Source organism: Oryx dammah, unplaced genomic scaffold, assembly GCF_014754425.2.
Source record: "Oryx dammah isolate SB20612 unplaced genomic scaffold, SCBI_Odam_1.1 HiC_scaffold_26, whole genome shotgun sequence".
NCBI lineage: Eukaryota > Metazoa > Chordata > Mammalia > Artiodactyla > Bovidae > Oryx > Oryx dammah.
The window spans coordinates 43180567-43324745 of NW_024070210.1; the positions used below are offsets into that span (position 1 = coordinate 43180567).

General features: G+C 38.5%; 1 protein-coding gene across 1 annotated transcript; it reads left to right on the forward strand.

The window, feature by feature from the left end:
* The first annotated feature begins 43420 nt into the window (after positions 1-43420).
* On the forward strand, positions 43421-113958 carry AP4E1 (adaptor related protein complex 4 subunit epsilon 1). Its single transcript, XM_040226510.1, has 21 exons — positions 43421-43619; positions 45436-45507; positions 51797-51920; positions 56272-56345; positions 58708-58829; positions 61412-61571; positions 63319-63485; positions 66410-66483; positions 73370-73492; positions 73596-73705; positions 77417-77556; positions 78862-78974; positions 79082-79200; positions 84617-84919; positions 88356-88470; positions 94230-94353; positions 101398-101656; positions 103980-104537; positions 105557-105747; positions 109608-109765; positions 110648-113958. Exons 1-21 carry the CDS (start codon positions 43470-43472, stop codon positions 110806-110808), a joined length of 3417 nt encoding a protein of 1138 aa, XP_040082444.1. The 5' UTR covers positions 43421-43469; the 3' UTR covers positions 110809-113958.
* Positions 113959-144179: the final 30221 nt, after the last annotated feature.

The following is a 144179-nucleotide window of genomic DNA, read 5'->3' on the forward strand; positions in this document are numbered from 1 at the left end:
GAATGAGTGAGAAAATGAGTGAATACATGACCAAATGGAGGCCATCTAAGAATCTAAGAGTTATTTGTTTTCATTCATCATTCATTCATCAGGGTATTTCTGTGAGAATCTGCCTGTAATTACCTACCACAAACTGGTTTGCTTAAAACAACAGCAATTTAGCTCTCATAGTTCTTGGGCCCAAAGTCCAAAATCAAGGTATTTGCAGGTTGGTTTCCCCTGGAAGCTCTGAGGAAGAGTCCGTTCTGTGCCCCATTCCTATCTTTTATTAGCGACTCTTCATGGTGGCTGGAAATTTTGGAATTCCTTCGCCTGAGGTGTATAACTCCAATCTCTGCTTGCATCTTCACATGGCTTTTCCCCTGTGTCTCTCTTGTGTCTCAAATCTCCTTCTAAGACTCAGTGATTGTATTTAGAGCTTACCATCAATCTAGGATGATCTTACCCCAAGATTCTTAATTAATTACATCTGCAAAGACCATATTTCCAAATAAGGTTGCTATATGGGTGTGAGCATAACTGACGGCATCTTGAGGCCCATGCAGTTTCTCCTGTTCCTCTGCTGACCCTACTCAGGACTGTATTGTGTGATAAATCACTTCCCTGTTGTCAAGACCTTTGTAGTTAATAGATACTGTTTAATAATCATCAGGAGTAGGTGGCTTCTATGCTTCATTAGTTCCCAAACAATGAAGACTTGTTGACATATTCCTGGTGCGCCTAAGACTAGTTACTCATTCAGTCATCTTGACCCTGGAATGCATTTCCTGTTTCCAGGCAGGCATCCCCATTCCCTGGGTTAACTATAAAATTGTCCCAGTGCCCTCTCCACAGTGCAGAGTGCAGCTGCAAATGTTTCAAATCGTTGTCCAGCCAATCCCATCTTATAAGTTTGTTATTGTTGTTGTTGAGTTGATGCGTCATCTCTGACTCTTTTGCAACCCCATGGACTATAGCCCAGCCAGGTTTCTCTGACCATGGAATTTCCCAGGCAAGAATACTGAAGGGGGTTGCCATTTCCTACTCCTGGGGGGTCTTCCCAACCCAGCGATCGAACCCAAGTCTCTTGCATCTCCTGCATTGGCAGGTGGATTCTTAACCATGGTGCCACCTGGGAAGTCATCCTATAAATTACCCAATGGTATATTGATCCATTCACTATATGGAGCTGTCTGCCTCCTTTTCTGTTCTCAAGACATCCTCTCAGTTTGGTGGGTACTTTTCATTCCCTCCCTCCTCCAATAATTGTATTCACAGGTACTGGGATTAGAACTTGGAAAGCTCATTTCGCAGGCTATTATCCAACACATTGCACCAGTGAAAATCACTCATACAGTGGTCCAGACTTGAGTTATGCAATGCAAGTGAATGAGCTTTTCCACACTTTACAGCAGACAGTAAGATTCTATTTGGCCAGTGCAAGTGTGTCTTTGACTTGATACCCATGTTACCATCAATCATGAGGAACACCACACCCACACTATTGAAGTCATATTAAGTGTCTGGACCTTGCATGGTAACAAGCTAAGGGAAATCACAAATAGAAAATCATCTGTCCTTAATATTCTGAGAGGTACAGTCATCAGATAAATTAAGATGTAAAAAATGACAGTTTCTTTGAGAATAGAGAGAAACAAGAAGCATACTAGAAGATTCCTTCCTTGCTGGCTCAATGGTTTTTCCTAATATTGAAATTTTTTAAGAGTATTCAAATTTCTTAAAAGCCTCTACTACAGAAGTGAAGTGAGAAAAATTCTTCAGCAGATATGTATAACCATTGCTTCTGAATTAGAAAGAACCCATCATAATCCATTTTTTTCAGATATAATGTTTTTGGGGAGCATGGAGGCCTTGTTTCTTCTCATTGAATTGCGATTCTAAGCATCTGGCCACTGTTATGCCAAATGAGGATCTGCAAGGGCACCAGCTGCTTACTCTCCTCATTCAGATTTGAACCGGAATCCTACTAATCCTTACACTCCAGTAGGATTCCTCCATGAATAACAACCATTGTTCCTTGCTAACTTCCTTCTTTCTGGTGAATATCCTTTGTGTTCATGTGAAAATTTTGTCAAACATACACAAAGATACAGGGAACTCTCACAAAGCCATCGCCAAGATTCTAGAATTATCAATATTTTATTATACATAGATAACCTATCTATTCTCTGTCTCTTTGCTGAGATATTTTAAAGAAAATACCCGATATCATGCCATTTTATCCCTACATACTTTGGTATGGATATCTAAAAATTAGATATTCTTCAGTATCATTTAATACCCAGTCTATATTCAAATTTCCCTGAGTATTTAAAAAATGTGTCTTTGTGGTTTTGGTTTATTTAAACCACGATTCAAAAAAGACCCAGACACTAAATTAGATTGTTGTCTCTTTAATCTCTTTAGAGACCTCCTTAGTGGTCCAGTGATTGGGAATCCACTTGCCAATGAAGGGGACACGGGATGGATCCCTCCTCTGGGAGAATCCCACGTGCCGCAGAGCAACTAAACCTGTATGCCTCAAATACTGAAGCCACTGCAAGGAGAAGCACGTACCACAGCTAGAGAGTTGCCCCCTGCTCTCTGCAACTAGAGAAATCTCTTGAGCAGCAATGAAGACCCAACACAGCCAAAATAAAATAATTAATTAATTTAAAACATCTCCTGTAGTTCAGGGTTTCTCCACAGTGGCATTATTGATATAGGGATGGGAGTGGGGGATGTGCAGTGCATTGTAAGATGTACAGCAGCACACTTGACCTCTGTTTCCTAGATTCCAGTAGCACCTCTCACACTGGGACAATCAGTAATTTCTCCAGACATTGTTACCCCACTGAGGACAAAATCATCTTTGGTTGAGAAAACTGATTTAATAAGTCATTTCCTTCTTCTTCTTCTTTTCAGTATGACATTAATTTACAGAATAAATTAGATGAGTTGTTTTGTACAATGTCCCACATTCTGAATTTGTCTGCTGGCACCTGGGATCATCTACCTTATTACTCTGTCACTTATTCCTGTCTCTGGAAACTAGGTTAAGGGAGGCAAAAAAAAAAAAAAAAGTGAAAGTGTGAGTCTCTCAGTTGTGTCCAACTCACTGTGACCGAATGGACTATAGCCTGCCAGGCTCTTCCATCCATGAAATTCTCCACGTAAGACTCTAAGAGTGGGTAGCCATTTCCTTCTCCAGGGAATCTTCCTGACCCAGGAATGGAATCCAAGTCTCCTGCATTGCAGGCAGGTTCTTTACTGTCTGAGCCATCAGGGAAGCCCAAGGGAGGCAAAGATAGACTCAATATTTCTGGCAGAAATACTTCAGAATTGGTGCCATATACTGGACTTCATATTGTATCAAATCAGGAGGCCTAACATATCTGATAACTTCCAGATGTTCAAGCTGGTTTTAGAAAAGGCAGAGGAACCAGAGATCAAATTGCCAACATTTGCTGGATCATTGAAAACGCAAGAGAGTTCCAGAAAAACATCTATTTCTGCTTTATTGACTATGCCAAAGCCTTTGACTGTGTGGATCACAATAAACTGTGGAAAATTCTGAAAGAGATGGGAATACCAGACCACCTGACCTACCTCTTGAGAATCTGTATGCAGGTCAGGAAGCAACAGTTAGAACTGGACATAGAACAACAGACTGGTTCCAAATAGGAAAAGGAATATGTCAAGGCTGTATATTGTCACCCTGTTTATTTAACTTATATGCAGAGTACATCATGAGAAACGCTGGGCTGGAAGAAGCACAAGCTGGAGTCAAGATCTCTGGGAGAAATATCAATCACCTCAGATATGCAGATGACACCACCCTTATGGCAGAAAGTGAAGAAGAACTAAAGAGCCTCTTGATGAAAGTGAAAGAGGAGAGTGAAAAAGTTGGCTTAAAGCTCAACATTCAGAAAACGAAGATCATGGTATCCAGTCCCATCACTTCATGGGCAATAGATGGGTAAACAGCGGAAACAGTGTCAGACTTTATTTTGGGGGGCTCCAAAATCACTGCAGATGGTGACTGCAGCCATGAAATTAAAAGACACTTACTCCTTGGAAGGAAAGTTATGACCAACCTAGATAGCATATTGAAAAGCAGAGACATTAGTTTGCCAACAAAGGTCCGTCTAGTCAAGGCTATGGTTTTTCCAGTGGTCATGTATGGATGTGAGAGTTGGACTATTTAAGAAGGCTGAGCTCTGAAGAATTGATGCTTTTGGACTGTGGTGTTGGAGAAGACTCTTGAGGGTCCCTTGGACTGCAAGGAGATCCAACCAGTCCGTTCTAAAGGAGATTAGTCCTGGGTGTTCATTGGAAGGACTGATGCTGAAGCTGAAACTCCAATACTTTGGCCACCTCATGTGAAGAGTTGACTCATTGGAAAAGACCTTGATGCTGGGAGGGATTGGGGGCAGGAGGAGAAGGGGACGACAGAGGATGAGATGGCTGGATGGCATCATTGACTTGATGGATATGAGTGAGTGAACTCTGGGAGTTGATGATGGACAGGGAGGCCTGGTGTGCTGTGATTCATGGGGTCGCAAAGAGTTGGACACGACTGAGCGACTGAACTGAACTGAACTGAACATGTCTGATTGTATTAGTGGTGCTAAGATTGATCAGTCCTGGAGAAGGAAATGGCAACCCACTCTGGTATCCTTGTCTGGAAAATCACATGGACAGTGGAGCCTGGTGGGCTGCAGTCCATGGGGTCGCAAAGAGTCGGCCATGACTGAGCAACTAACACTAACACACTAAGACTGATCAGTAGGTTCAGAATGTGACAGTCTGATCCCTTCATTGTAAAGTTCTCCATCAACCTTCTATTTAGGGTTTCGACCACTGAGTAGCTTTGCTTGTATCAACTATTTGATTAGGTTGAAAATTGGAGAATTTTTAATTCTATTTTTGCTTTATATTTATTAACTGAAGTTTTTTGTGAAGAAATTTCTCTCATCAACTATTTGGTTATTGTGAGGCATAGCTCCTTCAGGAATGGCAGGATAAATCTTATTATTTTTAGTTGCCAATTTTCAAAATAAGCATTTGTACCCTAGGTTTCTATAATGACCAATGCATGAAAATTGTGTGTGATTGCATCTCTTATTTGATTTTGATTCTGAAAAATTATGAACTTGGGTATTTTTATACATTTAGTATGTTTTAATCTAATGCAGTCAATATTTTATTTGATGCCCACTTTTTCTCCTATTGGAGAAGGCAATGGCTCCCCACTCCAGTGGCCAAATTTCCAAGACTCTTGCCTGGAAAATCCCATGGACAGAGGAGCCTGGTAGGCTGCAGCCCATGGGGTCGCTAGGAGTCAGACACAACTGAGCGACTTCACTTTGACTTTTCACTTTCATGCATTGGAGAAGGAAATGGCAACCCACTCCAGTGTTCTTGCCTGGAGAATCCCAGGGACAGGGGAGCCTGGTGAGCTGCCGTCTATGGGGTCGCACAGAGTTGGACACGACTGAAGCGACTTAGCAGCAACAGTTTTCTCCTATATTTGGCCAATGGGACCTTCTTAAAGTTTTAATTTTATTTTTCCCAAATGAGAAAGTTTTGCAGTTCTTTCAATGAGGATCTGGGCAGTAAATTACCTTAGTCTTTAAATGTCTGAAGAAGTCTTTATTTTGACTTCATTATTAATTAAGCATATATATATATGTGTGTGTGTGTATATATATATATATATATATATATATATATATATATATATTACATTACTATTATTTTTCCTCAGTAGTTTGAAGATATTAATCCACTCTTTTCTAAAATCTACTGTTTTGATGAAGGGTCTATTATCTCTCAGATGACATTCTCTTATAAGTATTTTCTTTTTTCTCTCTGGTAGTTTTTTTATTTTAATAAAATAAATTTATTTTTTCAACTATTTTATATTTATAGTGGAAAGCCCAGAGTTCCCATATACCCTCTGTCCCTACACACCTATAACTTCTCCTATTGTTGACATCCTACACCATGTGGTATGTTTGTTACAATCGATGAACGACAATATTACCACCCAAAGATCAGAGTCTACATTCGGGTTCATTCTCAGTGTTGAACACTCTATTGGTTTTGGCAACTGTACCCACCATTGTAGTATCATACAGAATAGTTTCACTGTCCTAAAATCCTCTGTGCTTTATCCCTCCTTCCTGGCAGGCTACATTCCATGGGGTCACAGAGTTGGACACAACTGAGTGACAGCATGCACACACAGGCTCACAGCAGGATTCCTTGTTACTTCTGCTAAAGTCCATAGTACTTTAGATTTACTTCAGGGGCAGCCTCTTTTTTGCTCCTGGCATTATGTGGGCACTTAGGTTTCAGCTCCTTTTCTTTTATTAATATTATGATCTTATTTTTAAAGTTTGTATTTGTTTATTAAAATAATTTTTATTAAAACTTGTGGCAAAAATACACAAAATTTTACTATCTTAACTGTTGTGTACAGTTCTAAAGTTGGGTACAGTACTTAAGTGTACAGTTCAATGTCATTAACAATGTTCACATTGGTATGCTAACATCACCACCTCCATCTCTAAAACTTTTATCTTCCCAAAGTGAAATTCCATCCCATTAACAATAACTCCCCATTTTTCCTTCCCCTAAGCCCTTGGAAGTGATCATTTTACTTTTTGTCTTCATGAGCTTGACTATTTTAAGGGATCATACAGTATTGTGTTTTGGTGATTGGTTTATTTCACTTATCATAATGTCCTCAAGGTTCATCCATGTGGCAGCATTTCCTTCAGGAATTTCCTTACTTTTCAAGGCTGAATAACATTCTGTGTTGTATATATCATTTTGTTTTTCCAGTCTTCCCTCAGTGGACTCTTGGGTTGCTTTCACTTTTGGCTATTGTGAATAATGCTGCTATGAGCACTGATTTACAATCAGCTTCCTGATCTCTATGACTTAAGATTTAGGGTCCTTTCTTCAAAGATGAACTTACTCTACTCCTCTATCCCCTCTTTGAAATTTCCAGTTTCAAAACCCCTCTAAGTGATTTAGCTTCGCTTCCACTCATCAGGGCCACTAAGTAAAACTGTACAGATTATGTCCTACACAAGGGCACCTGGGCAAAGTGGTGTACTAGGGCAAAATCAGGCTTGAGCTCCATTCATAGAGTCCTACGGCCATGTGGGTGAATCTGCTCAGAGGGTGGTCCATTTTCTCATTTATGCAAAGACACCTAAACAGTTAACTGCCTTAGCTCTCACTTCTCTCTTGTCATAGCTTTTAGTTTCTGCTTCAGTTTTAGCATCCAGAAACTTCCCTCTCTTGCTTTTGAACTTATCTATGTATGATATTTCGGAGAAGGCAATGGCACCCCACTCTAGTACTCTTGCCTGGAAAATCCCATGGACAGAGGAGCCTGGTAGGCTGCAGTCCATGGGGTCGCTAAGAGTCGGACATGACTGAACTACTTTACTTTCACTTTTCACTTTCATGCATTGGAGGAGAAAATGGCAACCCACTCCAGTGTTCTTGCCTGGAGAATCCCAGGGATGGGGGAGCCTGGTGGGCTGCCGTCTATGGGGTCGCACAGAGTGAGACACGACTGAAGTGACTTAGCAGCAGCAGTAGCAGCATGTGTGATATTTGATAAGCCTCTTATCCCTGTCCATCAGAGGGCAGACAGAATGAAAACCACAATCACAGAAAACTACCAGACTGATCATATGGACACAGCCTTGTCTAACTCAATGAAAATATGAGCCATGCCATGTAGGGCCACCCAAGATGGCCATCCAAGATGGATGGGTCACGGAGAAGAGTTCTGGCAAAATATGGTCCTCTGGAGAAGGGAATGACAAACCACTTCAGTATTCTTGCCTTGAGAACCCCACGAATAGTATGAAAAGGCAAAAAGGTATGACATTGAAAGATGAACTCCCCAGGTTGGTAGGTGCCCAATATGCTACTGGAGAAGAGTGGAGAAATAACTCTAGAATGAAGAGACAGACGCAAAGCAAAAACAACACCCAGTTGTGGATGTGACAGGTGATGGAAGTGAAGTCTGATGCGTAAAGAGCAATACTACACAGGAATCTGGAATGTTAGGTCCATGAATCAAGGCAAATTGGAAGTGGTCAAACAGGAGATGGCAAGAGTGAACATCAACATTTTAGGAATTCAGTGAACTAAAATGGACTGGAATGGGTGAATTTAACTCAGATGACCATTATATCTACTACTGTGAGCAAGAATCCCTTTGAAGAAATGGAGTAGCCATTATAGTCAAGGAAAGAGTTCAAAATGCAGTACTTGGATGAAATCTCAAAAATGACAGAACGCTCTCTGTTTATTTCCAATGCAAACCATTCAATATCACAATAATCCAAGTCTATGCCTTGGTCAGCAATGTTGAAGAAGCTGAAGTTGAATGGTACTATGAAGATCTATAAGACCTTCTAGAACTAACACCCCCAAAAGATGTCCTTTTCATTATAGGGGACTAGAATGCAAAAGTAGGAAGTCAAGAAATATCTGGAGTAAAAGGCAAATTTGGCCTTGGAGTACAGAATGAAGAAGCTCAAAGGCTAACAGAGCTTTGCAAAGAGGACGCACTGGTCAAAGCAAATACCCTCTTCCAAAAACACAAGAGAAGACTCTACAAATGGAAATCACCAGATGGTCAATACTGAAATCAGATTGATTATATTCTTTGCAGCCAAAGATGGAGAAGCTCTATACAGTCAGCAAAAACAAGACCTGGAGCTGACTGAACTCCTTATTGCCAAATTCAGGCTTAAATTGAAGAAAGTAGAGAAAACCACTATACCATTCAGGTATGACCTAAATCAAATCCCATACAATTATACAGTGAAAGTGACAGAGATTCAAGGGATTAGACCTGAAGAACTATGGACGGAGGTTCTTGACATTGTATAGGAGGTAGTGATCAAGACCATCCTCAAGAAATGGAAATGCAAAAAGGCAAAACGGTTGTCTGAGGAGGCCTTACAATTAGCTGAGAAAAGAAAAGAAACTAAAGACAAAGGAGAAAAGGAAAGATATACCCATTTGATATATTCAAAGTATATTCAAAGATATACTCTTTGAATGCAGAGTTCCAAAGAGTAGCAAGGAGAGATAAGAGAACCTTCCTCAATGATCAGTGAAAAGAAATAGAGGAAAACAATAGAATGGGAAGGACTAGAGATCTCTTCAAGAAAAGTAGAGATACCAAGGGAACATTTCATGCAAAGATGAGCACAATAAAGGACAGAAATGGTATGGACCTAACAGAAGCAGAAGATATTAGGAAGAGGTGCAAGAATACACCGAAAAATTGTACAAAGAAGATCTTCCTGACCCAGATAACCACTATAGTGTGATCACTCACCTAGAGTCAGACATCCTGGAATGTGAAGACAAATGTGATTTAGAAAGCATCACTGTGAACAAAGCTAGTAGAGGTGATGGAATTCCAGTTGAGCTGTTTCAAATCCTAAAAGGTGATGCTGTGAAAGTGCTGCACTCAATATGGCAGCAAATTTGGAAAATTCAGCAGTGGCAACAGGACCGGAAAGGGTCAGTTTTCATTCCAATCCCAAAGAAGGGCAATGCTGAAGAGTGCTCAAACTACCACACAACTAAACTCATCTCACATGCTAGCAAAGTAATGTTCAAAATTCTCCAAGCCAGGCTTCAACAGTATGTGAACTATGAACTTTCAGATATTCAAGCTGGATTTAGAAAAGGCAGAGGAACCAGCGATCAAATTGCCAACATCCACTGGATCATTGAAAAAGCAAGAGAGTTCCAGAAAAACATCTACTTTTGTTTGATTGACTATGTCAAAGCCTTTGACTGCGTGGATTATCACAAACTGTGGAAGAGTTCTTAAAGAGATGGGAATACCAGACCACCTTACCTGCCTCCTGAGAAACCTGTATGCAGGTCAAGAAACAACAGATAGAACTTGTACATGAAACAACAGACTGGTTCCAAATCAGGAAAGGAGGAAGTCAAGGCTGTATATTGTCACCCTGCTTATTTAACTTATATGCAGAGTATATCATGAGAAATGCCGGGCTGGATAGAGCACAAGCTGGAATCAAGATTGCTGGGAGAAATGTCAATAATTGCAGATACGCAGATGACACCACCCTTATGGCAGAAAGCAGAGAAAAACTAAAGAGCGTCTTAATGAAAGTGAAAAAGGAGAGTGAAAAAATTGGCTTAAAGCTCAACATTTAGAAAACTAAGATCATGGCATCCAATCCCAACACTTCATGGCAAATAGATGAGGAAACAATGGAAACAGTGAGAGACTTTACTTTTCTGGGGCTCCAAAATCACCACAGATGGTGACTGCAGCCATGAAATTAAAAGACGCTTACTCCTTGGAAGAAAAGCTATAAGCAACCTTGACAGCATATTAAAACAAAAAGGCAGAGACCTTACTTTACCAACAAAGGTATGTCTAGTCAAACCTATGGTTTTTCCACTAGTCATGTATGGATGTGAGAGTTGGACTATAAAGAAAGCTGAGTGCTGAAGAATTGATGCTTTTGAACTGTGGTGTTGGAGAAGACTCTTGAGAGTCCCTTAGACTGCAAGGAGATCAGCCAGTCCATCCCAAAGGAAATCAGTCCTGAATATTCATTGGAAGGACTGATGCTGAAGTTGAGACTCCAATACTTTGGCTACCTGATACAAAGAACAGACTCATCGGAAAAGACCTTGATGCTTGGAAAGATTGAGGGTGGGTTGAGAAGGGGATGACAGAGGATGAGATGGTGGATGGCATCACCAACGTGATGGACATCAGTTTGAGTAGGTTCCGGGAGTTGGGGATGGACAGGGAAGCCTGGTGTGCTGCAGTCCATGGGGTTGCAAAGAGTCAGACATGACTGAGTGACTGAACTGAACTGAACTGATGTATTATACTTAATTTTTTTGTATTGCTATGCATGTTTTACTCCTATATGTTTGGGATGGGAGGAAAGGTGTTTTCATTGACTGGAAGTTACAATCTTTGTTGTTATTTTAAAATAATGCATTTCTCTGTATACTCTTTATTCTTCCAAATTTAGAGAGGAAGAGGATTATAATAAAGAAACAGGAACAGTTAAATTCTAATCTATTAAATCAAGAGCAAAAGGATAAAGTGTCCAGTAATGAAGTGTGTATGTAATGCTGTGAGCATATTTATACTAAGGGAACCTACTGAAATGAAACCTCCCTGCCTATTTAAAAATTCAAGGGAAATATAGTGGGCTGTATTTAGGACATATTATTTGGTAATTGATATATACACAAAGGGTTTCCCTGGTGGCTCAGAGGTAAAGAATCCACCTGCAATACAGGAGCCACAGGAGATGCGGGTTCTATCCCTGGGTGGGACAGATCCCCTAGAGTAGGGCATGGCAACCTACTCTAGAATTCCTGTTAGGAGAATCTGAAGGACAGAGGAGCCTGGCAGGCTACAGTCCACAGGGTGGCAAACAGTAGGACACGACTGAAAAAACTTAGCATGCACTCACACGTGTGCACAAAATAGAATTTGTTATTATTTAATTTTCACATACAAACAAAAGGATAAATCCCTCTTAACCCCATAACATAGAGGTTCACTGTACTGCTGCTACTGCTGCTGCTAAGTCCCATCAGTTGTGTCCGACTCTGTGCGACCCCATAGACGGCAGCCCACCAGGCTCCCCCGTCCCTGGGATTCTCCAGGCAAGAACACTGGAGTGGGTTGCCATTTCCTTCTCCAATGCATGAAAGTGAGAAGTGAAAGTGAAGTCGCTCAGTCGTGTCCGACTCTTAGCGACCCCATGGACTGCAGCCTACCAGGCTCCTCCATCCATGGGATTTTCCAAGCAAGAGTACTGGAGTGGGCTGCCATTACCTTCTCCGTCACTGTGTACTAGTTATTCTGAATTTGAGTATTTGTAAGTGTAATATTGGCTCTCCCAAGTTTGCTTTCCAATCTCAAGAAACCAGACACTCATTTATACAAAGTAACCGTCCCTGTGGCTCTCCTTGTTCGCCTTCTTGTTATAAAATCTAGCAAGTAGCAGAGGAAGAAGGCGATGGCACCCCACTCCAGTACTCTTGCCTGGAGAATCCCAGGGACGGGGGAGCCTGGTGGGCTGCTGTCTATGGGGTCGCACAGAGTCGGACACGACTGAAGCGACTTAGCAGCAGCAGCAGCAGCAGCAGCAGAGGAAGATGTTCTCTGCTCAGTCTCACTGGCTCTATTCACAGTAAAAGTTGAAGGGTTTTGCCCTCTAGGCAAAAATGCTCTCTCTATACTTGCTTTACACAATAATCTAGAAAAACGGAGACTTGAATATTGCTTAACTGTTTGAATGGGATGTGAAGGTAGAATCTACAGCTTTAGGATTTTGAACCTGCAAGTGAGGTCAGAAACCAGAAGTTATTAGGTGCCAGTTTTGAGGTCAATGGAGGAGCCTAGAATTTTTTTTTTTTGGTGCTTGTTTCTCTTTTTGTTGGCAGCCACCCACTCCAGTATTCCTCCCTGGAGAATTCCATGAACAGAGGAGCTTTTTGGGCTACAGTCCATGGGGTTACAAAGATCTGGACCCAAATAAACAAATAACATGTTTGCACAGGGCATAAGCAGATAACCTATGGCCATAAAAGCTGCCTAGAAGCCTGGTGGCAGAGGTATTTACCTGAATCATATGAGAAAAAAGCCCAGTCTCCCCAGCCAACTAAAGATGGCCTCACTTTTCACTGGCACCTTATGCAACCTTTAGATAATGCTGCTGCGCTGCAGCTGCTAAGTCGTTTCAGTCGTGTCCGACTCTGTGCAACTCCACAGACAGCAGCCCACCAGGCTCTGCCATCCCTGGGATTCTCCAGGCAAGAGCACTGGAGTGGGTTGCCATTTCCTTCTCCAATGCATGAAAGTGAAAAGTGAAAGTGAAGTTGCTTAGTAAGTGTCCGACTCTTCGTGACCCCATGGACTACAGCCCACCAGGCTCCTCCATCCATGGGATTTTCCAGGCAAGAGTACTGGAGTGGGGTGCCGTTGCCTTCTCCATTAGATAATGCACCTACATTCAATTTTCCACAAGATGGATAATTTCAGAGCAGCAAGGCAGGAGTGAAATTATCTTGATAAATCTCAAGACAGTACTATATGAGAAACCCATATTCATGCTCACAGTGGGGTAACAAAGGTTCAGTTTGCCTGCGATGGATGTAAGCAGAAAGAGGACCAATCAAGAAAGAAGAATGGAATGAGTCATAGGGTACTTTTGGAATATGAAACAGAAATAGTTTACTTCTGTTGTTTTCTGGGGAGTTTGAAGATGCAGAATATAATTCTCTCAAACTTAGCTCACTATCCTGGTTGCTACCCCTTGTGTTAGTTTCTGAAATAGTCTTGGTGGGGATGGGAGATCAAGACATAAGGTAGCCTGTTACTGTTGTTAGCCAGGTTCAGAGAAGGACATCTTATATATGTGTCAGAAGAGGATTTGGGTGAGACTGAGGATTTGGGTGGTGATATTTCCATAGGAATTTAGGTCGGCAAATAGGCTTGTGTAGATTACAAGTTAGACTAGGTATTAGCAGTTTTACTGCTAAAGAAATTCCACTAGAAAGAGTCTAGTCCCTTATAGGATTGCTGCTCCATCTAGGCCACTCTTCTCCCTCTGTGAATCCCAGCCCATACCTTTAAGTTGTGAGTCCTCCTCCAATTCCTTCATTTTTCCAACTCCCATACCTGGTGTCCATCAAAAGCCTGTCTTCCTACTTACAAGTGATTGCGGAGTGCCATTTGATTCCTTAGAGGTGGGAACAGGCAGATTGTAATGTGTGTTTCTTCATCTCCTACATTCACTCTCTCTACAACATGGATAGAGTGTAAAAACATGAGACCCAACCACATTAAAATTTTTTTATAGAAGTATAGGTGATTTACCAATGTTGTGTTAGTTTCAGGTATACATCAAAATGATTCAACTGTATATATATATACATACACACACACATACATACATTCATTCTTTTTTAAGATTCTTTTCTTATATAGGTTATCACATTACACTGAGTAGAGTTCCCTGTGCTATACAGTAGGTCCTTGTTGGTTATCTGTCTTATATATTGTAGTATATGTTCATTTCAAGCTCTTGATTTATCCCACCCCCCAACATTTCCCCTTTGATAACCATAAGTTTGTTCTCACTATCAGTAAGCATGTTTCAGTTTTGTGAATAAGTTCATTTGTATTGTATCATTTTTAAAAATCAGATTCCACATATGAGTGGTATTTTATGATATTTGTCTAACTTACTTCACTTAGTATGATAATCTCTAGGTTCATCCAGTTGGTGCAAATGGCATTATTTCATTCTTTTTATCCTAAGTAATATTCCATTATGTATATGTCCCACACCATCTTTATCCATTCTTCTGTTGATGGACAGTTAGACTGCTTCCATGTCTTGGCTATTGTAATCAGTGCTGCAATGAATATTGGGGTGCATATATCCAAAATCATTGCTGATGGTGACTGCAGCCATGAAATTAAAAGACGCTTACTCCTTGGAAGGAAAGTTACGACCAACCTCGACAGCATATTAAAAAGCAGAGACATTACTTTGCCGACTAAGGTCTGTCTAGTTAAGGCTATGGTTTTTCCAGTGGTCATGTATGGATGTGAGAGTTGGACTATAAAGAAAGCTGAGCACCGAAGAATTGATGCTTTTGAACTGTGGTGTTGGAGAAGACTCTTGAGAGTCCCTTGGACTGCAAGGAGATCCAACCAGTCCATTCTAAAGGAGATCAGTCCTGAGTGTTCAGTGGAAGGACGGATGCTGAAGCTGAAACTGCAATACTTTGGCCACCTGATGCAAAGAACTAACTCATTTGAAAAGACCCTGATTCTGGGAAAGATTGAGAGCAGGGGAAATTGAGAAGGGGACAACAGAGGATGAGATGGTTGGATGGCATCACCAACTTAATGGACATGAGTTTGGGTAAATTCAGGGAATTGGTGATGGACAGGGAGGGCTGGCATGCTGCAGTCCATGGGGTCACAAAGAGTTGGACACGACTGAGTGACTGAATTGAACTGATATTCTTTTGAACCATGTTTTTCTCTGGATATAAGCCCAGGAATGGAATTTCTGGATCATATGGAAGCTCTATTTTTGGTTTTTAAAGGAACCTCCACACTATTCTCCATAGTGGCTATACCAGTTTACATTCCCACCAACAGTGTAGTAGGGTGTCCTTTTTCACACCCTCTCCAGCATTTATTATTTGTACATGTTTTTTGATGATGGCCATCTTGACTGGTATGAAGTGATATCTCTGTAATTTTGATGTGCTTTTTGGCCATTTGTACGTCTGCTTCAGAGAAATGTCTATTTAGAGCTTCTGCCCATTTTTTTTTTGGATTGGGTTGTTATTTTTATTTCTTTGACATAGAGCTGCATGAACTCTTTGTATATTTTGGAGATCAATCTCTTGTTGGTTGCTTCATTTGGAAATATGTTCTCCCATCCTGTGGGTTGTCTTTTCGTTTTGTTTATGGTTTCCTTTGCTGTACAGAAGTCAACTACATTTTAAACAAATATCTTTTATATATTTTATTGGCCATAGAGTATTTATTGGCAATACAATCTATAACATTGAGTTATATTACTTTCAGTAATTGGTATGAATCACATACTCTTATTAATCTATTCTCAGCAGTTTATACTGTATCATAACTTCAGTTTATCACAGTGCCTACTGCAATGCTACCTGATACTGTTCTCCCTGAGAATAATTTTCTTCTTTTGGGCTTGCTTTCCTCTTTTCTGTTCAAACTCCCTTGTTATAGTTTCATGGTTTGTTGGAATAATTCTGTCCTTCTACCTTCTTTTCCCAGCTGGGTTCAGAGGGTTGGGGGGATGTTGAGTTCTATGCTTCCCCACTTCTGGTGGGTTCTTTTCTGCTTCGTCTATTCTTCACTCCTTTCCTGCTCCTTCTGTTCTTCACTCCTTTCCTGCTCTTGTTACCAACCTGTTTTTTCCTCTCTCTTTCCTCCTTTGCCCAGTCTTACAGTGCCCTCTAAGAAATATGAATAACAGGAAAGTTTCTGTTCTCTGGTATCGATTTCTTCTTTGACTGGATTTTTAGCTTTTGTGTAGTCTCTGAGATTTCTGCTACAGCAACATTCATGGAGGACAGCTGGACACTAGGGAAAGGAGAGGGGAAGGGGTGGGCAAAGAAAGAGAGGAGGGAAGGAGAGGGGTCCTGGGAGGAACCCAAACAGCTAACATGGAGCATTTGGGAGTATATCATAAAAATAGATGGACTTGTACAATATTTTACCAGTTACAAATTGCCTTTTACATTTGTTACCTGATTTATCTGGAGTATAGGAGTATAGGTATGCTTCATATTTTGAAGAGAACCAAACTGGGGCTATAAATTAAGAATAATATAAACTGTGATGGTGCAGCTTGTAATAGCAGAGTTGGAGTTAGAGGCTTCTGACTTCAGCTGTATTTCTCTATCATTCCATGGTGCTACGAAAGGTGAGTGGGGGTGTACTGAGGGAGAATCCCAGTCACTTTACAAAAGGGCATGCTCTTCATCGATTAAAAAACACAGAAATTCAAGACTTAAACCTTAGATCACCATGATTTGTTTTTCTTGGGGTAATAAGGTAAATTAAAAATTAGGGTGTGTCTGTTACAGGAAGAAGGAGCAAATTATCTCCTGAATTAGAAATAGCCTTTAATAGTCAATAGAAGAATGAGTAAAAGTAAAGAAGAGTAACTCTGCTTAAAGATAAATATAAGATCAACCTTAAAAAATTACTGAGGTATTTACAGAACGTGAGACCTAATCTCTAAGTGGGCAGAAAGCTGTCTTTCTAAAAGCTTTATTGCGGTCCCATGTAGATGCAGAGGAAGAAGGAAATGGCAGCTCACTCCAGTATTCTTGCTTGGAGAATCCCGTGGACAGAGGAGCCTGGTGGGCCGCTGTCCATGGGGTTGCACAGAATTGGACACAACTGAAGTGACTTAGCATGCATGCATGCATTGGAGAAGAAAATGCAACCCACTCTGGTATTCTTGCCTGGACAATTCCAGGGACAGAGGAGCCTGGTGAGCTGCCGTCTATGGGGTCGCACAGACTCAGACACGACTGAAACGACTTAGCTGTAGCAGCAGCAGTAGATGCAGAAAGATGGACATGGAGACCTTTCAGGGTCCCTTCCAGCAAAGCAGGGATGATAGACATTCGGGAGACTTTTTCACCTTTTGTGATTTCAGAATCTTGCAGTCTATTATTCTCTGTCTTTGCTGTGCCTTTGTGAACCGCTTGTTCTACCTGAAAGCTCTGGAATATTCAGGGCAAACATTCTGAGCAAGGACCTCGCTGAGTGTAAGGTCTCTAGAAAACAGACTGCTGTATCATTGCTTTTGGAAAACAATCATTTTAAGATAGTTTTCAGGTAGGTGAAAGACCAGTGCAACAAACCGATAAAAGGCTTCTGCCATCTGATCTTCTGCAGTCGTTCCTGATGAGAACTGTGTTCCTGCTAGGAGTCTGAGCAGATGCTCTGGCCAGGAGGCCTCTATTTTGCTAGAATCTTGCCCCAATTTAAGGACCAGATTGCAGCTCTCCCAAAAAAATTGCTCTGTGATAGGCTGCATTACTTAGAAAATTCCAGGAAAGCACCAGAATGTCTGAGATAAAAGAGCGCTTTGTAAATTAAAGAGAAAAATAAAGGACATCAGTATAATCCTATCTTTAAGCCAAATCTGGATAATGTTAAAGTACTTCCAAACATAATAACACCATTTAACTCCTTCTTTGCCAGAAATGCAACAATCTACACTCTCTCTCTCTCAGTAAAGCAACATCTCTTGAACTTACTATTTAAACTGTGGAAAGGGGAAGAAACAAGTGAGGATAAAAAAGGTAAAGTGGAAACTTGTTCTGATCCTGGTAAAGTCTGACATCTCTGGCCTCACCAGCTCACTTTGTGTGGTGGTTTTAAGTATCAAAATGAGAATATGTATGCAGAGATACATTATCTACTTAAACAATAATTGTGTGTGTGTGTGTATCCTTAGTGCCTAGAACTGCAGTGGCACATAGTAGATGTTCAATAAATACTTGAGCAAAAAGAAAAAGGTAAATTGGGAAGATGGCAAGGAAGTGTCCCACTCTTAAAACACCTAAAAAATGGATAAAAATTTTAATGCCAAGATTTGCTTAAAGAATTTCCTTAAGCCCACTAGGGACCTAGAATGCATTGACCCTGATACCTCTTTCATCCCCCACTCTTCTCCTTGTGTCCTTACTTTCCTCCCTACCCAACTTCCATTTATAGCCCTTGCATAAACCCCCAATTTCTTTGCCTTCTCTCCTTTCTTCCTCCTTTCTCCTTGCCTGGCAAATTCTCAACTCTAATAAAACCAGCTCAGGCTTCCCTGGTGGCTCAGATGGCAAAGAATCTGCCTGGAATGTGGGAAACCTGGGTTCGATCCCTGGGTTGGGAAGATCTCCTGGAGAAGGGAATGGTTACCCACTCCAATATTCTTGCCTGGAGAATCCCACGGACAGAGGAGCCTGGCGGGCTACAGTCCACGGGATCACAAAGAGTCGGACATGACTGAGTGACTAACACACACACATTGGCTACTTCACACTTAAAAGTGTTGGGGAGAAATATACAACCATGCCAACTGGACTCAATTTAAATTTGTGGTCATAGACATCCCATGGCCCTCCCTCCATGCTGCCTGCCTATTGTGTTGCATCTTCCACTCCCCTAGATAACTAGTTCACGCTTGCTCCTTTTTACTCTGTGGGTCACTTTGCTTACTATTTCCTTATATGCAAAATTAGAGAAAAAGTCCGTGTGCTCCCATTACCCTAATCCCCCCACAGCTCATATCTGTTAAACTCTTGGAAGATGATGCTCAGCATTGAATTCATGCTCTAATTGTCATTTATTTAAAAGCAGTTACTGGAGGTTAAAATAATCAGAGAGCATCAACGTAGCACTGTTCTGGGCATATTCCCTGACAGTAGTGTCCCTTTGCCTTGTATTGCTGTGTCTCTTCTGTTTGAAGTTTCAGTAAGTGAATGCAAGCCCGTGTAAACTAGGGACTGAGCATATGACCCTTGCCTGAAGTCGCTTCAGTCATGTCTGACTTTTGTGATCCTATGGACTGTAGCCCGCCAGGCTCCTCTGTCCATGGGATTCTCCAGTCAAGAATACTGACCTAGGTTGCCATGCCCTTGTCCAGGGGATCTTCCTGACCCAGGGATCGAAGCCGTGCCTCTTATGTCTCCTGTATTGGCAGGCGGGTTCTGTACCACTACTGCCACCTGGGAAGCCCGGGGCCTTCCTTTCTGCTGAACTGCCGGTAGCCTGTCTTCCTGGTCCAGCACTGGGGGGATGCTAGGGGTACAGGCTGCTTTCAATTCTCACTGGTATGAACCCTGTCCAGCTGCCACACAGAGCCCTGCCTCAGGTTTGCGGGTTCATTTCCCAGGGGTGGGGTGCACACCATACAGGCCAGCCCCTGTGTAGTACTGCCCTCCTTTCTGCCACATCTGCCATATATCCCAGATGAAGAGACAGTGGTAGGACTTAGAAACCAATCTTGGGCATTTTCAAACTAGCTTCTACTGGTTGAGTATCTGTTATGTGCCAGAAGCCTTACGCATAGTAGCTCACTTAATTTGCACAACCATACTCCAAGGTAAGTTTCATTGCCTTCACTTTCTAGATATAAACACCCTGCCCTCTCCAAGGCCCCAGTTTCAGATTTCTGGATAGTACCTTCTCCCTCAAGAATATATGTTTCCCCAGAGACAAGCAACAGGGCTGCCCTGATCCATTTAGATTCATACGAAAAGAAAAGAAGCATTGTCTCCACCTCAAAAGTGACAAAGCAGGCAGAGAGAAAGCAGAGGCTTGGAAGCTAACAATTGTGTTACCAACGAGAATACTTAGCTAAGTCCTCCACTGCGAACATCTGTGCTTAGGTTTACTCAAAGTGCTTTCCACTACCCAGGGAGCTCTGAGTTTTACATTTTGTAAAGGGGTTAGTTGGGTCATTTCACCAGGTCAGCAGGTGTCAACAATGAATAGTCAAGTTTTAACCTCTTTCCAAACTGAAAAATTCTCTAGCTTTGAAGCAATAGCTCTTCTAGTTTCTTCCAGTCACCTCCCACCCTCCCCAACTTATAAATTCTAGGCATCCTACCAAAACAAGCTCATTTAAAAGATTAGAAAACTGAGATCTATATAGACTTGATATCCTCAAGATCAGGCAAGATATATGCTCAAATATTAGATATAAATTCATATGTTTTTCATCATAGAACACTATAAAATTAAACTGCTATAAACTCACAAAGAATTTGAGAGATATTTCTTAATAAGGTCCCAAGGTTGAGCATTCCCCTAAGTATTGTGTGTATGTGTGGAAAAGAAACTAGCCTCAAATTTCCATGTGACTATAGCTGGAAGAATAAATATTGATCTCATTTTTTCCTATAATTCTAAATTCTAGATCTTAGGAGTTTAAAGTTGTAAGCAAATTTTAGACATTATTTAGTCGAATCTATCATACATTTTAAGTATAAAGGAAAATCCAGAATTGTCTTATTTAAAACAAAAAAAAAGCACCTTTAGAAAAAAATGTTTCACATAACACATTATCACCAAATGAATCTATTGAGACAAAAATAATACTAGAATAGGCTGTCTCTGAGGCCACAATATGACTTCCCATTTTATGTTAAGGGTAAAATTACAGGGTTAAAATATATATGTTAGGATGAAGGTGAAGAAATTTATGTTACAAAAACCATCAAAGTACAGTGAAAGTTTTGGCTTTCATACAAGATTTCAATTTGTTTTGTAGATTCTTCTTTGTAATTAGATTTAAGGTTTAGATTATCTCATGTGACTCTTTTATAAAAACAGAGGTTTTAGCCAAGCACTGACACGCAAAACAAAAACAAAAAATGTTTTCCTTCAGGGACTAGCCTAGCTATAGTTTTAGTTGGAAGCTCAGTAATGCATCTATACATCCATGGTAATTAAATCTAACTACTAACAAACTTAAAGTTAAATTTTAATGATCTTTTATAGCTGGGCAGTAAATGATATGTAAATGAGTCATGGATACAGACCTTCGTTTGTAGAAAATGTCAAAAAAACCAGTACTGATTGATATACTGTAAAAAGAAAGAGGCTGTGGAGATCTGTGTTCTAAATTTACCTCTGCCACCATAAGTAAAGCTCTTTTCTGTGCCTGGTTTAACTTAATTCTTTTAACTCTACAAAGTAAGAAAGACAGATACTATTATCCTCACAATACAGATGAAGAAACTGAGGCTCACAAAGGCTAAAATATATGACCAAAATCACGCAGTTTGTAAACAATAGAGCTAGGGTACAGATGCAGCCCTTCAGACACAATTCTGTATAGGCAGACATCATGTCTACCACCTCTAAATGTCCGATATAATAAAGTTGTGTTTAGTCATCATTCAATTACAACCAGACTTTTAAAGCACTTTAAACACCATTCAGCAAGCACAACATGTTCTCTAGCCTGCAGGACTAAATGCTTTTATGATTCCACTGTAGGAGGATCCAATTAAGTGCTAAGTTAATAGCCAACTTTATAGCCAAGCTAATAGAAAAGCCACATTACACTGGCTCCTTCTTGTCAGACCAGCCACTTTTAAGACTTTCTGCTGATTTATATCCCCTGATATTTATTGGAATGTCTAGGTTACTGTTAAAAAAAGAAAAAACAAACAAACAAACAAAAAAACGCTCCCCATTGCTCTGTTACATGTTAAGTCACAATTGTAGGCAGAACATTTGTAAGTAAACAATGCAGAGTATTCAGCCAATTCAAGAAATAATGCTAGCTATGTGTCACCACACTCTTTACCCAGATATCTGACGCCAGGCATTGGTAAATCCTAATAAGCCATTTCAGTTTGGTTTCTTCTTGAAGTCAAGCCAAATGTTACATGTACATAGCATGCTTTCATATTTTTCAAAGGGCTTTCGTGTTCATTATCTTATTTTATCCCAGTATGACAGTAATGTGTAGGTTGAAGTTATTCTCTGTGGTCTCCCAAAAGAGCTATTTATTTAGTCTCGGATTTTCTGTCTGTTCTTAACCCAGCATAACACTGCAAGTGTTAAAGAATGAATAGAGCATGAGGGTCACAAAACTTTCTTAAAGATAATAGAATGAAGAATAGGAGTGTTCCGTAAGCCCACCTTAAGTTGGCAGTGCTTGAAACTAAGGAAGTAACAATAACAAAATAGAGCAACAAATGCTTCAAAAGTTATAAATTAATCTAAAAAAATGTAACCTAGGTTCAGTCATTAAATTTGTAAATTGAAAGGATAAAGTTGGTAGGAACTGGCAAAAATACTTTTGTATCAGAAATGCCAATAGCACTTAAGAATTCAGAAGGAGCCCCAAATATAACTTTTTTAAAGGTTAAATAAATAATTGAACACAGCTTTACCAAAATCTATGAATATTCAAAGTAAGAGAAGAGAATGGGGAGTGAGGTTAACAGATGTCATGATTTAACCAACAGTCCTTTTTATAATAAAGATCATTTGAAAGTGCTATATTTTTTTTTTACAAAGAAGAAACATATACTTATATGTACTTAGGAAAAAGCATTTGGAGGCATACACACCCCTTTATTAGCAGCAAGTGTCAAGAAGAGAATATTTATATGGATCGTGATCTGATCTCACACAGAGGTTTCCACATGTTCTTGAAATATGTGTGAAGAGTGTTCTCTTTCATAAGGTAGTAAGCTCAGTCTTCTTTAAAAATTCCAGCTGGAGAGCTACTGATCTGCCTGTAAACTGTCCCTTGAGACATTTTAAGTCACTGTGTTTCAGTCATGGGTCCATCAAAATTTGGCTTCATGCCTCTCTCATAAACTGGATGAGGGAGAAGGAAGAGAGGAGAGAAGTCACAAGATGGAGGATAAAATATTGTTGTATTTCAACTTATCCAAGAGCAGAGTGGGCAGCATTCTAAGTCTAATGTCAGTGATAGCATATTTCAGAATATTTGGGGACTCCTAACCATTTTAAACACGCAAAGTCTCCCAGAAAAAGCCTGATATTTGGTTTCCTGCCCCTTTGGGACCATTCTGGCTCTGGGGCTGGAGTTGCTCTCCTCACCTCTTCCCTCTGGGTGCAGTTAAATGGTTGCCTAGTGATTGAGTTGGGAACTGCAGCTTCCCTACAGCATCCCCCCCATCTCCGACTTCAGCCCTGGGAAGTTTTTCAACTGAAACATAGAATAAGAGAAATTTGTCCAGAAATATTTCTCACAGAGCCTTAAAGTGTCATATTACCTAACACTGTTACCAAGGGGATATCTGAAACTATATAAACTGAAACATATATAGTTTAAAAAATTATTGTTGTTGTGTTTGTTTGTCAAACCCTTGGCAAAGGTCACCAATGCTAGTCTCTCATAAAATCAGGAGTGTCAAGCTAGGCAAGACTTAAGTCAGAAGGTTTCATTTCAAGAATGAGGAAACTGAGGCTCAGAGAGGTAAACAACAGGAACTTCATGGGGCTGTTATACGTTCATTCACGTATTAGCAGATATAGTTCACTGAATTTCCACTTGGACGTAGGTGCTGGAGAAGCAAAGAAGTGTAAGGTCCAAAGAGCACACTGTCTAGAGGGGACCAGACCTGAAAGCAAGAAAAAAGTGTGGGAGTGCCGTGGTAAAGCTGTAAGGTGCAAAGGACCTTCTCATGTCAAATCCACTGGGGGACACTGGTCCCATATAAGGCTTCACACTTTAAAAAGCACACAGAATAAAAAAAAGAAAACAAATATGTATATCTGTACAGTGGAATGTTATTTTGCTTTAAAAAGGAAGGAAATTCTGACACATGCTACAACATAGATGAATCTTGAAGACATTATACTAAGTGAAGCAAGCCAGTCACAAAAAGACAAATACTGTATGATTCCACTTATATGAAGTACCTAGAGCAGTCATATTCAAAGAGACAAAAATTAGAATGGTAGCAAGCTGGATTTAGAAAAGGCAGAGGTACCAAAGATCAAATTGCTAACATCCGTTGGATCATAGAAAAAACTAGAGAGTTCCAGAAAAAACATCTACTTCTGCTTTATTGATTATGCCAAAGCCTTTGACTGTGTGGATCACAACAAACTGTGGAAAATTCTTCAAGAGATGGGAATACCAGACCACCTGACCTGCCTCCTGAGAAATCTGTATGCAGGTCAAGAAGCAACAGTTAGAACTGGACATGGAACAGACTGGTTCCAAGTTGGGAAAAGAGGACATCAAGGCTGTATATTGTCACCCTGCTTATCTAAATTATATGCAGAGTACATCATGTGAAATGCCAGGCTGGATGAAGTACAAGCTGGAATCAAGATTGCCGGGAGAAATATCAATAACCTCAGATATGCAGATGACACCACCCTTATGGCAGAAAGTAAAGAAAAACTAAAGAGCCTCTTGATGAAAGTGAAAGAGGAGAGTGAAAAAGTTGGCTTAAAACTCAACATTCAGAAAACTAAGGTCATGGCATCCGGTCCCATCACTTCATGGCAAATAGATGGGGAAACAATGGAAACAGTGACAGACTTTATTTTCTTGGGCCCCCAAATCACTGCAGATGGTGACTGCAGCCATGAAATTAAAAGACGCTTGCTCCCTGGAAGAAAAGTTATGACCAAACTTGACAGCATATTTTTTTTTTAAAGCAGAGACATTACCAACAAAGGTCCATCTAGTCAAAGCTATGGTTTTTCCAGTAGTCATGTATGGATGTGAGAGCTGGACTATAAAGAAAGCTGAGTGCCAAAAAATTGATGCTTTTGAACTGTGGTGTTGGAGAAGACTCTTGGACTGCAAGGGGATCTTAAAGGAAACCAGTCAATCTTAAAGGAAATCAGTCCCGAATATTCATTGGAAGGACTGATGCTGAAGCTGAAACTCCAATACTTTGGCCACCTGATGTGAAGAACTGACTCACTGGAAAAGACCCTGATGCTGGGAAGGACTGAAGGCAGGAGAAGGGGATGACAGAGGATGAGATGGTTGAATGGCATCACTGACTCAATGGACTTGAGTTTGAGCAAGCTCCAGGAGTTGGTGATGGACAGGGAAGCCTGGCGTGGTGCAGTCTATGGGGTCGCAGAGTCGGACACGACTGAGCAACTGAACTGAACTGACAGGATCTTTCTTGGACTTAGTTACCAGAAGAAGTGAAGTGAGGTGAAGTCACTCAGTCGTGTCCGACTCTTTGCGACCGCATGGACTGTAGCCCACCAGACTCCTCCATCCATGGAATTTTCTAGGCAAGAGTACTGGAGTGGGTTGCCACTTCCTTCTCCAGGGGACCTTCCCGACCCAGGGATCGGACCCGGGTCTCCCGCATTGCAGCCAGATGCTTTACCATCTGAGCCACCAGGGAATCCCAGAGATGCATGTTACCAGAGATGCATGCCAAATGGAAAGAAAGAATTTGTTAGAAAAATGAATAAATTGAGGAGGGCATATAGGGAGTGGCCAGAGAAAAACTTCAAAAGAGAAGCCTTGAGAATGGCCAAATATTGGTCAGGAAATGCTCCACACTGAGAGGCAAGGTCTTGAACATTCTGGGTAGAGTACTGGTTCAATAGTGGGGATTTAGGAAACCTAAAGTACACAGTTCACTCTCATGCCCAAGGGGGGCACCAGAGGAGCACGTCCCAGTCCTGACTGCAGACATTCCCAGCTAAGGGAAGGCACTCTCCTGGTTTCATTCAAAACCCCACCCAGGTTCTTCAGAGACCAGGACTCTCAATTTCCTTTTATTTTCTTTCTTGAGAGGAAGGGAGGATTTGCCTGAAGATGGCTTCCTTTTAAGTCTGAAAATGGGGCAGGAAGAGCCAGATGAGGCCCTGTGACTCTCTCCAGGGGAGAGGCAACTGTTAACAGCCAAAAGAAACTGCTCTAAGAGGAACTTTTTCAGAATGACACATACTGTTTTCTTCCTCTCCCTCTGTGACTCAGATTCGCATTTCACACAGACCTCTGCCTGTGTTTTCTTTCCTCTGCCTTGACTGCTAGCCAGCAGACTGTGTCCACAGGGTTCTCCCACTCCTCTTCCCCAATCTGAAACAGCCTGGTGAAAACATTAGCTGGAGAGATCTGTGTTTACCAGGTAAATTCCTCTACAACAAATACATTTGCAGTGAAAATCTTTATTCAACCAAGAATCCTCCACAGCACAGTTTATGTCTAACCTAATTTGAGTCATAGTCAATGAAGCAAAATTCTAATCCATACCATGTATTTGGACAATCCAGTGAAAGATTTGACCTGTAATACTTTGTTTTCCCTGAGGAGCTTGAGAAATAAGTAGGGGCAAAAACAGAGCCCCTTCGTACTTGGAGAATATTTTCCCACAGATACTTGTTTTAAAAATCCAGTTCCCAGGAAATCTTTGTGAGGACTTTTCCCAATAGTCTACCAGATCCTGGACAAGAAAAAGAGATAAACTCTAGATTCGATAAACAGGATCTTCTCAGAAGGAAACCATGGGAACTTTCTCAATCTTCAAGCAGTCTCTGATCCAGAGCATTGTAAAAAATAATCAGATCAGAAATGAATCAAGGAAAGAAAAGTAGCATTCTGAAGAGATGATAGTACTGTTGAGGCCTGAGGCTATACTTATATACTAATGAGAGTAGAATCTTTAAAAATACAGTACCTAGGTCATATGGAAGAATCAATTACATCACTTTATCCTACTGCTGCTGCTGCTGCCAAGTTGCTTCAGTCGTGTCCAACTCTGTGTGACCCCAGAGACGGCAGCCCACCAGGCTCCCCTGTCCCTGAGATTCTCCGGACAAGAACACTGGAGTGGGTTGCCGTTGCCTTCTCCAATGCATAAAAGTGAAAAGTGAAAGTGAAGTCGCTCAGTTGTGTCCGACTCCTAGCGACCCCATGGCCTGCAGCCTACCAGGCTCCTCTGTCCATGGGATTTGCCAGGCAAGAGTACTGGAGTGGGTTGCCATTGCCTTCTCCTTCCTACTGCTAAGAGCAAGATATTCCTCAAAGGGCATTATTGCAAGGGGAGGTCATTTTCTCCCTCTCCCAGCTCCACAAAATAAAAACTTCACTTCTTCAAAATTCTGAAGAGCATTAACCCTCCTCATAGTTCCTTTTCAGTTCTCCCCAAGGCAGGAGGGACTCAGCTGACTGGGCCAGTATAGAAGGAATGAGCACACTTCTGTGTCTTCTCCTAGGACTAACCTGTCCATCAGACAGATGTCTCCAACCCTGAGCCTGCACACACATGCACCCACCCCTGCCTCCTCAGAAGGTCTAGGGGGCAAGTGTTGGGAAGTCCAGTTGTAAGCCCTGACCTGTGGGGCTCTTCCTCTGTGCCTTACCCCTATTAAAGTTGACACGTTTATCTCTATGTGTCTGACTTACGTGTCTGTTTCTCATAAGGTTCTGAACACAAGGGGCTAAGAGATGCGGTTTGTTGGCATATTCAAAGCCCCCAAATTAAGACTTTAAGTAACTCTGCCATTGAAGAGTTCAAAAACCAGTGAATAACGCAAAGAAATGACTTTAGCAGGAGACTAAATTCACCACATGCCCTTGAGCAAGAGCTGAGCTCCGCAGTCAGGAAGGGAGCCACCTTTCCCAAAAGAGGATGCAGCATGAGGGACCTGCACGTGGGACAGCAAGGACACAAAGACACTTCCCAGGGGGCTGAGGTGGGGAGAATGACATCACTGCCATCCCCATGTGTCTGAGGTGTGAAGTGGTGGCAAGAGCCATGAACTGGGATCCAGAAAACCTGTATTGAAGTCCCAGTTCTTATCAGATGTGCAGCCTTTGCTATTTTGAGCCTCAGTTTTCACATTTGAAATAAGCATAAATATCATCCCCACCTACCCTGTAGCATTACTGTGTGAAACACCTTATATCAGGTATGTGAATGTTCATGTACACTGGAAAGCATGATAAAAATATAAGGTAATATGAAAATATATAGTGAGGACCGGTTACTTGAAGATACTATCGAGTGGAAGTGCTGGTATTTTCCACTTACTTTTCCAGATCCACTCTCCGCTCTAATCTGTGTCCTAGAGGCTGAACTTTCTGAACTGCATCAATAAATAGGCCCCTTTGCCTTTTGGCTACTGGTAGAGTTTGGTCACAGAGTCCGCTGGTCTCCTCCCAGCTGGGTCTCCTCAGGTTGGCTGCATCTCCCTATGGAGGGCACAGCTGGAGTCCAGCTGCCTTCTCCACAGAATTTTCTCCCCAGAGCAGCAGCATTGCCATCACCCAGGAATCTGTGAAAAATAAAAATACTCCATTCCTACCCCAAACCTACTGCAGCGGAAAATTCAGGGTGAGGCCAAGCAATCCGTTGTAGAAGCCCTCCAGGTAATTAATTCATACACAGTTTGAGAACCACTGTTGTAACTAACTACTCTTTTTCATCTGCTCACAGCTACTAACACTGATACTGTCCAGCCCTTTGTTGTTTCCCCTCAAGCTCTCTGTACTTTTGAAAACAGTCCTTTTATCATACTCTCCTCAAATTACTCATTTTGGGTATGACATGGTTTCCTACAGGACCCTAGCACTGTCTACAGGAGCTTCTTGGGATCGAAAAGAAACAACTGATTTTTTTGTCCTCTGCCTGTGAAAAGCACAGGCCTGCTGATCAAGGTGAAAGAAAAAAACCTGCAATGGGATAGCCAAGTAATGAGATCTAGTTACAGGTCACCCCCAAAATCCTTTAGGCAAAATCTTGCAGTGGGTGTCTGTGTTTCAGGAAATGTCTCTGACGGGTAAACTAAGAAATGATGTAATATCCTTTTGAGACATATGACTAAAATCTGAGGTTTTCGTGTAGGTTTGGGCTGTAATGCTGGTTTCTACTGAGGGCTTTAGTCTGAAGAGGGAAAATGCTAAAATAAGTTGCTACTTGCAAAAGGAAGCTGCTGGAATTTCTTTCCTTTGGCTAAGGCCAAAACTTAAGCAAGGTAAATTCATACCATCTATCATTCACTATGAAATTCATATGGGCCAAGATGTAACATTTGAGCACCAACAGAGAATAAACAAGTTCAAAGGGTCAGTTTGACTAGAATGTGTAATAACTAAGACAAAGAGAGACTGTTTCTAGGTGTTTGTTTCCTCAGGTCTCTTGTCACAAAAACTCGGCTTGTTTCCAGGGCATAAATCCAAGGGAGAAATACTCAACAGAGCTCAGGAAGGCAGCCGTGAGTAAAACTGAGAAGTCCCACTCCAGCAAGCCATTTCCTTTGGAAATGTAACAGGTTAATAAGCCTGGAGTCAGAATAAGAAAGAGGCTTTGGGAAAACTTAGCTTAAACTGCTAAACTAACCCAGGTTTTTCTTATCTTTGTGGATTGAATATATTACTTCTCCTACAAATGAAGAAACTAGTTTTCAAAGTAGCATTTCTTATTTAGGCCTTATGCTTTATAAATTTTGCAAGTAATAACTGGACCGTGAAAAATGGTTAGGCATGCTAAGCTTGTTTTAAGATTTTGTCTTTAATTCACTTTTTAAAAACAATTCCCCTCCATCTGCTCCTTCCCTCCCTTTCCCAAAATCTCTGCCCCAGAGACCCTTGATATCTTCAGGCTGCAGCCTCTCTGTTCACAACCCACCACGTGAACAACTTTCCCAGATTTCCCCTTCTTTGAACTTTTCCAGCACACACTCAGAATTTAAAGGAACTGGGCCCTATCCCTCAGGACCTAATGCAGACAGTGGTTATCTAATTGCCTAGTAACCCTCTTACCTGGGGGAGCTACTGGAGTGAACAGATCTCAGAGACAGAAAGCCTTGCCAATTAGTAGCTGTGAGATCTTGGGAAAGTTACAAAAAAAGATGCAAAGAATCATAGATTCTTGGGGCTGAAAAGGATCAATGCCTGAACAGAATCCAACTCCTTACAGAGGTGTTATCCATGTTCTATTTAATGTTTTACTGAAAAAAAAAAACTTGTATTAGTTATTGAGCACCTCCTATGGACCAAGCCCTGAGCGAGGTGCTTGTATACATTGTCACTAATCCTGAAAATATCCCAGCAAAGAAGTCAGCATGTGTGCATGCTCAGTCACTCAGTCGTGTCGGACTGTAGCTCGCCAGGCTCCTCCGTCTATGGGCGTTCCCAGGCAAGAATATTGGAGTGGGTTGACATTTCCTACTCCAAGGTAGTCAGTACTAGATCCATTTTACAAATATGAAACTGAGACTCAGAATGACGTAGTTAGTCCAGGTAAATGCAAGGCCAGGGTTCATACCCATTGCAGTTAGCCTGGAAGTCAATGTTCATTCCACTTGACTGTGTGATCTTCTGCGAGATCCCATTCTAACCACTGAAGCATCCTTTACAATGAGCTGAATTTGTCTTCCTCTACCTCCCTGGAGACTCAGATGGTAAATCATCTGCCTGCGATGCAGAAGACCTGGGTTCTATCCCTGGGTCAGGAAGATCCCCTGGAGAAGGAAATGGCAACCCACTCCAGTACACTTGCTTGGAAAATTCCATGGATGGAGGAGCCTGGTAGGCTACAGTCCATGGGGTTGCAGAGAGTCGGGCACAACTGAGCGACTTCACTCTCACTTTCACCTCCCACCCACCACCACCTCCAAGTTCTATCCATGTGGGTAGAGCAACCACTCTTTCAGGCATTTAAAGACTGCAAACTCCTTTGACCATCCTGAAAACATTCAACCTTTCCTCTTATGAAAGTTTTAAATCCCTTCACTCTCCTACTGATTCCTCTCCAGTTCATCTGTATCCCATAAATCAGCAACAAAAACATGAAGTTTAATATATGTAAAGAAAAGTGCACAGATTACATATGTATATAGTGCAGTTAATTTTTGCAAAGTCTCTCCTTGGTGAGGAAACAGAAGCATTACCAGAACCCTAGAAGCCCAGGCTGTCTTGTCTCTGCATCCCATAGAGGTGACTTTTAACACATGGATTGTATAGAGGGAAGCACAAAATTCTGCATCCTTTCGTGTCTGCCTTCCTTTGCTCAACATTTTGAGAGCTTCATGTCATATTGTGTAGAGCTATCGTTGATTTACTCTTATTCCTTTCTGTGTACTTTTTTTTTAATGTGGTAAAATATATATAACACAAAATTTACAATGATAATCATTTTTAAGTGTTACAGTTCAGCAGTGTTAATTATATTCACAATACTGTGCAACTGTCACCACCATCCATCTCCAGAACTTTTTCATCTCCCAGAACTGTAACTCTGTGTTTATTAAACAGTAACTCCCTATCTGCCCCTCCTCTCACTTCAGTTCAGTTCAGTTGCTTAGTTGTGTCCGACTCTTTGCAACCCCATGGACTGCACCACGCCTGGCTTCCCTGTCCATCACCAACTCCTGGAGCTTGCTCAAACTCAAGTCCATTGAGTCAGTGATGCCATCCAACCATCTCATCCTCTGTCATCCCCTTCTCCTCCTGCCTTCAGTCTTTCCCAGCATCAGGGTCTTTTCCAGTGAGTCAGTTCTTCACATCAGGTGGCCAAAGTATTGAAGTTTCAGCTTCAGCATCAGTCCTTCCAATGAATATTCGGGACTGATTTCCTTTAAGATTGACTGGTTTCCTTTAAGATCTCCTTGTAGTCCAACAGTCTTTTCCAACACCACAGTTCAAAAGCATCAATTTTTTGGCACTCAGCTTTCTTTATAGTCCAGCTCTCACATCCATACATGGCTATTGGAAAAACCATAGCTTTGACTAGATGGACCTTTGTTGGTAAAGTAATGTCTCTGCCATTTTTTAAAATGTGCTGTCAAGTTTGGTCATAACTTTTCTTCCAGGGAGCAAGCGTCTTTTAATTTCATGGCTGCAGTCACCATCTGCAGTGATTTGGGGGCCCAAGAAAATAAAGTCTGTCACTGTTTCCATTGTTTCCCCATCTATTTACCATGAAGTGATGGGACCGGATGCCATGACCTTAGTTTTCTGAGTGTTGAGTTTTAAGCCAACTTTTTCACTCCCCTCTTTCACTTTCATCAAGAGGCTCTTTAGTTTTTCTTTACTTTCTGCCATAAGGGTGGTGTCATCTGCATATCTGTGTTTGTTGATATTTCTCCCGGCAATCTTGATTCCAGCTTGTACTTCATCCAGCCTGGCATTTCACATGATGTACTCTGCATATAATTTAGATAAGCAGGGTGACAATATACAGCCTTGATGTCCTCTTTTCCCAACTTGGAACCAGTCTGTTCCATGTCCAGTTCTAACTGTTGCTTCTTGACCTGCATACAGATTTCTCAGGAGGCAGGTCAGGTGGTCTGGTATTCCCATCTCTTGAAGAATTTTCCACAGTTTGTTGTGATCCACACAGTCAAAGGCTTTGGCATAATCAATAAAGCAGAAGTAGATGTTTTTCTGGAACTCTCTTGCTTTTCCTATGATCCAGCGGATGTTGGCAATTTGATCTCTGGCTCCTCTGCCTTTTCTAAATCCAGTTTGAACATCTGGAAGTTCACGGTTCACGTACTTAATGAAACTGTGCACCATGTTGTGTAGGGCCACCCAAGACGGATGGGTCATGGTGGAGAGTTCTGACAGGTGGAGAGTTCTGACAAAATATGGTCCACTGGAGAAGGGAATGGCAAACCACTTCAGTATTTTTGCCTTGAGAACCCCCTGAACAGTATGAAAAGGCAAAAAAGATCCTGTAGCAAACTGTAAATCAATAAATAAATGAGCATTTCTAAAATCCATTTAAATATTTTATAGTTTTTTTGTGATGTAATTTACAGACTATAAAATTCACCCATTATAAGTGTACAGTCAATGATTTTTAGTAAATTTATAATGCTGTGCAACCACTGTTACAACCTAGATTTAGAACATTTCCAAAACCCATAAAGTTCCCTCATGAGTATTTGCAGTCAATTTCATTTCCAGTTTCAGGCAACTACTAACCTGATTTTTGTTGCTGCAGATTTGCATTTTCTGATCATACATAAATGGGATCATACAATATATAGTGTTTTGGAACTGACTTCTTTTACTGAGCATGTTTTCAAGGTTCATCCATGCAGTATGGGCTTCATTTCTTTTTATGTATGAAAAGTAGTCCATTGTATGGATTCATTTTATTTATCTATCATCAGTTTATGGACATTTGGGTTGTTTCCAGCTTTGGGCTCTTATGAATAATATCTGCAATTTATCTACCAGACTATTTTGAACTGAGAATAAACGATTTTGAATAGATTCTGAAATAGAAAGCTCTTTTTAAAGGTTTAGCTGAAAAGAGAATTGATGGTGGTAAAGTGACTAATTAGAAGTTGTTTTTTTTTTTTTTTTTTTTTTAAATAATCCAGGACAGAGATGAGATACTAAAACAAGATGGCAGGGGAAATGGAGCAAGAGGATGTTTTAAGCATGTTATCAGGGGTAAGTGGAGGCAATTTAGCTTGAGTGGGAAAGCAGAATTATTGGTGGGAGCTGACAAGGTCTTTTCAGGGAAAATACTGCCAAATGTGAAATACAGAGAACAAGGTGAGAAGAAAACTAAATAGAGTTTAGAAGTTGACGGGGTTGGGGACTGGCTGGATGACTAAGAGTCTAGACAGGAGTCTAGCCAAGGATAGAGAGTGAGAAGTAGGCAGTGGGGGTGTGGGGTGTGTATCCTGGAGTTCTTCTTTCAGGTATTTCCCATGCACATTCCCAGGACAGCATGGAAACCTTGGAACAGGAGGTCGTGAACAACTGTTGTCTGTCTTCAACAGTCCCATTGACTGAGGGCAGAAATTTTTGGAAAAATGTTAGATGAAGGAATGATTTTCTGGAGACAAATCCTGAAAAGAAGGGGGCTGAATTCGCTGTGGGCATGGGGGTGGAATCCAAGGCTTTCAAAGCAAAAGCTAATGTTCATGTACAAAATGTTTCTAAAGAAATAGATCATAACAGTTGCTTCTATGGAGGGGAAGTCGGTGGCTGGGAATGGGAAGTGAACAAGTCTTGTCTTAGAATAACTTTTTGTACATTATGAATCTTGAATAAAGTGAGCTTAGCATCTATTCAAAATAAAAGTTTTAAAAAAGGAAGCTGAGGAAATATACTGGAGAAAAATATTTTATCACCCCCTCACACATTTGTATATATTTTCAGGTGAGACAGCCCTGCTTAGAAAGTTTGTGGTGGGGCTGCTCATATTCTTGTGGAGAATAAACTAGTTTGCCCACTACTGTCCTAGGACCACCTTATTAAAATGTACTGAGTCACTTCTCTGCCCTATTTTCAGCTCAATGAGAGCCACCTTCCTCCCTGACTAGAAGAAGAGACAGAGGAAATCCAGTTGTTGAGGGTTTAATTGAATAGGTTCAATCCTGGTGATGGTATGTCATTCTGAGTAAAATTACCTGGGACAGAGGTAGAGATGGGAAAAAGAGAAAGAACAGCCCATATTTACAGAAAAAAAAGGTATAGTCTTAAATTACAAGCTTAAAAAAGAACATCCACATCCCCTTCATTTCAGGGCAGAACTTGGAGCCAGAGCCTCAGAACAGGAAGCCACGGACAACCTCTTCACCATCAATACCAAGAGAGTACAGGAGAAATGTTCCAGGCTGAGTCTAGATTTAGGGCTGTGATTTCAGTTCTACCTTTAAGTTTGTATGATCTTAGACAAGTGGCTTCCACAATCTAAGTATCAGTATCCTTTTCTACAAAATTAGTAATTGGATGTGCAGGTGAACTCCAAATATTCTACAGTTCCCACATCTTATAATTTTAAATCTTACAGAGCCTGCTGTATAGTTCTGTAGCTTTTCCTAACAGGCATTTCACTTATGGGCTTTTGATGTTTGTTTCTTAGCTCTACTTTCAATTTTTAGCTTTAGGAGGTGGAAGCTAGCGGGAGCATAGTAGGAATTGGTGGATATTCAATGATCTTTATGTTTCAGCAACTACTGTTCATAACCTAGTCAACTGGAGATAATTTTGTATTTTTTTCCAAATTTTTCTCTCTTCTGAGAACTTTTTTGTGTTTTTCCTTTGTAACCATTCATCTTACCTCTAAATTCTTTTGGTGTTCACTAGCCTATACTCATCTATTGACTGAATTATGATTGAATTATAAATATAATGATTACTTCAACAAAATGAGCACCTACTAAGTACTACATAAGCAGTTTTCAAACATTTTGGTTTCAGGACCCCTCCACATGCTTAGTAATTATTGAGGACCCCAAAGCTTTTGCTAATATGGGTTACATATATAGTCTTTTACTGAATTAACAAAGAAAATAGAAAAATTCAAGTTAATAGCTGGTTTTAAAATAGAAACAATAAGGACTTCCCTGGTTATCCAGTGCTTAAGAATCCACCTTGCAATGCAGGGTTTGATCCTTTGGATCCCTGGTTGGGGAACTAAGATCCCAATGCCATGGAGCAAGCTAAGCCCTTAGGCTACAACCAGAGAGTCCAGGGTCTGCTATGAAAGATCTTGAGTGACACAAGAAGATCCCCCATGCCACAAGTAAGATCTGACACAGCCAAATAAAAAAATTTAAAAATAGCAACAATAAACATATTACATGTTAGCAACATTTAAAAAAGCTATATATTCAAAAAGGAAAAAAGTGAGAGGAGTGGCTCTGTTTTGCAAATTTGCATATCTGTTTATGTCAGGCTGAATATAAGATAGCTGGATAGTCTTATGCCTGGTACTGCATTTAATCCATCACTTTGGGGTTTGTAGTAGTTTTCTGGGGCTGCTGTAACAAATTACCTGTGGCTCAAAACAACAGAAATGTAATCCCTTTTGGTTTTAGCTGAAACATTGGAAAAATGCCCTGATGCTGGGAAAGACTGAAGGCAAGAGGAGAAGGGGGTGACAGAGGATGAGATGGTTGATGGCATCACTGACTCAATGGACATGAGTCTGCACAAACTCTGGGAGATAGTAAAGGACAGGAGGCTGGTGTGCTGAAGTTCATGGGGTAGCAGAGTCGGACACGACTGAGCAACTGAACAACCACAATGGTTTTGGAGGCCAGAAGTTCAACATCAGTCTCACTGGACAGAATTCAAGGTGTGTGCCAGGAAGTACTCCCTCTGGAAGCTCTAGAGGAAAAGTCATTTCTTGCCTCTACCAGCTTCCTGTGGCTGCTGGTGCTCCTTAACTTGTGATGATTTGTTCCAATCTCTGCTTCTATCTTTACATCAAATTTTCCTCTTTCATTTGTAGTGGCTAATCTCTCTCTGCCTCTCTCTTATAACATTTATGATGGCACTTTGGCCTCCTGAGATAAACCAGGATAGTTTAGTTTCTTTCTTGCCAGACCCTTAATCACATCTGTGCAAGTTTCACTCTATAAGGTAGCATTCAGAAAGTCCAAAGATTAGGATATGACCATACCCTTGGCAGACAGTATCAGCCTACCACAGGTTGGTATGTTTGAAGTTTATGAAGAAATCCTAGCCTCACATAGATTATGTAGTTCAGGAAAAAAGAAAGTATTGTAATAGCCTTTTCAAATAACAGGATATTCTTCTTTGACCCCATACCAAAACTCAACAAGCAGTAGTTTCTTAAGGTTTGTTGCAATATGGAATTTGAAAATATATCAGTGAACTTTTCATATAGGGTTACATTAAAATCATTGGTCCATATGCATTTTAGGTAAAATGCACTTAAATTGAATGAGACTTAAATAATATAAAAATTCTTACTGCTTCATTAAAGATATGCTTCTACTGATGGCTGATTCATGTTGAGGTTTGACAGAAAACAGCAAAATTCTGTAAAGCCATTATCTCTCAATTAAAAAATAAATAAATTTAAAAAAAAGATATTCTTCAGTGTAACTGGCTTTTTAAAAAAAATGTGAGTATTTGGTGGTTAAGAGTACAGTTGGGAGCCTCTGCCTTGATTTGTGCAAGGTGCCAGCAGTTTTACCTGGTACTAATTTTACACAATTAGTGCAAATATCAACACAATTGTTCCAGCATAAACTATGAGATAAAAAAATTGTGTAATGCTTTATTTTAGCATCCCTTTAGTTTAATGCCAGGCATTTATATAAAAGATCTTCAAGGATTAGCTCATGCTGACACTTGATAGGTACAAGCAAAGCAACGAGTCTAGCTACATCTATAATTACATAATTTTTATCTATCTTGACAGTATAATTCTGCAGATAGGGTATTAAATAAAAAATCTTTATGTCTGCAACTAAAGTTATAAACTGCATCTTTGGAAAATATGATTTCTTTGACAGATTTTTCACCTAGCAAGCATTCATTCAGTAATGTGCAGGCTTTATTAGTCTCTCAGCTACATATGCCCTTCTCCAGCCAGGCCCATACAATAATTTAACCTGTAAAATGCTTCAGCTGGCTATTCATTTCTAGTTTGAAAAGTGGTAACAAAAAAAGCTTTGGCTTTTAAAGAGGTTGTCATTTTGATGTTACCTTTTTATTTATTATTATTATTTTTTAAAGTTTTCTTACCTTTCTCAGCAGGCTGTTTTTCTACATTAAAAAAATTGTTTTTAACTGGAGGATAATTGCTCCAGAATGCTGTGTTAGTTTCCATTGTACAACAACGTGAATCAGCCATAAGTATATACATATCCCCTGCCTCTTGAGCCTGCCTCCCACCACACCGCCCATCTTACCCTAGGCTGTCATAGAGCACAGAACTGAGGCCTTGCTACACAGCAGCTTCCTACTAGCTATCCACTTTACACATGGTAGCTCATATACATCAATGCCACTCTCCCAGCTCGTCCTACCCTCTCCATCCTCCACTGTGTCCACAGATCCATTCTTCATGAATGAGTCTCCATTCCTGCCCTGCAAATAGGTTCATTAGTATCATTTTTCTAGATTCCACATATATGTGTTAATATGTGATATTTGTTTTTCTAGAGAGGTTATCATTTTTAAAATATTTAATTTTCTTTTCTTTAAACTGAGAATGACTGGTCTCAAAATGATGCTTCAACCTACCTGGCACCATAATAGTGTTTGAAAATATTCTGTTGACTGAGGTAAGCCATTAATATTTCTAAAGTCAAGGAAAAGAAATAAGCTTTGGTTACACTTTTCTTTCTTATTTACAGTTCACTTAGATTTTTCCCTTTACCTGAGTCAGAATCCTCTGATACTGATGTATCATCTTTTTTAGCATCTCTACATGTGGGAGATTGAGAAAGCAGATCTTTTAATTTCTCTCATGTGTCAATGAAAGGACCTAAAATTTAAAAAATTACAAATAAAATTTTGTTTTAGAATAAAATATTAAATTCTAAAAAATTAGCTTTAGATAAAATTTAAATATTCAGAAAAGTTTTCAATAAATTAAAAATACTCTTGCAAAACAAAATGTTTTTCCTTGTGTTTTTGCATAAGCACAGTCACAATTTAGGGATTTCAAAATACCATTTATTGGATGATTAATAAGATATAAATAAATGTTGACAAAATTCTTAGAGGAAATGGAAAATGTTTTTTGAGCCAACTGAGGATTAAAACCTGGAAGACAGTCTCTCAGAGAGCTCTGAGAACAGTTCTGAAGAGGTACAGGGGGAGGCCGGTAGTATATGTGAGTTTGATGAAGGGTTATGTGCAGTCAAGCACTCATCTTGGTAGAAAGTTACCACTGTTTGTGAGGAACAAATATATTAGTTAACGGTTTCAGTGCTTTTCTAAGCATTGTTGTTGTTGTTGTTCAGTTGTGTCCGACTCTTTGCCACCCCAGGGACTGCAGCATGCCAGACTTCCCTGTCCTTCACACATCTCCTGGAGCTTGCTCAAACTCATGTCTGTTGAGTTTGTGATGTCATTCAACCATCTCATCCTCTGAGGTCCCCTTCTCCTCCTGCCTTCAATCTTTCCCAGCATCAGGGTCTTTCCCCATGACTTGTTTCTTCACATGAGGAGGTCAAAGTATTGGAGTTTCAGCTTCAGCATCAGTCCTTCCAATGAATATTCAGGATTCATTTTCTTTAGGATTGACTGGTTTGATCTTCTTGCTGTCCAAAGGACTCTATCAAGAGTATTCTCCAGCACCACAGTTTGAAGGCATCGATTGTTCAGTGCTCAGCCTTTTTCATTGTTCAGCTCTCACATCCATACATGACTATTGGAAAAACCATAGTTTCAATTATAGGGACCATTGTAGACAAAGTAATGTCTTTGAGTCGTAATATGCTGTCTAGGTTTGTCATAGCTTTTCTTCCAAGGAGCAAGTGTCTTTTAATTTCATGGTTGTAGTCACCATCTACAGTGATTTTGGAGCCCAAGAAAATAAAGTCTGTTACTCTTTCCATTGTTTACCCATCTATTTGCCAGGAAGTGATGGGTCTGGATGCCATGATCTTATTTTTTGAATGTTTTAAGCCAGCTTTGTCACTCTCCTCTTGCACCTTCATCAAGAGGCTCTTTAGTTCCTCTTCACTTTCTGCCATAAGGGTGGTGTCATTTGCATATCTGAGGTTATTGATATTTCTCCTTGCAATCTTGATTCCAGCTTGTGCTTCATTCAGCCCAGCAGCTCGCATGATGTACTCTGCATAGAAGTTAAATAAGCAGGGTGACAATATATAGTCTTGACGTACCTCTTTCCCAATTTTCTTACATTTACATATAAGAAGATGTAAGAAACCAGGTTCATAAACTTTTTTCCTACAAATATTTATCCGAGAGCCAGTTCTGTCATGTTTCCAGAGCACAGAGAACCTCATCCTGATCTTTGCCTTGAATTCCTTTCAGGGTATATTTTAGGTCAGAAACTGCTGTGGCTAACGAATCTGATTTTTGAAGAACTGGATGGTGAGCAACATTTTTTATTTTACAATATCTTCCTTTTGTCTTAATTTTGACTAAGGTTTGGGAGTAATTTCACGATCAATTTTTTCCATGGTGCTAGGAAAGCTCATTCCCAGGTCAGGCACAGATTCCACTGATAGCCTCTCACTGTGTGCTATTGTCAGACTAGGCATTGTTCAGTTCAGTTCAGTTCAGTCGCTCAGTTGTGTCCGACTCTTTGCGACCCCATGAATCGCAGCACACCAGGCCTCCGTGTCCATCACCAACTCCCCGAGGTCACTCAAACTTACGTCCATCGAGTCGGTGATGCCATCTAGCCATCTCATCCTCTGTTGTCCCCTTCTCCTCCTGCCCTCAATCCCTCCCAGCATCAGAGTCTTTTCCAATGAGTCAACTCTTCACATGAGGTGGCCAAAGTACTGGAGCTTCAGCTTTAGCATCATTCCTTCCAAAGAACACCCAGGGCTGATCTCCTTTAGAATGGACTGGTTGGATCTCCTTGCAGTCCAAGGGACTCTCAAGAGTCTTCTCCAACACCACAGTTCAAAAGCATCAATTCTTCGGCACTCAGCTTTCTTCACAGTCCAACTCTCACATCCATACATGACCACTGGAAAAACCATAGCCTTGACTAGACGGACCTTTGTTGGCAAAGTAATGTCTCTGCTTTTCAATATGCTATCTAGTTAACAGTAACCAAAAGCCTCTGGACTGCCTTACTAGTCTGTTATGGTTCAGGAAATGGTTCCCTCTTGTTATCTCTTCCCATATCTAGAATTACACTACTAAGATGATTGATCTTATAGGACTACATATTTGACCAATTGTTTTAAATAATGTAAACATCATCAAAAAACAAAGATCATGTCATCCGGTCCCATCACTTCATGGCAAATAGATGGTAAAAAAAAATGGAAACAGTGACAGGTTTCATTTTCTTGGGCTCCAAAATCACTGCAGATGGTGACTGCAGTCATGAAATTAAATGACGCTCACTCCCTGGAAGAAAAGCTACGACCAACCTAGATAGCATATTAAAAACCAGAGACATTACTTTGCCTACAAAGGTCCATATAGTCAAAGCTATGGTTTTCCAGTATTCATGCATGGATGTGAGAGTTGGACCATAAAGAAAGCTGAGGGCCGAAGAATTGATGCTTTTCACTGTGGTGTTGAAGAAGACTCTTGAGAGTCCCTTGGACAGCAAGGAGGTCAAACCAGTCAATCCTAAAGGAAATCAGTCCTGAATATTCACTGGAGGGACTGATGCTGAGGCTGAAGCTCCAATACTTTGGCCACCGGATGCAAAGAGCCAACTCACTGGAAAAGATCCTGATGCTGGGAAAGACTATGGGCAAGAGAAGGGTATAACAGAGGACGAGATGGTTGGATGGCATCACCGACTCAGTGGACATGAGTTTGAGCAAGCTCTGGGAGATGGTGAGGGACAGGGAAGCCCGGCATGCTGCAGCCTATGGGGTCGCAAAGAGTTGGACCCGACTGAGTGAGTGAACAATAACGGTTATCATGAATTTTTTCTGAGGCTTGGCCACACAGTTGATAATGCAAAAACAAAACAAAACAAAACAATGAGAATAAAATTAATATAGTTAGTAACATTCTGAATAAATATTTAAGCTAAGAAATTCTACTAGGTGTGACTCAGAATCTCCCCTGGTCATCTCACCAGTCTGTTTTACACCATCGGCTATTTGTAAGGGAAATGATACACTGGCATTGTACATAAAGTTCACTAAAGTTGACTATGAGCATTGTGACCCCTTACAAGATTGAGAAAGCAAGCTTATCTTCTAAGAGTTAGATAACTAGTGCTCCCCCAAAAAAGAAAAGGAAAATTGATGTTTATGGTGGAGTAGGTATTTCTGCCATTGGGGAAGTCTGGTTAATGCATAATGCAATTGCACAATGCGCACTAGAGGGGAGGGACGGACCCAAATAGGCACAGAAAAATGTTATGTCTAAATTTCTCTTGTCTTGCCTTAAAATATGAATTTTTATTGCATCACGAAGATAGCTTATAAGAACCCACTAGAAGTACTGAGGATAAAACGAGCTAATCTCTGAAAACACACTGATCTACCAACATATCCTAAACCGTAGCTGAATCTATAAAATCCAAGAGGAGTATTCAAACACGCATTTCACCAGCCAGTAGAGGCTGTAAATCATCTACCTTCTGGAAAAAGTCTCTATACACTCTGGAGAGGATAAGCATGAAAACAGCAAGTAACATTAAAGTAATGTTGTGACTATAGTTTTGACTTCCTGGATCCTCTCTTAGGATCCTCAGAAGTCATCAGACCACACTCTCAAAACCACTGTACTAGATTCTGTTCCAAACCGAAGTTGGGATAACAGCAATGAATAAGACATCCTCAGTGCAGGGAGATAAATATTGATGTAGTGGCAACTGTCATCCGTTTTAAAACAGAAAATAACAGAACATTGCGAGACGACAGGTCGGGGGCGGTGGTGGCGGTGGCCACCTGACCACTTCCCCTTGCTGGCTGCCTCCCCAGATCCTAGAAGAGGGGCGGAAGGGTAGGGACACTGGCCAAGAGTCCCTGTACGCGGCATGGGCTGAACCCGGCAGGATGAATCCATAGGACAGCCGCGCTGTCATTCAACTCCACCAGGGTCCCTGGCACCGGCAGGACCGGGGCGGCGCGTAGTGCCGCGGTCCCTCGTCGCCCCTCAGGGTGCGGCGGCGGGAGGTGTAGGGATTGCCGGTGGTCCCCAGGCAGTGAGTGGTGGCCAAGAGAGCGCCAGGAATGTCCACCTCCCTGTGGTGCCCCAGCAGCGGGGAGGTGCCTAAAAGGAAAGCGAGACTTTGTCGGGCGAAGTATGAAGGAAGGACGGCCGCAGCGATTACCTTAGGAGGAGCCAGAGACGCGCGAGACACTGGCGTTGCCATCGAAACCGGGAGAGTCCGGCCCTTCTCAGTTCAGTTCAGTTGCTCAGTCGTGTCCGGCTGTTTGCAACCCCATGGACTGCAGCACACCAGGCTTTCCTGTCCATCACCAACTCCCGGAGTTTACTCAAACTCATGTCCATTGAGTCGGTGATGCCATCCAACCATCTCATTCTCTGTCATCCCCTTCTCCTGCCTTCAGCCTTTCCCAGGATTAGGGTCTTTTCCAATTAGCCAGTTCTCTGCATCAGATGGCCAAAGTATTGGAGTTTCAGCTTCAGCGTCAGTCCTTCCAATGAATATTCAGGACTGATTTCCTTTAGGATGGACTGGTTTGATATCCTTGTAGTCCGAGGGACTCTCAGAATCTTCTCCACCACTACAATTCAAAAGCATCAATTCTTCGGCCCTTCTTCTCCACCACAAGACGACAGCATCCGCGCAGGCTTGGAGCGCGGTCTTTCGCTCGCGGACTCTCGCGCCCTCTAGCGGCGTCTCTCGAGAAAAACACTGTACTTGTCCGCGCGGGACGCGAATAAAGATTTCTTCTTCAAACAAACAGGAAGTGCCTACGGAGGCCTGGCCGGCGGCGGGTCAGGGGCCGGGCATGAGGCCGGGCGGCGACCGGATCGCGGGCGGCGGCGATGAGCGACATAGTGGAGAAAACACTGACGGCGCTGCCGGGACTCTTCCTGCAGAACCAGTCGGTTGGCGGGCCTACGGCCGCCAAGGCGTCCTTCTCCTCCCGGCTGGGCGGCCTGGTCCGCGGCATCACCGCGCTCACCTCCAAGCACGTAGGTGTCCGCCGGGCCGGGAGGTCAGGGGCGCCTGAGAGAGGCCCCCTCTCAGGGAGGCTCTGGTCCCGCGGTGAACCCCTGGAACTGGCTCTCCGGCGGATTTGTCTGTCGATCCTGGCTTCTCTCCGGAAGCGTCACTTGGGCTGCCCGGACAGACAGACAACTAGGAGGCCAGGTTTCCACAGTTGGCCCTGACGTTGACTCATTATTATCTGGGGCAAAGTCTTTACTGTTTGAGCCTCCGTGTGTTTCTCGAACGTCGAAGTGTCAAAGTACCGATACATATTTCATAGATTGTTTTGAGTGTTAGAAGAGACACCAACCAGTTGAAAGTACCAGGTGCCGTGGAAGTGTCAGCGTTATTCTAAAAAGTTTCTTTCTAATTCGGATTCTTGCTCTCTCCCAGTTCTTTAGTGTATGCTAGATAACATACATTAGAACAGACCCTGCCATCTGAACCTGCTGTTGAATATGTTTGGGGAGCTCGAGGTTCTTAGGTTAGACCTCTGGATTGGGGAAAGAAAAAGCGTAATTCTTCCCAATCTCAGTATTTGCTGAGTAAGTTTCTGCCTCTGATGGGCTTTGAAAACGAGCATTTATAATGGAAATTTTTAAGTTCCCACAAACTTTCTGTAGTTGCATGGGTTGTGTAAGATGCTGATAAAAAGCGTCAAGGATTTTGTATCTTAAAAAATCATGTGGTATAGCATAATTTATTTGTTCAGAAAATACTTATGGAAGAAGCTGTGTGTTAAACCCTAAGGAAATAGTCTAAAACACATTTCCTTTTTCCAAAGAATTGGTCCTTCATCTTGGGTTTAAGACAGGTATAAGGAGTATATGGTGAAATATGTGTTAGGAGAGAAGGAAGGAGAAAGACAGGAGGTTTTTCTTCAAAGTGCTCTGAAGGTTTAAAAACTGTTTTTAAACTGAAATAGGATGATGTACTGGAGAGGATCTGTTTCAGAAATTCACAAGGATTCACAGGATTCAGAAATCACAGAAAACAATTATTTGTGGACTTAATATTGTTTAACATTTTGTCCTTTGCTAATTTTTATGAGATGGTAAATGAAATAAAGTATTTTTGGTTTTAAATTGCAGTTTGAAACTGTATGTAAGGTATCTAAATGTGGCAGTACTTCACTAGTATTTTTTGGTTAGTTCCTTAATGGGCATCTGCTAGTTCATTGTGTAACTTAGAGATAGCATTGTGTTGGGCAAAATTTGGACCAATTTTCAAGGTGAAATACAATGCAGACAAGTAGCCATATTTGTGAATTTATTGTGTGTGTGTGACAAAGAGATGGAAGGGTAGGGAAAGGATGCAAGGAATAAAGGGGAAAAGATAGGGAAGAAGAATATAGTTTAAGGGAAAAGGATTGGCTTTTGTTTGTCTTCTTACCCTGTTTCTCCATTCCACGAAGAAGAAGGTGTGAGAACCTTATTCTGGGCCACTACATGAAGAATTTCTTTTCTACTTACTCTCCAGTGTTAATTAAAAAAAAAAAAAACACAACAACAACAACAACACAACATTTTCTGCTAAACCGTCCTTTAAGGGGACAGTAACTGAGTGAAGAAAAGAGGAGTGGTGAGTTAGCATGAAAATATTTATTTTTTCCAGGAATGATTCTGAGGGTTGGAGAAATCCCTTTAGGCAAATCTGAAGCACATACTTTTTATAACTCTCCTTTAAAATAATGTTTCTTTTTCATTTATAATATTGTGAGTTGTATTTTTTCCCTTTTAAAAATACTGTTACAGTTTAAAAAGACAGTTATTCATGAGTCAAATATTTTCACTTTTTTAGGAAGAAGAGAAATTAATCCAGCAGGAACTGAATAATCTGAAAGCAACTGTTTCTGCTCCTACTACAACCTTAGTAAGTTACATAGTCAATGTCAGCGTGTTTTCAATTTGAAATCTGGTCTACTATTGACTCAGTAGTGCATTAACTGATGAGTTGCTAAAATCTAATATATCACATTCAAAATCAGTTATGGATGATAATAAGTCAGACGTTAACTTTGGCCTTTTATTACTGACTGACTGCACCAGACCAAAACTTGCTTGACTGATATCAGTTCAGTGCCAACATGATGATAGTTATGTAAATGTGGTAATACTCCTGGGACCCCATAACCCATCTTACTGTTTTAATGTTGTGCACTGAAAGAAGGTTGCTGCTGCTGCTGCTAAGTCGCTTCATGTCTGACACTGTGCGACCCCATAGACGGCAGCCCACCAGGCTCCTCTGTCCCTGGGATTCTCCGGGCAAGAAAACTGGAGTGGGTTGCCATTTCCTTCTCCAATGCATGAAACTGAAAAGTGAAAGTGAAGTCGCTCAGTTGTGTCTGACTCTTAGTGACCCCATGGACTGCAGCCTACCAGGCTCCTCCATCCATGGGATTTTCCAGGCAAGAGTACTGGAGTGGGGTGCCATTGCCTTAGGACACTTAATTTAAAATAGTATTTTAATACTATTAAAATACATAATATTTAATATATATTAAATATAAGTATAGATAATATACATTATATAATATTAAATAAATAATATATAAAATATAAAATATAATACTATTAAAATAGTAGTATTTTTTAAGGGCTCATTTTAAAATTATTATTGTTATTTATTTATTTATTTATTTATTATTTTACTTTACAATACTGTATTGGTTTTGCCATACATTGACATGAATCCGCCACAGGTGTACATGAGTTCCCAATCCTGAACCAACCTCCCACCTCTCTCCCCATATCATCTCTCTGGGTCATCCCAGTGCACCAGCCCCAAGCATCCTGTATCCTGTATCGAACCTAGACTGGCGATTCGTTTCTTACACGATAGTATACATGTTTCAATGCCATTCTCCCAAATCATCCCACCCTCTCCCTCTCCCACAGAGTCCAAAAGTCTGTTTTATACATCTGTGTCTCTTTTGCTGTCTTGCATAGAGGGTTACCATTACCATCTTTCTAAATTCCATATATATGTGTTAGTATACTGTATTGGTGTTTTTCTTTCTGGCTTACTTCACTCTGTTTCATCCACCTCATTAGAACAGATTCAAATGTATTCTTTTTAATGGCTGAGTAATACTCCATTGTGTATATGTACCACAGCTTATATTTAATATATATTAAATATAAATATAGATAATATACATTATATAATATTAAAATAAATAATATATAAAATATAATACTATTAAAATAATAGTAGTTTAATACAGACCTTACAGACCTGAACTGATACATTGTAAAAATCTCTTATTTTGCATTTTTACATCTTGGAGTATAGGTTGACCGACAAAGTAGAAAAATGATTTTCTTGCTGTAAAACTGAGTATATTGCATAATAGCTAAATCAAGATCTAGTTAAAAAAATTGATTCCCTATAATTTGATATTCAAACAGCATTCATTCAGCAATTAAGCAGTGGCCACTGTGGGACTGTCCCTACATAGTTAGATTAAGGCCTAGGTTTGTTTTTTCTTTTAATTTTTACATGGTTTTAGATAATGAGATTTTATAAGCAACATTTATTTAGCAAAGATTTAGAGAGTGCTTTCTTTGTGTAAGTTGCTGTGGCATACACTTCTAATAAAAATACTAGGGTGATCATTTTATGTGTACACATGATTATGTGTGTGAATAACACTTGTAAAATCTGAGAGAATATGTATATTTCCTTTTCTGGTTATAATAATAGGATGGTGAATGCTGCTGCCCTATTCGTGGTCTCCAAAGGAGAAGATTTAACTCCAGGACCAAAGATAGTCACAGTCACTCAGAACTTCGTATAGATTTTATTTAAAGTGAAAGTGACAGAAAAAGCTTCTGACATAGACATCAGAAGGGGACAGGAGAGTACCTGCTTCACTAGTTTAAGCAGGACCTTATATACTTCTCAACCAGCTGCTGAGAATAGATAACAAATACCTCAAGGCTGTGAGAATTTCGCCTAGACCCTTTCTAGTAACATACGTCCTGGGATGACATCTGCATGAGATTAGCCAGAAGGAACAGATTAACCCAGAGCTCAAGGCTGTGGAAGTTTTACCCAGGCCTTCTCCCATAACATTCATCCAAAGCTCAAAAAAAAGGCATGTCCTTGAACAAGAGATGCCGCTGCCTATGAGACCTACTTGTCTAAGGCAAAAGAATGTGAGAAAGAAAGAATGTTTACTTGCTCCTTAAAGGGGCCTTGCTTAGGTTTGGACCAGGTGGATAGAAGAAACTCAAAGCATAATTAATGTGATACAGTGTTCAATGTCAGTCTCTCACTCGTGTCCGACTCTTTTGTGACCTCATGGACTGTAGCCCCCAAGCTTCTCTGTCTGTGGAATTTCCCAGGCAAGAATACTGGAGTGGATAGCCATTTTCTTCTCCAGGGGATCTTCTGCATCCAAGGATCAAACCCAAGTCTCCTGCATTGCAGACAGATTCTTTACTGCCCAAGCTATCAGGGAGGCCTCCAGTGTGATATATCTGTGTGTATACATGTGTATATATGTGTGTGTGTATAGATATATATATGTTTATATGTGTATGAATAAAATCATTATGCATTGTGATACTTGAAAGATATGTTAAGCAATTACTTGTCTTTTTAAGCAGTGACTTCTCTCTTTTTACTTGATTTCCATTTTCTATAGTTGGCATTATTAAGTACAATTTTTCATGTTATTCAGTATAAACCTGGTGTTCACAGAATTTAGATAAGTAGATAGAAGTTAGGATAGAGTTTGAAGGAAGATTTTATAATAATTATGGCCAATCACTCTGAGTGTACGTTATAGAATAATCTATCCTTGAGGTGGTCATGTAGAAGTTAGATTACAGTTTGTTAAAGAAATTCTGAGGTGAATTTCTACATTGGAGAATGCATAATAGTCTATGCAATAGAATTTTACTTAAAGTTCCTAATGACTTTTGAGAACCTATGAGATAAAATGTTACAAGATCAAGGTTGATATTTAAGGGCTTAAATGAACACTTTTACTCCTCGTTGATACAGAATTTTGCTTATATATATATATATTTATTTATTTTACTGTGATGGGTCTTAGTTGCAGCTTGCAAAATCTTTAGTTGTAACTTGTGGGATCTAGCTCCTTGACCAGAAACTGAAGCCAGGCTGCCTGCATTGGGAATGCAGTCTTAGCTACTGGACCACAAGGGAGGTTCTGATACAGAAGTTTTTGAAGAAGCTTCCAGTATCTTTTACACGTTTTCTCAGTTGTTGTTGTTCAGTTGCTCAGTCATGTCCAACTCTTTGTGACCCTAGGGACTGCAGCATGCCTGGCTTCCCTGACCTTCACCATCTCTCAGAGCTTGCGCAAACTCAAGTTCATTGAGTTGGTGATGCCATCTAACCATGTCATCTTCTGATGTCCCCTTCTTCCTGCCTTCAGTCTTTCCCAGCATTTGGGTCTTTTCCAATGAGTTGGCTCTTCGCATCAGGTGGCTGAAGTGTTGGAGCTTTGGCATCAGTCCTTCTGGTGAATATTCAGGATTGATTTCCTTTAGGATTGACTGATTTGATCTCCCTGCAGTCCAAGGGACTTTTAAGAGTCTTCTCCAATACGACAGTTCAAAAGCATCAGTTTTTTGGCACTCAGCCTTCTTTATGGTCCAACTCTCACATCCATACAGGACTACTGGAAAAACCATAGCCTTGACTAAATGGACCTTCGTCGGCCAAGTAATATCTCTGCTTTAATTTGCTGTCTGGGTCTGTCATAACTTTTCTTCCAAGGAGCGAGCATCTTTTAATTTCATGGGTGCAGTCACCATCCATAGGGATTTTGGAACCCAAGAAAATAAAGTCTGTCACTTTTCATTGTTTCCCTAGCTATTTGCCATGAAGTGATGGGACTAGATGCCATGATGTTATTTTTTTTGAATGTTGAATTTTAAGCCAGCTTTTTCACTCTCATCTTTCACCTTCATCGAGAAGCTCTTTAGTTCCTCTTCGCTTTCTGCCATAAAGGTGGTGTTATCTGCATATCTGAGGTTGTTAATATTTCTCCTTGTAATCTTGATTTTAGCTTCTGCTTCATCCAGCCCGGCATTTTACATGATGTCCTCTGCGTATAAGTTAAATAAGCAGGGTGACAATATATAGCATTGGTATACTCCTTTCCCAATTTGGAACCAGTTTTTCTTAGTATTTAGTAGTTAATGTGGTAATGAATTAACATTTATTACTTTAAACCCAAGTGACCTAAATTAAATCATTAAATATTATTCCCTTTAGATTTTCCTGTGATTTATTTTTAAACTTGGCATATTTAAATGTGTATGTGTATATCTCTCTATATATAATATATATGAAATATTAAATGTTGTCCTTAGTTTAAAACATTTTATTTTACTATTTCTTCTTAAGCATTTTGTGATTTAGGAATTCTATAATTCTGTTATACGTTAGGATTAATTGATGAAAGTGAAAGAGGAGAGTGAAAAAGTTGCCTTAAAGCTCAACATTCAGAAAACTAAGATCATGGCATCTGGTCCCATCACTTCATGGGAAATAGATGGGCAAACAGTGTCAGACTTTATTTTTTGGGGCTCCAAAATCACTGCAGATAGTGACTGCAGCCATGAAATTAAAAGACGCTTACTCCTTGGAAGAAAAGTTATGACCAACCTAGAGAGCATATTGAAAAGAAGAGATATTACTTTGCCAACAAAGGCCTGTCTAGTCAAGGCTATGATTTTTCCAGTGGTCATGTATGGTTGTGAGAGTTGGACTGTGAAGAAAGCTGAGCGCCGAAGAATTGATGCTTTTGAACTGTGGTGTTGGAGAAGACTCTTGAGAGTCTCTTGGACTGCAAGGAGATCCAACCAGTCCATTCTAAAGGAGATCAACCCTGGGTGTTCTTTGGAAGGAATGATGCTGAAGCTGCAATTCCAATACTTTGGCTACCTGATGCTAAGAACTGACTCATTGGAAAAGACTCTGATGCTGGGAGGGATTGGGGCAGGAGGGGAAGGGGACGACAGAGGATGAGATGGCTGGATGGCATCACCGACTTGATGGCTGTGAGTTTGAGTGAACTCCGGGAGATGGTGATGGACAGGGAGGCCTGGTGTGCTGCGATTCATGGGGTCGCAAAGAGTCGGACATGACTGAGCGACTGAACTGAACTGAACTGAATTAATTTTTAGATACTAAAATAGTCTGAGCTTTACATATTTTGAAACACATTTATTTATATTTTTAATTTTTGATTAAAATTTGCTGTCAATATTGAGAATGCAGATGTTCTCATACTAATAAATTTATAGAATCTCTTAAAACAAGTTATTAGCTTATGTTGTAAATATTGAAAGACTCAGTTAAGTTTAATATTGGAATGACTCTACCATTAATAGGGCTTCCTGGGTGGCTCTGACAGTAAAGAATCTGCCTGCAATGCAGGAGAACTGGATTCGATCGCTTGGTTGGGAAGATCCTCTGGAGAAGGGAATAGCAACCCATTCCAGTATTCTTGCCTGGAGAATTCTGTGGACAGAGGATCCTGGTGGGCTACAGTCTGTGGGGTCGCAAAGAGTCGGACACAACTGAGCAACTGACACATACACATACCATTAATAAAGTCATAATAATTGTGAGAGTTGTTGAAAAAGTAATACTTACAATAAATCATTGCATATCATATACAGCATAATAATTCTGAAGAAACTCAAGATGCAATTTGGTATTTTAAGTGTGAAAAATATTTTCATTACTGAAATTGTTACCAACTTGTGGGGGTTTCATGGATATTTTCATTTGACAAAGTGTATTAAATGATGTGCTGCATTCTAGAAGCCAAGTTAGAGTACTATGAGTGAAATTTTTTCTGAGGACCATGCGTCTCACATTATAACCAAATTTTTCAGGAAGGGGACCTAGAATTAGAAATAGCTATAGTTGATTTATTTTATATTGTTGCCTCTAATGAAATATCAAAATAATTTTACTAAAATGAGTACTGTTGATAGTTAAATTTGGGAGAAACTTGTTACAAAGTCTGACTTTGGGTGATAATTTACATATGTTGTTTCTTCAGTGCCAGGATTAAAGAGTTCTGCTGTTAAATGATTACAAACATACTAAAAGAATCAAAGCATTCTATTTATTTATATGATTACTGGATTTTTTTTTTTTTTTTCAGAAAATGATGAAGGAATGTATGGTGAGACTTATCTATTGTGAAATGCTTGGGTATGATGCTTCCTTTGGCTATATACATGCAATCAAGTTGGCACAACAAGGAAATCTTCTAGAAAAAAGAGTAGGTATGTATGCGTTTAAGACTTCTGCACTTTATCTTAAAGTTCTGGCTAGTATATAAAATGAATGATGACTGACACATAGTATGTTTTTAGAACCCTGCCTTGTGATTTCCTTGCCTTTAAAAGATAATGCTTCAAACACTTACAGCCTATAAATGAAATCAGTTTTCCTGATTCATAGCATTTTGGAGTTACATAGAAGATTAAAAGTTGCTTGTTCTTATGATGGTGGTTAGATGACTTTGTCAAGACTCACTGAACTATACCCTTAAAAGGGTGACTTTTCTTAGATGTAAATTATACTTCAGTAAAGCTGATTTTAAAAAGTCTATTCAGTTTCATCAGTTTAATGATCAGATATTGTTTTTTATAGAATAAGACTGAAATTGCTGTGAATAATTTTAGGTATCTTAGTCCATGAGGCTGCTAAGAGTCAGACATGACTGAGTGACTTCACTTTCACTTTTCACTTCCATGCATTGGAGAAGGAAATGGCAACCCACTCCAGTGTTCTTGCCTGGAGAATCCTAGGGACGGGGGAGCCTGGTGGGCTGCCATCTATGGGGTCGCACAGAGTTGGACACGACTGAAGTGACTTAGCAGCAGCAGCTCTTAGTTTCACAAATATTAGCTATAAGGATTTCAGGTATCTTTTAAAAATTGTTATCTCTATAACTAGCCTTTAAGGCTATTAGTAAAAGTCCTTTCAAAGACTTAAATCTTGTTTACTTATAGCTTGAGCTTCATATCAGAAAGTTGGGGAGGAAGCCCTTTAGAATAACATAGGAGCAGAGCATATTCTTTCTCAAAGAAGCTGATACTGTTGTGTTGCTGGGGACCAGCATTCTTCTCGTGTTCTATGACCCACGCTGTCCGACCGTGGGGAAGGGTGGAGATGTCTTGGTAAAGGTTCTGAGACTATCCTCACACAGCATTCTACTTGTTGAACCCCACTTCACCAAAAATACTCCTCTGTCTTTCGTTATATTCTTCCCTCCAAGTACAGTGGCCTCTGGCAGCCTCTCTCTCCCTGTCTGTATTTCAAACCAAGCTTTAACTCTTCTGTGATCACTCAGGTGGCTCCTACCATCTCTTTGTCTTTTCCAACCTAATTGTAAAATCTCTGAAAGCAGGAAATTTTGAAAACAATAGATGGTCAATGCTTTGTACATCTGTTGCTGTCTTTTTCTTTTTAGACTTTCATGTAAAAATTTTTTCATTTTCAATTAAATTTATTTACTTATGACTGTGCTGTGCAACTTGCGGGATCTTAGTTCTTTGACCAGAGTTTGAATCCATCCCAGCAGTGAAAGCGCCAAGTCCTAACCACTGGACCACTAGGGAATTCTCTAAGTTTTATTTTTAAAATATGTAAAAATTACTTGTGGTACATGGTCCAAAGTTAAGACCTGGTAAAAAGGTATAACTAGACAAATTTCTAATTTGTCAAGTTTTTACTTTTATTTCTAGCTCCTGTATGAGGTTTGCCCCTTACCCCATGAGTAACTATTTTCACTAGTTTCTGATTAATCTTTCCATTGCTTCTTTTTGAAAATAAGCAAAAGAGTACACATTTATATATTCTCTCTTACACAAAAAATGGCTTGCTGTAGAGATTATTCTACACCTTGTTTTGATATCTTTGTATTTTTATACAGTTGCATAGTTTTCACTGGGTGGGTGGATATACCACAGTATTTTCAATCAGGTCTCTATTGGTGGATATATGAGTTTGTCTTTTGTTTTTTGCTCTCATAACCAATGTTGCAGTGAATGACCTTATACATGTGTTATTTCATAGTTAAAGTGGCTAAGGAGACCCCAGACTCATTGAGATTCATGGTCTTTCTTAGGAAAGTATTTTCTTGCCACCTAGAGAGACATGTATGTGGGTATCAGAAGTTCTTTATGTGTGCTAATGACTGGAAGTTTTGTTTTTTAATGTGATGTGAAAGTTGCTCAGCCATGTCTGACTCTTCGCAACCCCATGGACTATACAGTCCATGGAATTCTCCAGGCCAGAGTACTAGAGTGGGTAGTGTTTCCCTTCTCCAGGGGATCTTCCCAACCCAGGGATCAAACCCAGGTCTCCCGCATTGCAAGCGGATTCTTTACCAGCTGAGCCACAAGGGAAGCCCTTGTTTTGTAAGGTAGCATTTAAATCTTTTATGTCTTGATTTTAGTACTTCTGCATCATCTACTCTCCTGAGATTTCTATGGCTAACTTTGGTGCTTTGTCCGATAGATAATGCCTTATTGTTTTTCACATGAATATTGTTGAATAAATGAATCTCAGTATCCACCAAGTCAAGTATTATGTTAGGTGCTTTATCTTGTGACATGGTATTTCACTTTACAGAGGAGAAAACTGAAGCTCAGAAAGGTCAAGTCAGTTGTCGAAGGTCATAGAGCTATTAAATGGTGGAGCCAAAATATGAACCCAAGTTTCTATGAATCAAAGCCTGTATTCTTATCCTATAGCTCACTCTTAATCATAGCAAGTGTGCTTTATAATCATAGTTGTTGTTATTTCTTCTCCTGAAAAAGAAAGTGAAAGTGAAGTCACTCAGTTGTGTCCGATTCTTTACGACCCCATGGAGCATAGCCTATCAGGCTCCTCTGTCTGTGGGATTTTCCAGGCAATAGTACTTGAGTGGGTTGCCATTTCCTTCTCCAAGGGATCTTTCCAACCCAGGTATCAAACCCGAGTCTCCTGAATTGTAGACAGATGCTTTACCGTCTGAGTCACCAGGGAAGTCTTCTTTTCCTGAAGTCTTTTTCATTTTTTGAGTCACAGAATATCTTTTCCTCCTGTTTCTGGATTATCAAAATAGTTTCCCTGTTTTCTCTGGTTGTCAAAATAGGACATTCTTTGACACAGATTTAAGATTTTTTGTAAGGTTTCAAGGTGGTCTTTGGATTAGTTTGTTGATCTTCTTACATTGTGGTACTAGTGACTTAAGTGTGGATAATATCTTTGCTGAACAGATGTAGTCTGATAAGATGTAATCTCTGCTTTATTTATTTTTTAAAACTTATTTATTTTAATTGAATAATTATAGTATTGTGGTGGTTTCTGCCATACAGCAACATGAATCGGCTGCAGGTATACATGTGTTCCCCCCCTCCTGTAATCACTGCTTTAAATACTGTCTAGGGTTTTTCTCTTTCCTGGTCCTGGTTTGTTCTTTTTTCTCCATCCTGATTATGGGAGTGATAGCTCTGCTCCTCTGACCTTCAGTGAAGATGTTTGGTTATGAGAATGGGAAATTTCTGACAGTTTTCCCACTTTCCACAACATGCACAGACAGTATGAATGCTGGGTAGTAATAGGGATAGTTAACCTTAGAATCCCTAATAAAAGGGCTGGAAGAATTGAAAAGAATGAAAAACAACAGGGATGGGAAACAGGGAATCAGGTCTCACGTGAGACTGAAGAAACAGAATAGCATAAGGGTTAGAAATGTGACCTAACTCCTACCGGCATGGTTGTAGTCCTGGCTCCGCCATTTAGGAGCTGCAGACCTTGGCAGTTATCCTTCTGAGGCCTCATTTTTATACTGGGGATAATAATAATATCTATCTCATAGAGTTATTGTAAAGATTCAATAGGCTTGTAATGTATTTGACCCATAAAAACTGTCTAACAAATGTTATCAATATGAAGGGTGACAGGAAAGTGAAATGGGGCATCTAGATTCCATACACATGGTATTTGTCATGGTATTAAAGTGCTTCTCAATTTTAAGATGTACTTTTTAATGTTTTGATGTTATTAAAAGTGCTTAAGTCAATGAGTATATTTAATGTGGTAGACAGTGTTTTTTTCTCAACATCTATTCACTCAATAGTTTATCTTCAAATTGAGAAAAAAAGATATTTTTTAATGGCTTAATGTATGATTTATGTCATATGGTTTGGTATTAAATAGCTCATTCAGTAATACAAATATCTGGTAACTCACTATTTATTAACTATAATAGCTGTTAGTTTTTGGATAATTGTATTTGGCTATAAGACAAAATGTTTTGATTGACTGTGTAGAAATTTGCACAGACGATAGAAGGTATATATTCCTAATATCATTTACAGGACTTTAAGCTGGTACACATAGGCTTTTTCCCATTTTAGTTATATCCTGTGAAATACCTCATTATGAAAGACTTCAGGATGAACACCTGAAATCTTCCTTACTGAATTTTTTTGAACCTTCTTATTTTACTATTTGTTTTAATATTTACCTGTAACTGCTGTCTTTGACATTCAAACTTTGGAATATATTATTGCTTTGTTTAACTTCTTAAGAGTTAATTTTTGACAGGTGGTAATGAGACTTTTTCTCTCAAATTTTAAGGTTATTTGGCTGTATCTTTATTTCTACATGAAAGTCATGAACTATTGCTTCTCCTTGTGAATACAGTTGTAAAGGTACAGTATTGTATGCTGGTTAATATAAAGTCTTAAATTATTCCTTCAGGCATTTGACAGTTTGTATATTTTTGAAAGAATGTAGGCTTGCAGAATGAGTTTATTGGAAAGATCTTTTAGATCAGTTTCTGCATCTGTAGAATGAGGATAATAATAGAACTTAACCAAGTTGTCAGGGTTGAGTGAAACACTCTACAAAATAACATTTGCTACTGCTGCTGTTATAGTGGTTTCATTTAAAAAAGCAGAGTTAAGGAAAATAAACTCAAAATGGTCTAAAGATCTACATGTAAGACCTGAAACTATAAAATTCCTAGAAGAGAATGCAGGTGGAATACTCTGTGACATAAATTGTAGCAACGTTTTCTTGGGTCAGTCTCCTAAGGCAGAATAAATAGAAAGCAAAAAATAAACAAATGGGACCTAATTAAACTTAAAAGCTTTTGCACAGCAAAGGAAATAACTGATAAAATGAAAAGGCAACCTACGAAATGGGAGAAAATATTTGCAAATGATGGGACTGACAGGGCTTGATATTCAAAATATACAAACATTCATACAACTCAGTATAAAAAAAGTAAACAACACAGTCACAAAATGAGCAGAAGACTTGAGTAGACATTTTCCCAAAGAAGACATGTAAATAGCTAACAGGCAATGAAAAGATGCTCAATGTCACTAATTGTTAGAGAAGTAAAATCAAAACCACAGTGAGGTATCACCTCATTGAGAATGGCTATTGTCAAAAAGTTCGTGAAAAATAAATGTTGGCAAGGATGTGGAGAAAAGGGAACCCTTATACATGGTTGGTGGGAATGTAAATTGGTCAGCCACTATGGGAAACAGTATGGAGATTCCTTAAAAAACTAAAAAAGAACTACCATATGATCCGGCAGTTTCACTCCTGGGTTTCTATCTGGACAAAGCGAAGACACTGACTTAAAAAGGTATATAACCTCAGTGTTCATAGGACGATTTATAGTAGCCAAGACATGGAAACAACCCAAGTGCCCATCAACAGACAGTTGGATTAAAAAGACTTGGTAAATATACATAATAGAATATTATTCAGGTATTAAAAACAGTGAAATACTGCCATTTGTAGCAATGTGGATGAACCTAGAGAATATTGTGCTTAGTGAAATAAGTCACACAGAGAAAGACAAATACAGTATGATATCACTTCTATGTATAGTCTAAAAAATAATACAAGTGAATGCATATGCAAAATAGAAACAGACTCACAGACAGAAAATGAACTTGGGGTTACCATAGGGAGAGAGGGGAGGAACAACTTAAGAGTATGGTATTAATAGGTAACAAATTACTGTATATAAAATAGATAAGGAAAGGGATAGCACAGGGAAATATACCCATTTATCATATAACAGCCTACAATGGAGTATAATCTGCAAAAATTTTCTAAATCACTATGCTGTACACTTGAAACTAATACTACATTGTACATCAGCTATACTTCAGTAAAAGAATAAATAAAAATAAAAAAAGCAGAGCTGGAACTATAATTCAGATCTCCAGACTCTTAGTCAGATGCATTTTCCATGCTGTTGTCTTTTTTTCTAGGATCTATTTTAAAGGGATATGATAAAAACTGAATAATTGAAGTCTTTTAAACTCTAAAAGTCAATTTAAAGGAGAGTAGAGTATAATTGGGTAACTAAAATGTATGATAATAAAAACACAATTTAATCCACATGCAGTATTTTTTTCTGTTAAACTTTTAGACAAAATTGGTAATGAAGTATAATTGAATTGTTGAGCTTTTTCATGTTTATCTTGTTTCTTCTGATCTGTGAGAGAGAGAGAGTGTGTGTGTGTGTAGTACTTTCTGAATTTTAAGTCATATACTCTCTGAAGGTTACTAAGTGGCTTTAAACCTTTCCAAACTTTCAAAAACGTAGTTTCAGTTTCTATTAAAATAGTTTATAAACTTTGTGCTTATATAAGTATATATAAATGCATGCATTTTATAGTATGTATTAAAAAATTAACTTCCTTTTAAATTTCCACTGATATTATTGCTTTAACAATAAAAATTCATAAAATTTTTTTGTTACTGGTTTAGAAAAGTTTTAAAGGCTGTAATAAAGAAGACTGCTTTGGTCAGTGTCAGAACAGAAATACAGTTTCCTTTAGATTGGTTACTTTTGGGCTGTCTTTATCTATTGATTCTTAAGGCAAGTGAAACACTGATATTCCTATAAAATATGAGGTATTCCTAAATGGACAAATTAGTTGAAAACTACAGTATTAAGTATATAGGACCATTGCAATGTTGAGCTCACTGTCCCTAGTTTCAGAATTTGCACTGAATGTTTTCTTTGCTTAATAATTATGTCAGGACTTGCAGAGCACTAACCTAGTAGAAGTATGTATGGCACTTACTATCGTCAGCCAGATTTTCCCTCGAGAAATGATTCCAGCTGTTCTTCCATTGATAGAAGATAAACTTCAACATTCTAAGTAAGTAAATTCTTTTTTGGATAGGTGTCTACACTGTGTATTTTTCAAAAGAAAAATTTATACTAAAAATTTTATTCTAACTTTGATTTAATGCTACCAGAATAGAGGATATTATTTGACTGCCAGGTATAATACAAAAATCCCCAATAGCACTGTCTTTTATTTTTTTGTGAGTTTAGAAAAATGTTAGGCAGCTTTCTAAAGTTAAACTGAGACAGTGAGGCTTACCATCAGGAATCCTTGGCTCTCTTTCCACTTCTGCTGCTAACTATCAGTGGTCCTATTTTTCCCTTGGCTATATGGGGTTGATTGAAGCTCCTTAGTTCTCACAAAGTTGTTTTATAAAGTGAAATAATGGAAAACATTTGGAAGTGGTTCAGATGCCATGAATACATAGCTTCAATGTACTGGAGATGCTTTTATATCAAAACTGCAGCTTTCAAATTCTATTTTATAGCAGGATATGTACAAATGAACCTTAACTTGTAGTATTTTGCTAATTTTGAATGATTCCTTAACTCACCTTATTAACTTGATTATTATTTTTTCCAAACTTGGAGTTGTTTTGTTTTTGCTCAAGCCCCTTGATTTCATAACCTTTATGGCTAGGAAAATGTTTAGTCACTAGCCATTTTTCCTTTGTGATTGCAGTATTTTTTTGTATACATATTTTTGTTAAAGATTTTTTTTTGTTACCTGTATAATATCTCTTTATGTCTATGCTTTTTTAAGTCAATATTTTTAGTGTTCTAAGATTATAAAATGTTGTCTTATGGTTTGTGTTCTTTAAGAAATCTTGGGCCATGAATCTTCCAGCTAAAAATGATAGCTCTTAGTGAGAATTATGGAGTAACTTCATAGATTTTTCAGATTTGTTTTATGTTGAATCGGTGTTTAGAACAAATGATGGGCATGGACAGTCAACTACTGGAAATAAAATATTAGCCTTTATTTAGAAGTTGATCTGATCATAGCTGAGCATATTTTTATGGAATTTTCCCACTGTTTTGTGGTAGCCATACTTACCCTTTATATGAAATCTTTCTGAGAAAGATTTGAATTTTTTGTTTGTTGCTTCCCATTTACCCTCTCAATTTTTTCCGTGTTGCTTTCCATCTACTCTCATTTCAAATCCTGGCCTTTCCTGTCTTGTACTAGTTAGAATTTAGACTTTCTGAAACTCTGCTTTTGCAGTTATGGCCATACCTACTTCCTTGCTGTGGAGTAAAGAACTAAAAAAGAGTTGTGGGCCACAGCTACAGATAGGCCAGTAGAAGTCACAACGAAGCTGTGAGACAGGGGTTGGACTTGACTTTTGAATCCTTGGTTGTATTTTCACATACCAGACCTATAGCCCAAATCCAGTTTTTTTGATACCTTGTGTTATTGCCACCATTTTGGGCCAGACCAGCGGATTCCTAAGCCTGATGAGGGTCTGTATTCTTTTTCCTCACCTCATTTATTTACTGTGTCCTGGAACTCATATTGGTTAATACCCAATAGCAACACTTTGGGATGTAGATTCCAGTTACCATAGTAGTAATACTAGTGGCAAATCTGTTGTTATCTGCTTTCTTTTTATGTGAAAAGGATTTTCCATCAGGACATGGTTTACCCAGGAAGATAGTGGGTTGCTTGTTAATGCAGAAGCTGGATGACCATTTGTTAGTAATATTATAAAAGGTATTCTTGAATTGAACACAGAGGATTGCATTGAGTAATCTCAATTTTGAGATTCTATGATTTTAGGTAACAGAAATACATCTTAAGGAATCCTAAAAGTAAATACTTTACTACTGCTGTTGTGAGCACTGCCAGCATAATCTGCAGATATGAGCCATGTGGAAACAGGCATGAGAGAGAAAAACAAGAATATAATTCCTTGAAAATGACATTGTGTTCACAGGATAGCAACTCTTTATTTTTGCTTCTTGTGTGCTAGACATTATCTGTTACAAATGAAGCGCACGACTTGTATATACTTTCCTCCTCATTGTAATGAGGTTTTTGAAACATGAGCTGGGCAAGGAGAGGAGTAACATCTTTTAATGTAAGTCCCCCTTATACTCCCCTGCCCCACTTAAGTATTTGGAGTATGTTTACCCGTGATATAAAAAAAGAAATAAAAAGCTGAAATGTTAAGGAGACTTTAATGTTAATGAAGAGACTGCTTGATATTACTAGCTGAAATTACCTCTTACTCATTTAAACTTACTATTTATTTTCTTCCCAATCTTTATAGAGATATGGCTTTCAGAAATGGAATTTGGGAGTTAAATTTGTTTATCTTTCTTGCTTTGTTTTGGTTTCAAAAGTAATATGTACTTGTTATCAAAAAATGTTGTAACTAAAGAAATATATAACATGGAGACTTAAAGTCTCTTGAGTTCTTAACCTCCTAGAGATAACCATATTTTATAATTTGGTAAATTAGAATAAAAATTAATAATAAATGGGTAATTCTCTCTTTTTTTAGATTAAAGTAATAGCTGGTATTTTGAATCATCTGGTCCGTAATCTTTTCACCCTAAATGTCTGGTATTTCCAGATGGTTTATTTAGATTTTATTTTTTTATCTTTAGGGAGATTATACGAAGAAAAGCTGTTCTGGCATTATATAAATTTTATCTCATTGCTCCTAATCAAGTACAGCATATCCATGTTAAGTTTCGGAAAGCACTTTGTGACAGAGATGTTGGGGTCATGGCTGCTTCCTTGCACATATACCTTAGGATGATTAAGGTAAGTTGACATTTTGAGAAGTCACTGAGTAGCTATCATTAGAAAAATATAACTATGTAATTAAAAGAAAACTCATATTTATTTCAGTAAACTGTGTAAGTCACATTTAAGTTTGTATTATTGACCCTTTAATAGTAATTTTTGCATGTTGTTAATAGCATGAGTTGCAGACACATTATAGATTTAGTTTTCTTTCTTAAATGCCTGAAATTTTTTCATGTTATGAAAGAAGCATGAAAAAATGGTAGCTCTGGAAGGTGGTTGAAATTTGCAGATTTGTGGATTTTCAAGAAGTGGCTGCTTTTTGTACAGCTTCATGGGATACTTACAACAGCTTATAAAAGTGAGGAGAGCTGGTGGGGAATGTGTAAGGCACAGTCTGCAGAAGCAGTCCCTAATTGTTTTGGCACCAGAGACCAGTTTCGTGGAAGACAATTTTTGCATGGGTTGGGGAGGGGGAGGGTGATTTTGGGGATGAGTCAAGCACATTATGTTTATTTTGCTCTTTATTCCTATTATTATTACATCAGCTCTACCTCAGATCATCAGGCATTAGATCTCAGAGTTGGGGACCCCTTGTCTATTGTGTTGATTCCATACATTGATTCTGTGTTAGAGGAGGAAAGAGGATTAAATATTATAGTAAAAATTTTTTTCTAAATGGTGATATGGGTTTATACTAACTCAGCCCCAGTGTATTGCCTGAAACCTTTTGTGTCTGAAAATATATATTTGTGAGAGATTTCATCATACCTCATAATGCTATTGAAATAAATGTAAAATTATATAAACTGAAAGTTGTCTTTACTTTTAAGCATTGCATGTTCCAAAGTAGTATGGTATAAATAGATAATTGATATTAAATCTTATTTTCCTCTAACATTTATTAAACTCTGAGAGAGCTATTATTTCCCTTCTAAAAATTTGTCCCTGATACATATAAAAATTACAGTGAAGAGTCTAACATTCATTTTGAGAATATGTATTTAATTTCCCTAATTCAGGCAGATGGTTACTAGACCATAGTTGTGATCAATTTGTAATGTATATAATGCTGAATCACTGTTGTACACCTGAAACTAATACAATATTGTGAGTCAACTATACTTCATTAAACAATATAAGATGAAAAAATTTCCCAAGTCCGAGAGAGTAGTCTGATAGATAATCAAGGCACGCTCATTCAGAGTCACAGATATGTTTAAATAATATAGAGTTAATTAATTTTTAATAACCAGGCTTGCTGATTTGGGGAGTTTTGAATGTTCGAGTAATGTTGGTTGTGCTCTTCCACCCAGAACATAATTTAGTTCAATTACATGGGAAGTCTTTTGCAAACAAAATTGAGAGATTGCAGACAGGCCTTGATTTTCATCTAAAGTAGAGATTACTTTTTTTTTTTCAGTATGCCAGTTCTTTTCAATTTTTAATTGCTGATACTAGCTATTAAAAGTTCTAAGATGTAATTATCGAACTTTGTAAAGGTAATTAAACTGGTGTGTGGGACAAGTAGGGAATGGTGGAAGCTTTTAGGGGCATGATTCACTTCTGAATCTGGTCACCAGAAGAGTTTCATTGTGGAAGGAATTACACACATCAGAGGACTGTTTCATTATATGTGAACATGAGACTTCTAAATGAGCATATACCAAGTTAGATTCTGCATAGCATTTCAAGCAGATCTGTTTTATTTTTTGAGATATTGTTATTAACAGAAAGTTTTTTTGTTTTATTTTTTTGACTATAGGAGAATTCATCTGCATATAAAGACTTGACTGGGAGTTTTGTAACGATTTTGAAGCAAGTGGTTGGAGGAAAGCTACCAGTAGATTTCAATTACCACAGTGTACCAGCACCGTGGTTACAAATTCAGTTGTTGAGAATACTAGGACTTCTAGGAAAAGATGATCAAAGGTAAACTCTTCTAAGTAAACTTGATATTTTTAGGCTTTAGTCATGTAGAGGTTCATGATAAATCAGATTCTCCCAATGCTTAGTTGACTTAGTAGTGATAAGTAGGCCACTGTAAGAAGTGTATAAATTCAGCCTGTTGAGATAATCCTGGCTTTCTGCTTATCTAAGTCCACTCACAGAAGAAGTTACCTTTGGAGCTCCATATCTTCTGTGAAACTCTCTGAATCATTCTAGTTTGGAAGTTGGGAAGCTTTTTTATAAAAAGCCAGATTATAAATATTTTAGACTTTGTGGGCTATATGTTGTCTATTGCAACGTGTTAACTCTGCTGTGGTATATAGCTCAAAAGCAGCCATAGATAGTATGTAAATAAATGAGCACAGCTCAGTTCCAGAAAACTTTATGGATGTTAAAACTTAAATTTCATATAAACTTTATGTGTCATGAAATATTCTTTTGATTTTTTTTTTTAACCATTTAAAAGTGTAAAAACCATTTTAGCCTATAGCCAATATAAAAATAGACATCTGGCCAGATTAGGCATGCAGACTATAGTTTGCTGACACTATTGCTATAGTGGAACAATTCATTTTGTCTGAATTACTTTTTTAGGCAATAATTTTATGAAACTTTTTATGCCTGTCTTTCTAATTACATATATCTTTTGTAACTTTTAATTTTGCTCTAGTGTTTTAAACTTACAGAAAATTTCCAAGAATAATACAGGGAGCTCTCTACCTAGATTCATCAGTTGTTTATATTTGCTTTATCATTCTTTCTGTCTCTTCCTGTAGGTGCATGTGTGCACACATTATTTTTATTTAAATTTTTTTTCTGAGCTGTTTGAAAGCAAGTTGATTTATTCCCCTCAAGAGCAAGGACCATTGGCTGAAGTCCCTGATGTGTTTCTATCTTGAGAACATATTATTAATCAGATTCTGACTGTAGAGATATGGTTTTGTTTTATACAGTAAGGTACATGTATTTGCTAATTCTTTAGTCTTGCCATACTACCGGATTGTCCTCCAGGCTATTGCTCCTGGTAAAGCCCTCTCAGCTTCAAGTCAGAATCCATCTTTGGTGAGCTCCTAATGAACACCAGCTGGGCTGTATCACTCTTGGTATTGCTATTTTCCTTTTTTCTATATTTATGAATCTCAACCTTGATTAAAGCCTGGGGTGAAAACCTGGAGTTGATGGAGCAGATGCACACATTAGAAATGTTTGTCCATTGTGGAGCTCTAGTTGAAGCTCACTAGAATTGTTTTAAAACCATTAATTTCATAGTAATGCATTCAGATCTCATTGGTCCAAAAAGATTTAATGCCATCATATATTGTCAGAAAGTTACTTTGTAGGCTTAGTGAATTTACTAAATTCGTTAACTCATTATCATCCTTTGCTTCAAGGATGAATTTGGAGAATACATACAAAAATGAATATGTTTACAGAGTTCAGAGAGCTCAGTTGAATAGAAATTAGACTTAATTAAATGAGTAAAGAATATATCTCTTTTACAGTGTTATGGACATTAAAATGTTTTCTCCTTTTTTGTCCCAACTCTAACGAGGTTTTATGTTAACATGTATTTCTTAAGACATGATATGCTCAATTTGGCAAAGTAAAAATGTTATTTTGTAACAGGATTCTAATATATTTAATTGTAAGTATTAATTTACTGGAAAAGTCTTAAATTTATGGTCTTTTATATCTATTTGAATATTTTTTATAGCATTCTGCTTCTTAGGTTATTAACATTCAGCTCAATCATGCCTGCAAATGTTTCCACATTTTGTGTGGTTAATTATAACTCCTACATTGGCTTTTAAAATTGGGAAATTATACTGTAATGTTAAGTGTAGAATTACCAGATTTTTGGGGGGGAATATTTGTAATGTCTACTATATGATTGTTGTCTGTGGAAGAAATGCTTACATAATAAAATGAGGGATTTAAAAATATGGTTCTGAATTCTCAGTTGATATGTATACTTCAGTTAAGGTGCAGTAAAAGTACACGCACTTCAAATTGAGTTTTATAGCTGTATTTTTTTTTAAAAAAGAAGACATTTTCTCAGAAACTTGTAACATACATGATAGATAATTTGTATAGCCCAAGATTATTTTGATCTTTTTGTTTTGTAGTATAGTTTTTCTACAAGAAACTACTGTGTATTTCTTTGTTGATGGTGCCTTTTTTCTATTAGTGCTTTTTGATTTTATAAAACATACAAAAATATCAGCTGAGAAGCCATATTTTTTACCATTGGCCTTTTAGAGAGGACTTTTACCTGGAGAAAAGGCGTAGTGGCAGAGTGCTAGGGGTCTATAAGACACTGCATTTTTGTATAGTTTCTACCTCAATTCAGTTACTGTAACTGTAATCTGTGACCATAAAGACATAGAATGGTATAATTTGTTAATTTCACAAAAATATAATTTCTTTAAATGAAAGTTAAAATTTTCTCTCTGAAGAACCTACTGCTGCTCAAAGAAAGAATGATACTTGAATATTTTTTGAAAAATAAGTTTAAAATACATATAATATACTCTCTGGAATAATCTAGATATGTGAAGTGTTACTATAGTAACTTTAAACAGGTAGAAATATTATATTACAAAGAAAATGATAAAAGATAGAGTGTTCAATCAAATGAAAACCATATTTAAAGTAGGTACAGATTGAGGAAAGAGTTGATTGACTTTCCTCATTGGCTAGTCAGCTTTGATAAAGCAGAAGGTTAAACTCTTAAAAAAGTGAAAGTGGAATATTTAAGAAGTGAAATTCCCATAACTTCATAAAATGAATTTCTTTCACTTCTTTTCTGTAGATCCTCAGTTTTAAAGAGAGAGAAGTTTGAAAAACTATGTTTTATGGGGTTATAATACTATAATTCTACTGCAAATAAAATATCTTTTAAACAGGACAAGTGAATTAATGTATGATGTTCTTGATGAATCCTTACGAAGAGCTGAGTTAAATCACAATGTAACATATGGTAGGTAATATTTTTGTAAATGCTGCTCTAATAATGTTTTCAGTATTATAGCTATATCTGTGTTAGAATACTGTGAATTCCAGTAAATTTTAAATGTTAATTTTTAAGGTGGTTTTGGGTTATTATTTTTCATTGGAAGTATTGAATAACTAATAAAAATAATTTGAAATTATGGCATTGTTTTAAATGTTGACATAAATTGACTATTATAATTGTCTCTCTTTTAAAGACTTCATTTTTAAAGAGAATTGTCTCTTTATTGAAAATGTTCAATAGATGGTTCAACAATCAAGCATCTGACAGTGAAGATAACCCAGTAGATCTATTCCATACTTAAGAAAACAGTTTTCAAATAAAGCAATCTGTCATCTAGTCACCAAATATTTAAGGTTTTATTATTTATTAGTCCCTGTGCAAGATGCTTGGAATACAGTTGTGAACAAAACAGTCTTTATCATTGAGCTCATAGCCTAGAGAGATGGAAAGGGACAGGTACTATGAATGTTACAGAGGCAAATTACAGGGGACTGTGGAGCATATAGCAGCTATTCTTAGTTGAGCAGAAGGATAAGGAAGGCTTTTTCTAAAAAAGTGATAGTTAAGACAACTAAAAATTGAATTTGAGATAGATAAGAATATATAGACGTGGAATAATGAACTTTGTAATGAAGAGAGAGCAGCTATTTATGTTAAACACAATTTAAAAAAGCCTTTTAGTGATAGGAAACAAGAGTAAAATATGGGAGGAGAGAGAACTGAGAAAAGTAACTAGTCTTAATAGCCAGAAAAAAGAACTCTTAGTTCTTTATTGATCAGCTTGAGAAAGCTTATTGAAGAAAGTGGGATATTTTGAGATATTTAAGAGACAGAAGTAAAACAGTTTGAATTTTGCCTACTGTGGAGATGAGCACTAGAAGAAGTATTGGGAAATATAACTCAAATGAGAAGTCATTTCTTAATCTGGTGAAATACCATGAAATAGGGGATAGAGAGGAGTGTTTGTTCTTTCAGGCAATGATAAACTGCAAATCTTAAAGAATAATGGTTGTAGAAACGTAGACTAGAGGGCAGAAGTTGAATCAGTTTTAACTGTAATAAAACTGAAGAAAGGATGGAAGGAAGGATTGCATCTGTAAGGCTAGTACAGAAAAAGTAATGTACATGGTAGTGAATTGTGATAGTAAATTTTGAAGGATACATTTCTGTTTTGCATGTATAAATGGTAGTTAAGGTAACAAGCATGGTGGTCATTTATTCAACCAGTATTTATTGAATTCTTACAAAACAAAACCTTAATTTTTAAACTAGATACAGATTGAGGAAAGAGTTGATTTACTTACATATTCCTCCCTGCTAAATGTGGGAGATTAAAGGAAAAATCAGGTAGACACAGGCCCTGCCCTTCTAAGTGTATAGTATAATGAACAGTTGATGTCATCTAGGATCTTACTGGGACTTACCAGGTGGCGCTAGTGGTAAAGAACCTGCCTGTCAATGTAGGAGATGTAAGAGACTGCAGGTTCGATCTCAGGGTTGGGAAGATCCCCTGGAGGAGGGCATAGCAACCCACTTCTGGATTCTGTAGAATCCTACGGACAGAGGAGCCTGGCGACCTACAGCACGCACACAGGATCTTATTATGTAATGGGAAGAACAAGGCATCAGAGGTAAGGATGATCCTTATTGAGGCAGGTGGTTTGGCCAGGAGCTGTCGGAATAATCCAAAGTAGTGTCAGAATTTTTCCAGGCAGCTAAAGTAAATTAAAAAGTTGTTTGAGATATAATTATTTTATTGGATAGGTAATATATGCACATGGTTCAGAAATCAAAAGGTACGAAAGGGTATACAGTGAACAGTAAAGTGTCCCTTCAACCCTTGTCACCCACTCCTGTAGATAACTGCTGTTACCTGTTCCTTTCGACTTAGAGAATATTGTATACCTGAGGAAATAGTTTTAATGTTCTCCATTAGGACATCCTTCTTTTATTAAGATTGACCAATGCTAAGGACGAGACCAGTGCTAACAATTTGTTTCTTTGTAGTCTGCCAGTCCAGTGTTTAACCTTGCCAGAGAAACTTAGTTTCTGTTTTCTTTTTTCCTTTATTTACCTCTCTTTGTTCTGCATTTCTCCCCATATTTGTACCGATACAGTTTATAGCTTACATTTATCAGTGTTAGAGTATTCTCTGCTGCTAAGTCACTTCAGTCGTGTCCGACTCTGTGCGACCCCATAGACGGCAGCCCACCAGGCTCCCTCGTCCCTGGGATTCTCCAGCAAGAACACTGGAGTGGGTTGCCATTTCCTTCTCCAGTGCATGGAAGTGAAAAGTGAAAGCGAAGTCACTCAGTCATGTCCGACCTTCAGCGACCCCATGGACTGCAACATACCAGGCTCCTCCGTCCATGGGATTTTCCAGGCAATGGTACTGGAGTGGGGTGCCATTGCCGTCTCTTAACATAAATATTTTATATTAATATAAACTTGATATATATATTTTATTGTTTAAACATATGAATATTAAATTATAAACTTCATAAGGGCCGGGACTATCTCTGTCTTATTGGCTAGCATATCCCACTAACTGGCACTGGGTTAATCAGTAATATATTTTAATTGAATTAATAGAAGAGAAAGTTATTTTACTTTTGATCAATTATCTCATTGGGTTTCAGTCTTAATACTTTCCAAACCATGTTTTAATTAAAGTTTCATTATTATAACTTACCTTAGTGTCAAATCAAGAAATAAATTGTATCAGAGGCATTTAGAGTGTATCTGCTATGTGCCAGGCATTGTAAAGTTGATATAGAGGATATGAGGAAGTATAAAATATAAGCTTTGCCTTCAAGGAGTTTACAGTATAATGGAGGAGATAACTTATTTATGAAGGCATAATACCAGTATAAGGCAGACTGTAAAGAGGGAGGTAAAGGGAATAAATATTACAGGATTCCAGAGGTGGTTAAGATCACCGTGGGCTTCAGGGCACCTAAAGATTTATTGATGTAATAGGACCTTGAAAGATAGGATTGAGATAGCCAGAAAGGAGGTTAAAAGCAGTTCTAGGCAAAGGGAACATGAAAGAAGGTGCAGAAGTAGGGGTGTTTAAAACCCCCCACTGTTTCAGAAAACAGTGACTTGCTAGCTTGATTGGACAGTTAATAGTGGGAGCAGTGGGAAGGGTGTATTGCGGACGTCCTCCTATGGCAGCCACAGTCCTCCTATGGCAGCCACAGGAGTTTGGATTTTATACTGTATAAATATGGAGATATGGAATAGTTTTGGGCAGGAAACTGATAAGATGAGAAGGACATTTTTAGTAAACTATTTAGTAAACTGAAAGATAATATAAAATGAAATATAAGGGATAGAACCATTGAAAGTAGATAGAAGTACTTTAGGTGTACTCTACCCACTAAGTACACCTAAAAACTCTGAACATTATATGTAAAATAAACACATGAGACTCTGAAACATGGATAAATGAAGGTAGACTGATGAGGGACATTGACATGTAAGGAATGACTCCAAGGTTAGTACCCTGGGTTTTCTTTTTGCCTTGTATACCCCAGACTGGGTTCTGGAGAGCCAGCAGTCTGAAAATGCCAACAGGTGTAGACAAAAATGCCCTGAAAAAAGCCTACACTCTAGCCAGAGGACTCAGGCAAAAAGGGTGGGCTGCAGTCCACGGGGTCACTAAGAGTCGGACACGACTTCACTTTCACTTTCACTTTTCAATTTTATGCATTGGAGAAAGAAATGGCAACCCACTCCAGTGTTCTTGCCTGGAGAATCCCAGGAACGGAGGAGCCTGGTGGGCTGCCATCTATGGGGTCGCACAGAGTCAGACACGACTGAAGCGACTTAGCAGCAGCAGCAGCAGCAGCAAGATGAAAAACTTTTAGACAATAGTTTTTCTATTGCAGTCAAGCACCACATAGAAAAAACTATGGACTACCCAGAGCAGCAAAGGCTGAATGAAGAATCAAGATTTCCATCCTCATCAGGTGTAATGAGGTACCCCAACCCATGGAGCTGGTGGTGAAGACCAAGAGGGCAGCTGCAGTTTGATCCCTGCCGTATGTCAAGAGGGACCCTCCCTGGCATTGCCAGTGGAGATGATGTGGGTTTTACATCATCAAGGAACAGAGAACAATGAGGTACCCCTCCCATCTTTCCTGGGGTGGTGGTAGAGGAAACTTGTCCTCAGTACAGGTCACATCGGGAGCAGTACCGGGTGCCCCTTCCTCTCTCAGACAGGGTACCCTCATCCCCCATCCAGAAGGATCCAGCATCCCCTGCCATTCCAAGTATTAAAGGAGGCAAAATGGAGAAACTGGACTACCACCCTCATTGGTTGGTACCCCCATCTCCTTGCCAGAGTGATGACAGTAGATAACTTATTTAAAATGTGAGTAAAGTCTAGTCTGAAGGATAATCAGTAGAATTCCTCAAATTTTGTACATAATCCTACCCAAAATATCTATGGTAAAGCCATAGTGTGTCACAAATGTTAGAACATTATTAATTTGGTAATTTTTACTTAATGATATTTTGGTTAGGACCTGGGTTGCTCTGGAGGAGTAAGCAAAACTCCACATTGCATTTTTTCCTTTAGAAGTCCTCAGAGGCACTTTTGTTTTAACAACTGCAGTGAAGAGACAGTGGAGTGACTGCTTTTTTGTCTTTGGACTTAGACTTTTGTAGAGTTGGAGTATAAACAGTCTTAACCTCTAAATTATTTTAAAATAATTTAAAAACCTATTTTTATTTGAGTTCATTTATGCCTAAGTTGACAAATAAGTGTATTTTTTGAACTATTAATTTTATTCTATATCTAAACTAGCAGTTCTTTTAGGTTTTGTATAGGTTGTATAGGTTTCTGTCATATATTCTCCTTTTTTTTTAACCTTTAAAAATGTAATTGTACATTTAAAACTAATAATTTTATATATCAGTTATATCTCAAAAAATATAAAAATCATCCTTAGTTCACAGTTTACAAAGATAGGTTGAAGGCTAGGTTTAATGTTATTTTGCCTACTCCTGCCTTAGTTGATTAGTTAATTGACCAAGGCTTTCTCTGTTTACTTCATGAAGTCATAAAGTCAACTTAAAAAAAATTTTTTTTCTTTGAAAACAAATCTATTAAAAAAAAGACTTTTATTTATTATTTTGGCTATGCTGGGTCTTTATTGCTGTGAGGGCTTTTATCTAGTTGCTGGGAGTGAGGGCTGCTCTTCAGTTGTGGTCGGAAGGCTTATGATTGTGGTGGCTTCCCTTGTTGGGGAGCACAGGCTCTAGGGTGCATGGGCTTCAGTAGTTGGGGCACGTGGGCTCAGTAGTTGCAGTTCCTGGGCTCTGGAGCACAGGCTCAATAGTTGTGGTGCAGGGGCTTAGTGGTTCTGCAGCATGTAGTCTTCCTGGGCCAGGGGTTTGGTAGGCAAATTCTTTACCACTGAGCCACTGGGGAGGTCCAAATTCAACTTTTTTTCATAGCACAGAGTAAAGACTTTACAGCATAATATCTGTAAAGATCTTTTTAGGTTCAGTTGACTTTATAGGTTTTCCTTTAGTTAAAGTTGATTCACTTCTTAAAGAAATGTTTATTTCTTAAAAATGCTTATTTCTAATCTCTCCTTTTTCCTTATTTAGAAAGTATTTATTTTAGTAAAACTTTTTACCCAAAATGTTTGTGTGTATCAGTTGTTAGGCAACTTAGCAGTGTAAAAACATAGCTAGTTGAATATTCAGGCTCTATTTAATATCTTGTACATGAATAAATGTTTGATTGTTGTGTTTTAAACTTTTGGAAAAAGAGCAGGAGTGATTCAAAGATATGATATGCTTCAACCGTGTGTGTTAGTTGCTCAGTTGTGTCTGACTCTTTGCAACCCAGTGGACTGTAGCCTGCCAGGCTCCTCTGTCCATGGGATGAATTCTCCAGGGTAAGAATACTGGAGTTGGTTGCCATTCCCTTCTCAAGGGGATCTTCCTGGGCCAGGGATTGAACTGGGGTCTGCTGCATTGCAGGCAGATTCTTTACCATTTAAGCAACCAGGAAAGCTGTGTAGTTGAACTGTTTTTTAAGTCTGCTTATTTTGTTTAATGGTGCCTAAATGATTCTTTACCATGACCAAGCTCCAGCTCTTTGACTCTTGATCTGTAAGAGAGTTTGAAAAATATTTTAGTGTCCATTTTGATCATCTATTATAGTTATCAGATCTTTGATGAGACTAGAAAATCAAATTTGAGCACTATCAAGATGTTCAGTAGATTTTCTGTAACCTTGGAGATTAATTTTTAAGTTAATTTTTAAAAAGTGACTCGTGTTTTGAGTACAAAATTTTTGAAATAAATGCTATAGGACCCTGAAATGATTATACTGAACTAAACCACATTGAAATAAACTACATACCAGCTTCTGTGTAAAAGTGGTAGAAACTGCCTGAGAATAACTTATTTTGAAGCATTCAAGGGGTGTTGGAAGTATCTATTTATATAGGAATAATGAATATATTACTTATGTGCCCATTAGAATGTGAGTTCCTTGAGGGTAAGAGTTTTTGTCTCTGCTGTATCCATACTAGTAGAACAATGTCTGACTCATAGGAGATTTCAGAAAATACTTGTTGCGTGGATGATTATATCATTCTTATCTTTTAATATATATAGTTCTCTCTAAATTGTACTGTGGCAACATAATCCTAACAACTGTATAAAGCCTGAAAATAGTAAAATTCTTATCTTTGAAAAATTTCCATAAGATTTTTGACTAAAACTGACCTTCTGAAAAGTTTGTTTTGTTAGGAGTTCTACGCAGATATATTTTTTATTATGGCTTAATATGATCTTTGAAGTTAATAATGTTTTATTTTTCTAGCTATTCTGTTTGAATGTGTACATACAGTCTATTCTATTTATCCTAAATCGGAATTGCTTGAGAAGGCTGCCAAATGCATTGGAAAGTTTGTTCTGTCACCTAAAATAAATCTCAAATATTTAGGTAAGATGATTGGTTCTTTTGATGGAAATTACCAAGAGAGCTTTTTGAAATTTGCTGAATATTTGTTTTAAGTCACTTTATGTTATTTAATCTTTGTTTCTAGGACTGAAGGCTCTTACTTATGTTATCCAACAAGATCCCACTCTGGCTCTTCAACATCAGATGACAATAATTGAATGCTTAGATCATCCTGATCCCATTATTAAAAGAGAGGTAAACTGGTATTTTGAGTAGTGTAGGTGAAATGTTAAAATTTTTAAACATTTTGTTGGTCTTATGGAGAGAGATGAAAATTATGGGCATGTGCACACGTGTGTATTTTAACTTTTGAATGCATTTTATTTTTTCTACTGAAGTTTAAGGGACTTTTCTAAAAAGTACTTGTATCAATAACCACAAGAATGGTTTTAAATTGTGAGTTGGAGAAGTTAGGAAGGTGTAACTAGGTGGTGCCAATGGTAAAGAACCCCCGCTGCCAATGCAGAAGACAGAAGAGACATGAGTTCAATCCTGGGTCAGGAAGATCCCCCAGAGGAGGGCATGGCAGCCCACTCCAGTATTCTTACCTGGAGACTCACAGGGACAGAAGAGTCTGGTGGGCTATAGTCCATAGGGTTGCAAAGAGTTGGATGCAACTGAAGTGACAGCACGCATGCATGCACACACCTGTATAGGATTCCTTATTAAGGAATCGTGTTGGTCTAAGGATTGTATCAGTAGAAGACCAGAATTCTGTTTCCAGTTCTTCCTATTAGTATAATTTTGACATAATTTATGATAATTAATTTTTTCATTATTTTCCTTAACATCTATGAAATGGGCTACTCTATTCCTTATTGAATCTGTAAGAATGTTGATAGAATTAATAAAGATAGGGACTTCCCTGGTGTTTCAGTGGTTGGGACTCCATGCTACTGCTGCAGGGGCACACGTTCAGTCTCTGCTCAGGAAGTTAAGATCCTACATGCTGCATGGTGTGACCAAAAAAATAAAAAGAATTAGTAAAGATATCCCTAAACTGTTTTGAACTTCTTGGAAGGAAAGGTATATAAATCTACTTTTTCAACTTTTTCCATTTATAAAATTGCTTCAGTATCTGCTTGGGTGTTCTAGATAGATCTGGTAATTCTCATGTAGAGACATGATTCTATGCGTTCATTTAAAATGTTTTATGGGACCTAATTAAGAAGAGTGATTGTTTATTTCTGATTTTAAAAATAATGAAAATAAGATAAATTCTGGTAAACATCTAAATTATTTAAAAGCAATAAATTAAAAGTTTATTGAAAGAACATTATTACATTGAATAACTATAATTTTACAAAAATAAGATTATGAATGTTGAATTCTCAAGGTACTATTTTTGAAATACTGTTTCTGAGAAATTGCCATCTATATATATGCAATATATATGCATATATATTTTGGATTCATAGTTTTGATCTAAAAAATTGTTACCTGCCTTGAATGAATCCAGAAAGTTTATGGATAATTTCTATGTGTAGACATTGTAGAAAAATGCAAAGATGCCAAGGGACAGTAACAAATAATTATATGACTCTTCTACTTTGAACGGATATAGAGCATGCATTTTCTTGGTGTGGTTAAGTTGTATGTTGAACAGGGTTGACTTGGGTACAGTTTTCTTAGTTCTGTGCTTAATTATTGGGATTCAATCTAAAAATGAGAGTTAAAGAGAAACAGACAACTTCTAAAATTATCAGGTCTGGTCTGCAGTGAGAAAAGTAGTTTGAATTCTTTGGGGAGGATACTGAGCATCAGTGGTGCCCAAAGAAGGCACTGTAGTACTGTTTCCTCAATTCCACTGTTATTTCTAACCTCCATCAGTAATTATGTGGCAAGAACTTTGGTCCTAGGGTATGGAGTGACCTGTTGCTTGGGTCTGGGATTCTCTTTTACCTGATTGTATTACCTTTCTTTCTTAACAAGAAAAAAGAAAGCATGAAGGAGTTAATAGAAAAGACCTGCCATAGAGTTCCGAATACCATGCCCCATTCTGTCCTGGAAACGCTAAGTTTCATGGTCTTAGAGTAGGAATTAAATTTGGTGTAGATTATCTTAAAATACATGGCTTACAGAGCCTACAGGAAGGATGTCTGAAGCAGCTTTATAAGTGGAAAGCTAGTGATGGGGGATCTGTGTATTTATAGATTTTAAATGGTGTTAAGGATTAACTGGAACAGTTTAAAAAAAAATTCAAAATCTGTTATCCTTTGTACTTGAAGTCCTGGGTATAAGGATTGAAAAATTAGGAAGAACCCTAAAGAAATCTGAACATATTTAACAAGTAGGGTATATAGAAATTCTCTTACAACTAATATTTTTGATCCTGAAATGCTAGTAAAGGATGCTTTCTTATTGTTGCCCTTTGTTTCATACTGATTTCTGGGAACTATGATATTTGTGGAACCTTAATGTAGGGCCTCAGAAAGCCAGGTAAATGGGAGTTTACTCTGGTACTGGTTTTCCTTCATCTTACTTGAGGCAGCAAGAGGTGTATTCCTCAGCACTGAGAAAGCCATAAAACAGTTCTTCCTTGATATCTGAGATTCTGAAAGTAGGCCTTGCTGCACTTTGAAGTGCTTGTGCTACCTTATCCATCCATGAGAGACCATTTGCCTTTAGCTGACAGATACACTCAAGTGCACTTTTCTGTTTGGGAAGTATGGATAAGCATTTTGGAATACTGGATTTTTGTATATGTATGTATGTATACACAAACACACAGATATGCATAGTATGCAGGCATATGTAATGTAGGCTTAGATGCTTACTCCTTGGAAGGAAAGTTATCACCAACCTAGACAGCATATTAAAAAGCAGAGACATTACTTTGCCAACAAAGGTCTGTCTAGTCAAGGCTCTGGTTTTTCCAGTAGTCATATATGGATGTGAGAGGTGGACTATAAAGAAAGCTGAGGACCGAAGAATTGATGCTTTTGAACTGTGGTGTTGGAGAAGACTCTTGAAAGTACCTTGGATTGCAAGGAGATCCAGCCAGTCCATCCTAAAGGAAATCAGCCCTGGGTGTTCATTGGAAGGACTGATGTTGAAGCTGTAACTCCAATACTTTGGCCACCTCATGCGAAGAGCTGACTTATTTGAAAAGACCCTGATGCTAGGAAAGATTGAAGGCAGGAGAGGGGGACGACAGAGGATGAGATGGCTGGATGACATCACTGACTCAATGGACATGAGTTTGGGTAAAGTTCAGGAACTGGTGATGGACAGGGAGGCCTGCTGTGCTGCAGTCCATGGGGTTGCAAAGAGTTGGACATGACTGAGCGACTGAACTGAACTGAACTGAAGAAGCTGTTACATTTTTAGAAAATAGATAATAAACCTTTTAACTTTTTGGTGTTTGAATAGCCTGTCAATGTAGAGATGTCAGATCATAAGTATCTGTATCCGTCGAAGGGTTTTAGACTTTTGAATTGATTAGGATTCCTTTTTTTCAACAATGGTTTTACCTTTCTTAAGTTCTATTCTGGTTAAAATGCTTATTTCTTGAGTGCCTGTTAACTGCTCATAAAGCTACATAAAAGTGGAAGAATCAACTATTATAAACCTTTGAAAGTGAAAGTTGTTCAGTTGTGTCCAACTTTTTGTGACCCTATGGACTGTACTGTCAATGGATTCTCTAGGCCATAATACTGGAGTGGGTAGCCTTTCTCTTTTTCCAGGGAATCTTTTGAACCCAGGTCTTTGGCATTGCAGATGGATTCTTTACCAGCTGAACCACCAGGGAAGCCCAAGAATACTGGAGTGGGTAGCCTATCCCTTCTCCAGGGGATCTTCCCAACCCAGGAATCAAAGCGGGGTATAAACCTTTATGTTACAGTATTTATTGGTATTATTATGCATAGTTTTATAATACTGCTTTTGTTTTTCTTTCTTAAATAGACTCTGGAACTTCTTTACAGAATTACTAATGCACAGAATATAACAGTGATTGTCCAGAAAATGCTTGAATATTTACATCAGAGCAAAGAAGAATATATTATCGTCAATTTGGTTGGAAAAATAGCTGAGCTGGCTGAGAAATATCTTTTGGGCCCTGAGTCATAAAACATTTTTTAGTTACACAGTGACTTTATCTATTTATTTTTCAAAAAATAAATGTTTTTCCTTTTTTTTTAACTGAATTTTTTATCACCAAAAGCATTTTGTATTGAGGTAGAGCCGATTAACAATGTTGTGATAGTTTCAGGTGAACAGTGAAGGGACTCAGCCATATATATACATGTATCCATTCTCCCTCAAACCCCCATCCCATCCAGCCTGGCACATAACATTGAGCAGAGTTCCATGTGCTATAAAATAGTTTTTTGTTTGTTATCTATTTTAAATATAGCAGTGTGTTACACAGTGACTTTAAATTGATTGGTATAGACATAGTCACTTGTAGGGGTAAAGTTCAGAGGCCCAGCAATAACTTCCATTCCTGATGTTCAAGCCTTTCTTATTGTTAAAAACAAAAAGTTGTGTAGACTTCCTGGGGGATAACTTTTTTCCTGGTTCTTTTTATTCTACTGGGCCATATTATCAACAGGAGTATACAGGAATCTCTTTGATTCTTCTTTTATCCCTCCTTGTCTTTGACTTTACTTCCTACTCAGTTCCTGAGTAAAAGTTCTTGTTGTTTGGGGGAGACTGGTGAGGATATCAGTATGCTAAAATATGCTTATTTGGGACTAAGCATAATTGCTTATACTGGGAATGGTCACAAACTCCACATGTTACTTTTCTTCACATTTGTTTTTAAAAAGTCAGACGAACTTTACAGGCCCCAAGGTTACTCAATATTCTTTTTAAGATGTTTGTTGTTTAAATCTTTTATTGAATGAATGAATGAGTAATGTCAGTCAAATTATCTTGGAATGCTTAAATATAGTTTTGTCCTGGCCAGTGCTATAGCCCTGGCTAGCAGAATGGTAGAATTTTAGAACTGAAGAGGAACAGATTAGAAAAGAGGGTAAACAATTGTTCAGAAAGACATATCACAACACTAAACCTCTCTGAAGTGCATATCATTTTCCATTATGTATTAGTCCATAGTCAGCTGGAATATTTCTTTCGGTTATTTCGCATTTAATTGCGTGCCTATTATGTCCAAGATACAGTGCTAGATAAAGCAACATGAACTGGTTTACTAAGTTTACTGAATAAGCTTTACTGAACACCTATTTTACACAAAGCTAGAGTATAGAAAAATTTATTGGCAGAAGTTAAAATTATAAATGCCAAACTGGGCTGAATTGAGGGTTATTTTTGTAAAGATTGATTCAGAAAGGGTAATTTTAATAAGTGGCATTTGGAAGTGTACTTGTTCTTAACACTGTGGACACATATGCTCCTGATAATGCGTGGTTTATTCAGACAATGAATGCTGTATTTTCAGTGGGAGGAGATGTGATGCATCCTGATATTCCCAATAACTTTTTGAGACTGCTAGCAGAAGGTTAGTAAACTGTTGCATTCTGCAAAGATTTTAAAATTAAATGTTTTTATTACAGAGTCCTTGGAGAATTTAATGGAAATTAAAATGGTATATCAATTCCTTTGTAGGTTTTGATGATGAAACAGAAAATCAACAATTAAGACTTTATGCAGTTCAGTCTTATCTTACTTTACTAGATATGGAAAATGTGTTCTATCCACAGAGATTTCTTCAAGTTATGAGTTGGGTAAGCAAAGTACATTGACTCACAAATGTTTATAATAATTTTTATAAAGACAAATACTAATAATGTATTTCTTCAGAAATCATTTATTTCAGATCTGTTAACTCCTTCAGCTGCCGATTTTCTTTCCCAGTGGCTATGTTCTATCACTTACCTATTTACTTGTGTATTCATTCTCTCTGCCATCTTACTTGAATAGTCTTTTAAATATGGGTATTTATTTAGATGCCTGTCTGTGTACACTGCATTTGTTGTGAATCTATATATGAATATGTGAATACTCATGAAGCTGTGGTATGCTACCTTTCTATTGTTGCATAATCATGTTACCACAAACTTAAAACAACATACATTTTGTTATCTCACAGTTTCTGTGGGTTAGGAGTTCAGGTATGGCTTAGCTGGGTTTTCTGCTTAAGGCTTTTTAAGGTTGCAATCTAGGTGTTCCTTGGGGCTGCTGTTTCATCTGAAACTTGATTAGTAAAGGCTCTGCTTCCAGGCTCACGTGTGGTTGTTGGCAGAAATCAGTTTCTTGTAGCTCTAAGGCTGAAGGTTTGATGTTCAGACTGTTGACTGTTGGCTGCCCTTGGCTCCAAGAGTTGTCCTCAATTTCTTGCCATGTGGGCCTCCCAACATGGTGGCTTGCTTCATCAAAGCCTGCAAGGGAGATCATCTCTTTGCAAAGTGAGGTTACAGTTTTGTCGAGTATAAATTTATATAATCATATACATCCTGTCACCTTCGTATAGTCTTTCCTGTGCATGTGAATGAGCATTTCTCTAGGGGGAGATTTGGAGAAGTGGCGTCTCTTGGTCATAGGATGTTCACACTTTAATATTTTATGGTTTTGTCAAATGTTAGTATGTTATATTTTACCCAGACTTTTATTTAAGAATTCTTTTCTCATCTATTAGAAAGGTGAAAAAGTGGCATAATAAATACCCCTGTACTGTTCATCTAGATTCCCAGTGAATGTTTTTAACCACCTTGCTTTATTTTATCTACATCTCTATATATAGCTGGATCTATGTATATACAGTTTGTTTTGTTGAGCCAATTTAAATTGAGTTGCAGACATCATAACGCTTCCCCTATAAAAGAATTCAATATAAATCTGCCAAGAGTCACATTCTGCTGCTGCTGCTGCTAAGTCGCTTCAGTCGTGTCCGGCTCTGTGCGATCCCATAGACGGCCTCCCACCAGGCTCCCCCGTCCCTGGGATTCTCCAGGCAAGAACACTGGAGTGGGTTGCCATTTCCTTCTCCAGTGCAGAAAAGTGAAAGTGGAGTTGCTCAGTCATGTCTGACTCTTAGCGACCTCATGGACTGCAGCCTACCAGGCTCCTCTGTCCATGGGATTTTCCAGGCAAGAGTACATATTCATATTAATCCAGTTGTCCAAAATAATGTCTCTTATGACTATTTTTCTATTCCTCCTTACCCCATATCCAGTCAAGGTTCACAAATTGCATTTAGTTTTTCTTTTAGCCTTTTTATTTTACAGTGATCCTCAGTTTTTTGTTGTTGTTGTTTTCATGACATTGTTATTTTTTTTTTGATGAATACTGTTGACTTGTAGAAAGTCCAGCATTCTGAATTGGAACTATGTCTGGTTCAGGTAAACATTTTAGCAAAAATACATTGTCAATATGTACTTCCCACTACATCGTATCAGGATGTATATAATATCAGTTCCTCCAATTATTGGTGCTTGTTAATTTCTTTGGTTAAGATAGTGATCTTCATATTCTCTCCATTGTAAAGGTGCCATTTCTTATTACTAATTTAGAACTAATCTGTGAGGTGATTCTGTGAGACTGTGTGAACATCTGTTCTTCAGCTGTCTTTCATCAGTGGTTTTAGCATTGATAATCTTTTCCTAAATTGATTGCTGTATTTGGTAGTCATTTGTATATGTTCATATATTTAGAATGTTTCTTTTTCTACAGCATACAAATCCTGTACGTGTTTTGTTAGATTTATACTTAGATAGAGACGGTCCCTGATTTAAGATAGTTCAGGTTAGGGTTAGGGTTCGGGTTCTGGTGATGTGAAAGTGATACAAATTTAGGAGAAACTTCAAATTCTTTTTTTTTAATTGAAGTATAGTTGATTTACAGTATTAATATTAGTTTCAAGTGTACAGCATGTTGATTCTTTTTTTTGCAAATTATATTCCGTTAAGGTTATTATAAGATTATGGGTCTAATTTCCTGTACTATTCAGTACATCCTTGTTGCTTATCTATTTTATACATAGCAGTTTGTATCTCTGAATCCCTTATGCCTAACTTGCTCCTCCCCCCTTCCCTCGTTCCACTGGTAACCACTGTTTTTTTTTTTTTTTTTTTAATTGAATATAGTTGATTTGCAGTATGTGTTAATTTCTAGCATACAGCAAAGTGATTCAGTTATACATATACATACATATTCTTTTCCATTATGATTTATTATAAGATTTGAATATAGTTCCCAGTGCTATACAGTAGGACATTGTTATTTATCTATTTTATATATAGTAGTTTGTATATGCTAATCCCAAATTCCTAATTTATATCTCCCCTGTCCCCTTCTCTCTTTGATAACCATAAGTTTGTTTTCTCTGTGAGTCTGTTTCTTAGATAAATTGTTTTGTCACATTTTAGATTCCACGTATAAGTGATATCATATGGTATTTGTCTTTTTCTTTCTCACTTGGTTCACCTAGTATGATAATTTCTAGTTCCATCCATGTTGCTTCAAATAGCATTATTTTATTCTTTTTTATGGCTGAGTAGTATTCCATATTGTGTGTGTGTGTGTGTGTGTGTGTATGTACACACACACACATACCATATCTTCTTTATCCCTTCAGTATGTTGATGGACATTTAGGTGGCTTCCATATCTTGACTATTGTAAATAGTGCTGCACTGAACATTGGGATGCATGTATCTTTTTCGAATTATGGTTTCCTCTGGATATATATGCCCAGGAGTTAAGTTGCTAGATGATATTGGCAGCTCTTTTGTATTTTTTAAAGAAACATCCGTACTGTTTTCTATTGTGACTTCACCAATTTAAATTCCCACCAGTCATGTAGAAGGGTTCCCTTGTCTCCACATTCTCTCCAGCATTTGTTTTTTGTAGACTTTTTGAGAATAGTCATTCTCACAGGTGTGAGGTAATATCTCACTGAGGTTTTTGCTTTGCTTTTCTCTAATAATTAGTGCTGTTGAGCATCTTTTCTTGTGCCTGTTAGCCAGCTTTATGTCTCTTTGGAAAAATGTCTATTCAGGTCTTCTGCTCATTTTTTCACTGAGTTGTCTTGTTGATACTGAGTTGTATGGATTGTTTGTATATTTTGGAAATTAAGTCCTTGTTGGTTTCATTGTTTGCAAATACTTTCTCCCATTCTGTAGGTTGTCTTTTCACTTTGTTGATGGTTTCCTTTAGTGTACAAAAGCTTTTAAGTTTAATTAGGTCCCATTTGTTTATTTTTGCCTTAGTAGACAGATCCAAGAAAATATTGTTACAATTTATGTTAAAGAATGTTCTTTTCTAGGAGTTGTATGATTCAGGTCTTAAAATTAGATCATTAATCCGTTTGAGTTTATTTTTGTATATGATGTGAGGAAATGTTATAGTCTTATTGTTTTACATGTAGCAGTCTAGTTTTCCCAGCACCACTTATTGAAGAGACTGTTCCTTTCTCTGTCTTATACTCTTGCCTCCTTTTTCATAGATTAGTGGTTTATTTCTGTATTTTGATGTTATACTCTACAGTCTTGCTAAATTCACTTATTAACCTAGAATTGTTTTTTTTTTGTAGATTTCTTGAGACTATGTTAAGAATTTTTGCATCTCTGTTTATGAGGGATGTTCTTTTGTTTTGTTTTGTTTTTTTCCTACTCTATTTGGTTTTAGTATCAAGGTCATACTGGCTTCATAGACTGTTTGGGAGTGTTCTTTCCTCTTTTATTTAATGGAAAGATAGGGTGTTGTTTTGTCTTTAAGTGTCTTGAAAATTTCCTGTTGTCCTTCCCTGGTGGCTCAGAGGTTAAAGAGTCTGCCCGCAATGCAGGAGACCCTGGTTCGATCCCTGGGTTGGGAAGGTCCCCTGGAGAAGGAAATGGCAACCCACTCCAGTATTCTTGCCAGGAGAATCCCATGGAGGAAGGAGTCTGGTAGGCTACAGTCAATGGGGTCGCAAAGAGTCGGACAGGACTGAGCGACTTCACTTTCACTTTCACTTTCCTGTTACTGATTTTAGTTTGTTGTCAGAGAAAATACTCATAAGATTTCAGTTCTTTTAAGTCTCTTGAGGTTTATTTTATGGCCTAAGATATAGTCTGTCTTGTTAAATGTTCTATGGGTGCTCGAAAAGTATTCTGCTTATTGTTGGGTGGTGTGTTCTATAGATGTTGATTAAATTCTTTTGGTGATGGTGTTGAGACCTGAATAAGTTAGATGTAGAAAAGAGACTGTGTAACATAGATCTTTGTTCCTCAGAGTCTCTTGTGTGGATCATCTGTATCAGAATCAGATGGTATTTGTTCAGAATGTGTATTGTAGATCCCCACCACAGACATACTAAATCATATTATCTTGGAGTAGAGGCAGAAATCTGTATTTTTGTGAAACATTTCAGGTGGCTCTTACGCATGCTAGTGTGTGGTAACCACTTGTTTAAATGGTTATTGGAAAATAGTAACAGAATGTGAAAGTGCTTGTAAAAACCAACATCCAAACCTGGAAGTTCAGAAGAAAGCTAACTTGTAAAGATATCATGCTTTATATGTTGTTAATGATAAAAATGTGAAAGTCCTTTTTGTATTCACTTCCAGTTCCTGTTGTTGTTGTTCAGTTGCTTAGTCGTATCTGACTCTTTGTGACCCTATGGACTGTAGCTCGCCAGGCTCCTCTGTCCATGGAATATTCCAGGCAAGAATACTGGAGTGGGTTGCCATTTCCTCCTCCCCAATTCATGGTGTAATTTTGACCTAAAATATGCAATTTTATTTTTAATAATTTTTGTACTGTGAGAATATGCTTGCTGCTGCTGCTAAGTCACTTCAGTCGTGTCTGACTCTGTGCGACCCCACAGACGGCAGCCCATCAGGCTTCCCCATCCCTGGGATTCTCCAGGCAAGAATACTGGAGTGGGTTGCCATTTCCTTCTCCAGTGCATGAAAGGAAAAAGTGAAAGTGAAGTCGCTTAGTCGTGTCTGACTCTTAGCGACCTCATGGACTGCAGCCTACTAGGCTCCTCAGTCCATGGATTTTCTAGGCAAGAGTACTGGAATGGGGTGCCATTGCCTTCTCCGGAGAATATGCTTAGTATAGATTAAATTTACTCTGCAGACACTTTGTTTAGATTTCTGAGTATAATTGCTATCTAACTTGATGTTTGCATATATTCATTACTTTGTTTTACTTACAGGTGTTAGGGGAGTATTCCTATCTCTTAAATAAGGAAACACCAGAGGAAGTTATAACCAAGCTATACAAGTTACTTATGAATGACTCCATTTCTTCAGAAACAAAAGCCTGGATAATAGCTGCTGTGACCAAGTTGACACCCCAAGCACACTCTTCTAATATAGTTGAGAGATTAATCCAGGAATTTACCACATCTTTGGATACTTGCTTGAGACAGCATGCATTTGAATTAAAACACTTGCATGAGAATGTAAAATTGATGAAGAGCTTACTTCCACTTGATAAGAGTTGTGAAGACATGGTGGTAAGACATCTGCATTCTGTCTTTTTAAGGGTTACATTGTGTTTAAAAAGAATAATTCTTGCATTTGAGATATATCTATAATGTACCAAAATGTAATTTCTGTAGCACTTAAGATGAAGGTTGGCATTTTTCTCATGTTAGTATGAGAGAGCATTTGAGAGCTTCTATTCAGTTGTTGTTGTTCAGTCGCTAAGTTGTGTCTGACTCTGTGACCCCATGAACTGCAGCACTCCAGGCTTCCTTGTCCTTCATTATCTCCCTGAATTTGCTCAAACTCATGTCTATTGAGTGAGTGATGCCATCCAACCATCTCATCCTCTGTTGCCCCCTTCTCCTCTAGTTCAGTAGTGATCCTAAATAGTAAGGAAGACTAATCTGTTCTGGAGAACTGCTGTGGAAGGGGTTTATATTCTGTGACAATCTCTTTTAACATATAATAATTTGAGAAATTAAAAATTTTATCTCCTTCGAACTTCTCTAATATATCATTTTATTATTACTCTCTTTGAGAATGTAAGAAAAACTTTTCTCCATTTTATTTTTATGCATCTACCATCTAAATCTTTACTACTTTGGAAACTGATCACTCACCTTTCGTTCTCCTACCTGCTTTCAGCACCTGCTCCTTTTAGGCAAAGCACTTAGTTACATTTCACTTCGAGTTCTCCCTCAGATTGGTGTAAATCTGAAAACTTTGAGGAGAAAGTCAGATTTTTCAGGTTTTTATGTTAGATGTCATATTCTAGAGGAGAGGATGGGCATTCCCACTAATTACGATTCAGATGGAGATGCAAGTTTGATCTCTGGCGAGGGAGATCCCCTGGAGGAGGAAATGTCATTCCAGTATTCTTACCTGAAGAATCCCATGGACAGAGGAACCTGGCTATAGTGGATAGGGTTGCCAAGAGTTGGGCATGACCGAAGTGACTAAGCACATTCATGGCTTGTATTCATTTTGAACCTTTGTTCATTAAATTTTTTCATTAGCTCCTCATGGGCAGAGGCCTTGGTTTAACATTCCTGAGACTGTATGAATACATATGCTATTAAGCTAGTTAGTAACTCTACTTCTCTTTCTGTCAGTGATAGAGAAGGATGATGACATAGCTTCATCTATTTAAGAATCTTACCAAAACAAAACTTTTCCAAATTCAGAGTGTGAGATGCCAATTAAATTTTTGAGAATTACCTGCATTTCTAAATTATCTGAGCTGATTGTATATACTTAGCTAAATCAGGAGAAGCAGATTTGTGGTTTCTGAGGTTGTTATTGCTGTATCCTATTGTGTATCTTGTTTTCCTTTCTCACTTAATTTTCTCTTTTTCTCCTTTTCCTCTTATTCTTTTTTCATCTCTTTATTTCTTTTCATTTAACCTGTCTATTCTTGTACTTTGTTGAAATTAAGTTAGTTTTCCACAGATTTGTGAAGAAACATTTCTAGCTAGAAAGGAATCAGTTCAGTTCAGTTTAGTTGTTCAGTTGTGTCCGACTCTTTGCGACCCCATGAACCGCAGCACGCCAGGCCTCCCTGTCCATCACCAACTCCTGGAGTCTACCCAAACCCATGTCCATTGAGTCGGTGATGCCATCCAACCATCTCGTCCTCTGTTGTCCGTTTCTCCTCCTGCCCTCAATCTTTCGCAGCATCAGGGTCTTTTCCAATGAGTCAGCTCTTCACATCAGGTGGCCAGAGTATTGGATTTTTAGCTTCAACTTCAGTCCTTCCAATGAACACCCAGGACTGATCTCCTTTAGGATGGACTGGTTGGATCTCCCTGCAATCCAAGGGACTCTCAAGAGTCTTCTCCAACACCACAATTCAAAAGCATCAATTCTTCAGCGCTCAGCTTTCTTTATAGTCCAACTCACATCTATACATGACCACTGGAAAAACCATAGCCTTGACTAGACAGACCTTTGTTGGCAAAGTAATGTCTCTGCTTTTTAACATGCTGTCTAGGTAGGTCGTAACTTTCCTTCCAAGGAGTAAGCGTCTTTTAATTTCACGGCTGCAGTCATCATCTGCAGTGATTTTTAAGCCCAGAAAAATAAAGTCAGCCATTGTTTCTACTGTTTCCCCATCTATTTGCCATAAAGTGATGAGACTGGATGCCATGATCTTAGTTTTCTAAATGTTGAGTTTTAAGCCAGCTTTTTCACTCTCCTCTTTCACTTTCATCAAGAGACTCTTTAGTTCTTTTCCACTTTCTGCCATAAGGGTGGTGCCATCTGCATATCTGAGGTTATTGATATTTTTCCCGGCAGTCTTGATTCCAGCTTGTGCTTCTTCCAGCCCAGCGTTTCTCATGATGTACTCTGAATATAAGTTAAATAAGCAGGGTGACAATATACGGCCTTGATGTACTCCTCTTCCTATTTGGAACCAGTCTGTTGTTCCATGTCCAGTTCTGTTGCTGTTGAACTGTTGCTGTTGAAAGGAATAAGATAGTGAAATCAGTGTGGGAGGCTGGATAACAGCCCTCCCCAAGATATTCACATCTCAATCCCTGGAGCCTGTGCATATGTGTGTGTGTGCTAAGTCGCTTCAGTTGTGTCTGACTCTGCAACCCCATGGACTGTAGCCCACCAGGCTCCTCTGTCCTTGGAATTCTCCAGGCAAGAATTCTGGAGTGGGTTGTCATGCCCTCCTCCAAGGCATCTTCCTGACCCAGGGATCAAACCCGTGTCTCTTATAACTCCATTCTCAGATGGGTTCTTTACCACTAGTGCCACCTGAGAAGCCCAGAGCCTGTGCATATGTTACTTTATGTGCTAAAAGGGACTTTGTAGGTTTGATTAAGAATTTTGTAATGGGGAGATTAACGTGGATTATCTGAGTAGGCATGATATAATCATGAAGTGTCTTTATAAAAGTGAGACAAGAGGTCAGAGAGGAGAAGGCAAAGTAACAATAGAAGCAGAGATTGGAGTGATATACCCATAAGCTGAGGAATGCCTCTAGAAAGAGACAAGGAACCTGTTCTCTCCTGGAGCCTCCAGAAGGAACTAGCCTTTGCCACCACCTTGTTTTTAGCCCCCAGCAGGAGGAAACTAATGAAGACAGTGTAGTGCATAGTGTATATGTCTTCTCCTCTAGTAAGTTACAAGTCTCATGAGGGCAGGTCTTGTGTCTTCCCTTTTCTGAATAATTAGCATCCAACATGATTCTTTAATATATTGGATGCTCAAAAATGTATTCTGCAGTGCAGTGAATTAATAATAAGTACAAATGACTTATATTGTTAGATTCTTAGAGCTGAGGGATTTGATTATTGATACTTCAGAAAGCTAGAGAGTTGAGTAGCAATTTAGAATTGAAGTTCTGTTTTTCACTTTAAAATTATTTTTAGGAAATGTGGGCTAAATTTACTTATATGATTGTGTAGTCTACTGTGTAGGCTAGGTGTTTTAATTCCTAATTTTTGATTTATTTAGGTAGATGCTTCCTTATCTTTTCTGGATGGTTTTGTGGCTGAAGAACTAACACAGGGGGCAGCGCCTTACAAACCTCACCACCAACGGCAGGAGGAAAAGCTTTCTCAGGAAAAAGGTAATTTTTCAAAGTTTATAATAAGTTACATTGTAGGGACATCACTTTTTCATGTAATTGATATCATAGTCATGTAAGTATATAACTGAGAAGATTTATTATCCCACTTTAAATCTGCTTGTGACTTGTTCACCCTGGCCTTATTTGGGGTAAACAGAAAAAAAAAAGAGGGGTTCCAAAAGTCATAGTTTTCATGTACATAAGTGCCTCAGATCATCCTATAATTTTAAGAACTTGAAGGTAGAATTATCATTTTGGTCACTGTACTAAAGGGCTGACAGATGTTCCTGTGAGCATACCTGCAGAAAAGCTTCAGAAAAAAAATGGTTACTGGTTACTGTGGACTAGTGAGTTTCATTTTCATTCTGAACAATCTTGTATATCTAATTAGTGAGTTTAGTAATGGCTAAGAAAGGAAATAATAACTTTATATTTTAAAAATGTAGGGTATCAGGGAAAGACTTCTCTCATGATTTTAGTCAAGAGGAGAGTATAGAAATATTTGATGGTGGATGGGATATGAATAAAGGGAGACCGTTGACATATATATAGGAATTCAGAATGTTAATACTAAAAAGTTTAATGCTAAAAGGTCCTTTTTTGTTGTGCTGCTGCTGCTGCTAAGTTACTTCAGTTGTGTCTGACTCTGTGCAACCCCATAGATGGCAGACCACCAGCCTCCCCTGTCCCTGGGATTTTCCAGGCAAGAACACTGGAGTGGGTTGCCCTTTCCTTCTCCAATGCATGAAAGTAAAAAGTGAAAGTGAAGTCGCTCAGCCGTGTCCGACTCTTAGCAACCCCATGGACTGCAGCCTACCAGGCGCCTCCATCCATGGGATTTTCCAGGCAAGAGTAGGGGTGGAGTGGGGTGCCATTGCCTTCTATTCATTCTTTAATGATTTTGTTGAGTACTTGTTAATTCAGGCTCTGTGCTAGGCATATATTTCAAGTAAATGGATGATCCTACGATAAAACCAAAAAGTATAAACATTTATATAATTGACTTGATGGTATTTTTTTGCAGAAGTAGAAGTATTTTCTCTTTTAAGGTTTCAGTTCAGTTCAGTTGCTCAGTCGTGTCCGACTCTTTGTGACCTCATGAACCGCAGCACGCCAGGCCTCCCTGTCCATCACTAACGCTGAGTCCACCCAAACCCATGTCCATTGAGTCGGTGATGCCATCCAACCATCTTCTTCTCCTCCTGCCCCCAATCCCTCCCAGCATCACAGTCTTTTCCAATGAGTCAGCTCTTCGCATCAGGTGGCCAAAGTATTGGAATTTCAGCTTCAACATCAGTCCTTCCAACGAACACCCAGGACTGATCTCCTTTAGGATGGACTGGTTGGATCTCCTTGCAGTCCAGGGGTCTCTCAAGAGTCTTCTCCAAACCACAGTTCAAAAGCATCAATTCTTTAGTGCTCAGCTCTCTTTATAGTTTAATACATTATTTTGTATAATGATACCTAATGGTGTAGAAAGTTCAATTTTCCGTCAAAGGATAATCAGTTTCCTTCTTATTTAACCCTCATATATTGATAGAATATATAGAGGGGGAAATAAAAATTTTAAATTATAATTACCCAACCTCTGACTCTAGTGCATGTCTTATGACATCCAAGGCACAGAGTGAAAAATGCACAGTTCCAGAGTGGGAGACATGGTCCAGTTGCCATATTTCCTTATTTTCAAATGTTTGGGGGTTATAAGTTGCTCTTTTTTTTTTTTTTGGCTGTGCTTTATGGCATATGGGATCTTAGTTCCCCATCAGGGATTGAATTTGTGCTCCCTGCAGCAGAAGTGCGCAGCCCTAGCCACTGGACCACCAGGTATTCCCCATCAGTTGCTGTTATTACTGCAATTCAAGGCTAGAATAGGGAAGGGGAGGTAGGACAAGGGGCCTAATTTCTGGCACTCCCTGACTTCTTAAAATAAGTTAAGTGGCTGAGACAAATATAATAGCCCTGAAACTCCTCAAGCTAGTATATTAATTTGCCAAGTACATTTTTAATCATAGATTCATTGTTATAAATGGAGTTAAACTGTCAAATTAGGCTCTTCCCCTCTCCTTCCAAATCTATTTCTTACAAGTTCCCTAAGGTAGAATTGAAATTTCATGAGCCTAGACTGTCTGTTCCATCATGGAAAGGGACTCAGTTATAAGACAGGACATAGTAAGTGCTTTAGTAAGTACTTGAGGGTAAGTTATAAAATCATGCATCTTATGATTTGATGGCAATGACAGGAAGTAAAAAGTTGGTGAAAAACAGGTATTTTCAGCTTAAAAAGTTGTTAATTCTGGAATTTTTTAAGTGTCAGTTGGTTCTGATGCTGATCTTGTTTGAAATTTTTGTAAATAATTTATAGTTAAATGTCACTTTTATGAGGGATACAGTACTTCACTCTCTTGGGTAGAAAAATGCCAAGCATGTTAACAACAAATTTCAGAAAAATATTGTAAGATACTAAGAATTGGCAAAAATAGGTGGGATAGTGAGGAACAAACTTACTACCAGTTTATACCTAAGAGAAACATTGAAGAATCAGTGTGGATTATTCTGTTAAAAAAAAAAAAGATAATGGCATCCAGTCCTATCACTTCATAGCAAATAGATGGGAAAAAAAGTGGAAGCAGTGATTTTATTTTCTTGAACTCCAGAATCACTGTGGACAGTGACTGCAGCCATGAAATTAAAAGACACTTGCTCCTTGGAAGGAAAGCTGTGATAAACCTAGATGACATATTAAAAAGCAGAGATATCACTTTGCCAACAAAGGTCCATGTAGTCAAAGCTATGGTTTTTCCAGTAGTCCTGTACAGATGTGAGAGTTGGACCTTAAAGAAAGCTGAGCACTGAAGAATTGATGGTTTTGAATTGTGCTGGAGAAGACTCTTGAGAGTCCCCTGGACAGCAAGGAGATTAAACCAGTCAATCCTAAAGGAATTCTACCCTGAATATTCATTGGAAGGACTGATGCTGAAGCTCCAATACTTTGACCATCTGATGTGAAAAGCTGAGTCATTGGAAAAGACTCCGATGCTGGAAAAGATTGAAGATAAAAGGAGAAGGGGGCAGGAGAAGATGGGCTGGTTAGAGAGCATCACCGACTCAAGAGTTTGAGCAAACTCCAGGAGATAGTGGAGGACAAGGAAGACTGTATGCTGCATGCAGTCCATGGGGTCACAAAGAGTTGGACACCACTTAATAACTGAACAGCAGCAGCAGCAACTCCTGTCTACAAAATTAAGGATTTTTGAAAACCACATCAAGTTGAGACTGTTGGTCTCTCAAAAAATAAAATTAATAAGAGCTGGGGGTAGTCAGAGAAGTATAGCCAAATGATCAAGGTATAAAATAACTGCAGTACAAGATTAGATAAAGAAGGAATGTGAATATAGTCAAGGCCTCTAAAGTTGTGAAGGATACAAACAAATTAAATATTGAATTACTTATGCCCAGGATAGTTTATATTTTTATTTCTCACCTGAATTTCTCTTGGTAGCTCCCAACTCCCAAGGACTCTCTCTGCTTCTGGCTCATGCTTTCTCTTCTGTATGAATTGCCCTTCATCTGGTTAACTTCTACATATCTGTTAACTTTCAGCTCAGCCATCTTCTGTCTTCTCCTGACTCTCTGTATAGCATTATTCTCTTCCTGCTCCTCAGTTTGCACATATTCATCTAGTTAACTCTCTCCAATTTTTGTCTCTCTAGTCATTTATCTCTGTAAGAATCTTGAGAAATTTTCACTTAATGAAAATAATGTGGTTTGAATGTTATTCTCAATGTTAAGCCTTTCTCAGCCTTTCTTAGATGACAATCTTTAATTCTTCTGTATCACAATCAGAATTTTATCTGACTATTCTCCAGATATTGTCCTCTTTCATGTCTAGTCTTTTCTACCTCTAATTTTGAATTCTTTCTGGTCTTTGCTTAAACTTATCTTAATGTGCTCTTTGTCTTAAACTCTTAAAACATTTCTTGAGCTCTACTATTACTGAAGTGTCAGTACAGAGGCTGGATGGCTGACTGTCACAGATGCTATTTAAAAGAGGCCAATATGGGATAGAAGGTTAAACCAAATGATTTGAAAGCTTAAAATTTTTGAGAGGATATTCTAGCTGAAAAGGACCTTAGAATGACTTAGACAAGTGGTTTCCAAACATGATTAAGAATCAGAATCACAGGGTTCTGAAAAAATGATACAGATTTTTGAGTCTTACTCCTATACCTTTTGTATCTGTGTCTCTGAAAGCCTGGTTGTGGGTATAAAAAGATTTGTAGATTCTGTGAAGTCAGCTGATTCTTGGTTATCTTGGAGACTGCTGATGTTCACTTTATAGACAAAAGAAAGTTCTATTTCACAATCTAGTTAACACCCAACCTACATCAAGAACTGGTTCTCTTGATTATTATTAATGAGCCCATTATTTTTTTCTACTGAGAAGTAGTTCTCTTCTGTATCTTTCATTTAGCTAACAAACAGGCTGATTTATTTAGTACACTTTAGATTAGGTGGTGTTCCTTTGAAGGAGACAGTGTGTAATATGATTGAGGGTGTAGTTCTGGAACCAGAGTATCTGATGTTGTCTGCCTCTTCCATTTCTTGTCTTGTTACTCTTGGGTGTCTTCATTGTAGGCTCTTGACTACAGTTTCCTCATTTGTAAAAGAGGATAATAATTGCAGAAGTTTACATTTTATTTTCTGAGATACTTTTTATTATTTAAGAAAGTCTTTAATGGCAAACCACTCTGGTATTCTTGCCTGGAAAATCCGATGGATGGAGGAGCTTGGCAGTCTACAGACCATGGATCGCAGAGTCAGACACGACTGAGCAACTTCACTTTGTATTGTAAATAGTCAATCCAAAGAGATAATGTGCCATTTAGGATTAAATTTAGTTAAATAGCATATTTGAAAATGGGGCCTTATGCAAGGCACAGGGTATTGCTTTTTCCCATTAAAGAAATCTGGAAGTAGGCAGCCTAGTATTGATGATGGCTTTATGAACATAAAAGAGGAAGGAAGAGAGGAAGTTTTTCTCCTTCAGGAGGATTCCTTCCAGAAGTTGTGCACAAAATGTGCATATAATTTCATTGGTCAGAATTCAGTCACATGGTAGAAGAGTCTGGAAATGTTATCTCTTTTCTGGGTGGCTATTTACCTAGTTAAGAATGGAAGGTTCTATAACTTATAAAGAAGAGGAGAGTGGATATCAATATGTGCTCTACCACAATCACAATATGAATTTTGTGGCTCTAGATGAATCATTTGGGTATACAGACTCAAAGAAATCTGAACCTGGGTAAACCTTGTTCTTTGTCAGTAAGGGAGATTTTACATTGAGGGTCCCATCAGACCAGTTGATACAGGAATGTGCCTAAGAGCATTTTGTGAAACAAAAACACAGTGAAAGAGCAACTTTTCAGTAGACCTGACTTATCAGTTGTCTTTCCTGGTTGAATTGTTTTTAGCTTTGAAGGGAAGTAAAAAACATGAAAGACTGTCTTTGATAAATTAATTGTCTGAAAACTGTAGTAGAGATTCAATAAATAATAGCTGCTTTGTTATTATTATTACTATAAATATTTGATTAGATTATTTCCCAAGCCTTTTCCAGTTTAAAAATTGTCACTGAATCCTAGTATTCAGTTATTTTATTTCAGTATTAAATGGTGCCTTTGATAATTTTTGCTTTTTTTTTCATAATTTTTGCTTTGTTTTAAATATGAACCTCTGTTTTTGTTTTAAAATTCTAGTTCTCAATTTTGAACCATATGGACTCTCTTTTTCTTCATCTGGCTTCACTGGACGACAGTCTCCTGCTGGCATTTCTCTTGGTTCAGATATATCTGGGAATAGTACAGAGACCGGACTAAAAGAGTAAGTCCCTTTCTGATTAAAATTGAGAACATGGGTGTGTTTAAATGTCTTTAAATGTTGAAGGGTTCCTGAAAGCTAAATTCTGCATGGGTTATTGTTTCTATTTATTGCTTTCAAAGTACTGATAGTGTACAGCCTGTCGTTATACTTTTAAGAGAGCTTGCTTCCAAGACAGTATAGAAAGTATACACACTTTGTGTGTGTTATTACTATATATTGTGTATACACACACACATTTTTAAAGTAGTGTATCAGAACTTATATACCCAGGTGAGTATTCAACGTATCATTCCACATTCCTCATAATCTACTTCTTAAAACCATCTCATTGGAAATTGACAAATGCATAGATGAACATAAAATCAGGTGACAGACTTTACTTGAGAAAGCTGTATATTTTGTTCAGAATGCTTTCAGAGCCTCTTTACAGGCCTTGAAATTTGGTGATACATTTGTCTAAACGTCTAAACATGGAACCAAATCTCCATCCTTTTAGGTAATTTTTATTTTTGAAATATGAATAAATTAGAAATTATGATCAAGTTAATAAAATGAGATAATGTATGCAAAGTGCCTTGTACAACCCAATACATAATAAGTGATTGATAAGTGGTAGCTAATATAATTAATAATTGTCATTGCTGTCAGTATTGTTATTAACTAAAAGCTGAATTTACTACATAAAAGTAGTAGTCAATCTGGATAACTGGTCAGTATACCAATGTGACATAAAATAATGAAAATAGCATTCTTGTTTGTGAAGGAGCTTCTTCTAAAAGAATTCAGAAATATTTTGTATAATGGCAGCATTGTTGAAATAAATGATAAAATCTCATATGAACGATGACATTTGAACTGACTCAGTGACCTTATTTTATGTTCATCTTTGTATTTGTCAGCCTTCCAGTGAGATGGTTATAAGGATTTATCAGAAGAATGACAGTCTGTGAGAAACATAGAATGATATGCTGAGTGAAATGGCATATGTTCAAAACCTCTTTCCTAGCCTTTTTTACCCCTGCTCTGTTGACACCCTTTTCTTTCCCAGACATTTAATGTCAGCATTACAAGCATGGGGTGCAGATATGGTCCATGAACATATGATGGTGGTGGTGGTGATACCACCACCTTAGACAGGGAATAGAGAGGCAAGGCAAGGAGAAACAGAAAACCCAAACCCTCCCAATCCAGGGAGGAAATGTAGTCCCTTTTACTGAACAACAGATGATGGCATCTGCTTTTAGTGTTGGAACTAGGCTCTGGGGAACTTGACAGGACCTTGTGAATCCTATACGTGTACATGTACCGCACTCAGAGAAAAGACATTTGGCAAAGCTGCTAAGGAGTTATACATATGCCATATTATCATGAAATGCAGTGTGAGGGATGAATTTAAAATTTCTATCTAAAAAGGACCACAGCTCACGCATTATTTCAGATTAGGAACCTGTGTGGTAATTGGCAAGGTGCATCAGCTTTAGAGAGGAGATGATGGTTCTTTTTCAGTCTCTGGCAAGCTGAGAATAAAGTGAAGTCGCTCAGTCGTGTCTGACTCTTTGCGACCCCATGGACTGTAGCCTACCAGGTTCCACTGTCCATGGGATTTTCCAGGCAAGAATACTGGAGTGGGTTGCTATTTCCTTCTCCATGAGATCTTCCCAACCCAGGGATTGAACCCAGGTCTCCCACATTGTAGGCAGACGCTTTACCGTCTGAACCAGAATAAAGTATAGCAAGCCAATTTAGAATTTCTTACCTTAAGTCCTATTGTAAAGCAGCACCCTAGCTCGAATCGGAATTTCTGGAGCTCAAAGTATATTCCCAATCTTTGAATGTTGAGTGAGTGAGTGAAAGTCGCTCAGTTGTGTCCAGGTCTTTTTGACCCCGTGAACTATATAGTCCATGGAATTATCCAGGCCAGAATACTGGAGTGGGTAGCCTTTCCCTTCTCCAGGAGATCTTCCCAAACCAAGGATCGAACCCAGGTCTTCCACATTGCAGGTGTATTCTTTACCAGCTGAGCCACCAGGGAAGCCCAAGAATACTGGAGTGGGTAGCCTATCCCTTCTTCTGAGGATCTTTCTGACCCAGGAATTGAACCAGGGTCTCCTGCATTGCAGGCGGATTCTTTACCAGCTGAGGTACCAGGGAAGCCCCTTCTGAAGATTGCTTCACTGGGCTTCAGTGGTGGCTCAGATTGTAAAGGATCCACCTGCAGTGTGAGAGACCTGGATTTGATCCCTGGGTTGAGAAGATCACCCGAAGAAGGCAACAGCTACCCACTCCGGTATTCTTGCCTGGAGAATTCCATCGACAGAGGAGCCTGGCAGGCAGCAGTTTTGAAGATTGTTTGGCCATAATTTACATCTGTGTTTGCATGGCCTGATTAAAAATAGCACAAAGGTATACCATGTATTATATTAACATTATTATTGTCAAAATCCAGGCAAACATGACTCATGTTTAAAATTTTTTTACAGTGTTTCATGTCAGAAAGAAGCATATTTTCTGTGTGAAATGACTTTGTGCTGCTCTCATATACTTCCTATTTAGACTTTCTATATGTAATGTGTGATAGTGAAAATTTCTGTGGCTCAGATCATGAACTCCTTATTGCCAAATTCAGACTTAAATTGAAGAAAGTAGGGAAAACCACTAGATCATTCAGGTATGACCTAAATCAAATCCCTTATGATTATACAGTGTAAATGAGAAATAGATTTAAGGGACTTGATCTGATAGATAGAGTGCCTGATGAACTAAGGACAGAGGTTCATGACATTGTACAGGAGACAGGGATCAAGACCATCCTCATGGGAAAGAAATGCAAAAGCAAAATGGCTGTCTGGGGAGGCCTTACAAATAGCTGTGAAAAGAAGGGAGGCGAAAAGCCAAGGAGAAAAGGAAAGATATAAGCATCTGAATGCAGAGTCCCAAAGAATAGCAAGGAGAGATAAGAGAGCCTTTCTCAGTGATCAGTGCAAAGAAATAGAGGAAAACAACAGAATGGGAAAGACTAGAGATCTCTTCAAGGTGATTAGAGATACCAAGGGAACATTTCATGCAAATATGGGCTTGATAAAGGACAGAAATGGTATGGACCTAACAGAAGCAGAAGATATTAAGAAGAGGTGGCAAGAATACACAGAAGAACAGTACAAAAAAGATCTTCGCGACCCAGGTAATCACGATGGTATGATCACTCACCTAGAGCCAGACATCCTGGAATGTGAAGTCAAGTGGGCCTTAGGAAGCATCACTACAAACAAAGTTAGTGGAGGTGATGGAATTCCAGGTGAGCTGTTTCAAATCCTGAAAGATGATGCTGTGAAAGTGCTACACTCAATATGCCAGCAAATTTGGAAAACTCAGCAGTGGCCACAGGACTGGAAAAGGTCAGTTTTCATTCCAATCCCAAAGAAAGGCAATGCCAAAGAATGCTCAAACTACCACACGATTGCACTTATCTCACATGCTAGTAAAGTAATGCTCAAAATTCTCCAAGCCAGGCTTCAGCAATACGTGAACCATGAACTTCCATATGTTCAAGCTGGTTGTAGAAAACCAGAGATCAAATTGCCAACATCCAGTGGATCATGGAAAAAGCAAGAGAGTTCTAGAAAAACATCTATTTCTGCTTTATTGACTATGCCAAAGCCTTTGACTGTGTGGGTCACAATAGACTGTGGAAAATTCTGAAAGAGATGGGAATACCAGACCACCTGACCTGCCTCTTGAGAAACCTATATGCAGGTCAAGAAGCAACAGTTAGAACTGGACATGGAACAACAGACTGGTTCCAAATAGGAAAAGGAGTACATCAAGGCTGTATATTGTCACCCTGCTTATTTAACTTTTATGCAGCGTACATCATGAGAAACGCTGGGCTGGAAGAAGCACAAGCTGGAATCAAGATTGCCAGGAGAAATATCAATAATCTTAGATATGCAGATGACACCACCCTTATGGCAGAAAGTGAAGAGGAGCTAAAAAGCCTCTAAATGAAAGTGAAAGAGGAGAGTGAAAAAGTTGGCTTAAAGCTCAACATTCAGAAAACGAAGATCATGGCATCTGGTCCCATCACTTCATGGGAAATAGATGGGGAAACAGTAGAAACAGTGTCAGACTTTCTTTTTTGGGGCTCCAAAATCACTGCAGATGGTGATCGCAGCCATGAAATTAAAAGACACTTATTCCTTGGAAGGAAAGTTACGACCAACCTAGATAGCATATTAAAAAGCTGAGACATTACTTTGCTAACAAACGTCCGTCTAGTCAAGGCTATGGTTTTTCCAGTAGTCATGTATGGATGTGAGAGTTGGACTGTGAAGAAGGCTGAGCACCGAAGAATTGATGCTTTTGAACTGTGGTGTTGGAGAAGACTCTTGAGGGTCCCTTGGGCTGCAAGGAGATCCAACCAGTCCATTCTAAAGGAGATCAGCCCTGAGTGTTCTTTGGAAGGAATGATGCTAAAGCTGAAACTCCAGTACTTCGGCCACCTCATGAGAAGAGTTGACTCATTGGAAAAGACTCTGATGCTGGGAGGGATTGGGGGCAGGAGGGGAAGGGGATGACCGAGGATGAGATGGCTGGATGGCATCACCGACTCGATGGACGTAAGTTTGAGTGAACTCTGGGAGTTAGTGATGGACAGGGAGGCCTGGCGTGCTGCGATTCATGGGGTCGCAAAGAGTTGGACATGACTGAGCGACTGAACTGAACTGAATCGATAGACGTGTGTGCCTGTTACAGAGGATGAGATAGTTGGATGGCATGAGTGACCCAATGGACATGAGTTTGATCAGACTCCAAGAGATAGTGAAGCACAGGAAAGCCTAGCATGTTGCAGTTCATGGGGCCACAGAGTTGGACACAACTTAGCAACTGAACGACAACAATGCAGGCTCCATCTTCCTTCTCTTTCTCATTTTTGCTGGTTATTGTGGGTTGAATTCCCTGGGAAGTGCATTTGGAGATGGAATTTAATGCAAAATATTAAGGAAAGTCCTTGGCATCATCAACTGTGGAAGGGAGGGAAAAGAAGAGGGTTGGGCAGAATAAGAAGTCTGGAATCAATGTTGTTGCTAACAACAGTGTCTGCCAACTCCCTTGGAAGCTCTGGAGCTAGAATGGCCCATCAGAGCTGTCTTGAGTTGGGCTGAAATGGGTAGCCAGGACTCTATATGTCTGTTCATTAATTATTGGATGTGGGTGGCCTGGGAAAAGGGCATGTTCTGCAACTCATGTGACTCTGCAACTGAGGCAAATCCCTAAGGATTCTACACTCCCAGCAGCTGCACCAGTGACTCCTTCATTGAAGGGGGATCTGGATGGAACATCCCAGGATATACTACACTTACTTTTATTTTTTTATTAAACTAATATTTGAATCATTTGGAGAGTTGCTCTTTTTTTTTTTTTTTTTTTTAACTATCCCTTAATAATTAAAGGATATGTTTTGGTAAACAAGGTTACAGAAACACTGTCATTCTCCTGGGGGATTCATGAATCCCTTGTTGCTGTTGAGCATCCTAGAGATGCTAGGGTCATTTTAGTGGCTCCCGTGATGACTTTTTTATCTGCTCACACAAGATCAACCAGTTTTCTTCTGAAAGGTTTGATAGATAAATAACAGGATTTTGTTTGTTTGTTAACTTTTAAGAAAACTCTTTGGTACCTGAAAGAGAGAAATGAAGATATTTATAAAGGAACATTTGACAATAACATTTGTTGAATGGACTGATTTCCTGTAGGGCGTTCTTTATTAACATTAGACTTTCTTTTGGACAATTGGTACTGAATAGCATTAGTTCTCCACTCAGTATGAAGTATAATGATCTTTTTTTGTTTCTGGCGTATTACAGAAAATCAAACTGACCATGATTCCAACAAATCACAAAGTAGAATGAAGTAAAATAACAATCAGTACAGATATTTCTGAAATCTTATTTTAGAGTCATTTCATGATCTGCCTATCTTGTAGCACAAATTTTAAAAATGCAGCTTTAGATCATGGCAGAGATACTTACATGAGTCAGTGCCAAGGACACATGGTTCTTAAATGAAAACAGTAGAGGCAGTCTTTGGTTGTTTGAGCCTGCACTTATATATGATATGCAGCTGTAGCTTTTGGGACAACAGTAGATGAGTCTTAATCCTAATCACTGCTTTATTCTTCTTCACCTCAGGTATCAACTCCTAACATTCATGCTTTTTCCAAAAGTATCATTAATACTTTTTTCTTTTATAGATGAAACCTCATTCATTTTTATTAATGTACATTATAGTAGTTAATGGGGCTTTTCTGGTGGTTCAGTGGTAAAGAATCTGCCTGCCAATGCAGGAATGTGGGTTTAATCCATGGGTCAGGAAGAACCCTGGAGAAGGAAATGGCAACCACTCCATTGTTCTTATCTGAGAAATCCCTTGGACAGAGGAGCTGGGCGGGCTACAGTCTACTGGGTCTCAAAAGAGCTGGACACGACTTAGTGACTAAACAACAGCAATAATAGGTGAAAATGTAGATTGTGTTCACATTAAGAAAACCTTTTGGATTAAAGGTAAATTTACACATAGGAGTAGATTTGAATGAATTTTTTTTTTGCTTTCCACAGGATTTTATGTAGTGAATTTATAGAGTGTTAATTCCTTCATTAAGTGATTATAGCTATGAAACTATGTCATTTCTGATCTTTAACCCATCAGAAATAAGGATAATTTTGAAAAGTCCATACATTGAAAGGAACTGATTTATAGTATTTCTGTTTTTGGACATCTTATTCAAACAATTAAATGAAAATTAAATGATCTGAAATTTTAAACTAAGCCTTGAGTTCTGTTGCATTAAATATTTTGGCTAGAGGGTTGGGGAAAGTTGGCTTTAACTAAAAACTGCAGATCTCAATTTTATTTCTGGCATATAGAATATAATCTGAAAGCTATTTCTAAAAGATGACAACAAGGATGTGTTTTAAAAAATGCCTCATGAAGGTAACTGTTTAGCAGTTATTTAAACTGACTTGATTTCATTATCAATCTCCTTAGGACAAATGGCTTGAAGCTGGAAGGTGTAAAGAAACTGTGGGGAAAAGAGGGCTATCTTCCCAAGAAGGAAAGCAAAACTGGTGATGAAACAGAAGCTCCGCCAGTTCCTCAGGAGAGTATAATGATGGAGAATGTAGATCAAACTGTAGCAAAAAAGGATCCGTCTCAAGTCCTTATCCAATCTAAAGAGGAGAAAGAAAAGCAGCTGCTGGCATCATCATTGTTTGTTGGGCTAGGATCAGAAAGCACAATCAATTTGGTAAGTAGTCAGTTATATTCCTCTGAGAATCTTATGTCCCCTGTTTTGAACAAGAAAACTGGCTCTACAAAAGCTCATGACTGTTAATCTATCACACTGTGGGAATGGCTCCCGCAGCCCCAGAGCCATCAGTGACATATTCCTGAAGGAGAAGATCTTACTGGCTCAGCTTTAGTCAGGTGTTCTGTTTAGTCAGTGAAAGGGTCAGAGCCCAGACTAAGTTGCAAATATGACCATGTGTATTATCACCCCCATTGGTGGAAAGGACAGGCCTCACTGGAAAGGGGACTTGATGGAAATTAAAAATGGTAATAGTTCAATAATATTGATGTGTCTGTGGAAAAAGTACTTCTTAAAATAGTTATTTTTAATAGTGAAAAATAGGAATCAATTTAGATGTCTTAAGAGAATGGGTACATAAATTATATTAGCACTGAATATGACTTTGTCATTAAAAATGATAAATACTTGTAAAATTAAAAAATATATATATCAAGCAAAAAAACCCTAGAATATTAATTTTTTATATTGCTTGTAACTGTTAAAAGTGTATTGAGGTTGAAAGGAATTACACAAAAGTGATAATTATATTCAGAAATTTTGATTATGATGATTTACAAAACTTTTTATGATGATATATTATTCTCTTAATAAAAGAATAAACTGTGGAGTGAAGGACAGGTGCTATTTTTGAGTGTCTGTGTATTCCATATGTAATTTTCCATTTGGTGGGCAGATGATCCTACCTAGTGCAAAATTATGATTAGAGCTACATTTTCTTCAGTTTTATATCACAGTTTTTTTCATCCTTCATCTCCCTTGGTGGAATTTTCCCTCCATCTTTGTCAACACTAGTCAAGTCTCTAGGCTACATTCTTTGCCTGTATCTCTTTCTTTTCCAGAGATTATTTTTGTCAGACTTGATAATCAGAAAAAGTTAATTGAATTCATCCTAAAAGTATTAATAGGTAATTAATATATCTTAATGTTGTCTCAGCATGTGTAGTTCAGCAGCAGAGTCACTGATCTTGAGTCCATGAGCTGTTCCAGCAGGTGTGGTGAAGTTTCCATTGAATGGTCTGTCACTAATAGGGCAAGCTCTCAGTGGTCAGAGAACATCAGGGTCAGGGTGCTCCAAGGCTTATGAAGCCCTGATTGGTGAGCCTTTTTCCTGGTGTTGAAGGATTTCTACCTTCTCAACAAAGTGCATAGCTTTCAGAGTATTTCTCAGAAGAACATTCAGGGTGATAAATCAATTAGACTTTTCTTTTTTATTTGGTGGACTTGAAATAAGAAATGTAAGTAGGATGTTTTTCTATTTAAGTTAGGTTAAATCCTTTCTGCATTACCCCTCACACTTTTCTTTTTTCTTCAGCTGTCACTAGGTTAGTTGGAAAAAAAAGAGTGTAAAAAGAGTGTATTTCCCTGTTTCGGGGGGCCCTGAATTATGTGAGGAACTGTGTTATAACTCAGATGGCATCATGCAGAAAGGAGGGAAGCAAATTAGCATGTATTATTTTTTAATAATACATGTAATAATGTTGTTCAGTTGCTCAGTTGTGTCTGACTCTTTGCAACCCCATGGACTATAGCATTCTAGGCCTCTCTGTCCCTTACCATCTCCCAAAGTTTGCCCAAATTTATGTCCATTGCATTGGTGATGCCGTCCAGTCATCTCTTTGTGAAGCAAGAGGGCGCTTGAGCCATCACTCTTCTTGCAGCCATTTCCTTGGGAGGCTTAGCTCAAGAATAGCAAATTTGCTGTTCCCATCCCCTGAGTCTGTAACATATTTCACTAGTTACTTTTAGAATTCTTTCCTTCTGTGAGTTCTAGTTAGCCAGTGCTAGTTGATTATTAAGGTAAAGTCAGTTTTTCTTCCCTGTTTATTGACTCACAGGTCATAAAAATAGGACTATTATAGATTACTGAACCAAAGTTTGAGCCATCCCTATGTTTAAGGGTATTTTAGCTTCTACAGGACAACTCTGGAAACAAAAAATTGCTAACTTTCTCACTGTTTTTAATTTGTGCAATTCTGTACTCTAGCATTCTGAAGTCTAACAAGATTTAGAATTGTTCATTGTTGACTTTTTGACCTTATTTCTTTTTCTGATTTTATGTGTTTTTAATGAGAAGTAGATTTAGCTTAATAGTTCAGAGTTATGTAGCTGTCAGAATTTTAGGGCTTAACATTTTATCCATCTCTAATAGGTAGAACCTTAGCTAGTTACTACATTGTTCCTTTGAAATTATTTTAGAAAAGTTTGACTCATGACGTAGTAGAATGGTTTCTTTTTGTATTTTTATGTTTTATCTTTGCAGCTCGGAAAAGCAGATACCATTTCTCACAAGTTTAGAAGGAAATCAAAAATCAAAGAAACCAAAAGTGAGGAAACAACCACTGATCAAAATATAATCCGTTCTTCCTTTAGTTCTTCATCAAATGTGACTTATGAAGAAGATTATTGTTTGGATAATTTGCAGGATAGAGGAGACAAAGAATTAAAGAAATTTTCTCTCAGTTCAGAACTTTTGGATTCTGAGTCGCTGACAGAACTGCCCTTGGTTGAGAAAATCTCAAATTGCAGGCTGTCTGCACCCTCTTTGTTTGCTGATAACAACCTGGAAGTTTTTCACCCTCCTCAAGCCACTCCAGCCTCAGTTGCCAATGAAATCTCTTTAGCTTCTTCTTTGTTGGAAGAAACTACTGAACACATACATTCAGATTTTATGGAGGTCTGTAATAATGAAGCCATATCTGTGTCTTCTTACAAAATTTGGAAAGATGATTGTTTGTTGGTGGTCTGGTCAGTTTTTAATAAGAGTGGTTTGGAACTGAAAAATGCTAACTTAGAAATTGCTCCTGCAGAAAATTTCAAGGTAAGACAATCAATGGTTTATTATTTATGCCTTAAATGGACAGTACTTCCTTAGTGTTTCTACTGTTGACTCTTCTGATGGCTTATAAATTTCTCCCACATCCTTTTTTCTTCTTTAGCAAAAACAGTGAAAGGTGTGACAGATTTAAGTGGGACAAATCATTCAAAAGAGACAGGGAACATAATAAAGATTGTATTGGAGAAGACTGAGAAAACTGATCCAGTTTCTTCTATGAGTTAGAATGCATCGAGTGGGATGTTACCCAGGCCTGACCTGGCAGAAATTCCTAACAGTAGATGTGTGCATTGTGTTGCTGTGCTGTGTTAAGTTGCTTCAGTTGTGTCTGACTCTTTGCGACCCTATGGACTGTTGCCTGCCGTGCCCCTGTCCCTGGGATTCTCCAGGCAAGAATACTGAAGTGGGTTGCCATGCCCTCCTCCAGGGCATCTTCCTGACCTAGAGATCAAACCCACGTCTCCTGCAGCTCCCTCATTGTAAGCGGATTCTTTACTGCTGAGCCACCAGAGAAGCCCATAGATATGCATTAGAATCACCTAATTCTAAAAACCTAAAAACACAAACCAAAACCCAATTCAGTTGTCTGAGCTTTACCACCAGAACTTGATTTGAGTAAGGGTAGAGAATGAGAGGGAAAGATAAACCTGTTTTGCTTTTTTTTTCTTTAAATTCTCCTAGCTTTAAAAACCTGCTGCTAGTTAGTATTGAGAGCCACAGGACTGTTTTTTGTTGTTGTTGTTGTTGTTGTTGTTAAACCACACAGACATTTTCATTGTAATGCTGTTTGTTACATAATTCTGACCTATGTCTTATTATTTCTTAATTATCTATGCTAGTGAATTTTTCTCAAGTGAAGTTGTCAGTTATCCTTGTGTTGTGGCTTGTTATTACTATCTCACTATAGTATGCTTTTGTACCACTTCAGTTAAATAGAATATCGGTATTCATCTGAAAGTCTATATTGATACCTTCTTCAGTACTTACTTTACTTTTATTTACAGGTCACTGAGCAACCTGGACGCTGTTTGCCTATAATAGAAGCAGAAGGCACCAAAATTTTCCAATACAGTGTGCAGATGGAAGACCCTTTTACAGAAGGAAATCTGTCTGGTTTTATAACTTATCAAGTGATGGACACTCACGCTGTTCAGCTTGAATTTTCAGTAAACTTATCACTGTTAGATTTCATTAGGTAAATATTTTTTTGAATATTAATTCAAGTTGTTCATTCAGCAAGTATTTACTAGGCTCTTCTCTGGACAGAGCACTGTACTAGGTGCTAGGGAGTATAACAGCGCAAAGGGAGGAGAGGGTTCATTCTAGGAAGAGATATTGAACAGTCATACAAATGCATGTATAACTGTGAATTGTGCTATGAACAGGAAGTAAATGGTGTGATGGATGATTACAGTGTGGGGGACCCTGTATAGATTGGGGTTGGTCAACCTATGGAAAACTTCTGAGAGAAACTAATGTTAATGTTTCAGTTCAATTCAGTCGCTCAGTCATGTCCAACTCTTTGCGACCCCATGGACTGCCGCACACCAGGCCTCCCTGTCCATCACCAACTCCTGGAATTTACTCAAACTCATGCCCATTGAGTCGGTGATGCCATCCAACCATCTCATCCTCTGTTGTCCCTTTACTCGCCTTCAATCTTTCTCAGCATCACGGTCTTTTCAAATGAGTTAGTTTTTTGCATCAGATGGCCAAAGTATTGGAGTTTCAGCTTCATCAGTCCTTCCAGTGAACACCCAGGACTGATCTCCTGTAGGATGGACTGGTTGGATCTCCTTGCTGTCCAAGGGACTCTAAAGAGTCTTCTCCAGCAGCACAGTTCAAAAGCATCAATTCTTCGGCACTCAGCTTTCTTTATAGTCCAACTCTCACATCCGTACATGACTACTGGAAAAATCATAGCTTTGACTAGATGGACCTTTGTTGGCAAAGTAATGTCTCTGCTTTTTAATATGCTATCTAGGTTGGTCATAACTTTCCTTCCAAGGACTAAGCGTCTTTTAATTTCATGGCTGCAGTCACCATTTGCAGTGATTTTGGAGCCCAAAAAATTAAAGTCAGCCACAGTTTCCACTGTTTGCCCATCTGTTTGCCATGAAGTGATGGGACTGGATGCCATGATGTTAGTTTTCTGAGTGTTGAGCTTTAACCCAACTTTTTCACTCTCTTTTACTTTCATCAAGAGGCTCGTTAGTTCTTCACTTTCTGCCATAAGGGTAGTGTCATCTGCATATCTGAGGTTATTGATATTTCTCCCAGCAATCTTGATTCCAGCTTGTGCTTCATCCAGCCCAGCATTTTTCATGATGTATTCTGCATATAAGTTCAATAAGCAGGGTGACAATATACAGCCTTGATGTACTCCTTTCCCAATTTGGAACCAGTCTGTTGTTCCATGTTCAGTTCTAACTGTTGCTTCCTGACCTGGATACAGATCTCTCAAGAGGCAGGTCAGGTGGTCTGGTATTCCCATCTCTTTCAGAATTTTCTGCAGTTTATTGTGATCCACCCAGTCAAAGGCTTTAGCATAATCAATAAAGCAGAAATAGATGTTTCTCTGGAACTCTCTTGCTTTTTCGATGATCCAATGGATGTTGGCAATTTGATCTCTGGTTCCTCTGCCTTTTCTAAAACCAGCTTGAACATATGGAAGTTCACGGTTCATGTATTGCTGAAGTCTGGCTTGGAGAATTTTGAGCATTATTTTATTAGCGTGTGAGATAAGTGCAGTTGTGTGGTAGTTTGAGCATTCTTTGGCACTGCCTTTCTTTGGGATTGGAATGAAAACTGACCTTTTCCAATCCTGTGGCCACTGCTGAGTTTTCCAAATTTGCTGGCATATTGAGTGCAGCACTTTCACAGCATCATCTTTTAGGATTTGAAATAGCTCAACTGGAATTCCATCACTCCACTAGCTTTGTTCGTAGTGATGCTTCCTAAGGCCCACTTGACTTCACATTCCAGGATGTCTGGCTCTAGGTGAGTGATCATACCATCGTGATTATCTGGGTCATGAAGATCTTTTTTGTACAGTTCTTCTGTGTATTCTTGCCTCCTCTTCTTAATATCTTCTGCTTCTGTTAGGTCCATACCATTTCTGTCCTTTATCAAGCCCATCTTTGCATGAAATGTTCCCTTGGTATCTCTAATCACCTTGAAGAGATCTCTAGTCTTTCCCATTCTATTATTTTTCTCTGTTTCTTTGCACTGATCACGAAGGAAGGCTTTCTTCTCTCTCCTTGCTATTCTTTGGAACTCTGCATTGAAATGGGTATATCTTTCCTTCTCGTCTTTGTTTTTTGCTTCTCTTCTTTTCACAGCTATTTGTAAGGCCTCCTCAGACAGCCACTTTGCTTTTTTGCGTTTCTTTTTCTTGGGATGGTCTTGATCCCTGTCTCCTGTACAGTGTCATGAACCTCCATCCATAGTTCATCAGGCACTCTGTCTATCAGATCTAGTCCCTTAAATCTATTTCTCACTTCCACTGTATAATGATAAGGGATTTGATTTAGATCATACCTGAATGGTCTAGTGGTTTTCCTCACTTTCTTCAATTTCAGTCTGAATTTGGCAGTAAGGAGTTTGTGATCTGAGCCACAGTCAGCTCCCGGTCTTGTTTTTGCTGACTGTATAGAGCTTCTTCATCTTTGGCTGCAAAGAGTATGATCAATCTGATTTTGGTGTTGGCCATCTGGTGATGTCCATGTGTAGATTCTCCTCTTGTGTTGTTAGAAGAGGGTGTTTGCTATGACCAGTAAAGTTATTAAGCTTTTATTAGACATACAGTATTTAGTTATTGTACTAACATTGTGCAGTGCTACCCACATAGTTGATAACAATCTTTTAACCCTTCTGCTCTCATTTAGTATTATGAATATATTGTACTGTGTTCAAACATTTTTTAAAATGAAGCATGCCTGAAGCAAGAATGTAGAATACCAATGAATATCTGTAAAAAAATTTTTTTAACCTTCCATATCCATCTATAATTTTTGCCTATTCTTCAAAGTCTTTTAGTAAGAACATGTTTATCAGTCTGTCAAAGAGTATGTATTTATACCTGTGGTGCTGAAAAGATAAAATCCAGCCTTCAAAAAACTTACATTCTGTGACTACGAAGGTTATGTCCCATGGTGAATATTAGTAACTTGAAGAAGCACAGCATATGTTCCAGAAACAATTCTGTTCTTATGAGTAAAATCCTGTGTATCTTAAAATTTTTTTTAAATTATAAAATCAGTACTTATTATAAGAATTTAAATGTTATAGAAAAATGTAAGTAGAATATAAAAATTTCCTATTCCCCCCAGAGATATCCCAGTGTTATCTGGGATAGCTATTTGATCTTTAGCTGCTTGAACCATTTAAAAACTGGATTGATTAAAGTTCTTTCTCTAGGTCCAGTTTGCTTAAGGTGATGGATCTTTGTATTCATACTTTTGTACATGACTTTGATAGAGTATCTCATCCCCAAATCTAAAGTATGTGTGCTCAGTTGCTTCAGTCATGTTTGACTCTTTGTGACCCCATGGTCTGAAGCACGCCAGACTCCTCTGTCCATGGAATTCTCTGGGCCAGAATACTGGAGTGGATTGCTGTGCTCTTCTCCAGGGGATCTTCCTGACCCAGGAATCGAACCCATATCTCTGGCATCTCTGGCATTGCAGGCAGGTTCTTTACCCACTGAGCCACCTGGGAATCCCCAATCTAAAGTATACATGAAAGAAAAGTTTTATATTTGAATGATTCATGAAATTATTTGGTGAAATTTTACTGTAATGACTAATGCACAGAAAAAGAACTGGGTGATTTATTGAAAAGACATTTGTTCTGTAATAACATCTGTTTTCAGCATTGTCTTCAAGTTAGAGGATGTTGGTAAGCATTCTGATCATATCTGGTTTAAAAAACATAGATTTCATAGGATTTAGATTTGTAATGATTTTTTTTATTCCCATGAATCAGTTGAACTGTATTTGTTTAGAATCATTTCATTGTTATGGACATAAATCTAATTTTCACAATTATTTTCAGGCCATTAAAAATCTCAGCTGAAGACTTTGGTAAACTCTGGTTATCCTTTGCAAATGATGTGAAACAAAATGTAAAGATGTCAGAATCTCAAGCTGCTCTGCATTCTACCTTAAAGACCCTGCAACAGGAACTAAGACTTCATGTTGTTGACATTATAGGTTTGTAGAGTTTTTGAGAAGGCAGTCTTATGTTTATGGGGCCTTTCTTACAATCAGAAGGCAAACTCTTAAAAGTATCTGATTTCTTAGGGATGTATATCCTGTTATGAGCATCTTTTTGATAAGTGTGTTGTGCAGACTTTACTGAAGAAATTTTTTTCTGTGGTAAAGTATACGTAGCATAATTTTACCATTTTGATCATTAAGTGTATTGGTGAGTGGCATTAAATATATTTAATTTTGTTGTGCAGCTATTACCACTATCATTTGCAGAACCTTTTCTTCTTTCTTAACTGAAACTGTACCCATTAAGCACTAACTTTCCATTGCCTCTCCTCTGGAGCCCTTGGCAGCCACCATCCTATTTTCTGTCTCTATGAATTTGACTACTCTAGGTACCTCATCTAAGTAGACTCATCCAGTATTCGTCCTTTTGTGACTGGCTTCTTTCACTTTTAATGTCTTCAAGGTTCATCCATGTTATGTGTCAAAATTTCCTTCCTTTTTTAAGCCTAAATATAGTCACATTGTATGAATACACCATATTTTATTTGTCAGTTAATCTTTTGATGGACATTTGATTTGCTTCCTCCTTTTGGCTGTTCTGAATAATGCTGCTTTGAATATGGATAAAGAAATAATCTGTGTTTGAGCCCCTGCTTTCAGTTCTTTTAGTTATATACCCCAGAGTAGAATTTTGATAATTGCTGTTTTAACGGGTATGAAGTAGTATGTCATTTTAGTTTTGATTTGTATGTCCTTAATGATCAGTGATGTTGAGTATCTTTTCACATGCTTATTGGATATTTGTATATCTTCTTTGTAGAACTGTCTCTTGAAATCTTTTTGTATTAAAGAATTTCTGATTTTGTTTTGTTGTAGGTAATGAAGGGCTCTTGGCCTGTCGACTGCTCCCATCCATCCCCTGCTTGCTGCATTTCCGAGTTCATGGTGACATGTTAGCCCTGTGGTTCAGATCCTCCTGTTCTACTCTTCCTGACTATTTACTTTATCAGTGTCAAAAAGTGATGGAGGGATCCTAGCAAAAGCTCTGCTTATATTTTACTCCATCAAAATAAATGGTTTACATAGATAAACTTATCTACCAAAGTAAAAAGGATTAATGGTACTTCTAATGAAAATGGGGATTATTATAGGTTGTGGTTTTATGTGTTTTCTTTATGGTTCATGATCAAGAAAGATCCCCAAGAAACTGTACCCCTAACCTTTTACTCAGGATTGTACAGTAGGTTTGGGTCCTAAAAAAGTGGCCTAAGCTAATGTTATAAACTGCTAATGATTTATATATATCACTTAGTGTAGAGGGGCTGAAAATAATTTATTTTGTTATAAATAATTTTATAGCAGATTTACTCTAGTGTTAAAGCTGATTTATAGTAAAGCCAGGTCTCAGTTTTCTGTGTTAATGGAGGGGAGACTTGGACTTAATAATCCCAAATCAAATTCATACTTGGCTTTGGAATGCAGTATATGCTTTTTGCTCAGCAAGTCATTACTTTCAATAATGTTTGCTTAGATCAGTACTGAGCTAAGTTGGCACAGCACATACTAATACTTCAGGAGACCCGTGAGCACGTTGGATTTTGGGGGATCCAATCTGTGGTAGATGGACTTCCCTCACAGCTCAGTCAGTAAAGAATCTACCTGCAATGCAGGAGACCTGGGTTTGATTCCTGGGTTGGGAAGATCCCCTGGAGAAGGAAATGGCAACCCACTCCAGTATTCTTGCCTGGAAAATCCCATGGACAGAGGAGCCTTGTGGGCTACAGTCCATGGGGTCGCAAAGAGTTGGACATGACTTAGCGACTAAACCACCACCAATCTATGGCAGAGTTTTTATTATAACTTGATGTACATCATTGCAAACAATTTGGCTACAAAATTTGTTTTCCACTTGCATTAATTTTTAAAATTCAAAGTGAATCATTGTATTCTTGTTTTCAAAACTCAGAGCTATTTACATAATATTACCATTTAGAAACAAAACCTGTTAAGAGCACACAGTACTAAAGTAAACAGGTATAAAAGGACTTTTTAGTTATGGCAAATATCTTAGTTACCACTTAGATTTTTTTGGCACATTAAAATATGTGAATAGAGTACAAATGGCAAAACCATCTTTCCTGGCCTTTGAATCCACTAGTACTCAATGGATGCAATGAGAAGAGTGATAGTCTAAGTTTACCATACAGATTCTTCAGTAAAATATATGATTTTCATGTTACAGTTGTGCCTATATGACCTCTGTCAGAACTGTTATCAGTAAAAGAGGTTAAGCCTAATATGAATGATAGCCCAGAATCTTATGATTATACATTTATGTTAAAAATGGAGTATTTTATAAAACCTTATGGTGCTGTGGAAAATATTTATTATTTCACTTTTTCTGATACTTCATGGTAGAAACTATTCAGGTAATATAGTTTTAAGTCATTGTAGTTAATACTCTGGTTAATTGGTACTGTTTATCATCTGGGTGTGAAATTGTGGTTTTAGGTTGTCTTATTAGTCATAACTGATAGGGAATTCCCCAAAGCTGATAGACTTCACTAGTTATTTGTGTTTAGCATATCTCTCCCTAAAAACAAAAGCCACATTAAGAAATTGATTTTTAAGTTACTCATTAAAAAAATACCTTGTTAATTTCATACTTCTAAAAAGCATGCAATAAAATCTTGCTACAAGAGCAATGAGAAGTGGTTAGAATTTCCTGAGTAGGTTTTTCCTTTTGAATAGAATATCAGATTCATCCTCAAGCTCCCAGCAGTGTCATGATGACAGGAATATGAATGTTGGGAGAGTGTGGACACTGTTGGCTTTCTCTTTATTGCTGCCTCTGTCAGCAGCACCCTCCCACCCCACCTAGTTCTGTTGATACTCTGACAAAGAGATAGGAAGTGCCCTCTCACTTTGCGAAGGAATGTTGAGTGTAGCAAAAGAGGTGCTTCATATTTTTGTGTCCCTGCTTCCATTTGTTTGTGTGGTCACCACGGCTGGTTGGAGTGTGGAGCAGTGGATGTAAGGTTCCCAACAAGCAGGTGGACAGCTAGCTGGGAGAGATTACAGTGAGCTGTTGTGCTGCTTTGTTACAGGGTGTTCATGGGTGGCAGCAGCAGTTGTCATGAGAGACACGCTTGGCCTACAGTGCTAATGGTGGGAAATATGTAATGGTAGGTTAGGGCTGGGAGTATGATTTTGGGTCTGTCAGAGGGAACATGGTGTCACTTTTGTTCTTTCTGAAACCCACTGCATAAAGTAGGATAAAAGGATTTCTGCTGAATGTTTAATAGAATGTTTACATTTTTATATTTTTATGGTTTTTAAAAACAATAATAGGAAGGAGTAGATTTTAAAGAACTTCAGAGCAGTATATATTCTGCCTAAACTAATGAATGTTTTAAGTTCTAGATGAGGCATCGCCAGCCTTTTCTGCATTGTAGGAGATGTGACAGTGAAGTAGGAAGAACAAATTTTTTTGTGGGCAAGATCGTCTCTTTATTTTACAATTCAGTCAAGTAAAGGGGTGACATCTGGAGTGAGAGCTCTTGCAGAGGGGAGATGCAGTTGGTGAGTTCTCTGCTGGGCATCTTTGCTGAGAACACAGGTGGCAATGAGTGTGAATCTGGGGAGAAGAAAGGGAAGACAGGAAAGCCTTAAGAGACAGTGGAGGAGGAAGGAGCAGGCTTCCACCAGAGGAGTAAATTAGTCGCAGGGGAGTGTGGGCCCTCAGAATGGGTCCTTCTGAAAAAAACTGCAGATGGAAGCTGAACAGTTACCAAGTGCTAATGTGCCAAGCATGCCAAGCACAGCATGTGCTCTGCAGTGGAGCAGTATTTTAAAAAAATATTCTATAATCTACGGAAACAACTTTGGTTAAAATGCAGTATTTTATTTTTTCCTTTATTTTAGTTCATGTCATTTGTGTTTTAAAATATCAAGCAATTTTTTTTTTAATGGATTAATGTGGTCTTTGTCTCATGTGTGTGAGCCACTGAAAGTGCACTGAACTTATTCACATGTCTTTTAAGGTGTTGTTTTCATTTGTTTTAAAATTTTAGGAGGGAAAAATGCAAGTGAATAACAGCTTACCAGGCATTAGTTGCCTTATTTTGGAGTTGAATTCTGTAATTTGAAAAAATTCAGTTAAACATGTAATAAATGAAAGTGATCTATGTTGTTCTTCAGTCTATATATTCTTTATCATCTAAAAGTAATACTATTCAGTAATTTGATAGGCATTAGCTAAAAAGAGCAGAAGCAATTGGAATGGGATGAAAAGAGTGATTTACTTATTATAGCCCCAAAGCATGTCATATAATTGGTTAAAAGTAAAGACACTGGTCTTTCTGTATGATGTTCAGAGAAAACTTTATGGGCTTCTGACAGGTTAGAGCATGGATTGATCCTCAGGAACTTGTCCATATCCCCTGCTTTCATCCTAGCCTGACCAGAGCATTCAAAGCAATGTTTTGTTTCTATATTGCCTCTCCTCAAGATGCAAGAAACACGGTAGGTAAGTCAGGTGGTGACTTCTTATCTAAAAACTCTGAATCTCCTGGCCATCTCTGCATTGCGTACCCTAAGACACAAAGAAATGATATTTAAATCTCACTTACAGATGCCTCTTGTTGGCTATAATGCATAGCAGGAAAAATGTTATGGGGCTTGAAACTGATATTTGGGGCACAGAAGGTAAAGGAGGTTTAAATGCCTCACACCCATTGCAATAATTAAAAAGAAGGATGGCCTGCAGCCAAATGGGTCAGGGGTAATGATTATATGAAATTTACTTGTTATGTCTGTGCATAATAAGAGGCTGTGAGCTTTTTAGAGCTAGGAACCAGGTATATATTTTTATGTCCCTTTTGCCTGGTACCTAACAGTGTATTGAATGAATGACGACTAAAAAGACCTGTTCCCTAAAAATAAGTAATCTGAAGTGAAAGTTGCTCAGTTGTGTCCAACTCTTTGCAACCCCATGGACTATATAGTCCATGGAATTCTCCAGGCCAGAATACTGGAGTGGGTAGCCTTTCCCTTCTCTATGGGATCTTCTGAACTCAGGGATCAAACCCAGGTCTCCTGCATTGCAGGGGAATTCTTTACCAGCTGAGCCACAGGGGAAGCCCAAGAATACTGGAGTGGGTAGCCTATCCCTTCTCCAGGGTGTCTTCCTGACCCAGGAATTGAACTGGGGTCTCCTGCATTGCAGGCAGATTCTTTACCACTGAACTATCTGAGACCAGGTAATATCCAGGGATTGATTATAGTAATCCTGTGGCTGTCCCAGAAATAAAGAAAAGGGAACTGATCTGACTTATAGATAGAAGTCAGCAGAAAAGGGTTCCAATGGAAATAACTTGTGCCAGTTTGTACCAGGTAGGAGAGGAGAAATATGATCACTTGAAGAGACCCTTACCAGCCTCAGTCCCATGAGAATGTGCCATGTTGTTTAAGAGATCTCTCTGCGAAGGAAATGTGATTACAGATAGAAATTATGACTTGGAGAATGGGAACTTTTCTATAATATGTTAGATGTTCATGAGTTCTTACTGGTCTAGAAGAACTTTTTCTAGGATGGAAAATGGTAAGACATTTGGTCAGTGACATTAAATATAGGGAGGTAATGAACATAAGGCAGATTTACCAGCTAAATTAGTATCACCTATTTCTTTAGAAAAGTTAGAACTACGGAGAAGGCAATGGCACCCCACTCCAGTACTCTTGCCTGGAAAATCCCACAGACGGAGGAACCTGGTAGGCTGCAGTCCATGGAGTCACAAAGAGTCGGACACAACTGAGCGACTTCACTTTCACTGTTCACTTTCATGCATTGGAGAAGGAAATGACACTAGTGTTCTAGTGTTCAGCCTGGTGGGCTGCCGTCTATGGGGTCACACAGAGTCGGACACGACTGAAGCGACTTAGCAGCAGCAGCAGCATGGTAAGGGGAGAGTTTAATATAGTTTATTAATGGGAGAGTTAATATAGTTTAATATCAACTACATTGATATTAAAAAGGTCAATAGCATCAGGAAAGTTGGGAAAGAACAGGCCGCCTGGGATAGGGCACAAGAAAAGGAAATGTTCATTAGCATCACACAGGAAATGTTATGGTAGGTACATGGATCCAAGATAAGAGGATACCCCCGGAGATGAGTCCCAGAGAACCATGAGCACTTAAAGATTGTGGCTTGGATGCAGAGAGGATGGGCCTGTGTGTGTGGAAAGTCAAACAAGTTTACTGGAACACCTATAACGCTGGAAAACTAGTGGGTCCTCATAACTGATTGTGGCTAGATGTGTGGGCTTTTCTCCAAGAGAAGGACTCAATTTCCTTTAGTTATTTTAAACTATTTTCCTAAGTGGATGAGTACTTTTTCTTTCTTAAACTTTAAGTTGCCTTTGTGACTAAATGGCTGACCTCAGGAATTTTTTTCCCTGATGGGATCTGACAGGACTTAGGCCAAATGGATAGAGACTAGAGCCTAGAGATTGTTCATGCTTCCATGAGAGAAAAGTAATTAGAAGTTTAATTGCACATCTCCACACTTTAAGTGTGTGCATACTTAGTGGCTGACTCTACCCTTTATATTATATGACAAATAGGAACAGAGGCAAGGCGTATATATTCTTAGGGAGAGGCATTTAGTCTGATTTGCTGCCTTGTGATTTAATGAAGGTAACGGCAGTATCTGTGACTAGAACAAACTGGTCCTCATTGATCATGGATATCAATGTGTAAGAATTTAGTTTTTTCATCTTAGTTGATGGCTAGTGGGGTTAAGTAGAAGAGTTTTGAGCCTTGAAGGGAAAGGTGAAATTATTTGAACCCAATATTGGACCAGTCTTCACTTCCAGAAGCAATAGGAGTGTCTTTTCTTATTTATACAAAGCCTTTTTGAACACACTTGAGTTAATGCTAATGAAAAGACTTTGGCCTGTGGCTCACCCATAGCCTCAGAAAGGAGCTGGTCATCAGAGAGACCAAGTACTTAGAACTTTCAACCCTACCCACTGACCTCAAGGAAGGGAAAGATTTGAGGGCTGGAGATAAAGCTCAAAAAATTTTTTACTGAACAAAAGGATTTGATGAGCTTCTGTGTTGGTGAATGCATCACATTCTGGGAGGGGACACACCCCAGTTCCAGTGAGGACAGAAATTCCTGTGCTTGGGACCCTTCTGTTGCTCACCCTCTATACCTCTTCATCTGTATCCTTTATAATAAACTGGTAAACATAAGTAAATGTTTCTCTGGATTCTGTGAGCCACTCTTCCAAATTAATTGAACCTGAGAAGTGGGTTGTGGGACCTTCCAGTTTACAGTCATTGAATCAGCAGTGTAGTTGACAACCTGGACTTGTGGTTGGTGTCTAAAGTGGAACAGTCTTGTGGAACTGAGCCTTTAACTTACAAGATTTGATTCTGTCTCCAGGTATATAGTGACAGAATTGAGTTAATTTGTAGGACAAGCCAGTGTGCCTCCACTCAGAATTGCTTGGTGGCATGGGGGAAAAAATGCATCAATTGACAAAAAAATTTAGATGGTGCAATGTGATTTTTTTTCAAGTTGTCCAATTTGATGATTTAATATATATTGTGAAATGATTACCACAGTCAAATTAATTAAAATGCATCCATCACTTCACACAGTTACTTTTGTGTATGTGGTGAGAACACTTAGGGTCTTAGCGGATTTCAAATATACCAGGGAAGAATATATGGTATTCTTCAAATGGTAAAGAATCTGCCTGCAATGCAGGAGACCCAGGTTTGATTCCTGGGTCCGGAAGATTCCTTGGAGAAAGGTATGGCAACCCATTCCACTATTCTTTCCTGGAGAATTCCAGGGACAGAGGAGCCTGGTGTGCTATGGTCCATGGGGTCACAAAGAGTCGGACATGACTGAGCGACTAATACACAACACAACACAAATATAATCACTGTGCAATCCACGAGACTGGGATCATTTTAAAATCCCACACCCTAGACCATAATCAGATTCTTTGAGGGATCAGACATAGGCTCCTGCTATTATTAAACTCCATAGATAATTACAACATGCAGTTAAGTTTGAGAACCACTGTTTTAAATGCTGTCTGTCTCACCCTACTTTTCCTCAATGGGATTATTTTTGGTGATGTTTTCCCCACACTCCTTCTTGCAATAGAGACTGATTAAGAGTGGCTATTGAGTATTTGGAAGGTAAGTAATGGCATTATTTGGAAATCCTGGGGTAGGTACAGAGTAGGAATCTTGTGTGAATATATAAAAAGTTGTAGGTTCTATGACAGTAGCAGCTTAGTGTTTGAATTTAGCAAGCTTAGGCTTGCTCTTAAAATGGTAGCATGGTAGGATTTGAGAAATGAGGGTCCCTCACATCCAAGCAGGAAAGTACTGTAGAAATTGTTAGGTAACGTGAATTGAAGTTGGATTGTCAAATTTTAATTCTTGGCTTCACTAATTACTAACTTGTGCTTTTGGGTATAATACTTAAACACTCTGTTCCCCAGTTTCTTTTCTGTATAGGGGGATAATAATACCTACCTTATAGGATTACTGTGAGATGATGTAAGGCACATAGTGGTTCATGTTATAATCTGTCAGTGTCTTAAAGTATGAGTTTATTAACATCATTATGGAAAAAAGAAAAAAGAGGGAGCAGTAAAGATGAAAGAGTTCAGATAAAAGTGAAGAATTTAGCAGAACCAGGAAGCATCAGAAGATGAATTGCCAAAATTTTTAACATAATTAAAAAAACAGAAAAAGGAAAGCTTCATGAAGTTAGAAAAGCTGTTTTCAACAATGTCCCTAAATATTTAGGAAAATAATCTTACAGAAATGTAGGCAACAGAAAAATAATATGGTCAAATCCCATATAAACTTATGAGAGAGAAGGTGATATTAAGAGGTGGGATAGTATCCCTATAGAAAATAAAAGTACACTAGTATAATGCACTCACAAAATAGATCAAAACTGTTAACCTACTGTTTCAAAACAAGCTAGATGAGATTTAGAAAGATGTGAGAAAACATATTAGTGCTGTAGAAATTCTGAAATGAAGTGATAAATTAGGGAAGAAATAAAATTTTAAAAAACTCAGAACTAAAAGCAACCAGAAGAATCACAAGTATGAATAAACCCAGAAATGCTTTAGGGAAATACAGTATGAAGATGATATATTTTTTACATAAATGAAATGTGAATATTTAAGAGCAACAAATATTGAAGATAGGTAAAGAAGATTATCTTCCCTGGTGGCTCAGAGGTTAAAGCATCCAATGCAGGAGACATGGATTCGATCCCTGGGTCAGGAAGATCCCCTGGAGAAGGAAATGGTAACCCACTCCAGTATTCTTGCCTGGAGAATCCCATGGAGGGAGGAGCCTGGTAGGGTACAGTCCACGGGGTCGCAAAGAGTCGGACACGACTGAGTGACTTCACTTACTTACTTACTTAAAGAAGATTCAATATGTGGATTTTAGGAGCTCCTGAAGAAGAAATTCCAAAACACAAGACCAAAACAAATCCTGAACGTGGTAACTCAAGGGAACATTCCTGAAAGTACAATTTAAAAAAATTTGAAACGAGAGAGTACACTGTGTACCTGGGATTCTCGACTGATAAATACCAAGACAAGACGTTCTAGTAAGATTACTAAACTCATAAAAATTGGAAAAATTCCTTGACCGTCTAAGAAAAAATAGCAAGTGACTTATAAAGAAAATAGATTATCATCAAACTTTGACAAATGCTATATGCCAGAAGAAAATAGGATAATATATTTTAGATACTCGAAGATGTGAACCAAGAATTTTATGCTCAGTAGACCTAATCCCCAAGTTTAACAAGCACAAACTGCCATCAGCTTATAAGTAGTCAAGGAATATTGTTCCTATGAACCCTATGGAATCCTATAGGAATCCTATAGGTTTCCTATGAACCCTTCCTGAGGAAGCTACTAGAAATGAGATTCATGAGGGCTGGTTGTAAGCATTACATATATGGCTGTTTGTAGAACTAGGAATAAGTGAAAAGGAGAAGATAAGAGTATGTAAGGGCTGTGTGCACTGACAATGCAGATACAGTACAGCTGAAATAGGGGAAATAGAAAAAGCATATGCAAAATAAAAAATATTTTTTGTAATTACATCAGTGGTGGTAGTATTATCTGATACCATGTAGGATAAAACAAAAGATTAATGATGGGATATTCCAATTTTACCATGGTCTCTATCCTTGAGACCAGGAGTCTCAGAGTGGAAGAAAGTAAGTACAGAAATAATATAGAAGATGGTGAATAACTTCTGTAGTTCTCATTTTGTGTTGAGGATACACACATACACATACGCCCCTGCTGCCTAGAATGTGGTCCTGGAATGTTGTTATACTGTGGTGGTTTGGTGGTTTAGTTGCTCAGTTGGATTTTCCCCTAAAAGAAACCAAGGCTTCTTGGAGAAATTATTGATTCCAGGTCTGGGAAGAAATTATACAAGACGAGCCTGAGATATTTTTTATACCAGATAGCAAAGAATCTATCAAAGACCACTAAAGTCACAACAAAGGACACAGTAGCTAACTTGTGTCTCCTGATGAAAGAGTACAGATCACCTACAGTCTTAACCAAAGTGATAGAATAATCTGAGTTTGTTCAAGTCTTTGGACGAAGTTGCCAGCTTGCAACTGAAATACAGAGGAGAGAGGAATAAGCTAAACTGCATCACATGTTTGCAGTCAGCAAAATTCAGACTGTGGAAAACTCTAGAGACCTTCAACAAATAAGGAAAAGAAAGGGATAGGATGGAGTTTTCACGTTAAAAGAAACATGTCAAGTTTCTTAAAAATGGGCTAAACTGTAGTGTCTAGGGATGCACAGTTGGGCATTTAAAAGAAAGGCAAGGAAGTGATTGTACTGAATGTAAGGTAATGTTACTCCAGGGCAGGGGGGAAGATTGTGATTGGAATTGGGCCAACTGAGGGATGTTTTTTTGGGGGAGGGTGTCTTCCCAGGTGGTGCTAGTGGTAGAGTGTGCCTCACAATGCCACTGCAGGAGACCCAAGAGACGTGGATTCAGTCCCTGGGTTGGGAAGATCCCCTGGAGGAGGGCATGGCAACCCACTCCAGTATTCTTGCCTGGAGAATCCTATGGACAGAGGAGCCTGGTGGGCTACAGTCCATAGGGTCACAAAGAGTCAGGAGCCTGGTGGGCTACAGTCCATAGTGTCACAAAGAATCAGACACTACTGAAGTGAGTTGGCATGCATGCATGCAGGGGCTTTTTGGGGTGGTTGGCAAAATATTGTTTCTTGACCTGGGTGGTATTATAACAGTTTCCCTGTTATTGTTAATAATTATTTTAAGTTAAAAGCAAAAATAAATGGGACCTTATCAAACTTAAAACCTTGTGTACTGCAAAGGAAACCATGAAAAAAACAAAAAAGGAAATGACAACCTATGAACCTGGAGAAAATATTTGCAAATGATGTGACTGACAAGGGCTTAATTTCCAAAACATGCAAACGGCTCATACCATTCAGTAACAAAGAACAAACAACCCAACTGACTAGATGATCAGAAGACCTAAGTAGATATTTCTCCAAAAAAGATATGCAAAAAAATGGCCAATAGGCACATGAAAAGACACTCATATCTCTAATTATTAGAGAAATGTTAATCAAAACTACAATGAGGTACTACCTCACACCAGTCAGAATGGCCATCATTAAAAAGTCTATTAATAACTAATGTTGGAGAGGATGTGGAGAAAAGAGGAACCCTCTTAACACTGTTGGTGGGAGTATAAATTGGTGCATCTACTATGGAAAACACTATGGAGGTTCCTCAAAAAACTAAAAAGAGAGTTGCCATATGATCCAGCAGTCCCACTCCTGGATACATACCCAGACAAAACTATAATTCGTGAACACTGAAAGCAACGGCTCTGCTGGCTCATCGCAGAGTCTGACCCCAGACTCCAAAGTCCCCTCCTATACAAAAGTGAGTGACTTCTTTGTCTTACCAAGGACATGACTGAAACGGTCCTTAGACTTTGGGAATGACTTGTTCAAGGCAGCCGTGCTCCCCGTCCGGGAAGGGGAAAGAGAGTCTGCTTTCCCTTGTTTCAAACCAAGAGCAGTAAACTTGGCTCAGTGGTCCCTTCACTGCAGACACAGGGAGTGGCCTATAAGCCTCTGTGGACAGAACGCTCTTCCAGAGAGATCACTAGTCTGAAGATTGTTTTGAATGTGGGCCTTGTACTTGGCACTAGTGCTAGTCCTTCATGGATGTTTTCTCTGAGAACAAGCAGGAGGTGTCAACCCCAGAGGAAGTTGAAGAAGGTCCAAGGCTCGGCCGACTCTGCCTGCCCATGTGAGGCTCACTGAGTGCTTTGAAGAAGTATCAGTTGGTCAAGAGTCTGAGAAGACACACCACTGTGAAAGACCCTCTGGATTTTTACACATCCTGTTTTGATGCATGAGGAAGTTATGAAAATTGATCTGTCTAGCAATAGAGAACAAGCAAGGAAGCCTGGTGTGCAAAAAAAAAAAAAACAACAAAAAACAAAAAACCACTATAATTCAAAAAGATACATGCACCCTAGTGTTCATAGCAGCACTGTTTACAGTAACCAAGACATGGAAGCAACCTAAATGTCCATTGACAGATGAATGGATAAAGAAGATGTGGTATATATACACACAATAGAATACTACTCAGCTATGAAAAATAATGAAACAATGTCATTTGCAGCAACACGGATAGACAGAGAGATGATCATATTACAGTAAGTCAGAGAAAGACAAATACCATATAATATCACTTATACATGGAATCTAAAATATGATACAAATGAACCTATCTGTGAAATAGAAACAGACTCATAGACACAGAAAACAGACTTGTGGTTGCCAAAGAGGAGGGGGTTGGGGAAGGGAAGGATAGGGATTGGGATTAGCAGATGCAAACTATTTATATGTAAAATGGATAAACAAGGTCCTATTGTATAGAACAGGTAACTATATTCAATATCCTGTGATAAACCTTAATGGAAAAGAATATGAATATATATATATATGTATAACTGAATCACTTTTCTGCTTTATATAGCAGAAATTAACACAACATTGTAAATGAACTATACTTCAATAAAACTTGAAAAAATAATGTATGAAATTAACCATTTGTATAGTATGGTTTTCTGTGTCTGTGTTTTATTTTACAGTTTAAAACGGGGTTTTCTAACAAAGGTAGATCATTAAGAGGCCCCTAGTAATGCAGTCTGAGCCGTTTTCTGTAATGATCCTTATTTTCACACCATATTTTTGCTTATTATTAGTGTATGCTATATCTTAGAGAATATGGGAGCAGCAAGGCTACCATTACCAGTGGAGAGGGAAACACATCAGTTGCTCAGTTTTAATTTCTCCTCTTCCAGAGGCTTTTCAAATTGAACTGTCCACATTGTGATAGATCTTTGTTCAGCCTATTTCATTCCCCTTCTCTTTTCTCCTTCCATTTTTGTTGGTGTGGCCAACTGAATGTTAGCACATGTAATACAAATGGAGGTCTTAAGTGTAAATGTGTTGTATGATGATGTATGATGGTGATTTGCTGTGGGGAGAGTTTGCACCCATAGCTGCTGCTGCTTTAGTGGGATGCCCTTACTCTTTGCTTTTTAGGTGACTGGATAAAGAGAATCCAGTGAAGGTCTCCAGAAAGGAAACAGTGGTGCCACTGGCTATAAGAAACTTGAGTCCCTGAATGAGGTAGAGTTCTTTTCCTTCTTAACTTCCTTGGACTGTAACCTGAGTTGAAAATAAGTCTTGGATTGTGTTAAGCCATTGAGATTTTTGAGTTTGTTACAATACCTAGCATGACCCTGACTAATGCAACTGCTTAGACTTATGCAGTCCAGTATAGTAGCCACTAGCCACATGTGGTAACTGCACCCTTGAAATGTGGCTAATCAGGACTGAGATGTATTTTAAGTATAAAATAGGCATTGGATTTTAAAGATTTAGTACAAAAAATACAATATTAAAATTGTTTATTAATAATATTGAAATAATATTTGAATATATTAGGCTAACTAAAATATATTACTAAAATTAATTTTACATATTTTTTTTAATGTGGCTACTAGAGAATTTAAACTTAAGTTTGTGGCTGTATTATATATCTATAGGACAGTGTTGTCTTGGAAGTAACATTCAACCAAGATCTCAATTTATAGACCTAGAAAGGTCTAATCTAGAAAAAACAATCTGTGATAGTTCCTTCCTTGCTGCTAATCCTAACATTAAATCTGTTATTCTTAATGTTTGATGGCAATTCCGAGAGAATTATGTCTTTTTAAAAGGAAGAATTTTCCTCAACTTCTAGAAGAATTTGATATCTATTTGTTCGTGTCTCTGTCTCCTTCCTATATCTAGCTTACCTTTGTCTAAAATGTTACTAATGTGTTTTTAAATTCAGACATAATATTTTTCTTCTCTATAGAGGTGCCATTTGGGTCTTTTTTATATCTTCAAGTTTTCTTCATCATGCTCAGGTTTCCTTCTTCTAGAACATATGGAGTATATTTTTAATAGCTGTTGTAATATCTTTGTCAGATAATTCTGGCATCTCTGTCTTTTCTGTGTCTGTTTCAGAGTCCAGAGTGCTAACCAATGTATATGGGGCCTGTGTCTGTTTCTATTGATTGTATTTTCTTCTGTTATCAGTCATATTTTGTCTGCTTTTTTGCATGTCTGGTGTATATATATATATATATATATTTTTTTTTTTTTTTAACTAGATGCTAGACATTGTTAAGTGCTGGATTTTACTGTATTCTTGTACATGGTGTTGGGATGTGTTTTGTTAAGGCACTTGGAATCAGATTGACCTTTTCAAGATCTGCCTTAAAGACTTATGCTTGGTCCAGAACAGTTTTTAGTCTAGGGTTAAATTATCCTCCCCTAAAGCGACACCTTTCTGAGGATTGTACTTCTGTATCACGTGAGCACTTTGGCTGGTGGAAACATAAACTCTTTCTATCCCCAAATCTAGCCCTCCTGGCCTCCCTGAGCTATTAGAACTTTTCCTCCCTGTCCTGTGCCTTGAAAACTGCTTCCAGATAGTAAGGTGGAACAATTACTGGGCTTGCTTTGCTTTTGTTTCCCTTCTCTCAGGGAAATTTGCCTTGTGCTGGTTGTTTTCAATGTCTCAACAAATAACAATTTTATATAATTTCTCCAGCTTCCTAGTTATTTAAGGCAAGAGGGTAAATTTAGTTCTTGTAAAAGAGGTAATGCCCTAACCAGGTTTTGATTTCATGAAGGACACACTTATGCTAGGAATTCCTGAGGCATTTGATCAAATTCAGTATTAAATTTGAGTGAAGAGGCATGTGTCACTCTTTGTAGACATGGAACCCTCCTCTGTATGTTTTAGGTCTGGCCAGGTTATTAAAGATAATGACCCTACAATTAGGCAGTGCAATTAGCATCAAAAGGAAGAGCCCCTTATTGTGGCAGCTAAGTGTTGATTAAGAAAGCAGAGGGGAGTAGAAGAGGACTTTTTAAATCTTCCCATCAAAATGAAGCTCTGAAGTCTTGCATCAGCAGACATTGCTCAACAGGCCAGAGGGGCACAAGCAGAGGCCTTTGCTGGAGCAGCTTCAGGCTAAAAACTCCTTGGTAGGCTGGTCTAAGCTGAACTTGCCCCAGTATTGGCAGTTGTAGCTGGGAATTTTCCTTTTTTTAAAAAACAAAAACAAATTTATTTATATTTATTTGGCTGTGTTGGGTCTTAGCCCTGGCATGCCAGATCTTAGTTGCATTATTTGGGATCTTTCATTGCGGCATGCAAGACCAGTTGCCCACAGCATGCAGAATCCCAGTTCCCCAAACAGGGATCAAACCCAGGTCCCCTGCATTGCAAAGCAGACTCTGAACCACTGAGCCACCAGGGAAGTTCCAGGAAGAGTACTGTGGACTTCAAACTACTGATTTGTCTGTAAATCATAGGGTTTTGGTGGGAGTGAGGGAGGAGGGGAGAAGATTTTTGTTTCTTCCAAGGACAAGAAACGTATGGATGTTTAAAGTGTGTCAGGTCCTGGGCTGTCCAACAGAGTATCTCTTCCTGCCCTCTTCCTCAAGTTTCAAGGGCAGAACTCAGAAAAGTAGGATTTCCCTGAAGAGCTGTCCCTGTAATACCATAGATCTTATCAGTATTGGCATTTTTGTTAGTTTTTTCTTAAGTAAATTGTTTCTCAACTAAAATATTTGTTGGTTTAAGAAGTACTATTATATTACTCGTCTGAGTTTCTCTAGTGAAGTTGGCTACCAAAGTCACTGCAGGTTTGTCCTTTGTACATAGAAGATCAGGAATGGCATGTGTCATTACTTCCTCTTCTGAGATCAGGGCAAACATTGGAATCTATCACATCCCTTCTGCCCTTGGATTCAGGACTCATCTTTAGAATTCTTTCTGCCATAGCGCTTTGGGCATTCACTGCTAGTTAGTCTGAATTGCCACTCAAAATGAAATTCATTTGTCCTCTCTATATTAGAGTACGAAGTTGGTTTAAAATATCAGCCTCCAGGACTTCCCCAGAGGCCTAGTGGTTAAGATCCTGTGCTTCCACTGCAGGGGGCCTGAGATTGGTCTCTGTTTGGAGAACTAAGATCCTGCTTGCCACGTGGTGTGGCTAAAAAGCTAGTAATAAAATAATAAAATATCAACTTTTCTCACATTAGGGGATTCCCAACTCGTATTCTGCAAATGCCTCTCTATAATTTTTCTGCTATCTATAATGACTTTCTATCCCTAATTAAATCCAAAAGCCCTTCAAAGAAAAGCATTTTGTCATCTCAACAACCAGGAAACATTTATTGAGTGCCTCTAGGTCAGAGGCTTATTCCAAATACTATCAGGGGCTTAATCTTCCTGAAGACAGATATTATTTTCCTATTTTATTGATGAGGAAACTGAGTCTCAGTTTAAGTGACTTGCCTAGGGTCACACATATCTCGCAGTAGAGTTAGGACCTAGATTGGGATTTTATGATCATCCTTGAATATCCTCTGCCTGTTTTCTTGTTTCCTTTTTTGTTTCTTTGACACCTTTTGGCTTTGGTGAGGAGCAGCTGGTCCTTCAGGAGTTCTGCCAATAAGAAGGTGCCATAACTTCTGTGAGCAGATTGACAAGCCTGTCACCGGGAGGGTTTTCCTTTTTCTGCTGAAGAGAGACACATTTTGCTTTTTCTTTTCTTGGTTACTTTCAGATTGGAGGCCATTCTGAATGACAAAAGTCCAGCTAGGCTAAAGAAAATTGAGAAATTATAATAGTTTCTTTTTATTTTAGATTAATTTGGCAGTTGTGTCAGGAAGCTATATTATACTGTGGTTATTTTATTTAATTGAAGAAAGTATTTGTAAAGCAGAGGAAAACTATAGCAAGTTAATCATCGATAATTGATTATTCATTGTTTTTTTTTTGTGGGGGGGAAGGTTGCTTTGTATTATAAGAACAATCATCAAATAAATGAGTGATTTTTTTTTAATGCAGCATACATCCAGAGGAAAAACACACAGAAGTACATATGGAATTATTTAATGAAATAAATAATTACTTCAGCCACAACAGCTGAAACCCTGTGCTGATTAGCAGTGAGCACCAGTTTCACCTTCTCCCCAGCCTCTGGCAATCACTGTTATTTCATCTCTGTGGATTTGCCTATCCTGGACATTTTATAGAAATGGAATCATACCATATGTAGTCTTTTGTGTCTGGCTACTTTCACTTAGCATAAGCCTCAGCTATGTTGTAGCATTTAACAGTACTTTATTATTGTTAGTATTTCTTTATATGGATATACCTCATTTGTTCACTCTAGTTGATGGACATTTTAACTGTTTCCACTTTTTGGGTATTATGAATAATGCTACTATGAACATTTGTGTATAAATGTTTACATGAATATATGTTTTCAGTTCTCCTAGTTACATATACCTAGGAGTATATTTGCTGCATCACATGGTAACTCTACATTGAACTTTTTGAGGAACCATCACATGGTTTCCCACAGTGCCTGCACCATTTTACATTCCCATCAGCAGTGTGTGAGGCTTCAGATTCTCCCTATCCTCATCAGCAATTGTTACCAGCTGTCGTTTCTATTATGTCTAGTGTGTGAAGATATAACAGGTACCTTTATAAACGGTGATATATCATTGTGGTTTTGATTTGAGTTTTTAATTTTGATGTATCCAGTTTATCCGTTGGCTTATTTCCCTAATTCTAATGATGTTGAGCATTTTTTCATATGTCTTTTCTGGAGAAATGTCTTTTAACCTTTTGCCCATTTTGAAATTGGGTTATTTGTCGTTTTGTTGTCTAGTTATGCATTTTTTATATATTGGGGATGCAAGACCCTTATCAGATGATTTGTAGATACTTTCCCCATTCTCTGAGTTTTTCACTTTCTTAATAGTGTCTTTTGAAAGCACAGAAGTTTTAAATTTTGATGAGTCCAGTTTATCTCTTATTTTGTTTGATTGCCTTGTGCATTTGGTGTCTTTTCTAGGAAATCATTGCCTAATCTAAGATCATGCAGATTTTTCATCTATATTTCCTTCTAAGAGTTTTATAGTTTTATCTCTTAATAATACTTCATTAAAAGGTGAAAATTCCAGGACATATGCTAAAAAGATGTGATGCCAGGACAAATGTGTGTTGAGGTTGTCCTTGGCAAACCAAGGGTATCTGTCATCCTACCTCTGATGGACTGGGAGTGAGAGCCAGCTGGTGTAGGGGAGGGTAAGGGCAAGGATTGATCAAATTAATTTCTCTCCTGTTGATTTAAAGACCAGAGAGGACTCAACCTTTCTTTGATGCCTGAGGGTTCTAGACTGAGTTCACTGGGATACAGTGGCTTTCCTTAATCTTTTATGTAATCTATAAAATCTTCACCCCCAGGCTTGGAGTCCTGAAGAAGGGGGTTACATGGAAATAGAAGTGGGAACATACCTAAAATCTACTTCAAATTTTTATTCAAACTGGATACCCTAGCTCCTGAGAGTTAGTGGCATTGCCTCCTTTAATGGCCCCTTCAGACTTAGAGACTGGTGGCATTTTGGGTTCATGTTATTGCTGATCTCTGGGGTGCACTAATGTACCTTGTTAGGCTTTCCAGCCTTCACCAACTTGATAATTAATTCCCTGTACCAGATTCTCTCTGTTTGAAATGTCTGGAGTGCTTTCTGGTTTTTTGACTGAATCTTGGTTGATTCAGAGCTTGCCTCTATTTTCTTTTCGCCATAATCCTTAGGTGCTTAATATTGTCCACTTCATTCCATGATGGTGATCTACTTATTGTGCTCTCCCTTTCTGAGTTTTTTGTATTTTATATACCCCATCCTCTATCTCCTATCAAAACTTGCCACATTAGTATCTCATTACATTGTTTTCCAAGAAAATAGCTAGCTGTTTGATGGACCCCTATGCCAAGGTGTTGGGGCATGATAATGGATTATTGTGTTATCCTTCTCAGAAATGTTTGGCAATATGATGCTTTACTCAAAGGAAAGAGTTCCAGTGTTAGAATTTTAGACTTTTCCTAGGAACTCTTAAAATTTTACCAAGTATGTGGTGCTTTCATTAAGTTTGTCCTTTCTGCTGAGAGATTATCATTTTCTCAAATGGATCAGAGTTTGGGAAGCCAAAAATAAAACAAGATAAGCTCAGAGAGACCATTAGATTGGAAACAGCCAGAAGTTTTCTGTTACTGGCTTTTCTAAAGTGGGCTTCCAAGCAAAGTCTGCTTATCAATAGAATAGCTAAGTCCAGTTCTCTAGGGGTAAAATTATAGCATGGAGGAGGAATTTGGGTTAATGACTTGGGAGAGAGCAGGGAGGGTTAGATGGAGAAATGACAGGGCAAGTCACTGTGTTTGAACACCAAGACAATCAGGTTCTGGTTCTTATAGTGAACATGGATAGAAACCAAGGAAGCATATGGGGCAGCAGAAGCAGAGGTGCAGCTTTGTGAATCCTCAGGGCAGCCCATGATGGGACTTGCTATAACCTGAGAACAACATAAACTACTCTTTCCCTGGGCAGGTGACAATGACCACACCCCTTTCTGTGCAGCCTTGGCTACCTCCCTCTAGTATCAGTCTCCCCTTAAACAGTCACCCAGAAATTCCCCAGAGAAAGGAGGAAGGTCAAACAAAGTGACCTACAGTGAGGGTGTCTTCCAAAGCTCTAAAAGACATTACCCAAGATAGGCATCCAGCATAGTTATTTATGACTTGTCATAAATACCAGCACTAGCAGTATTATCTTCATATGAGGAGTTGACTTCATAGTGCTTTAGAATTGCAGCATCATAAATATCTACAAATATGTTGTTTTGTCTGCTGTCATAATTTGTCAGCTCCAACAGAGTTCTGACCAATTTTAGAAGTATCCATGTAAATGAATGAATATAATGATAACAAGATAATGAAAACAGACCAAAATAAGGTCAAGTATCACATTTACTCCACAAATATTATGATAGAATGAAATTGTTTAAGAGGAGGCTAAAGTAAATTTTGTGTGTGTTTGTGTATGTGTGTGTGCAGAGATGGGATGAGGAGGATGATGATGTGTATATAGGCACCAGGCTAAAAAGAGAGAAAGGATGCCTAAATAGGGAATCACTTCCCCTGCTCTTGTTAATGGTGTTCATCTTTAGAAATGATTTGGTGGTGACCTAACAGACTAGACTCAGTACACTTATGTACATATAATTTAAACTGGCACTTTAATAGCAACAAAAAAATTACTTTATAACACTCAATGCTCTGTGACATGTCTGGAAGTGTGCCATTAAAGGAAATTAATTCTGAAATGGAGTTAGTTCCCACCTATTTTCACTAAAAGTCATTTAGATGGAAATGAATAGTTTGAGGTTGACTCTGTGAGGTGTTATTTAAGGGAGCAAATAAAGAAATGGGTAACAATTATTGCTCACTCCAGTTTTATGAAAATAAAAAAAATTGCCTGGGGTCTGATCTATGATTCTCTCTTCTTTCTTTGAATTTGGAATCCTGTCTTGCTCCCAGTTACTTTTCCAGCTGTTTGACACTTTCTGGGAATGTTGACGGCTTTGGTTCCCAGGTGTGTTGAAGGCAGATTTCAGGTTAGGAGGTTGAAGTCCATGGTTTGAATGTCCATATTGTATAGGTAAACTAGTGACAGAGTAGATTTAAAAATTACTGCTAGGTGGTTTGCTTGCAACTGATTTCCTCCAGACTTCCTCTCAAAGGCTCAAAGTGAATTCAGTAATATTATTTCTAGGGAAGAGTGGAAGTGAAGGTGGTAAGGGTATTGATTTGAGATTAGGAGAGACACTTAAGCGTGGAAAACTGGGTTCTTCCATCTCTTGTTTCGTAACTAAGTCGTGTCTGACTCTTTTGTCACCCCATGGACTGTAGCCCACAAGGCTCCTCTGTCCATGGGTCCACCTCTTGAGACTTCTATATATAAGGCCTTGAGATGTGACTTTAGAGAGCAGGTGTCTGCCATATAATCTACTTTGGAAATAAGCAGCAACAGAGAGGAAACGAAAAAAAAAAAAAAAAAGTCTAATGTACCATTTAGTCTAAAAGAAAAAAAAACTACACCTTATAGCTCATCAGTTCTTTGAATTTATTTTTATTCTTTGTAATGTGGTAGCTCCAGGACCACTTTGGATAGTGAATACCAGTGACCAACACCTTTTAAATGCTTCCTGCTTGAGAGTTTGTTTCCTGCTTTAGAGTTTGTTTTCTCTCGTCCCAGTTTCAGTGGAAACTCAGTAACCTCTGGGCCCTTTTACAAAGCACAGCTGGGGGCTTACAAAGAAAGAAGATGGAGTTAAGAACATTCACAAGTAAACCCACCCAACAACTGCTCTAAGGGGTGGGGGTAAACACTCACCAGAAATTCAGGAAGGTTTGAAAGCTGAAGTAAAGTGCTTTGAGCTTATTATAGAACCTGGTGAAGCTCAAGGCACCATTTCTGAAATAAACATCCTTATTCACATGCCACAGACACACTGTTTCCCTCAACAGAGAGACTTGAGGCCCAGCACTTTTTATGCTAGAGCAAAAGATTTGGGTCAGAATCAAAGTTTTAAAGACTTTTTATTGAAGAAGTTAAAAGATTCGTTGGCCAGCAGCCAAATGTGGTCTGATTTGTTTGCATTTCCTCTGGGAACTCACAGGCAAGTGAGGAATTGGCTGGCCACAACTGTGAGAGTGACCCACTCCCCTGTGGGCCTTTTCTCCCTGGACATTTACAAGGTGGGGGAGGAGAGCCAGGGGGACCCTTTCCTTACAAAGGCCCGGTTCAGCAGTCCAGTCAAGCTGCAGTTCTCTTCAGGGTACAGAGACCTACAATCTCCCTTCCCTACAGCGCAGTGTTTACTAGTCCACAAGTGAGACCAGCCTCACTCAGAGAGTGAATGGCAGCAAGGGGAGAAATGGGAGGTGAAATGTCACCACTTCTTCTCTCCACTAGTTATGGTCAGGGGACCTGCTCCAGGCTCAGAGGCATCAGACATGCATGCTCAATGGGCTGGTTTTCCTTGTTTAAGATCTTGAAGATGTTGAGTTTTACAAAAAGAATTTTTAAAATAATCCTGTTGTCTGTAGTTAATTCAGAGATCTTGGGGGAAATTTGTCAACAGAATTTAACTTAAAAAAAAAAAAAAAAACCAACAAACTTGGTATGGTTTTGGAAGTTAGAAAAGAAGGTATGTACACATAAACACAGAGCATGAAAATCCCTCTCTCTTAGGAATTTGATCATTTTGGTAGAAAATTGGGCAAAAATGTAAAAGGGTACATTATTACAAGAAGGTGAGGAGGAAGAGTTGAGAGATTTAAAGTGGTGGGTCCCTGGTTCTCTGGGACTGATGAATCCTGAAATGTGGCTGATGCCCCTTGTTGAGCAGAATTCATGACCTCTTTAATAGTCTGAACACCCAAGTAGGGGATGGAAATGGAAAACGGGAGGTAATACAGATATAGATGTGTTAGGACATGGGGTGAGTAGGCAGGAAACCCAAGGGTGAATGTGCCAAGGAGGATTCTGGGAAGATGGAATAAGAAGCAACCGGAAATCTCCCCATCTAGGACAACAATTGCACTGGCAGAATTTGTCTTGTGTAACTATTTTGAAACTCTGGAATTTATTGAATAAAGCTTGTAACTTCCAGGGGAAGACTTTAGGAGACTAGTATTGCTTGTAAGGTCTGAGGTGGAGTTGGGAGGTGATAACTAAAGGTTTCTTTTTTGAAGTGATGAAAATATTGTAAAATTGACTGTGGTTATGCTTGCACATATCTGTGAGTATATCCAAAGCCACTGAATTGTATGTTATGTGAATGATATCTCTATAAAGCTGTTTTTTAAAAGGTGAGTTCATGACATGGGGGTGCATGGAATACATCATGTAGAGATATGTATTAAAGATGACTCAAACAGGGATACGAGGGGAGGTATTGGGAGTTCTGTATAATGTCCCATTTGTTGGGGGAATGGCTTCATTAATATATTTAAAAATGATTCTGATAGTTTCCTGTATTTGGCTCAAATCAGAAATGACTTACTCATGAATTTGCTTACTACCCTGTTATCTCTACAGAGATATCGATACATTACTGGAGTTGGACACATGACCTTGAAATGTGTGTCTCAGTAGAGGATCAGTCCTCACATTGAATCCCAGTGGGCCCCTGGTGACTGGTTGACTACCTGGTCCCACATTGTGCAGTTCACTGGTCTTTGTAGTTTTTACTTTGCATTTTCTGACTTAAAGCCTTTCCCTTCTGTAATCATGAACTTAGATCTACACTCAAAAATCTTTTTTAAAAAACACTTAAATATAGTTGATTTATAATATTTTGTTAGTTTCAGGTGTACAGCATAGTGATTCAGGTTTTTTTTTTGAAAATTATACATATTCAATTATAGGTTATTATAAGATATTGAATATAATTACCTGTGCTATATGGTATGTCCTTGTTGCTTATCTATTTTATGTATAGTAGTTTATATCTCTTAAATCCATACCCCTAATTTGTCCCTCTCACCCTCTCTCTCCTCTTTGGTAATCATAAATTTATTTTCTATGTCTATGAGTCTGTTTCTGTTTTATTTATACATTCATTTGCATTATACTTTAGATTCCATATATGAGTGATATAGTATTTGTCAGGGGCGGTCCTGAGATGGTGGAGGACTACGACGGGGAGACCACTTCTCCCCCACAAATTCACTGAAAGAACATTTGAACGCTGAGCAAATTCCACAAAACAACTTCTGAATGCTGGCAGAGGACATCAGGCACCCAGAAAGGCAGCCCATTGTCTTCTAAAGGAGGTAGGAAAAAATATAAAAGATAAAAAGAGAGACAAAAGAGATAGGGATGGAGATCCATCCCAGGAAGGGAGTCTTAAAGAAGTTTCCAAATACCAGGAAACACTCTCACTGGTGATTCTGTGGTGTGCCTTGGAACCTCAGAGGGTAACATAACTGGGAGGAAAAATAAATAAATAATCAAAACCCACAGATTACATGCCTAAAGGCAACTCCCAGCAGAGAAGCAGCTCAGACGCTTGCATCTGCCACTAGCAAGCGGGGACTGGACAGGAAGGTGCGGGCTGCATTGCTTAGGGTAAGGACCGGGCCTGAATGCCCCGAGGGCAATCTGAGGGAACTAACTAGAGATAGTAACCCAGACTTCTCCCCGCCCCCGCCCCCCCCCCCCCCCCCCAAAAAAAAAGCCCTAACCTAATACACGGCCAGGTCTGCTCACAGAACAAAGGACTGAGCAGAGCTAGCTGGCTGCGGAACGGGCCCATCCCCCGCCAGAGACAGGCAGGTGAGGGCAGCCAGAGCTGGAAGGGGGCAATTGCAGCCCCAGAGAGGCATCATCTACCAAACTGCAAGCAGGCTTCATTACTAACCAAGACTCCTTGGGATTCTGGACGGTTGACATCCACCGGGAGGGTCGCAGCCAGAGATAAGCTCCCCGGAGGAGACACATGGTACACAAGAGAAGGCACGCCTGTTGTACACCTAGAAAGCCAAGCGGCAGGGACAGGGGAGGTGATAAGTTGCAGCCCCAACTGGGGGCGACCATGCTTGCCAAGCACCTGGTCACCTGAGCTGCTCCGACTGGCAAAGGACACAAAATGCAGGCCCAATCAAGTCTGCGCCTTTGTGGAGTACCCGAGAACATGAACTTGAGTGGCTTCGACCTGGGAAGTGCATTCAACCCAGGGCCCACCTCAGACAGTTCCTGGCAGAGCAACCTAGAGCTTGAGCAGTGTAGACTGGGAAAGCACACATGCCAGTGAGCGAGGGCAAACCCAGTGTGGCCGAGACACTGGGAGCACTCCCCACAGACACCAGTGATATTTGTTTGCAGTGTTCCTTCCTCCCCACAGCACGACTGAACAAGTGAGCCTAAAAAAAGTGACCGCCACCACCCCCTTGTGTCAGGGTGGAAATTAGACACTGAAGAGGCCTGCAAACAGAAGCTGAAATAAACAGAGGGAACCTCTTTGGAAGTGACAGGTGAAATAGATTAAAACCCTGCAGTCAGCACTGACTACATAGGAATGGGCCTATAGATCTTGAGAAGTGTAAGCTGGATCAAGAAACTATCTGAAAATGAACTGACCCCACACTGTCCACAACACCACCAGAGAAAGTCCTAGATATATTTTTACTATTATCATTTTTAAATTTCTTTAAATTTTTAAAAAATTTTAAGTCCTCTATTACTCCTTTAATTTTCATTTTAATAACCTACTATTACTTTGCCAAAAAAGATCCTATTTTTAAAGCAAACTTCATATATATATATATATATTTTATAATTTTTGTGACTTTGTTTTTTTCTTTAATATTGTATTTTTGAGAATCTAACCTCTACTCTAGATTTTTTAACCTTTGCTTTTTGGTATTTGTTATCAATTTTGTACCTTTAAGAACCCAATCTTCAGTACCCATTTTTACTTGGGAGCGAGATTACTGGCTGGATTTCTCTCTCCCCCTTTGGACTCTCCTTTCTCTCCACCAGGTCACCTCTATCTCCTCCCTCCCCCTTCTCTTCTCTCCCCAACTCTGTGAATCTCTTTGTGTGTTCCAAGCTGTGGAGAACACTTAGAGAACTGATTACTGGCTGGATTAGTCTCTCTCCTTTTGATTTCCCCCTTTATCCTCCTGGCCACCTCTGTCTCCTTCCTCCCTCTTCTCTTTCCTGTATAACTCTGTGAACATCTCTAAGGGATCCAGACTGTGGAGAGCACATAGGGAAGTGATTACTGGCTAGCTTACAGTCCCCCCTTTTGATTCCCCCTCTTCTTCTCCTGGCCTCCTCTATCTCCTTCCTCCCTCTTCTCTTCTCCATGTAACTCTGTGTACCTCTCCAGGTGTCTCTCACCATGGAGAAACTTTACATCACTAACCTAGATGTTTTATCATCGGTGCTGTATAGACAGAGAAGTCTTGAGGCTATTGTAAGAATAAGACTGAAAACCAAAGGCAGGAGGCTTAAGTCCAAATCCTGAGAACACCAGAGAACTCCTGACTCCAGGGAACATTAATCAATAGGAGCTCATCAAACGCCTCCATACCTACACTGAAACCAAGCACCACCCAAGGGCCAACAAGTTCCAGAGAAAGACAGACCATGCAAATTCTCCAGCAACACAGGAACATAGCCTTGAGCTTCAATATACAGGCTTCCCAAAGTCACACCAAACCCATTGACATCTCAAAACTCATTACTGGACACTTCAGTGCAATCCAGAGAGTAGAAATCCAGCTCCACCCACCAGAATACCGATACAAGCTTCCCTAACCAGAATACCTTGACAAGCCACAAGTCCAACCCCCACCCACAGTGAGGAACCTCCACAATAAAAAGGAACCACAAACTGCCAGAATACGGAAAGGCCACCCCAAACACAGCAATATAAACAAGATGAAAAGGCAGAGAAATACCCAGCAGGTAAAGGAACAGGATAAATGCCCACCAAACCAAACAAAAGAGGAAGAGATAGGGAATCTACCTGATAAAGAATTCCAAATAATGATAGTGAAAATGGTCCAAAATCTTGAAAACAAAATGGAGTTACAGATAAATAGCCTGGAGACAAAAATTGAGAAGATGCAAGAAATGTTTAACAAGGACCTAGAAGAAATTAAAAAGAGTCAATGTATAATGAATAATGCAATAAATGAGATAAAAAACACTCTGAAGGGAACCAACAGTAAAATAACAGCGGCAGAAGATAGGATTAGTGAGGTAGAAGATAGAATGGTAGAAATAAATGAAACAGGAAAAAATAAAAAATAATTAAAAGAAATGAGGACAACCTCAGAGACCTCTGGGACAATGTTAAATGCCCCAGTATTTGAATCATAGGAGTCCCAAAAGAAGAAGACAAAAAGAAAGGCCATGAGAAAATACTTGAGGAGATAATAGTTGAAAATTTCCCTAAAATGGGGAAGGAAATAGTCACCCAAGTCCAAGAAACTCAGAGTCCCAAACAGGATAAACCCAAGGCAAAACACCCCAAGACACATATTAATCAAATTAACAAAGATCAAACACAAAGAACAAATATTAAAAGCGGCAAGGGAAAACCGACAAATAGCACACAAGAGGATTCCCATAAAGATAACAGCTGATCTTTCAATAGAAACGCTTCAGGCCAGGAAGGAATGGCAAGACATACTTAAAGTGATGAAAGAAAATAACCTACAGCCCAGATTACTGTACCCAGCAGGGATCTCATTCAAATATGAAGGAGAAATCAAAAGCTTTACAGACAAGCAAAAGCTGAGAATTCAGCACCACCAAACCAGCTCTCCAACAAATGCTAAAGGATCTTCTCTCGACAGGAAAAACAGAAAGGGTGTATAAACTCGAACCCAAAACAATAAAGTAAATGGCAATGGGATCATACTTATCAATAATTACCTTAAATATAAATGGGTTAAATGCCCCAACCAAAAGACAAAGACTGGATGAATGGATACAAAAACAAGACCCCTATATATGTTGTCTACAAGAGACCTATCTCGAAACAAGGGACAGACTGAAAGTGAAGGGCTGGAAAAGGACATTCCATGCAAATGGAGACCAAAAGAAAGCAGGAGTAGCAATACTCATATCAGATAAAACAGACTTTAAAACAAAGGCTGTGAAAAGAGACAAAGAAGGACACTACATAATGATCAAAGGCTCAATCCAAGAAAATACAACAATTATAAATATATATGCACCCAACATAGGAGCACCGCAATAAGTAAGACAAATGCTAACAAGTATGAAAGGGGAAATTAATAATAACACAATAATAGTGAGAGACTTTAATACCCTACTCACACCTACGGATAGATCAAATAAACAGAAAATTAACAAGGACACACAACTTTAAATGATACAATAGACCAATTAGACCTAATTGATATCTAAAGGACATTTCAGCCCAAAACAATGAATTTCACCTTTTTCTCTCATGCACTTGGAACCTTCTCCAGGATAGATCACATCCTGGGCCATAAATCTAGGCTTGGTAAATTCAAAAAATTGAAATCATGCCAAGCATCTTTTCTGACCACAATGCAGCAAGATTAGATGTTAATTACAGGAGAAAAACTATTAAAAATTCCAACATATGAAGGCTGAACAACACGCTGCTCAGTAACCAACAAATCACAGAAGAAATCAAAATATGCATAGAAACAAATGAAAATGAAAGCCTGAAGCGTTTCTATTGAAAGATCAGCTGTTATCTTTACACAACAACCCCAAACCTATGGGACACTGTAAAAGCAGTGATAGGGGAAGGTTCATAGCAATACAGGCTTACCTCAAGAAACAAGAAAAAAGTCAAATAGATAACCTAACTCTACACCTAAAGCAACTAGAAAAGGAAGAAATGAAGAATCCCAGGTTAGTAGAAGGAAAGAAATCTTAAACATTAGGGCAGAAATAAATGCAAAAGAAACATAAGAGACCATAGCAAAAATCAACACAGCCAAAAGCTGATTCTTTGAGAAGTTAAATAAAATAGACAAACCATTAGCCAGACTCATCAAGAAACAAAGGGAGAAAAATCAAATCAACAAAATTAGAAGTGAAAATGGAGAGATCACAACAGACAACACTGAGATACAAAGGCTCATAAGAGACTACTATCAGCAACTATATGCCAATAAAATGGACAACTTGGAAGAAATGGACAAATTCTTAGAAAAGTACAACTTTCCAAAACTGAACCAGGAAGATATGGAAAATCTTAACAGACTCATCACAAGCATGGAAATTGAAACTGTAATCAGAAATCTTCCAGCAAACAAAAGCCCAGGACCAGATGGCTTCACACCTGAATTCTACCAAAAATTTAGAGAAGAGCTAACACCTATCCTACTCAAACTCTTCCAGAAAATTGCAGAGGAAGGTAAACTTCCAACCTCATTCTATGAGGCCACCATCACCCTAAAACCAAAACCTGACAAAGATGCCACAAGAAAAGAAAACTACAGGCCAATATCACTGATGAACATAGATGCAAAAATCCTTAACAAAATTCTAGCAAACAGAATCCAACAACATATTAAAAAGATCATAAATCATGACCAAATGGGCTTTATCCCAGGGATGCAAGAATTCTTCAATATCCGCAAATCAATCAATGTAATACACCACATTAACAAATTGAAACATAAAAACCATATGATTATCTCAATAGATGCAGAGAAAGCCTTTGACAAAATTCAACATTTTTATGTTGAACATTTATGTTGACAAAAACCAAAATATTTATGATAAAACCCCTCCAGAAAGCAGGAATAGAGGGAACATACCTCAACATAATAAAAGCTATATATGACAAACTCACAGCAAACATTATCCTCAATGGTGAAAAGTCAAAAGCATTTCCCCTGAAGTCAGGAACAAGACAAGGGTGCCTACTCTCACCACTACTATTCAACATAGTCTTGGAAGTTTTTGCCACAGCAATCAGAGCAGAAAAAGAAATAAAAGGAATCCAGATTGGAAAAGAAGAAGTAAAACTCTCACTGTTTGCACATAACATGATCCTCTATATAGAAAACCCTAAACTCCACCAGAAAATTACTAGACCTAATCAATGAATATAGTAAAGTTGCAGGATATAAAATCAGCACACAGAAATCCCTTGCATTCCTATACACTAACAATGAGAAAGCAGAAAGAGAAATTAAGGAAACAATTCCATTCACCATTGCAATGAAAAGAATAAAATACTTAGGAATATATCTACCTAAAGAAACAAAAGACCTATATATAGAAAACTATAAAACACTGGTGAAAGAAATCGAAGAGGACACAAATAGATGGAGAAATATACTGTGTTCATGGATTGAAAGAATCAATATAGTGAAAATAAGTATACTACCCAAAGCAATCTATAGATTCAATGCAATCCCTATCAAGCTACCAACAGTATTTTTCACAGAACTAGATTAAATAATTTCATAATTTGTATGGAAATACAAAAAACCTCGAATAGCCAAAGCAATCTTGAGAAAGAAGAATGGAACTGGAGGAATCAAGCTACCTGACTTCAGGCTCTACTACAAAGCCACAGTCATCAAGACAGTATGGTACTGGCACAAAGACAGAAATATAGATCAATGGAACAAAGTAGAAAGCCCAGAGATAAATCCACGCACCTATGGACAACTTATCTTTGACAAAGGAGGCAAGAGTATACAATGGAGAAAAGACAATCTCTTTAACAAGTGGTGCTGGGAAAACTGGTCAACCACTTGTAAAAGAATGAAACTAGAACACTTTCTAACACCATACACAAAAATAAACTCAAAATGGATTAAAGATCTAAACGTAAGACCAGGAACTATAAAACTCTTAGAGGAGAACATAGGCAAAACACTCTCCGACATACATCACAGCAGGATCCTCTATGACCCATCTCCCAGAATATTGGAAATAAAAGCAAAAGTAAACAAATGGGACCTAATTAAAATTAAAAGCTTCTGCACAACAAAGGAAACTATAAGCATGGTGAAAAGACAGCCTTCAGAATGAGAGAAAATAATAGCAAATGAAGCAACTGACAAAGAATTAATCTCAAAAATATACAAGCAGCTCATGCAGCTCAATTCTGGAAAAATAAACTACCCAATCAAAAAATGGGCCAAAGAACTAAATAGACATTTCTCCAAAGAAGACATACAGATGGCTAACAAACACATGAAAAGATGCTCAACATCACTCATTATCAGAGAAATGCAAATCAAAACCACAATGAAGTACCATTTTACGCCAGTCAGAATGGCTGCTGTCCAAAAGTCTACAAGCAATAAATGCTGGAGAGGGTGTGGAGAAAAGGGAACCCTCTTACACTGTTGGTGGGAATGCAAACTAGTACAACCACTATGGAGAACAGTGTGGAGATTCCTTAAAAACCTGGAAATAGAACTGCCATACGACCCAGCAATCCCATTGCTGGGCATACACATCAAGGAAACCAGAATTGAAAGAGACACGTGTACCCCAATGTTAATCACAGCACTGTTTATAATAGCAAGGACATGGAAGCAACCTAGATGTCCATTAGCAGACGAATGGGTAAGAAAGCTGTGGTACATATACACAATGGACTATTACTTAGCCATTAAAAAGAATACATTTGAATCAGTTCTAATGAGGTGGATGAAACTGGAGCCTATTATACAGAATGAAGTAAGCCAGAAAGAAAAACACCAATACAGTATACTAACGCATATATATGGAATTTAGAAAGATGGTAATGATAACTCTGTATGCGAGACATCAAAAGAGACACAGTTGTATAGAACAGTCTTTTAGACTCTGTGGGAGAGGGCGAGGGTGGGATGATTTGGGAGAATGGCATTGAAACATGTATATTATCATATGTGAAATGGATCACCAGTCCACGTTTGATGCATGATACAGGGTGCTCAAAGCTGGTGCACTGGGATGACCCAGAAGGATGGAATAGGGAGGGAGGTGGGAGGGGGGTTCAGGATGGGGAACACATGTATATACACCTGTGGCAGATTCATGTCAATGTATGGCAAAACCAATACAATATTGTAAAGTAATTAGCCTCCCCAAAATAAATAAATTTAAAAAATATATAGTATTTGTCTTTCCCTGTCTTATTTCACTAAGCATAATATTCTTTAGGTCCATTCACATTGAAATGGCAATATTTCATTCCCTTAATGGCTGAGTATTATTCTATTGCATATTACACCCACACTCATATAATATCTTCTTAATCCAGTCATCTTGGCTTGCTTTTGTGATGGGCACTTGGGTTGCTCTCATGTTTTGGCAATTGTAGATAATGCTTCTATAAACATTGTAGATAATACTTCTATAAACATCTTTTCAAATTAGAGTTTTCATTTTTTTTCTGTATGTAACACAGGAGTAGGATTCCTGGATCATATAGTAGCTCTATTTTTTTTTTTGTTTTAAGGAATCTCTATACTGTTTTCTGGTGACTCAGATGGTAAAGAATCTGCCTGCAATGTAGGAGACCTAGGTTTGATCCCTGGATCAGGAAGACCCCCTGGAGAAGGGAATAGCAACCCACTCCAGTATTCTTGTCTGGAGATCCCATGGACAGAGGAGTCTGGTGGGCTACAGTCCATGCTATCACAGAGTCGGACATGACAGCGACTAACACACACACACACATACTGTTTTCCATAGTAACTGCACCAGTTTACATTCCCACCAACAGTGTCAGAGGGTTCCCTTTTTGCCACACCCTCTCCAGCATTTATTATTTGTAGGCTTTTTGATGATGGACATTCTGACTTGTGTGAGGTGATACCTTGTTGTGGTTTTGATGCATTTCTTTTACAGTTAGCAACATTGGACATATTTTCATTCACTGTTGGCCATCTGTATGTCTTCTTTGGAGAAATGTCTATTTAAGTCTTCTGCATTTTTTGATCAGATTATTTGTTTTTTTAGTATTGAGTTGTATGAGCTGTTTGTAGGTTTTGAATATTAACCCGTAGTTGGTCTCATCATTTGCAAATATTTTCTGTTATTCCATAGATTGTCTTTTCATTTTGTTGATGGTTTCCTTTGCTGTGCAAAAGCTTGTAAGTTTGATTATGTCCCATTTCTTTGTTTTCGCTTTTAATTCTTTTGCCTTGGGAGACTGATCTAAGAAAATGTTGCTATAATTTATGTCAGATAATGTTTTGCCTAGGTTCTCTTCTAGCAGTTTTATGATGTCATGTCTTATATTTAGGTCTTTAAACCATTCTGAGTTTATTTTTGTATACAGTGTGAGGGAGTATTTCAATTTCATTGATTTACACATAGCTGTCTAGTTTTCCCAACCCCACTTGTTAAAGAGATTGTCTTTTCTCCATCGTATATTCTTCTCCCCTTTGCTGTAGATTGACTGACTATGGGTACCTGGGTTTATTTCTGGGCTGTCTGTTTTGTTCCATTGAACTATATGTCTGTTTATTGTGTCAATACCACACTACTTTGGTTACTGTAGCTTTGTAGCATAGTCTGAAATCTGGAAGGGGTAGGCCTCCATCTTTGTTCTTTTTCATCAGGATTTCTTTGGCAATTCTGGGCCTTTTATGGTCCTATATAAAATTTCAGGATTATTTATTCTAGTGCTGTGAAAAATGTTATGGGTATATTAACAGGGATTACATTAAATCGGTAGATTGCTTTTAGTAATATGGCCATTTCAACAATATTAATTCTTCCAATCCAAGAACATGGAATATTTTCCCATTTCTTTGAATCATCTTCAATTTTTTTATAAGTGGTTTATCGGTTTTAGCCTATAGGTCTTTCGCCTTCTTGGTTAGATTTATTCCTAGTGTTTTGGATTTATTTTTAAGCTATTTGAAATGAGATTAAAAAAAAAAAGCCTTCTAACACAAAGGTCTTGAAGGGGTTCATTGATATGTCATCTCTCAGTCCATTTGGAAGTATTATTTCGTTTAAATAATGAATAACTTCTATTCTAAGAAACCTATAGTACAGAAATGTCCAGAGCGTCTTCCCTTCTGTGGTGCTCAGAATGTGAAATTTTGGAGCTAGGATTCTTGGCAATTTTGTGCAATGGTCTGCTTTTACAGTTGAGGAAACTGAGGCCCAGAGAGGGGAAGTATTAGGAAATCACCAGGTATTGGGCAAGGTGAGACTCAACCTCCTGACTCATGGCTGATTTCATGTTCTATACTTTCTGCTGCCTATGAAAGCAGAAAAGAAAACCCAAAATATCCATCTCCCCAGCCTTCCCCATCCCAGACTCAACAATCTGTTTC

Bases quoted from the DNA above. Each gene is read 5' to 3' on its own strand.
- AP4E1 (XM_040226510.1), top strand. From the start codon at position 43,470: ATGAGCGACATAGTGGAGAAAACACTGACGGCGCTGCCGGGACTCTTC. The intron at 63,486-66,409 runs GTAAACTCTTCT...TCTTTTAAACAG, and splicing joins CTAGGAAAAGATGATCAAAG to GACAAGTGAATTAATGTATG. The intron at 94,354-101,397 runs GTAAGTCCCTTT...CAATCTCCTTAG, and splicing joins ACAGAGACCGGACTAAAAGA to GACAAATGGCTTGAAGCTGG.